Raw genomic sequence first — 144,179 nt, 5'->3', positions numbered from 1 at the left:
ATTGGATGGAAGAACATATTATGACATCTACGACACGAACACCTAATGTCAACTCCTCCGGGTGCATGTTCCCGAGCCATAGTCATGAAATGGTTAACCCCCGATGCATATTCGTTAGACACAAATCTATCTTCAATATCCATCCACGTCTTGTCCATCTAGATATGATGCCACAAATGGAAGTGTGAAATGTATACGGCTATTGATGAATATACAAAGTTCCAAACAAATAGAAAAATAACGAAAGGCATAGTTATAGAAAACATACTGCATGCAAATTTTGGATTTTTGCAGTGATAGTGCTAGTTAGAAAGAAATCCTTATAGATTCAAATTATGTACATTATGATTGGGTATCACTAAGAGTATTTAGTGTTGCCTTGATGACAAATAGTTCATACCAAAATCTTGGAAATGCACAAGCTTATAGTCCTAATGATAAACTGAAGTAAATAATAATGGTGATATTACCCTTTGCTTTTATAAATAGGGGTTCAAATAAGTGTTATTTCTGTTTGCTTAAGCCTATAATAATAATGCAAAAAGTGTAATCCATCTAGCTAAGTATATATAACTAGGGTTATGGTGTGTGTATTCCCCAACTCTATAAGCTATTGTATGAGGTATAGTTGATATAAAAAATAATTATATATGTATATTTTCTTAACAGAAAGCTGATTTCATGTTAGGTGTAATAAATATAAATTATGAAAAATACCATTACACTAGGCCGTGGTGATCACATTGAGAAAGCCACATTGAAAAACAGTATGCTAGTTTTGATTTTACCTTAAGTGTGCATGATCTTCATATACACGACCTTAACTTCTCATTAGCATGCGGACTTGCCAGATACCATTACATTAAATGCTCATTTTTTATATATGTACACAAACACACACACAGAGAGAGATAGAAAATCTGGTAGCTCAGCAATTATGCACATTAACTGAAAAAAGTATAAACTGGGCATAAAATGCTTTTAATACAGTTACCTACTCCAATGGTGTTATATATCTACCTACTACCACAATTCAGTTAATGCTAACCTTGAACTTTGTTATTCTTTATCACACCAACAATTATAGAAGAGATCAAAACCACTGATCTCAGTACAAGTGCCAAAGAACATAGCTTGAAGACAATAAGAGAAAGAAAAGACTATAAGTAGAGATAGTGCATTTCTGGCATGACTGTTTTGGATAGAAACTACTTGATATTTTTCCTTATCAGTATTTAAACACACAAATTAATAATTTGTGAATTTGTGGAAGGAAGCATAAAATAGAATTTTCTAGATTGTTGTGCATATCCTGTGTTCCCTAGTCATTTAGAATACAATAATGGCAATTCGATATGCTATGACTATATACATATGTAATGCATAAGTTAATGTTTGTAAAGGGGTGAAAGAAGTCTAGGTACTTCTCATAGGAGTGTTGAATATGTTAGTGTATGCCTATTCAAATGAAGTACATAGTGAACCTGTGTTGCACTAAAAATAGAATGATCAATATGAGTCCGCATTGATTATCCAATAAAGATCTGACCGATGCAAAATTGAGATGTGAAATGTAAAAATAGAAAATTATATATATATAAAAAAAAAACCGACAGATTAACTTGATTATGCAAAATGTGGGTAATGCAAAATGTGGTTAATGCATGTACTTATGTAGTGATTATCCATAAGTGCCAGCAGATTGAGTAAACTATGTATATCAAAACCTAATTGTTAGTGCTATTTCCCACCCGGGTAAGGCTCCGATAACTAGTTCTTACTCCTAGGATGCAGGTAGTAAGTTAAAAGTAGATCTACTTTTAACTAAATGCAGGTTGTCGAGGAAACCAGAAATGAAAGTTTTGATTGAACTAAACTGTATAATCGAACAAAACAAAACAGGGTTGCATCATAAACTCCACATCTAAAAACTAAAATACCATAGGATTCTCCAACCCAACTATATCATTGTATAAAGGTCAGAAAAACTAAAAGATGGGAGGTTACACAATCCCTGTGATTTTGTTGTATCTATTGACAACACAATCTGAATTTGTTTCTCTGTTCTGCCTTGGGAGCAATGTGTAAATAACAAATGACGTCAGTGAAAGATACACTAAATTTAATAGGGATTTATTCCAACTTCAACACCTAGACCATTACATTATATGATGTCTAAAGAGAAACAATATTCCCAGTACCTTTTAAAAAATAGTTCTTCATGTAAAAACTAAACCCCCACAGAGTTCACTCTAAACCAATACAGACAGAAAATCTAAAAAGTTCTTTGTTCCTCTCACTTGGTATTTCCTCCCCAACAAATGTCCATGACATGCAGTTAATAGACTTAACAAATAGAGGAGGATAATGGTTCTTTTATTTGAAATAAGCACATTCAAATGACGTTGAGACTCAACCATGTGTAGCAACTAAATTTCAGTTAACCAAAATCAAAAGCAAAACATTTTATAATCGTACATCATTAAACTAACAGATTGCATTAACTATCTACTAAGGACCTAAAGATCATAAAAATCAAAATTTAAGCATAAATGATTGGACTGACCTTGCTGGATTCGCCCCAGATTTCTACGGTATTGGGTTTAAATTTAATCGATATCAAGCACAAATTAGTGCTAAGGATCGCAACTCACAAGCTCGTCATGTTGTAATTCGTCGTCCACAATTGATTCTCGTGGATTAGGATGGGCAGCTATGTGGAAATCGCCGTCAATTTCGCTCAAGTTTGGGATGGATTTCAGCGCAGATGGTGATTGAGAATGGGTGAGACGGTTTTATCGGTGTAGGTTTTTGACCAAAAGGAAATATAGAGAATCGTGGTGACTGTTGCGAGAAGGTGGTGGTCAACAGAGGCGGTCAACTGGTTAGGGTATGGGTTTTCTAGAATCTCGCAGGAAGAGATCTTTCATGGGAAGGAAAAAGAGGTAGAGGGAGAGGAAAAAGAAAAGGAAATATGTGAGATGATTTACAATATAAGGTTTATTGCAGCGACAATAGCCGCCCCAATAAACCTGGTGACATCTTATTTTTTTGCGTCTAACCATTATCGCCGCAATAGACTAAAATGCGCCGTAATATATTATTTATGAGAAATTCTATTTGCAGTCTTCAAGTGGAGACTGCATGTGCAAACACATTATAAAATAGGAGAAAACATAATTTTAGGAGGGATAATTAGCATGAGCTTGCATTGCAGTCCCCAAATGGGGACTGTACCTAGCATTGCTCATTATTTATGTCCATGGCCACATACATTTTCGGCGGAGAAAGATTATTTTTCTGGGGAAATGCTGAGATGTCGGAAGTTTAGTGTCTCAACAGCAAAAACTGCCTTTTTGCCGCCAGATTTTTGTTGCCGGAAATAAATTTGGCCACAAAAGCCACTTTTTGTTGTAGTATACTCAGTTAAGTTTAAATCCCGTCCATCATTCCCGCATGAAGCACATTGCAATAGACTTACATTTTGTCCGGGATTACGTTGCAAAGGGGCTGCTGCATGTCAGTCACGTATCCTCACATGATCAGCTTACTGACTTGATGACCAAAGCTCATCCTCGTTCTCGCTTTGGTTTCTTGCGATCCAAGATCGGCATCACCGACGGCGAGTCGATCTTGCGGGGGCGTGTAAAAGAGATCCCACCAATCAAGCCAACATCGTAGCTGACAAGAGCGTATTGCGATCTGCATGATTCCAGCGCAGGAGCGTATCATGATCGGCATGATTTCATGATCAGCACCTTCACGTCCGCGCCTCCAGCTTGCTGACTTGCTCTGTTTTTTCCTGTTTTCAGTTCTTTCCTTGTAAATTACTTTCCTTGTTTATAAGTCAATACATGTATATATATGTAAAGCACTACAGACAGAATTCTTGAAGAGATTTGAATAAAAACGTAATTAACATTAAGTGTTGCTTTTCTTATACAAATTAGGGAATCAGTACTACTTAGTCCAGGAAAGATGTGGTGCCATTTTCTTTCGTACCCGTACGTTCTATTTCTCTACAAGACAGAATAAATATATCTCATGAATGAATTCCGATCGAGGAATATCATGGCATAATATATACTTGATCAGGTTTTCCATGAGTTTTGAACCAATTTATTCTTATTTTGCAAATGCCATTGAACAATATGGTGCGTTCGTTATAAGAATCAAGCTATATCATGTCTCAAGTCCATATATCTCGAAGAACAAGTGCCTGTCGGCCTTCGATCGGTCCCTCTTAATTGACTGCCCGTTCATAAACATATAATCATATTCCTATGCTGATCACCTAATTGTATAAATTCAATGATAAAGAAATATCAATATTGTATAAGCAAAACCAAGACTCTCAGTCTCTAAATTCACAACGATCATATATCCTTGTGCTTTAGTGTGTGTGTGTGTGTATATATATATATATATATATATTTATTGAAGAGTATGTTCTACAAGATAAGGATCTAAATGCGTATATTTAACATTTAATATGGTCAATGGTCATAAGTTAGATAAAAATTACATAATTAACTTTTTGGATGGAAAATAAGTAGAGAAAAAACTAAAAGGACCAAAAACATTAATATGATCAGTAATAATTGAAAACAACATGTTCTTGTTATTTCATTATATATAAATTAAGCTAACTCATACAAGCAGATTGTGATTTCACGTCTATATGTGACATGATCTTATTCATAATCCATATCATGTAATATAAAAACACACCATTATTTTATCAAAATCCAAAACAATAAAAAAGAGAAAAAAAAACCCTGCCCTCCAGGCCATCCTGAAAAGGATCTAGGATCAGTACTTATTAATGTCGATGCTCTTGCTTCTAATTCAGAAAAGTACTCTCATCGTGCATATGTGTATGTATATATATATATATATGTATGTATACATACATACATACATATATATATATATACACGCTGTCTCAATAGGACTTTCGCTTGCCTTTCTTGAGGGATTTACAAGGAAGGAATGCCTGGGGAAGAACCTTCTTCGTTATTGTCTTTCGTAGGTAGTGCAAAGTACTTCTAGTGACCGAAGCGTACAAGGGAAACTGAAAAATCCCAAAAAGGCAAGCTGGAAGGAGTGCAACAGCGTAAGTCACAGTCAGAGTCCAAGATCTCTTCTGATCAAAACGAAGTATGAGCAGAAGACTCGCAGAGAAGGAAATCATGGACAGTATCATGGAGACGAAGAGACAAATGAAGCCGATCAACAGCTTCCGGGGGATATTATAGTGGAAATATTCTTGTTCAAGCGGAGATGAAGTGATCGTGAGGAACATGACGACGGAGGTTAAGGAGCTCACAAGGGCGAAAATATCCGTGATGGTGAAGACCATATAGATGGGAGAGTGAAGGGATCTTGGGACGCCGGATACGTCGGTACCTCCTGGAACGGAGTAGGCAGCTGCGAAAACAAGACCGGCGACGAGGATGGCGACGGTAGAGCTCGATCCAGTGGTATCCTTCAGCCACTTTTTTGCTTCCATGAGAAGCGGATCGTGTTTCTGTCTGAAGAGCTCGCTTGCAGTCCGACCATGATTGTCGCGGTGCAAGGTATAATGGGGTGGCATAATCTTTTGCACACGCTGCTTATAAGAGAGTCCATTTCAGATATATAAATATATATAATATTAAATGACTAAAACTCATACAAACACTACTAAAATTATTAAAAGATCAAAATTAAAACTGCTTTATATCGTCTCAATCACAAACTTTATGATTTAGATCTCCTAGCTAGGACTACCGTCAGAGAGACATGAAATACGTGTAATAGGTTTCACACTCTTTCGGATAATATTAAATATTTAATAAATATTATCTGACCTACTTTAATTATTTGTATCTCTCACTGTTTGTTTTTGCGGGTAAGATAAATTGAGATAAAAATTAAAATTTAAAAAAAATATTATTGTTAAAATATATTTTTTTAATATTATTTTTATTTTAAGATTTAAAAAAATTGAATTATTTATTTTATTTTATGTAAAAATTTAATGATCAGATAAGATGCGATAAGATAAGATGAAAAATTTTGTGAAAATTATCGAGTCAAGTATTCGGACAAAAAGTCTAAGAAATATATATAAAACCATTTGATCAGATAAAAATTAAGGTAAGGAGCTAAATTAATATTAATTACCTCCGACCATCTCAACTCTTCACTGAAATCGAATGCAGGGCCACCAACAGTTTTGTTTCCTCCACGTCTGTTTTTAATGTCGGCGACCTGATGCAATATGGTGTAGCCTCGCACATTGATCCTCGAGACCAACCTACATCTCAGAATTAGTTTCTTCTTCTTTAGATACTTAAAGACTTCTAATTGACGGTGGCTAATAGCCACGTGCAATATGTTTTCCTCATCCTTACTCAAGTGGTCAATTGCCTGAGGATGCTGTTGTAGTATCTCGCGCACTATTTCAACTATTCCTTCAGTGGCTGCAATCAGCAATGGGGTGTAAGGTTCCTGTTCTGATCCAGATCCTGATGATTTACCTTCTCCAACAGTAGCTGTAGTACTAGTACTGCTGGTGCTTGATTTTCCTCCTTCAACATCATCCAAACTGCCCACACTCCCCAAGGAAAGCGTCTTGTCTTCTACTGTAAAACTCTTTTCCCACGTAGTATCCATTTGCACCAGCAATTTTGTGAGTCTTAGAGCTGATTTGTTTGTTCTTCTCCTCTTCCAGACTTTCTCGATGGATGGCCATTCTAATATTTATGTAACATGCATATATAAATATCAAAATAAATATAAATATCTTAAATATCTTATTTTGAACAAGATTTTTTGTTGCAACTGAGTAATTGTCATCACAAATCATTACCAAAGAGTACACAAATGATTTCCGGGGACAGATTAATACACAAAAGAAAATGAGTCGCACCTTTGGCTGCAGTTCTCCACATAGCATTGTATATTCTTGAAATTGCTGCAATTTTGTGGAAATTTGACGCGCGGTTAGAGACATGTTTCTAATATTAGGGTAAATAGTCAAACAATTTAAAACTAGACCCTAGAGAAGGGCAGCCCAGTTTGACTAGCTAGCTAGCTAGGTATTCTATCTGCATGGAACCGACTAACAATATTTATGCATTCCGCCCAAAACATCTATGTAAAAATTTATGAACCGGGACACTAAGAAAAGAGATATGTGTACCGTGCTAGCTAATTAGTACCTATACCTTCATTGGCTTACGTAAATTACCTGATGGATGTGTTTTTGGTATGCGAGGCCGGCTTTTGCTGCTTAGCTCGCTCTCCAAATCTCTTACACCGGCTTCATCTTTATCATCCTCATCCTCGTCGTCACGATCATATAGATGGTAAGGAAGACCTTTTTAATTAATCATTCACAATAGAGTTTAAGTTAATTACGTACGTAATTATGTCCTTTTCGATGTCTAATGCATCATAAGAATATTATATGCTTTTAGATCAAAGTACATATTATAATATGGAGCCACATACAGATATAATGCCGTTGTGAAACAGTGAAAGCAAGTAACATATAATGCCTGATGGAGTCGTAGAGACGTACAATGATAGAGGAGAGTCTTGATGATGTTGTGCTCGTGGGAGGAACTCTTGAAAGCAGATGGCATTTTCGCTAGTACGTGAAGACAAGTCATGCCAGAGTCTGTCTTTCTTTTTCCAAGTTCTTTGTCCTTTTCTAGCAACCAAATAGCGGTGTCTGCATGTATTGAAATATATAGATCGTTATATATATATATATATATATATATATATATATACATACATACATACATATATATAGATCACCATTATCTGCATGCATGCTATTTAAGTCGAATAATAGTTTTTATTAGTGAAGAAAATAAACTCGAACATTTATGTTAGTTGTGAGATCTTAAAAGTACAACGCATTAATTTGGAAGAAACAACTAGAATGCATCTTGCTGCAAGCTCTAATCATCTACATGACACCATTATATTTATAATGTTGGTTTACGTGCGTGCGTGCGTGCATGCGAGAGAGAGAGTACCGAAGTGTTGGGCAAGGACAGCGATATGAAGAATGGAGACGCTGTCATTCCTTTGGAAGTGATCCTTTATATTCCCAACTCTTTTAGCCAAAAACTTGAGCATTTTGTCCTTTCCAAGGGCAGCAGACCTATACAGAGGGGTTTCACCAAGTTGGTTCCGATCCTCCAGTAGCTCTTTCAGGGTGACCTGATTAATGTTTCCACTGGCTGTACTTTCTAGATCACCAGCCATTTGGAGTTTACTAATCAAGAGCTCTGCTGCTTCAATGTTGTCCGTGGAGGCTACCTCGTGAAGGGTACTGTTACCGTGACAGTTCTTAGACAAGAACACTTCCGACAGCCTGGAGTTAGGTACAAGACCAAGGAAACACCGAAGCAGTTCTGTTCTTTCACTATATGCCGCAATATGAAATGCAGTGTCCTGCTCGATTGTCAGATGTTTAAAGATTAGTTGGGGATTTTTCTCGTAAAATTTCTTCATGGCATCCCAGTCTTCTTCCAGCAAGGCCCGGTAAGGCTTCTTCACCTCCGAAAAGACACTCCTTTCATTATCTTTCTCTACCTCTGTCTCAATCTGCAAATCTCTCCCCATCGTCAGGATCTCTCTCTCTCTCTCTCTCAAAGTTCTGTGGAAATGGTTGAGCTAGTCTCGCACTGGCATTATCATGCATACATGCGTTTTATATAGACGACGTCTATCTGCAAAGAGAGTTGGATCCGGAATTGGTATCTACTTTGCGTAACTAATTATCAATGACAGCCAGTACGACAGTATAAAATAAAGGTCACGTGGTCTTTAAATAGGGTAAAAAGCAAGGTTGACACCTTTATTCGATCTAGGATATTAATTTTGCTTAATCGATGAACAAACGTCAGCATATAATCATCAAATAAAAGAAGACTGATCAACTTTATTCTCTGCCGTATGGCCGAGATTGAAATTTTAAGTTCTGTTTGGATATGAATTGAAGTGATTTCATTTTATTTTATTTTATTTTATTTTATCTTATTATTATAATTTTTTAAAATTTTTATATAAAATATAATAAATAATTAATTTTTTTAAATCTTAAAATAATAATAATATTAAAAATTAATATTTTAATAATATTTTATTTAACTTTCATAAAAAATTATTTCATTTCATCTCATTTCACTATTAAAATAGGACCTTGTTAAATACAAGTTAAATGGATACTTAGATTTTTATGCTTTTATAAAGAATTTTTCTACTCACAACACTACACCACACAAGTGATGATGACGTGAGCTTTTAATTTTGCTAGGATATTAATTTTGCTTAATCGATGACCAAAGGTCAGCTGCGTCAGCATATAATCCTAAAATAAAAGAAAGACTCAACATTATTCTCTTCCGTACGGTAAAAGCCAAGATTGAAACCTTTATATTCTAGGAATTTTGGAGAGGAAGGTTGTTCTGAATCTTTTTTAGCCCCTTTTTTTTTTTTTTTTCCCGCGTGAAACACATGCATGATGTTAGCAAATAAAGGTAATTTGGGTTAAATGCAAATTAAATGGGTACTTGATTTTTACGCTTCTACAAAGAGTTCTTATATTCAGCAGCTCTACATTACACATCTGGTGATGTGGGCTTTTCTCTCCCTTTCTATCTGTCTGATTCTCGCTTATGACTAGTATAGACATTAGCAAATTTTTATACTTTGTTCTTCTATTGCGTAAAATGTGAATAAGAAGTCTGAAATAGTTTGGATATAATTATATGATATCTACCTGCTTAATACTCTATTATGATAAATATAATATTGCATATGAAAATCTTAAGGCAAAAGATTCTGTTCTACTTTGGTTACGGGCTCTACCAAGGGTTATAATTGTGGCCTCTAATGTCTGACCATGCCATGGGTGTAAAGTTGTGGCATGTGATTTTTTTGTGCAATTACTTTGGTGACTTAGTGATTTATGTTCTGCTTGACTATCCACAGAATGCACAATCCTACCATTAGGGTAAACATGACTTATGTTCTGTTTCTGATGTCGTTTCAGTATCCTTGTACCTAAGGACTTCTGTATATATCTATATTATCATTGAAATAAAATGCTTTTGGAATTATAACTGCTATTTTTTATAACCGTCTGTTTCTGCATCTTGTAACTGACTCATGTTTACACACTAATATAAGATCGATGTTTATTGAGTTGTCGATGAGTCACCCCATTATCTCTAATATTTTTTAGATGACTTTGAGGTGCCAGATTCAGTAATAATAACGAAATAACGAAATTATCTAAAATGGAAGATTCAATAATAAGCAGCTTGATTTACGGAGTTCAGGAGGATTTGATCTAGGATATTAATTTTGCTTGATCGATGAACAAACGTCAGCATATAATCATAAAATAAAAGAAGACTGATAAACTTTATTCTCTTTCGTATGCCCAAGATTTAAATTTTAGATCCCGTTTGGTTGATTATTTTATCTATTCATTGTTATAATTTTTTTAAATTTTTATATAAAATATAATAAATAATTTAATTTTTTCAAATCTTAAAATAATAATAATATTAAAAATTAATATTCTAATAATATTTTATTCAACTTTTAACTTTTATCTAAAACTATTTCATTTTATCCCACTATCAAAACAAGGCTTTGTTAAATGCAAATTAAATGGGTACTTGAATTTTTACGCTTCTATAAAGAGTTTTTTTCCTCAACAGCCTTGTACCACACATATGATGATGACGTGAGCTTTTAATTTTGCTAGGATATTAATTTTGCTTCATCGATGAACAAAGGTCAGCTTATAATCATAAAATAAAAGAAGACTCAACTTTATTCTCTTCCGTATGGTAAAAGCCAAGGTTGAAACCTTTATTCTAGGAATTTTGGAGAGGAAGATTGTTCTGAGTCTTTTATAGCCTTTTTTTTTTCCTTGTGAAATGTAACGTTTCGTCTCTGAGAAACCAGAAAGTTAACTCACATCAACTAAAAATTATTTTCTATTCACATAGTATATACTCTAATTTTTCTTTATCACACAAAATATTCATTAATTCACATTAAATACTCCAGTATAATTATTCTAAGACAATACAAAGTCTTAATATAAATATCAACCTCTCAACAAATTACATTATCATGACACAACAACCTTACTGAATAAAAATCCTCAATACTCATATAAACCTTCTATGCTTAAACCATCATTCTTAACTCCTCTTACCCATTCTCCATATTCTTGATCCTCAATTGGAATATTCAAATCATCTGAAAAATATTGTGGAAATAAGGGGTGAGTTATCAACAACTCAGTAAGTAGAGAACATATACTAGTATGTAAACATGAGCCTTTTCAGAAAGTTCAATATGCAGAAACAAAACATTTTATTTTTATATGCAGATCTCAGAAACGTGTTATCAGAAAAGCAGAGCGACTTTTCAAACTTTTCATATTCTAAAAATGCTTTGGCATAACATAACTGAACATCTTAATCTTATCATATCATATCGTATTGTATCATGTCATATCATATTGTATCATATCATATCATATACCATGTTTAACCCCCGTGGTAGGGTTGTGCTATTCCCGGTGGCCAAACCAAGCAGTATCATGTTGTGAAACTTCCGTTTTTTCAATCTCGGAACCCCGAGTGTGCACACAGGAAAGAACACATAAAAAACCACTTTGTTTCCAAAGTGGGTGCACTCATATCATGTTGGTACCAACCATATCACGTGAACCAATATCATCATATCATAACTATATTCAGAATCAAAATCAAAATAGATAAGTATGCCAAAGGTTTTCATATTCATATCATATCAAACCACGTGCTGAACACATTCATATCATTTTTATATAATCAATAACAGATCCAAAATATCTCATATCACATGTATAAAAATCTCAATTTTCATATTCGCTCTTTTGCACATTTCAAAAATATGTCAAATATTGCTCATGTCTACAATTTTCATATCAAAAACATTTCTTTAATCTTTCATACATATTTTATGAGTGAATGCAGAACATATACTGAGGTTGTTTTTCATATTTTCTTTTTAAAACAAATGCACATTTTTACAAACCAACCTTAATTCATTTTTTTATGCAAATCTAGCATAGGAATCCCGCTTACCAGGGTCTCTTAGCTTATTCAGAAATTCTCCACAATAATACTGAACAATTGTCAATCGTCACCTATAAAAAATTTATATAACTTAAATAAATTTCGAGTGAACAGATAAATCTCATATTACACCTTAAGTACCTATTTTAATTCTTAAGAAAAAACTTAAAATTCTCTTAACTCTAAATATCATCCCATCCTAAATTCACCAATATCCACCATAACCAACGTCAAATTCCAAAACACTAATATTTAAACCCGAAACAGTCAACAAATCCCAGCATAAACAGTCGAAAAAGTAGATGGTGGAGCTTCACCAGTGGTAGATTGGAGCTGGGGATGGGTGGTTTAGGTTGCTGGGAGGTCGAAAGTGATCTGGTGAAAAGATGGTGACTGGTGGTGGTGCGACAGCGGCGCAGGAACACAAAAAAGGTCGTGGCATAGAGTGGCACGTGGGGACAAACGTCGGCAAGAGGGGAGATGAAATTGGAGTGGGGTGGTCACCGGCCGGAAGGGGAATAGAAGGAGAGGGGCGGTGACGACAATGGGTGGCGCACGGCGGAACTGAGGGAGGAAGAAGAAAACGCACGGGGAGAGGGATAGAGGGGCTCATGCGAGAGGGAGGAAGGAAGAAAAAGAATAAAAAGAGGAAAGAGAAAAAGAAAAGAGGAAAAAGAAAAATGGAGGGAAAGAAATGAGGTCCAATTCTCACAACTTGGGTCACAAAATAATCTAATGAAAATTATTTCAAAACAATAAATTTAAATAAAATAATTTAAACACAAAGACTAAGTAAAATAAAATAATTAAATCCAACAACACAATAATTTTAAAACCCACAAACAACTAATTTAAATTAAAGAACAATTTAAATGCAAAACAATATTTAATATTATGAAAGCACACCAAAATAGATTTTACAAGTTAAAAATCATGAAATAAACCAACGAGAAACCCAATAAATTTTAAAATAAAAGAACCAATATTTAAATTAATTAAAAAAATCCCTCAGTTAAAATACACTAAAATACTGAGTATCACATGAAACACATCATGCATGATATTAGCAAATAAAGGTAATTTGGCTTAAATGCATATTAAATGAGTACTTCGATTTTTATGTTTTTAAAAAGAGTTTTTCTACTCAGCAGCCTTACACCACACATCTGGTGATGTGGGCTTTTCTCTCCCTTTCTATCCGTCTGATTCTTGCTCATGACTAGTATAAACATTAGCAAATTTTTATACTTTGTTCTTCTATTGCATAAAATGTGAGTAGGAAGTCTGAAATAGTTTGGATCTAATTATATGATATCTACCTGCTTAATACTCTGTTATGATAAATATGATATTGCATATAAAAATCTTAAGGCATAAGATTCTGTTCTACTTTGGTTACGGGCTTTACCAAGGGTTATAATTGTGGCCTATAATGTCTGACCTTGCCATGGGGGTGTAAAATTGTGGCATGTGATTTTTTAGTGCAATCACTTTGGTGACTTAGGAATTTATGTTCTACTTGACTACCCACAGAATGCACAACCCTATCATTGGGGTAAACATCACCTCTGTTCTATTTCTGATGTTGTTTCAATATGTTTGTACCTAAGGTCTTTTGTATTTATCTATATCATCATTGAAATAAATGCTTTTGGAATTATAACTGTTATTTTTTATAACCGTCTATTTCTACATCTTGTACCTGACTCATGTTTACACATTGGTATAAGATCGATGCTCATTGAGTTGTTGATGAGTCACCCCATTATTTCTAATATTATTCAGATGACTTTGAGGTGTCAGGTTCAATAATAATAACTGAATTATCTAAAATGGAAGATTCAATAATAAGCGGCTTGATTTATGGAGTTCGGGAGGATTTGGTGGTCAGCAGATTGATTGCAGAACTCGGAAGGGTCCCATCGGATAGATGTCGTGTGAGCTGAATATAACATGTCTCCTCACCAACCGAGAGGAAAGGCTCCCGACCGGGATGATGGAACCCTCTCGCCAACCCACTAAGTGGTAAAGCTGCTTGCCTTTTCTAGTTGTTGCCCACGATGTCGTTTAGATTGATTGCTTAAGTTGATCGTTTAGACTGGTCGCCCAATCTAGTCACCTGGAGCCTTGTGCCAAATCTTTTCACCCAGAAGGTAAAATATCTCGATTAGCCTAACTCTTGTTGCCAATTCTATTTGAGCCTTCTGGTCGTGACTTCTGGTTGCGAGTTTCCTCGCCTAAATCTCCTTGGCTCTCTTCAAATCTCGCTGTCTCTCATCGGTTTGGCTCTATAGTTTCTTCTTTTGTACCAAATGCTCTCATTTTACACTAAATCTTCTCATTCCTTCAAATCCAAGAAAATAAAGAAAAATATATAGAAATCAAATAAAATCAATAGAATCAAAGGAAAACTGACATTGTTCATAAATAAAATAATGATAAAAATTATATAAAAATTACACTTATTAGTGCAATACCAACATATAGAACTTGGCAATACAATATGCCCATAACATATGGTACCATCTTTATATCATTAACATAGGTCGTTACGTATCTTATCATTCATAGTTCATCATAATTATACTTGTATACTTGTCATATCATAGATTTTAAGTGAAATCGCATATTTCACAAAATATCGTGATCGATACATGTTTCTTCAAATAAAATCACGACTTTAATGCATAACATGACTTTTCACAAAATATTTAAATGCATAACCTCACTCATCACATAAAATCATGGCTTTTCACAAAATATTTTAATGCATAACATAACTCTCACATAAAATTATGATTTTTCATAAATATTTTGATGCATAATTTTTCACGTAAAATCATGAATTTTCATAATTTTATCATGACTTGGGTACATAAAAAATGGTTTCCAATGGAGGGTGTACATGCAAATATTTTTATAAATGATATGTTGTTTACCGTACATTCGTGTAAGGGTACGATCATGCTACTTACGTCGTAGTGGTACTCCAATATTTTTAGGGCACGTCTTATCTTCTATAAAATACACGTAACTTATGTAAATTTCTAGTTTACCACGTACTTTGTAATTAAAACCCAAAATAATAAAATAACCTATATTTCCTAAAAATAATAAAATCCTTGAAACCCTAAAATCTCTTCACTCTCCAAATACCCTGATTTTCACAAATTTCTCCAATAATCATGCGATTAAACCTTATAAATATTTTTATAGCTAAACTTCTATTTTCTCTATTTTATTTAAATCATATGGTTAATACCAACTGGGCATGGGTATTATTTGAAATTTGGTAGTCTAATGAGGGAACAAAGAGAGCGTAAGTTACAACACTGACATGAGGGAAAAATAGTGTGCAAAGAGAGAGAGCTAAGTTGGTGGTTGATAGAGTTACATGAAGTAAAAGGGGAGAGAGAGAGAGAGAGAGAGGCTTACATCGGGCGATGGAGGATGAATTGTAACTGAAGGTGGGAGCATGATGGTGGTTCACGTGTAGCAGCATGGGTCTTCAAGGTGGATGCTGCAACGTGCTACAGTTGTTGGAGGTGGTCGTGTGGAGGAGTTGTTGCAAGGAGTGTGTCGTGGCTCTCGGTTTGGCCTACCATGGAGGTGCTTTGTTTTTGTTGATTGAAACATGGGCTTAACCGAGTGATGTTGATGCATTGTTGGACGTGGGGGGCAACCCATGCGGTGGTCGTTGGCATTGAGAGAAATTGGTCGAGGTGCTTGTCGGGCAATGCATAAGAAGAAGGTGGTGGCTCAACGTGGTGTTGTGGCTAAGGGAGGAGACATGGAGGAGCATGAAGAGGCTATTTTCCCATGGCTATTCGTGACTACTGCAGCTGGAGGAGAGAGTTTTAACGTGAAGGCTGAGCAGTGGTGCATTGGTCGTGCATGGAGGCTGTTTGCCGTGAGAAGGGACTGAGCTATGGTGTTGCGGCTTACATGATGCTTGTTGGTGGTTACGGTTTATGCCATGGCCCGTGGAAGAAGGAAAATCAAGGTGGAGGAGGGACTCACAGGCAACGTGAGAAAGTGAGGTGTGGCTAGGGCTACATGGGTATATAATATATATATATATATATATATATAGAAGGAAATCACGTTTAAAAATTCTAATCCGAAGGGCTCTAGAGTTGTAATCCCTATTGAACTCTATTGAAAAGTGAATCCTAGTGGAAGGTGGAGATGTGCATGCCTTAGAATTACAATATAGTCTAGGGCCTAACGAAATGGCTCCATTTTAGATTGTAATTGTTCACTGAACTTTAACTTAATTATGGAGCCCAATGAAAATTTATAATCTATCGAAATAAACTTTAGGCATATCATAAGCCCAATTAAAGTTCCTAGAGAACAACATAATTTTAATAACTTGTGGGCTTATCGAATATGACTTATTAACTATAATTTAGGCCCAATAAAAATTATCAATATTCCAACTTTAAAATTATTGAGCCATATCGTTATAGAGAGATATATAATATAACGATTACTTCAATTGAATATGTACATTATATTTAATTTCTTTTCCAAATAAAATTAAATAAATCAATTTAATCATTCTTGGTCATAAACCCATCCCCCTCAAAATTGGAGATTAAGGTCTATTCGTTTGAATGTTAAAAATATTTTAGAATATATGTGAATAGTAATAAAATAATAATTAATAATTTTTGAATAATAGTAAAATAATTTGAGAATATCTAATAATAATTATATTTCCAAAGAACCCTAATTCTCTTTTTCTTCCCAACGCTGACAACTTGATGTAGATCAACTTGTAAATGCTTTACTTCTCCTTATTTTATTCTTTAAGGATATTTTTAATCAGCGGACATCAAAATATATATAAATGGACCCATCATTGGTTTTATAGTACTATTTAATACGGGGGTATTTTGGGGGTTAAATACAATTAACTTTTACTCTAATTAGATGTTTTACAATTTACAATCCAAGTTACTAAAAACGATATATCATTATACATCCTTAAACTATTTAGAATGGACAAATAACAACATTTCGTTATGAATAATAATAATAATATGCCACAATCACTACAAGAAATAAGGCTTTTTGCGGCAATTTTTACACTGTCGCAATCTTTTTACATAAAATTTTGGAATTGGTCTGTTGCAATGATTTTTTTCACTTTTTTTACAATAATATTTGCTGCAAATATTAAATTGGTCTTTTGCAGCGATGCTTCATTTTTTGCAACGAAAAAAATTTGCTGGTATATTAAAAACATTGTTGCTACAGTTCATTATCGCTGCAATTCTGATTGCGGACTTTTGCAATTATTTTTTAACTGGGAAAATCGCTGAAAAATTTATTTCTAGCGATTTTTTAATCATTGCAAAAACAAAATAACGAAAGTAATACTTATTCTCGATGATTTAAATTTTGCCGGTGTCACTAAAACACGAGTTTGGAAAACACAGAGGGATAAATTACTTGTTACATTTTGCAGCGATGTAGATTAGCTATTGTGGCATTTTTTTCCGCCGCAACAAACAATTTTTAGTGTAGAGAAAATTATTTTCCATCGAATGCAAAAAGCGCCACAATAGATAATTATTATGGCAACTTAAAGTATTATTAGCGGCAATGTCAACTCGCCGCAAAAAGCTAATTAAATTAAAACCCCGCTCCTTTTCCTTTTCATTTCCCTCCATCCAGTTTCCCCTCATCTCCCCCCTCTCTCTCCAATCCCTCCGACGCAAACAACCCACGCCGTCACGCACAACCAGTCGCCAACATTCCCACCACGCCACCTCACATCGAAGGCCACCCGTTTCTTCTCCCCCAGCCCTTACCAGATCTCTTACGTTCCCGAATCTAGAGTCACCCCTCTCTCTCTTTCTCTCTCTCTCTCAAATTTCTCTATATCGCTGCCGCTAGGGGCACCATTTGCCACCACCCACACGTCGAGGCCATCGCCAGTTCTCCGCCGGAGCCCCCTTCTCCGCCACGGCTATCCCAGTTCTCAGTTAGAGGCCCTCCCTCTCTCCCTTGCTCTGTTCGCAGCCCACGGCCACCAGGTCTCGCCAGCGCCACCGTGCTCCTCCTGAGCCACCACTCCACGCCAAGCAACCACCATGACCACCTTTGATATTGCCTTATGTTTTCACATTTATGGATTCTTTTCATTCCTGTTATATTTGCTTGATTTATTGTTTTAGTTCCGTTCGGAGATTGGGTTTTGTGTTTACATGTGTGATCGCTAGTTTGTTTATGGATTTTTTTATATCTGTGTTTATATTTGAAACATTTGAGATTCTTTCCCCCTGAATGAGAACTTAAAACCATCAATATGTGATTTACAGATACTTTCTACATATCATACCGGTCAAAATTGTCAAGGTGAGTCTTTTAATGTTTCAAATGTGGGAGTAGATTATGTCAAGGTATAATGGTGATTGACCTTGAATGGTCTTTAGGCATATAGCAATGCATACATGTACATATACATATACATAGGGGTGTAACCGGTCCGGTCCGGTTTTGGACAAAATCTAAGACCGAACAGGTATGTACCGGTTTTGTATTTTTCAAAACCGATTACGCACCGGTTACTCTCCTAAACCGGTACTTCCAGTTTTATCGGTTTCCGGTCTGGTCCGATCCGGTTTTCCAGTTTTTTTAAAATGTAAATTTCACAGTTTGTCATTAAAAATTTATTTATATAAAAAAAAACTTATTTAAAAAAATCTATTTTATACTTTTATTAAAAAAAATATGTTTTAAGTTTTACTAAAAAAATCTGCTTTACTAAAAACAACTTCAATAAAAAAAAATCTGTTTTACTATAAAAAATCTGTTTTACTACAAAAAAATCTGATTAATTAAAATCTGTTTGAGTAAAAACTGTTTTCCAAAAAACTGCTATACTAAAAAACTGGAAAAAAAACTGGTAAAACAAAAAACTGCTTTATAAAATTATAAATAAAACTACTACAAAAACTGGAAAAAAAATCTGCAATAAACTGCCTTATCTACAATAAGTCCTTGCATGTTAAAGGAAATAACTTAGTACTTGCACATATTTTTTAGAGCAGTCACAAGAAATTCAAGAATGGACATTAACAAGCCTATGAGCCTATGGAATAAAATAAGTCCAAAAGTCTAAATTAGAAGTCCAAAAGTCTAACAAATTACAAGTCCAAAAGTCTAAATTACAAGTCCAAATACTTAAAAGTCTGAATTACAAGTCTGAAAATCCAACAAATTACAAGTCTAAATTACAATAACTTAGAACATCCAACAAAAAACTTCAATAGTTATGCATCAAGCCACCAACTCCAATAGCCCCTTCAACAATCCTTGCAATTGTATGAAAATAAATCAAGCAATTAGTTCTAATAAAAAGTTAGTAATTATATTAAATAAAAAAAATTAAGAAAATATGTTATATAATTTGACCTACCTTAAATTTAATTATCTCCAGCCAAAGAAGTAGGTCTTGAAGAACTCCCTAGGTCATCCATGAGCTCTACACAAAAGGGAAAAAAAATAAGCATAATAATTAAAACAAATTACTAATATGATTTACATTTTAAATATACTTAAAGAAAAGGTGAATGATGCTACATACCTGTATCAATTTTCTCAAACTCCTCAACATCATCTATTAAAGTACGAATGTTAATCGGGGCAGAAGAATGCAGCCAATTTTGTGTACAAATAAGAGCTTTTACCATAAGTGGAGATAGGCTACTGCGGAAAGGATTAAGTACTTGACCTGCTGTGCTAAAAGCTGACTCAGAGGCCACTGTATATATCGGAACTGCAAGAACATCCCACACAACTCTTGAAAGCACGCGATATCTAATGGAGTTGACCTTCCACCAAGTCAACAAGTCAAATTTCACATCATCTTCTTCACATTTTTCAAATAAATATCTCTCCAATTCAAATTTAGTCGCCAAACAGTTATCCAACTCCAAATGCTTCTTAATTTGTGCATGGATTAATAATCTGAAATTACCTTGACCTACCCCAGCAGTTGAACTTGTACTACTAGCCCCTCTCTCACTTGATTGGCTTGTAGTTTGATCTTGTACCCCAACATTACTTTCATCATTTTCACAATAACTATCATATAAACGAGTCAAGGCATCTTGAACCCGATCCACCAACATAAGAACTTTTGAACTATTATCCTCATATATTCCTTCAAAAATATATGTTAGACCACGCATTTTATACCGAGGATCAAAAACCAACTCAACATATAACAAAATATTCATTTTTTCAATATTTTTCCAATACTTCTCACATTTAGATTTCATACTAAATTCCATTATCCTCAAATTATGAGGCTCTTCCACACACTCCAAATTAATTGCAGCTTGAATTGTTGCTAGCTCAAATAAAAAACTATTGCAAGTGACATAATTGGTCCCCGAGAAACGCAAGGTTGCATCATAAAAAAGTTTCAAAAATTTTACAAACAACCTACTCTTATCTCAATCATTCATGGTTGGAGGCCCTAACTTGGATGCCCCTCCTTTACCCAACTCACTAACACCATCATCATTATCACTATCATCCTCCCCAACACTCTTAATATATCCCAAATCTTCATCCTCTAGCTGTTGGAACGCTTTTTGAAACTTTTCAGCCCTATCCAACATCATATAAGTGGAGTTCCAACGGGTTGCTACATCTAAGCATACACCACTTTTACAAGTAATGTTTTCACTGTCACAACATTACTTAAATGTATTCCACCTTTGTAAAGATGATTTTACATACTTCACAGCTCCTCTAATTCTTGCAATTGATTGATCATATTCTTTCAACCCATCCCGAACAATCAAGTTCAAGTTATGAGCATAACATTTCATATGCAAGAACTCATGTTCCAAAATAGTATCCCTTCTATTTCTTGTCTTTCTTTTGAGATACGAAACTATCTCATTATTTGAACTTGCATTATCAAGTGTAATTGTAAATATTTTGGGCCTTCCCCATTCTAGCAAACACATTTCAATTTGTTTACATAGTGTCTCACCCTTATGGTTTTCAACCTTGCAAAAATTGATAATGTTTTTGTGCATGTTCCAATCTTCATCAATAAAATGTGCAGTGAGACACATGTAGTTAAACTTTTGCACGAATGTCCATGTATCCGTGGTTAGACAAATGCGCTGGCCCTTAAGAGCACTTTTCAGATTGTCTTTCTCTCTCAAATAAAGTTTATAAATATCTTTTACAACCGTTACACGTGATGAAATCGCATTCCATCTAGGTTGCAAAACAAGCATGGAGTTCTTAAATCTCTCCCCTTCCACATGTTTAAAAGGAAGCTCATCAACAACCAACATTTCTGCTAAAGCTTCTTTACATGCCTCAACACTAAGGCTACGCTTGGGTAGTGAAAATACCTGAGAAGTGTTGAGAATGTTTGTGAATAGTTATGAGTAGAGATTGTAGTGAGTTTGTGGGTCCCATTGAGAGTATTTTGAGTAGTTTCGATGTGTGAAGTATGTTGAGTTGTTGACTTTTGGATAGTTAGTTGAAAAATGTGTGGGTCCCATAAATATTATAGTGATTTTATTTTTAGTAATAAATATTATAGTGATTTTATTATAGTGATTTTTTAATATTAATAAATATTGTAGTGATTTTATTTTATTTTTATATATAATAATGATAAATATTATAATGACTTTATTTTTAATTTATATATAATAGGGATAAATATTATTATGATCTTATTTATATATATATAATAGTGATAAATATTATAGTAATGTTATTTTTTATTTATATATTATAATGATTTTATTTTTTATTGATATATTATAGTGATAAATATTATAGTGATTTTATTTTTTATTTATATTTAATAATGATAAATATTATAGTGGTTTTATTTTTTATTTATATATAATAGTGATAAATATTATTGATTTTTATTTTTATTTATATATAATAGTTATAAATATTATAGTGATTTTTTGAAAGACTTTGATACGAAGATGGTTCATTGCATTTGGCATGTACAGTATTTTCAATAGTACGAGAATACTTGGAAAGTGTTGAGATATGTTGGCTACCCAAATGTAGCCTAAAAGAAATAGGTACAAGCCCCCCACTGCTTGATCCAGACTGGAAACCCAATATAGATTGGTTTCTATCTACTTTCTTAAGTGGAGACTTCTTACATGTTTTTTCCAAGTGCCCCAACATTGATTTTGTGCCATTTATATTAGGATCACAAGTATAAGTCATTCCACAAAGGTTACATGAAGCCTTAGGTTTCAACTTATCCTTAGTACAAATCTTTGTAAAGTAATCCCAAACTATTGATCTTTTCCTACCAATAGATGGCTTACTTATATTGGATTTGAGAGAAAGCGGATCATTAGTCGCCATTGATTCCACAGTCCTTTGACTTCTTTCCATTGTAGGTTGAATATTGTCGTGTGTTTCCGTTTCATTTGAAGGTTCCATATGTGATTCTGTAGTAATAAAAATAAACATTAATTGTTGATCATATTTAGAAAAGCTTACTCGCAATGAATGATTGTAAAATCTGAAAAATCCCATGGTTCCTTAGGTTTCTATACATGTTAACCATCCACTGATCTAGGCCATTCATTTTATTTGGGTAAGTTACCTGGTGTTAACATTAAATACCACACATACATGGACTGCCTTTTACCGATCAACCTAATTAAGGTTTGAGTAGAATGGTTCATTTCATTACAGGAGAATGGACATTAGACCAATTCAACGACAAAGCCTAGGCCACAACCAACAACAACCCAATCGGTAATAACAAACTATCAAACACTAATAAATTTCAGATTAAAAAAAAACCCTAATATCACAAAATCCAATCAACTCAATCGGCAATCAAGATTCACAAACATCCCAAAATCACAAAACCTAATCACAAAAACCCTAATATCACAAAATCCAATCACAAAAATCATAGTAGGCTTCTGCTAGTATGTAATTTAAAAAAAAAAACTTACCTCGGGCTGGGGGCAGATAGGCAGAGAGACTGAGACGGGCTGAGAGCGTTGAGAGAAGAGAGATTGAGAGCGACGAGAGAGTTGAGAGACGAGAGAGTGAGAGTCGGGAGAGTTGAGTGTGAGAGACGAGAGAGTGAGAGACGGAGAGAGAGAGCTGCGACTGCGAAAGAGTGAGCCACCGTGCGAGAGGCGAGAGCAGAGTGAGTGAGAACTCAGAACTTTGTGAGACGGAGAGAGCTTGCTGCGAGGGGCGAGAGCAGAGTGAGTGAGAAGTGAGAGACGAAGAGTCGAAGACGCTGCGCCTCTGACTACTGAGTGTTGAGTTCGCGAAGAGATGAGTTCCAACTTTAGGGTTTTCACTTTTCACTTTTCAAATAGATTAAAATGGCACCGTTTGGCCTTTGCCCTTTACTATTTAATTAAAATTTAATTCTTTGAATCTTTTCAATGTGTTTTTTTTTAAAAGATAATTAAAATTTTTATATATTTGTAATACATTTAATATACTATAGTCAAATATTTTATATAATAGACTATATAATATATATATTTGTAATACATTTAATATACCATAGTCTAATAGTATTAATCATAGCCTACTAGTATAGTTATATATTAGTATTATATTAGTTATGGTGATTTAGTAGAACTATATTAGTATAACTATAACTATAGTCTATATTAAACTATTAATATTAGTTAAATAGTTATAGACTTATATATTAGTATAGCTATATAATATATTAGACTATATAATAATATTAATGTTAGCATATTAGAATAGTTATATATTAGTACTAGTTATAGTGATTTAGTATAACTATATTAGTATAACTATAACTATAGTCTATATTAAATTATTAATATTAGTTAAATAGTTATAGACTTATATATTAGTATAGCTATATAATATATTAGACTATATAATAATATTAATATTAGCATATTAGTATAGTTATATATTAGTACTAGTTATAGTGATTTAGTATAACAATATTAGTATAACTATAACTATAGTCTATATTAAACTATTAATATTAGTTAAATAGTTATAGACTTATATATTAGTATAGCTATATAATATATTAGATTATATAATAATATTAATATTAGCATATTAGTAAAGTTATATATTAGTACTAATTATAGTGATTTAGTATAACTATATTATATAGTATAACTATAACTATAGTCTATAGTCTATATTAAACTATTAGTATTAGACTATTAGTTAAATAGTTATAGACTTATATATTAGTATAGCTTATTAGTTATATAATATATTAGACTATATAATAGTATTGATATTAGCCTATTAGTATAGTTATATATTAGTATTACTTATAAACTTTTAGTAAAAAAATTTATTATTAATTATAAGTGTAAGTATAATCTATAGTTTATATTAGACTATTAGTATTAGTTAAATAGTTAAATAGTCTATAACTATTAGTTATAGACTTATATATTAATATAGCTAAATAATATATTAGATTATATAATAATATTAATATTAGACTATTTGTATAGTTATAAGTTATATATTAGTATTAGTTATAAACTTTTAGAAAAAAATTGTAGTATTAATTACAAGTATAACTATAGTCATTAGTCTATATTAGACTATTAGTATTAGTTATAAACTTTTAGTAAAAAATTGTAGTATTAATTACAAGTATAACTATAGTCATTAGTCTATATTAGACTATTAGTATTAGTTATAAACTTTTAGTGATTTAGTATTAACATTTTATATAATAATTTAGAAATTATAATAAGAAATTATTTCATATATGATATTATTTCATATATATAATTATATATAAAAATTTCACATAAAAATTTATAATTATATATAATATATAAAACTTATATATATTAATTATTAATATATATATATAATATTTTGTATGAAACTTATATATACAATAATATAAATATTATTTTTTTATATATATTTTTAATTAACCGGTCCGGCCTGGTCCAGTCCGGGCCGAAAATTCCTAAAACCGGAATCGGCCAGTTTCTACATTAGAATAACCGGTCCTGTCCGGTCCAGACCGGTTTTCCGGATTGAAATTACACCCCTACATATACATATGGCCTTATAAATAAAAGTCTCTTGCCAAATGAAAATATGTTAAGTTACTCAAGCAGCAGGTTTTGCGGCCAAGTTGGAATAACATACTTTGTAGCAAGTTTCAAATCTGGAGTCATTTAATCTTTTGTTGGGAGAAAATTAGCGTGCTTTCACCTTTTGTTGATGCATCCTGGATCACCACCACCCTCTGAGCTTCCATGGAAATGATTTAATCTTTTTTTTAACACTCACTACTCAAGGAAAAAGATATTGGCAGTGATACTCTTGTGAAGGGTAAGGATTACAGTCTTTTGTTTCTAATGTGGATGGTATGGCTAGCATATTGGGATGCTAGCCATACCCTCTTTGCTCATGAATTTTTATGTCTGGGTTTCTGATGTCTGGCTGCAAAATTACAGATGGGAGTGGCACCATGCTGGTATATATGATTTTCTTAGCTTTTTTAGCAAGTATATCTTATATATATTCTAATATCTATTAGTACCATATAAAACATAGTGGGATAAGAAACATTGACGCAATTGCCTAGATTAAACAATTTTCGAGAAAAGGGAAGCTTGTTTTCAAAAAAAAAAAACATTACGTTGGAGTTTATTTTTATCCCCTGAAAGCATAAGTGTATAATTTTCACATATGGATCAGTTATTTTGATGTCTCTATATTTCATATATGATTGTTTTCACTTTTATAAAAAATATTGTTCTTTTTAGGGATTTACCTTTCTCTTGCTGGAGATGGAAAAAACTTTTCTTTATGAATCTATACATGTATTTGAAACCTTTTATATCTGGTCAGTCTCTCACATTGAGCCAACTTGCTTTGTGGTATACCCATGTTATATATGTTCCTTTTATTTGTTTATGTACTAGGTGACTAGTGGTGGGATGAATACTGAGTGGGGATTGCTCATGTCTAGTATTTCAGAAGACAATGGTGAAGAGACACCATTGCAGGTCTGTTATCTTTCTTGAAACTCATATTTGCACATTATGTTTACTTTTAAATCATTTGTTTTAGGTACGCCTAAATGGGGTTGCAACTCTCATTGGTATAGTTGGACTTTCAGTAGCTGTCTCTGTCTTGGTTGTTCTTTTGGTCAGGTAAATTAGACTTGGGACTGCTCTCTCTCTATCTCTCTCTCTCTCTGATAGTGAATTATTGTGGATGACCTCATAAACCAGCATACAAGGTAATGGTCATCACTCATACGTTTCTCTTTTGCTGTTTCCATTGCTTGTACTACGCATGACACATTGATATATATATATATATATATATATATATATATATATATATATACGGCTAGCTAGTATCTTCAGTTGGTGAACATCGAGGATTTTAGCATTTTAGTGGCAAGCAATCAAATATGGAAAAGAAGCTGGCCGCAGCTCCTATATTGTCATGGAATCTATATTAGTGGCAACCCCCACCACACTAAACAATCAAAGGTGGGAAAAAAGATATGAAGCTAATACTCGTATAAAAAGTGTACGATTATTTGGTTTCAACTTTTTGAGTTTAGAAAATACGTACGAGTGGTAATTAGTGTCATTTCCAACATTCCTAATAAACTTAAACAGATTTTAATGTTTCTAATAATTTATAGCTTTGACGAGTAATTCATCTCTCATCATTGCAATTATGTGAGTTGCGAGTCTTCTCTATGCATTGTATATAAATAGATAAATGATGAAAAGTTGAGTTTGCTTGATTAAATTAACTACGTACGTACACACCGTTCAATGCAAGTGGCCGATAGCTTTATCTTTAATAGAGCCTTCATAGATTGTTTTATATTGGCCTGGTTAGAGGTGCATGGCTACAAGATGAAGTACTTATAACCCAAAATGATCTCTCAGATTATATATGCATGCAATTGGTACTTAACACATGACATGACTAGCTAGTAGTCTGAGAGAAATGTCAAACCAAGATCAATAGTTTATTTTATCATGTTTTGGAACGTGCGGCAATATATAGGGTACTTTGTTCTTATTTTCTATGTACCCTTTGTGTTATTAAGTAAAGGGAATCAAATCCTAGCTGATCTACTAACTTTGCTTCAAATTACAATATAAATTTGATTTTAGGTCATGCTTCCATAAAGAGACTCAGGATATTATCATAAGGCTTGCCATGGGTGTGGTTGTGCAAATCCTCTGTGGCTATGTGGCCATGAGAAAATGTGTGTTGATCACACTATACTTTTGCTTCTTTAAAATATTATCACATCCGTTTTCATCATTAATGCGAGATATGTTTTTCAATGTACGTTTAAGGCTCATATCATTCATCGAATCTTATCCGGATATTGAAGGGAATGCACATAATGGTCCAGTTGTGAGGTTACCATTTGCTTCTCTGTTTGATACTCTTGGCATGTGAGTATGTTTTCTTCCTTCTGTATCAGTATTTTAAGTTCAGACTTGTTATTTGAGTTATATCATGTGATGGTGCAATGATATATTGTGCGCACCTACCAATTGTTTTACAGCTTGCCAATGCACTTATGGTATGTCACATACTGTTTCCATGTGTATTTCTTAGGGGTGGATAACAGCAATTGAATATGTATATGTTTATATGTTGTTTGTTATGATAAAAGATTAGCTATTATGATAATTAGATCGCAGAGAGGGAGAGAGAGAGAGTGCTATTATTATTTTTTTAATTTTATGAAACACCTTTTCCGGCGAGTAAAATTCGTCAGAAATTTTTTTGGCCAACAAAACATATTTGCAGCGATATTTAATCGTCACAAATAATATTTTGCGGCGACACATACCTGCTGGAAAAATACAATGTCGACAATAATTTAAAATGTTGGGAAAAGTAATGAGTTATTTGCGGCGATTTATTAACCTTTTTTGACGATAAATATCACCGGAAATAGTTTTTCTCAGCGAGTTTAAAGGTATTTATAAGAACAGTCAAATGATGTGCATGAATGAAGAATACGATTGATTAGTAATGTTAAATTAATACGGTTTTAAGGTATCTAAGTTTTTAAATTTGAGAAATAGTGATATTCACTGTTAAAAAAAAAAAGTGCGATTTTTACTTATTAAATCGATCTCTAATTAATCCATTATTTTTCATAATACTTGGGATTTGAATATCCTAAAAATACACAACTCATTTCCGGGTACGGATCAATACACACAAGAAAATGAGTCGCACCTTTGGCTTCATTATATAAATTCTCCACATTGCATTGTATATTCTTGAAATTCCTGCAATTTTGTGGAAATTAAACGGTTAGAGACATGCTTCAAATTTATTTATTGATACACCAAACATGACAATGTTCAAAAATTCTACTCATCATCTTCATATCACACGCCACATATAATTTTTTAATTTTTAATTTTTCTTTTACCGAATATCTGGTATATGAATGATGAGTAAAAAAACTCAATTAGTAAAAAAAGTATAATACATAGAGATGATGAGTAGTAAAGCTCATTATTGATATCACGTAAAAACGGCCTGCAACATCATTAATGAGTATAAAAGTTATTTTTGTTTTTTTATTAAATATAGTCATACAGTTTTTATATATATAATCACTTTATGACTAGAGTATTTCCCATAAATAATATACCCATACACCGAGAAGTAGTATAGCTTTCGCATCATTGAGAGAGAGCCATTCCAATTTTGATATTCAACCCTTCACAGGCCGACATCTTTTGCCGGCAAAGTTGCCTGTGAACAAAATTATTATCTTCCTTTAATTCTGATGATTTTCTGTTTCATTCTCCATTTACAGCTATATATACCAAGAAAAGAGATATGTAGATGCTCAGGAAGGCTGGGCCTTAATTAATCATTCACAACGAGTTTAATTAAGTTCATTACGTAATTATATATGTCCTTTTCGATGTCTATTAATGCATCATAAGAATGCATGCTTTGATCAGGTCAAAGTCCGTACATATATACATATTATAACATGGAGCCACATACAGATATATACAAGTCACCCTTATCATGCATGCTATTTAAGTCGAAAAATAGTTGTTATTAGTGAAGGAAATAAACTCAAACGTGAGATCTTAAAAGTGCAAGATTAATTTGGAAGAAACAAGAAGGCATTTTTTTGCAAGCTCTAAGCATCTAATGGTCTTCGGGTGCCTTGTTTTGTATCAACACTCTCACATGGTAGAAAGAAATTTGATCCAAGGGGCAAGAAGTGTGCTTAATTTCCTGGGTTACCCCTTTGGGGTAAAGGGTTATAAGTTGTTGGATCTTGACACTCACTCTACTTTCATTTCTAGAGATGTCATCTTCCCCTATTGAATCTGCTAAACACACTCAGCATGACTATGTTTTCATCTCACCAGAACCAATGACCTATCCATCCCCATCTTCAAAATCTACTCATGATAGTTTACCATCATCTTCTTAATCTGTGCATATCGATCCTCTTCCTACCACTCTTGAGCCTGAAATTACCCCATCTCTTACTCCTAACTCACCTAATGATAATAGCCCATCATCACCTTCATCTCAACCACCTCTCCGTAGGTCATTTAGGACTAGAACAGCCCCTAGTTACCTTCAAGATTTCCACTATCAACAGGCTACCATCACTTCAGATTCTCAAGATTTGGTTCAAGCATCTCCCTCTCACACTAATTGTTCTTTTCCTTTGCAGAATTATCTTTCTTATCATTTATTCTCGCCCACTTTACAAGCCTTTTCCACTAGCCTTTCCACTGATTTTGAACCAACCTCATATTCTCAAGCTACTAAAATTTCTGGTTGATGCAAGGCCATGGATGCTGAATTATCAACCGTGGAGGAAAATGAGACTTTGATTCTTACTGACTTACCCCTGAGAATGAAGCCATAGGTCATAAGTATGTTTACAAAGTTAAGAGAAACTTAGATGGGAGTATAGAAAGGTTGAAAGCCAGACTAGTTGCAAAAGGGTATACCCAACAGGAGGGAGTTGATTCTCATGAGACATTCTCACTAGTAGCCAAGATGGTTATTGTGAGATGTCTCATTTCCATTGTTGTTGTCCGAGGTTTGCATTTACATCAATTTGATATAAATAATGTCTTCCTCCAAGGTGACTTAGAAGAGGATATACAAATGCACAAGCCACCAGGCTACACAAGGAGGGCCTCAATAGGTTTGCAAACTTCTCAAGAGCTTATATGGTTTGAAACAAGCTTCATGGCAGTGGTATGCCAAACTTACTTCATGCCTTTTAGATTTTGGTTTCACTCAATCAAAAGCTAATTACAGTCTTTTTACCATGACTAGTGGCACTTGTTTCACAGCTTTACTTGTTTATGTTGATGACATTTTAGTTGCTAGTGACTCAATGGATTCTATAACTACCATCAAAGATTGTTTGCATGACAAATTTAAAATCAAAGATCTCAAGACTTTGAGATACTTTCTTGGGATTGAAGTGGCTCCATCACCAAAAGTAATTCATATCTACCAACGCAAATATGCACTAGATATTGTTGTCGATTCTGGTGTTTTAGTGTCAAAACCTGCCAAGATTCCCATGGAACAAAATTTAAAGTTTAGAAAGGATGATGGTATGCCTCTCACTGATCCCTCTGTGTATCGAAGACTCATTGGCATGTTATTATACTTGACCATCACTCCCCCAGACATTAGCTATCCAATTCAAACTCTTAGTCAGTTTATGGATAAGCCTACCACAGTTCATTTAGCTGCTGCTCATAAATTCTTACAATACATCAATGTTGCACCTGGTTAAGGCCTATTGTTATATGCTTCCTCTGAATTACAACTGATTGTATATTGTGATTATAATTGGGCATCCTGCCCTGACACCCGCAATTCAGTTACTGGATATTGTGTGTTTTTAGGTCACTCTTTAATTTCTTGGAAGTCCAAAAAGTAAATTGTTGTGTCTCGTTCCTTAGCTGAAGCTGAATATATAACAATGGCTGCCACATCTTTTGAACTCACTTGGATTCGATTCATTCTTGCTGATCTGCATGTGTCACTAGGGGTGTAAATTTAAACCGGAAAACCGGACCGGACCGGACCGGTTTTACCGGTTTTGAACCAGTCCGGTCCGGTCCGGAACCGGTTTTTAAAACTTAAAAACCGGCCGGTTCCGTCCGGTTCCGGTTCCGGGATTTTTTGGACCGGACCGAACCGGACCGGACCGGTTGATTAAAAAAAATAAAAAATAATATTTTTATATATAAGTTTTATACAAAATATTTTATATATATTAAATATTAATATATATATATAAGTTTTATATATAATGTATAATTATAAATTTTTATGTGAAATTTTATATATAACATATATATATTCATATATGAAATAATTTCTTATTATAATTTATAAATTATTACATAAAATGTTAATACTAAATCACTAAAAGTTTATAACTAATACTAATATATAACTTATAACTATACCAATAGTCTAATATTAATACTATTATATAATCTAATATATTAATAAAAGTATAAAACAGTTTTTTTTTAAATCAATTTTTTTTTATAAACAAATTTTTAATGACAAATTGTGAAATTTACATTTTAAAAAAATTGAAAAACCGGACCGAACCGGACCGGAAACCAGTAAAACCGGAAGTACCAGTTTAGGAGGGTAACCGGTGCGTAATCAGTTTTGAAAAATACAAAACCGGTACATACCGGTTCGGTCCTAAATTTTATCCAAAACCGGACCGGACCGGACCGGACCGGACCGATTACACCCCTATGTGTCACATCCTCAAGTAGCCACACTCTATTGTGATAACCAAGCTACTCTCCATATTGTAGCAAATCATGTCTTCCACGAGCACACCAAATACATTGAATTGGACTATCATGTCATTAAGGAGAAAATTCTTGAAGGCTCCATTTCCACAGCTCATATTCCTACCCACCTCCAACGAGCTGATCTGCTTACTAAAGCTCTGCCATCATCACTTCTTCAGTCTCATTTGCTCAATATAGAAATTGTCAATCTCCATTCTCCATCTTGTTGGGGGGGTATTACAACCTGAAGCACAAGCTACAAGTCGTACACTCATTGCAACATACACACAAGAAAAGGGCTAAATACCAGAAGATTCTGTAACATTCTTTTTCCTTTCTTTCTATTTTGCTTTTTTTTCTTTATCAATGAGTTGAATAGTTAGTTATTTATGTTTTTACAGTTAGAGTAGAGGTAGCAGGCTATATTTAATTTTCCTCAAAATGTACAGATTCATTGATTCAATTCAATACACGGAGAACAAAAGTTTCTTCCCATTTCCTTCATGGCTTGAATCCCATTATCTCCACTTTCTTTTCTTTTTTGTGTTAGGCTGTACTTTCTTCAGCCATTTGGAGTATACTAATCAAGAGCTCTGCTACTTCAACATTATTCGTGGAAGCTACCTCGTGAAGCGTAGTGTTACCGTGATGGTTCTTAGACAAGGCCACTTTTGACTGCCTAGACTTAGGTACAAGACCAAGGAAACATCGAAGTAGTTCTAGTAACGGAGGTGGAGGTAAATTATCTCAGCCATCGAATTGTACAATCTTATGTTGGCCATGACTCTTGGTAAGATCAGTGTCAGAAATCGTGTTTACTTGCAACAACATGGAGAGTAGAAGCCACTGTACATAACCCTAGTGATGGGCATAGTTCAAGACTGTTGGGGACCTTTGGGTTGTTTCACATTTCTCTTTATGTAGTAACTTAGTTTCATTGAAGTTGCTGTGAAAAAATGCAACTTGCAGGAAACTGATATTATATAAAAGCAAGATGGCGGCAAGTGGAAGAGGAAGAGGGCGAGGACGCGGTGGAGCCACTACACGAGCTGGGCCTGCATCAATTAGACAACCACAAATAGGTCTAGAACTTGATTCATGGACTCTTAGAGATGAGCATGAATGTAGCTCTAATGACTCAACTTAGCCACCAAACATAGTGCTTGAGACAGAGTTTCTTAATCTAATGGTTGATGCACATACAAACTAAGATTAGAATGGTAACTTATATATGTCGTTTTTTGAATGTTAATTCATGTTTTAATTCTAGAAGGGTGAATAAAGGTATAACAGCGTACAAAGCGTTTACACTAATAAGATTACCATGTCTTGTATAGTAGTAGATCAAGTCTTGGTGCAAATACCCTCTCCTTTGGTCTAGCCTATGAATAAACGTGGTCGTAGGCTCGCAAAGTGCACTGAGTTTGATAAACTTCAAAAGCACGGTTAAATTCCATTGAAAATCAATGATGGCAAAACAACGCCATGTTGTGAGAATACAAACATGTTTACCACAAGGGTGACGTGGATCTTGAAGCATCATGCCAATATGAGTTATGATCAATAGACTAATGTATTGATGGCTGAGAAAGATGAGTTGATTGACCGTGTCCGGTTAAGACTCAGAAATTTCCATCTTGTTTAAAGAAATTGAACAAAAGTTTATGACATTCTACCACATGCATGTTTAGGCTAATTTCAACTTCGATTGGGAAAAGAAGAATCATCAAAAAATAGTATAGAAACAGCTTCGTAAGCATTTCAATGCTTTCCACCATCAATTGCACGAGAAGTATTTGGAGTATGCATGTCATGAAGAAGCATTGGCTAGTGGATCTACCTTATTCGAACCACTAGTCTGGGTTAAGTAAGGTATTCAAGGTATTGGATGTCCAATCTCAATAATTTTAATTTCCATTTTTTTTACCATTTGGTCGAAAAAAGTCTTATGAAAATTGATGAGAAGATACTTACACATCATTATGGAATGCAAAAATTGTCAAAGCAAAATCAAGAGAACAGGAAAATGCTAAAAACAAATAGCATGGCCGAAAGAAAGTCATTTGTGAGGATACTAGAGGAGAAGGTTCTTGCTATTGAAGTTTTTTACTATACTGAAGTTGTTGTCAAAACAAAATAAACATCAATTTCTTTTAATAATGGCTATCTAATTCTAATGAAAGTGATATGTATTAAGTGCACAATTTATGGTGCAATATGGATTAACAATTTTGCTTGACATGCAGCGTTCCACCATACCCAACTTGATCGAGGTCTACAAGGAAGTTTGCTGGTCTAACAAGAAGGGAAAGTCTGATGTCAACAATTAACATATTGGGTATTGAAGTTACATTATTAATGTTTGTGTAGAAATCCATGGTTGGTAACTTGTCTAATATAGAACCCGAGCAACGTACCACAAATGTAGTAACTTCTGTGTTTAGGGCGGTATTAGGTTCACGACCATGGTATGCTAGAGGATTAGGAGAGATGGTGATACCAGAGTCTACTCAGGTAACTGAGCATGAACATGATAGGAAATATGCTGAAGCAATGCGAATACATCAAAATGAGGCTGAGCATTACAAGATTGAGTTTGAGGAATTAAGTGGACATGTGAGGGTACTTTTGGAGAGACAAGTCAAGTTTGACAAGTTTACAAACATCTATATGTCCGAGAGACAGTCCTAAGGAGAGTCTCTTAGAGAGACTCAGGGAGCTGCTTGGGAACATACTTGAGAAGCAACTTTTTTGTCATTTTGCCTTTTGAGATGAATATGCTGGCAACTGAGGTCTGGAAAATTAATGCATTTTGTTAGTGGCAATGGGTCTTCACATGCAGTGTAGTAAATATTTTCAATGCAGCTGGTTTTTGTGGTGTTCTTTGGGAATTTTGGCTCGTGAAGGAAATCATACAGATGCTAAGCTGGTTGGGGGGGACTCTTAGAGTGGATGGATAGGTAATGAATTGAAGTCACAATGCTTTTCATATTGACAAAGTTAAAATCCGTTACCATAGAATTTGATTGTGTTGAATCATTTTATTTGTTCTTTCCACATAATATATATAGACAGGAAGGGGTAGGTTCTTATTAAAAACATGGTCAGCCCTAGTGTATTTAGAGGTAAGTAGGCTACACCATTTTAAAGAGTTACACAATTTGTATGATAATCAATACTTATTGGCCGTGGAGAAGAACATAGCAGATTCTCTTCTGTCAATGCTGGTGGCATAGAAAAATATTTCATATGAATAATTTTCAACATTGATATTAGGCACTAGTTTCTTTCAAATTATGATCCCAACCTAGTTAGCTGTAGTGTAGAGATGTTGTAGGTAAGGAAAACATGTTAACCCAAATAGTCATGTTGCTATATGATAGCAAATAGAAAAGTCATGATTGTGGTGGTATAAGGTTTATATGTATGAGAAATTTTTTTATTTTAGTTACATGCTGTATATGGGAGATGATATCTATGATAGGTACTCATAGTTAAGGTAATAATGGAATCTTTATAGTAAAAAAAAAAAAAAAAAAGACTATGTGTGTAGTAAGGGATTGGTATATACACTATGTATATGCGCATCTGCATGGAGTTTGCAGGTTGGTAATTTTGATGTTAAGCAATAGATTTGGTAGTTATTGGATGATGGCATACTGATGCTACATACACTCACTAGCAAGAGACTGATGTTTCAAGTGGATCGATGAATGGAGTGATTGTGAAGTTTCTGGGCATGTGGGCCTGCTGTTAGAGAACCAAGATTTGCATGTGCCAGATCCTCTTACCACAAGCACACCAAAAGAGTTTAGTGATTAGAAGGAAAGTTCCCTCTGAACAACTGATATGCGAAGGATGACAGACTTGCCAGATTCATATGGATGTTGCCCATATATGTGATCATGTTCTAACTGTTAGCTAAGAAGGTAAGTGGGAAGTAATATAGTGGGAAGTATAATTTGCCAGATTCAATAGGGAGTATTACATACAATATCAGGTTTAATTGTTGAACAACTGGGTTAATGCCTTGAATATATCGTATATGTTACACTATTTGAACACTCCACCACAGTTTAACAATGAGTGGATAGTATAATTCCCCAAATATATTAGTGTTTTTGTCTACAATTTTTCCATCTACATATATGCTGGAACAACATTATTACACTTCCTGAGCTGAGTATGGATAGTGTCTCATTGTAACTCCATGTACATCTTCATAACCCATATTCATTTTGTGAAGTTTCTAGGAACGTAATATCCATATTCAACACAGGAATAAACTCCATTTGGTCATAACTTTTGGCAATTTAGGTTGAATCGAAAATTATGGCGTCTGATTGTATGGATAAAAATTGGAATAATATGGAAAAGGATCGAGATTAATTAGCTATATATTATTGACATTTCCATCGCATTTATGCTATATAGAAAGACACCAAAACTAATATTGTGCGATTCAACCATTATTTTCATCACATTCAAATTGTATTTATACCCATATGGTATCTCCATTGCCGGTGATCTTGACCCATCGATGAGATAATTTAATTGCTGTGATTTAATAATTCGTTGCCAATACCATTCACAACAAATGAGTAATTATCATTTGCAACAATTATACATCGCACCAATTGCATTCCCATACCAGCGATTTTTACCAAAAGATGAAAACATTTTTGCACCGATTTTAAGAGATCATCCTTGAGAACATTTTGGACAGATTAAAGTCCATTTGCGACGTTGAGGAATCACCCCAACATAATAGAATTGCGGCGCGTTTGCTGATCGTAGGGAAAAAGGTTTAAAAATTTTTGGCAATTAAAATTTTAATTACAGTGTTTGATTAACGAAGGAAAAAAATTTTCCCAACCATATGCATCTGAATCAGGTTGGGCTAATTATGATGAAAAATTAGACTTTTGCAACAGTACTTGGAACGCTGCAAATATATATTTATATCTACGATTAATAGTAATCACTGGAAAAAGTTTTTATGTCGCTTCTTTGGAAACCAACCCGCATCGATATAAAATCATTCGGATTAGGTTATTAGCAGAGATTATGGCTACTTTTTCCAACGAATTAAGGTGCCAAAAAAAATCTGTTTTCTTGTAGTGTATGTTCTTTCACTATATGCTGCAATATGAAATGCAGTGTCCCCTCCCCGATTGTTAGAGGTTTAAAGATCAATTGGAGATTTTTCTTATAGAATTTCCTCATGGCATCCCAGTCTTCGTCCAGGAAGGCTAGTTAAGCTGGCTTCTTCAGCTTCGAATAGACACTCCTTTCATTATCTTTTTCTACCTCTATCTCAATCTGCAAATCTCTCCCCTTCATCACTTTTCTCTCTCTCTCTCCCTCTTTCAAAGTTCTTTGGAAATGGTTGAGCTAGCTAGTCTCTCACTGGCATTATCATGCATGCATGCGTTATATAGATGTCTATCTACAAAGAGAGTTGGAATTAATGGGATCTATTTTGCTTAACTAATTATCAATGACAGCCACGACAAACATATAAAATAATGATCATGTGGTCTTTAAGTAGGGTTAAATTAAGCAAGGTTGACATGCACCTTTATTCTAGGATATTAATTTAATTTGATTAATCAATGATGAAATGTCGGCATTTAATCATAAAATAAAAGAAAGTCTGAACTTTGTTCTCTTCTGTCTAGGAGTTTTGGGGAGCTGGAAGGTTGCTCTTAATCTTATTTTTGAGCCTCATTTTCGTATTTATGTAGCATAGCATTATGTCATCAAATGATGTTATCAAATTGAGGTCACAGGTTTAAATTTTTGCAATATTCATAAACGATAATTCTCCCATCACTAATTTTCTTAACGAGAGATTGATAGAGTATATAATTGCGAGTTCTTCTAGTCTTGATATCAACATTGTTAAAGTTTTACCTATGGTTTAGATTCGTAAAAAAATGAAAATCTAAGGCCTCGTTCGGATGTTGAGATGAGATGAGAAATTTGCCAAGAGATCAGATACTTTAGTCATAAATGGATTACACAAAAGTAATCTCATAAACTAACGTGCCTTCATGTGGCTCATCAAGGTTAGTTTTATTGTAAAATAGATCTAACGAATTACATGAAATCACATGAGTTTATGGGATTACTTTTGTATAATCTCTTTGTGACTATAGTAATCTTCATTTGTCAATAATAGTGAAATTGTTTAAATTAAGATATTTTATGAAATTTTGAAAAATGAAATATTGTTAGAATATAATTTTTTAATATAATTTTTGTTTTGGAATTTGAAAGAATTGAATTATTTTTTGTTTTGTTTGGAAGCCTGGGAAAGTACTTGTAATGATTAAGTGAAAATGTTAAAAATTTTAAATTGAAAGTTTATGGGATTACTTTTGTATAATCTCTTTGTGACTATAGTAATCTTCATTTGTCAATAATAGTGAAATTGTTTAAATTAAGATATTTTATGAAATTTTGAAAAATGAAATATTGTTAGAATATAATTTTTTAATATAATTTTTGTTTTGGAATTTGAAAGAATTGAATTATTTTTTGTTTTGTTTGGAAGTCTGGGAAAGTACTTGTAATGATTAAGTGAAAATGTTAAAAATTTAAAATTGAAAAGTACTATTTGTATTTGTGGTATTTAAAAATTGAGATGATCAGATGAAATGAGATGAGATCATCTTACAACCCAAACAGGACGAAGTTTGACTTTGTATTTAGCTGTAAATGTTAATCCCAATCAGCTTCTCTCTCAAACGAATGCAAGCAAATAGTAGTCATGTGCCCCGTGACTCACACAAGACGATTTGGTTAATTATGTTAAGTAATTTACAAGTTTGATTGGTCGATCATTCTTTAATTGATATTCATGGAGTATATGATCAGGAAATGATAATGATATACTTTCTAGGCCGGTTCAACTGGGCCAGATTTTTTTTCGGCTCGGTACCCGGATATATTCGGGCCAGGTACCGGATTTAAAACCTGGAACTCAGATTTCAAACTCGGTACCCGGGTGTTTTTTTTTTTAAACCCAGTGTAAAACCCATACCCAAACCCTAGTCCCATTCCCGTCTCCCCCCTCCCTCTCTCTTGCATCCGTCTCCCATCCCCTCTCTCTCTCAGGCGAAACCCTAGCTGCTATCGTGTGTCATTCTTCACTCCCCACTAGTGACCTCTCTCACACATGCAAAACCCTAGCCGCTGCCGTCTCTCTTTCGTTCTCCACTCCCCACTAGTGACCATGGGTCCACGATGACACGATCTGTCTCGCCGCCGGCCTTTTAGCAAATATTTTCCCGAATTGTCTCCTAGATGCATTTTCTAAGACCCTCTTGGGTAAATGTTCGCATTAATATTTGATTTTGAATACGTTATTTTTTCTATTTCCAGATTTGCAAGAGGGTCCCAAACCAATGGATGCTGGTGGCTATTGGGGAGATCTAACAATTGTTGGGTGCTTTGTCTGGGTTTGCTGCATCGTCTTCATCCTCGTGCCATCGACTTCATCCTTGGGTATGTTTTCTTCTCTCTTTGTTGATTTTGGGTTTGTTTTTATGAGAATATTTGAATGTTTGAGGAGTATTTTTATGGGTTAGATCTGTTTAGTTGAACAAAGGAAAAATAAATAAACATTTTTCTACGCACTTGAAGATTGGAATTGTTGCCATGTACATAAAAGGAAAAATAGATAACAAATCTGTTTAGATCTGTTCAGTTACAAAATGCTAGAGTTGTGGGTATCGAATCCAATAAGTTTTAAGGCCATTGAGAGGTGGGTTGGTTTCAGAAATATGTTGAATATGTTTCAGAAGTATGGCTTTTGTCCAATGTAAAACATATATAGTTTTGAATAAAGATGACCATTGGATATGGTTGTTTGAAAATTTCTAAACTTGTATGTTTTTCAATGGGCTTCATAAGGTCTAACATGAGAATTCAAGATAATGGTAAACCTCCAAAATAGAGATATAAAAAATTTCTATTCAAAGTGGCTCTCATGACAACTTACTTTATTATGTAATGATCGAACCTGATCTATTATGGTGGATCTAAACTCTGTTTTAGGTTCTTGTTTATTAATTTTGCTAAGAGAAGTGGCCAAAGTTGCACCTTTATGCTTGTAATTCAATGGAACTGAGTACTGATCAAGTCTGGATCTCCTACCACCTCATGTGCTTCCCCTCAACTTTGATTATCTACATATTTCTTTGACTTTTGGTTTTAACATATAAAGTTTATTAACAAATTTCTTAAGCATGGAGTAATATATATATATATATATATATATGTATGTGTGTGTGTGTGTGTGTGTGTGTGTGTGTGTGTGTGTGTTTTAAAAGTCATAGTGGTAGCACAACAAGAAATAAATATATTTGTAGCCACATTTTCAGATTTGTCATTTTCATTCTATTTTGTGAGATTCTGGATCACATGATGAATATGACTTGGATTGATCTTTTCACTGATTTGATAAATTAGGTAATGCCTAGATTTTACCATTAGCTCTTCAGTTAAGTTTTGTTGCTTTCAATAAAGAAATTTACAATGATTTCTCATAATTAAGCTTTCATTTTAAGGGTATGATGTCATTAACACGCAGCTTTTATCTTTGTATAAAAGCATCGAGCAAAGCTAATTTTGTTCTCATCTTAATCTTTAATGTAGTAAGTGGAATTTGTCTTAATCCTTGTTTACTTATAAAAAATATATATAGATATATATAATCCTTGTTCAAAACTTTTTGTTTTTTGCAAGATCTCTTTCAATCCAATTACTTGAAGTTTGCTATTTGGTGTGGAGATTAAATCATTGATAGACATGCTACTGATTTTTTGATTCATATATTGTAATTTTGTATTTTGTAATGTAACGTATAAATAATGAATAATGTAATATGTAGTGGATTGCATTGTGATGAATGCATCGATGAATTTATGCATTTAGTATTTAGAACACAAATATTATTTGAAAATTTTTAAATAAATAAAGGCTTTTGCATTTAAAAAAAAAAAAAAAACGGGTATAACCCGGAACCCGGATTTCCGGGTTTCAAAAATTCGGATTCACCTGGGTTTCGGCCCAGGTCTAACCCGAATCAACCCGGTCCGGGTTCCGGCCCAGGTATACCCGAGTTCCTGGGTCGGAACCCAGATGAACAGTCTCAACAATTACAACTCTTTTATAACTATTTTACTGCTCACTTCAAATCAATTAATGAAATTATGCCACTTTATTAAAAAATATTTTTAATTTTACATAGAAACCATGCATATGTTTGCCTGGAAAAGAAATATATATATATATTATATGGCTTTCCGAAATCCCTACCAAACTGAAAAGTCATTACAAGAAAAATGACATTTTTTAGTGCCCAATTTCGTCGTAAAAAGTACCTAAAATCGCCGCATTTGATTTTTTCCGTCGTTATTTAAGTTGCTGCATGTTGGTTGGCATTGTTTGTTAACTTCTGTGATAAAGCAACGAAACTTTAAAATTATCGCAACAAGTTCTTATTTTCGGCATTTTTTCCCCCGCAATTATCCAACATTTTGCCGTAAATAGACATTCCATATTCCTTAAACTATCGTTGGGAAAACTTTATTGCAACACCTAATTGTCGTTGCAAATGAGCCCGAAATCGCTGCAAATGTTCAAAACCTTTTGCATCGGTGACCTCTAATTGTCACAATTGTACCTTTTTGGGGACGTTCATTAATTGTCGTAAAAGTTACCAATTCCACCGCAATAATATAAGTCAAACAATTTATAACAGCGTCACAAAAAACTTCCAATCCAAAGTAAGATCTTATTGCGGCCGCATTTAATTGCCGTAATAAATGCAATTTGAAGGAAATATCGTCCACCGCAAAAAGGGTTGTAGTTTTTTTGCGTCCACCTAGACTCACTGCAAATAACAATTCAGCCAGCACAAAATACTCATTTCCAATGATTTTGAAAATCGCCGCAAATATCCTTTTGGCAATCTTTTATTTAGTGATCGTAATAGTAGTCGTTTTCTTGGTTACATAAACATTCAACCAACCATCAATGTTTTCCAGTGGCCATCTAATACATGGCCATTTCAAGCCAGTCATTAACAATTTCTTCAAAACACTGTCCTTTTGATACATTTTTCATGTTGAATTTCCTGTAACATAATACTAATTTAGTTAAAAGAAATTCAGCAATTGATATACAAGCAGGACTTGAACAGTAGTGATCACAACTCCCAATGCACATACAAACTACTGATCCAATCCATTATGGATATTGGTTTACAAACTGGAAACATAACAGACAAATAAGAAATAGTTGATGATCTACTTTGATGAACATGTAGGATCCCCATCAACAAATCTATGGGGCAACTGAGACAGCAAATTTAATAAAGGAACTTAGATTCATCCACGTGTGGGATTCACACTAATGTAGTCATACTATAGCAAAGATAGTCTTCTTTTCGCATCATGGCCTAACATCTTTCTCCACTCCTCATTCACTCAAATAACTGCTCCTCTATTTAAGTAGATAGATGCTACGTAGCTATAATGATATGCTTTTTGGCAGGGGTGGATGGAATATCGTCAACATCATTGCAACCATGTTCTTATACAAGTGGGATATTTAAGACCCAATTGGCATGCAAACATCAATCTAGTAGTTATAGATAAAATGCATCAGTATACAACAAGAAGTTATAGATAAAATACATTTGAACAATGAACTTTCATAACCTTGGTAACAAAACTTATTATCCTTAATGGTTTTTGTGTAAACTTTTTGTCCATATATAGCCAGATGACTTTATGCATTGAATAACATCAACTAATACCGAATCAGATGCAACCATGTAGTCTGAAAGTTATGCAAACTGAAAACATGAAATAACAATTAATAAATGTGGTGGCCTGCGGGAAAACAATAGATCACCAAGCAAAATAGATGCAAATTTCAGAATATATAGCTTCCAATGAATGATGCAAATTATTTAGTAATTACACCAAACTTGATGGGAATAGAAAATCCTAGCTTCCATACGAAACACATAGTCCAGAAAAGTAGTACTAGTACTCCACTTTGGCTAGTTTGGATAATGGAGTATTTTCCACTACTATTTATTATTTTAATATTAATTTTTACCTACTTTTTATTACTATTCAATATTCTATTATTAATTTTTCATTACTTTTTCACTATTATTCATAAAATATCTGAGACCACATCACTACCCAAATGCAATTTAATTGAATATTAGCATTGGAAGGCAACCCATTGTGAAATAAGTCCACATAAAAATTGATAATTTGGTAGGGAAAAACATGATGCACAACCTGGTATACTGCAAAATTGGCTCCATATTATTGGGGTTGAGCCGAATGAAAAAGATACAAACACACTCTAATTAAAATAAAATAAAATAAAAACTCTTGAACAAATTAATTAATTTGGCACTGTCTCAGACTAGTGTTCTTATGACACTCAAGCTCACACAGCGCATGACTTATAACCTTTCTATAATTTGTTCAGGATGCAGGTTGCAAGAACTTTCTAGAGAGAGGGAGTAAGTGTTGCCAACTTTAATTTAGATGGGGAAGAAAAGCTCAAATGGAAAACAGAAGATAAGCACAAAGCACGATCAGTTTATGCATAATACAACCAAATCTACTTTTAGGGTACAGATAGCGGTAATATTCTCAGGAAAAGGCAAAGTGATTCGTCGAAGAATTCTTATTTGGGAATTCAGAATGCTCGATCCAACACCAAAATAATATAAGGTTTAAATCCATTCAAGCTGGTAGTATACATCCTCAAATTCAGAACAAACAATTATACATTATACGTCTGATCAATGGCCATTAAATCAAACGGAAATATGCGAGGTCTGCGGTGCATCCAATGAATAAAAATCTTCCCTCTCCAACATGTGCTTATTGGGATTGGTGTTCTGAAGTCGAAGGCGATTGGAGGCATGATTAGAAACTTGGTTTTCACGATGGCTGATCAACAAATTGGAGCACTTAGACATGAGGGCTCGAAACTGATTACTGAAAGGAATTGCCTGCATTATTTTCTTGAACAAGTACTTGTAAGTTCTTGACAGAGAGAGATAAAGGGGGAGATATGATAATGCAAAGATGGCGACTGGAAGGAAAGAAAGGGAATATAGCAAAACTTTTTGCCATCTTTCGTTGCTACGTATCATGAGGATGATTGTTGCTGCAAATGCTATCATCATCATCGACACGGAGAGAAACAGAAATGTAAACCCTACCATCAGCTTGTTTGGGAGAGACTGCCTGAAGTCGTCCAAACGAAATGGCGCCGTGAGGATCGAAAGAAATATAACCACGGACGTCAAAGCACATGCAAGGGAGAGTACATCTGTTGCGGTGAAAACCACAAAGAAAGGTTGATAGAGGAGCACTGGAAAACCAGTACTCTGATTTGGACCCCCCGGAATTGTGTAGGCTGCAGCAAACGCTACTGTTGCAATGAGAACTGCCACAATTGAGCACCCTTCTGATGTGTGCTTTAGCCATTCTCTGGCCGAGTCTCGGAGATCTTTGTTGGCACTAGCAAATAAGCCTTCAGCCGTCTCATTCATATTGTTTCGATGATCAATGAAATGGGCTTTTGTGACTAGTTTAACTCGCTGCAATGAAAAAGAAAAACATTAAAACCACATTGATAACATGCCAAAAAAGCACTTACCGCATTCGTAAAGCTGTAGACCATGCATGAAAACGTGTAGGTATATACCTCAAACCAGATCAACTCCTCCTGCAATTCAAGTGCCGGGCCTCGCAACTTTTCAGGTACATAATCCGCTCTTTTTTTACCAACCATGTGTAGAATGGAATTCTCCTTGTTGTCAAGTCTTCGAACCAGCCACCTCATGGGGACTTCCATTTCCAACACAAGCTTGAAAATCTCCAACTGGCGGTACTTGATAGCAACGTGCAATATAGTCCGCCCGAGCTTGTCGATGTGCTCAACTGCCTGAGGGTATGTTTTAAGTATTTCTCTCACTATCTCTACGCAGCCTGACTTAGTTGCTATAAACAATGGTGTAATTCCTCCCTCTTTCTCTTGTTGTACAGAATTACAGTACTCTTGAACCAGCCGTTCTCCTCCTCCCATCTCTGAATATTGAAAATACTCTTCTGGTATAGATTTAGAAGAGAGCAACCCTCCCAGTCCCTGATCACTTCCCTTGTCACGAGATGAAACATCAGACTGAGTACTACTAGATTTTTTATACAGTGTTGGCTTATTCACATCAGTTACAGAACTAGTAGACACCCATGAGGTATCTTGTTTAACTAAGATTCTGGCAAGCTCCAACGCGGAATGCTCGTCTCCTTCCTCTACAACTTTATCGCGTCTGGCCCCCCAACTGCAGTGCATCTTGACTGTTGAATACTAAAGGTCAGCGGTTATTGTATACATGCATTTTTACATGTCTCGAGCTCTTCTAATATTTTAATCTTGTGAATATATATACATCGCAACGCCACTGATTTACAGTTATACGACCCACTACTTTCACAAAAATCCATTAAATCTCGTCTCAATATTTCTCACCTTTTTCTCCACGTCTCAACATCCAGACCTCCTAATTTGAAGAAGTTTTCTGAAATATACGTCCTTTGAGCAGTATTTATTTCGACAAGGCAATCATTAATTTATAGCACGTCATACTTTCAGATTACTAGTCCTAAATTAATTAGGTCTAAACTGACATTTATAATAACCATTATTCTAATGTAAAACATTCATATTCGACTTCAATTAGTAAAATGAGTAATGATATTAGATTTTAAATTTAGTGTAGTTCATTTGAAAAATGTAGGTCCCAACATGAAAAAAATTATGAAAAACCGATTTTTCAAAATGGAATGCCAGTCTACAACTTATTTAAAGATTTGTAGGAGACTTGACTTTCTCCTAACACGCACCATCGCAAAAAAGAGGGACATCTTATTCGCTATGAACATGAGTCATAACATGATAAAGAAATTAAATGTATCTCCTTTAAAATCAACAAATTAACAATTGCATCTTACTTTCTTTGTATAACTAAGGGAGTTTTAATTAGATGAGTAACCAGCAAGCTAGGATCTCGATCATATATATATGAAAAATTCTATTTGAAGGCTTACTTTACACAACACCATCCACGTAATTTTAAAATTATCTTACAAATCAAATTATACCATGTCGATGATGTGTAATATAAATACCTTCAAATAGCACTACTATATTTATATATACATATATACGTATATAAGTAATTATCATTAGTATAAGCCACAAATAAACGAGTCTTGCACAGTCTTTGTATAAAAAAGTAGACCCCTCCATGAAAGTGTAAAAAACATCTATTATTTTCTATTATTTTATTGTGGGACACATACACTATTTTACAATGCACTTGCACGGAGTTTATCTATTTGGTGCTTGTAGTACCTAACATTAGTAAGAAATGTTTTAGACATAAAAGGAATTTTATAAAAATAAATTCACAAATTACTGATATATTTCTATGATATTGTAAAGTTATTTTTATTGAAAATAAATTTGAAATATCACATAAAAATATATCAATTTTAATATTGAAATCTCTTAGAAGTAATAATGAAATTGTCAATTTGTAGAGACGTACCGAATTTGGAAAATCTATGCAGGAATCCCCGTCTACGCACAGTCTCAAAAGCTGAAGGGTTGCATGAGAGGTGCTGAAGAGCTGTCATCCCAGCTTCGTCTTTTTCTTTAATTAAATGTTTGAATTCTCTAGCTATTTGCAGAGCCAAATCTGTTTACGCATTTTACGTATGAAAAGCAATGGTGCGCTCACACAAACATAAAGCCACACGAACAAAGAAAAAGAATTCATAGATACAAATAGTAGGTACTCGCATGGAGACTCACCAAAGTGCTGAGAAAGGATGGCGGTGTGAAGAATAGTGGTCATGTCTTTCCTCTTAGTAAAAATCTCTTCCTCTTCATTAGTTTCTGAGATCTTACGTGCGAGAAAGTTGAAACACTCAGTCTTTCCGTAGCGGGCTGCCCTAAAGAGTGCAGTTTCTCCGAGGTCGTTCTTCATTTTTAACAAATCCGGTGCTTTCTCCAACATCATCATGGCGACCTGTGCTTTGTCGAGAGTAGCAGCCTCGTGGAGGATGGTGTTTCCGGAATTGTTTTGTCTAGTCATTTTCTCCAGATCATCTTGATCTGGACGCAAGGCCTGGAGAAGGTCAAGAGCCAAGCATTCTTGTTTCGAGTAAGTAGCCTTGTGGAGCACTGTGTCTTTGTGAATGGTCAGTATGTGCATTGCGCGGTCTGGAAGAGTTTCACACAGTCGCTTCACCTCCTTCCCGTCGTCGTTCAACAGAGCTTTGTACAGCTCTGCATTTAACTCCTGATCTGTAGCGGCAACCTGCTTCTGATCTGCATCGTAATCCATCGATCGGTTGATCAATCGTGTGAGAGAGAGTAGAAGATCAGAGATGTAGATGCAGATCAGAACGAGAGAGATATATAGGATACTTTATATTTGGCTGGCCGGGAATTATTTACTCATCTTTTGGGTAGGAAAAAAACAAAACACAAAAGACTAATTAAAGAGATCACTAATATACGCAATTAATGGACCCAAAATAATTGAGATTCTTCGATAGTGATCTGATTAGAAAAAGCAATAGATAGTATTCGATCGCCACTTCCTAAAGGGGCCTCAAACGTATCGGAGATATGTGAAACATGCCATGCAATTAACTCTTTTTCTTTCATCTTTTGATCAAGTCGTCATGTCAATGTTGTATACTTTTCATGATGCATGCATCAATCAATAACGACATATGATCACGAGTTAGCTATCTTTGATTGTTGATCATTTAACTAATAAAAAGAACAAAATAATCATAAACTAATATGCATACACACATGAATTAGTACGGCTTGATTATATTATATGTATTCATAATACTAATTTCTCTTGACCAGCGCTGTAAATTAAAGGTCTCTTTTTTTAGCTTTTATTATTATTATTAATAATAGGTGGCTATCGCAATATCTACATGATCAAGCTCAATCTTTACAGCTCGTAAAGAGAAATTATTAAAGTACATTGTCGCGGCCACAGTTTGTCATGATGTATGATCAAGACGTCCATATTGTTTTGGTTGATCTGATAATTACAAGTGATCAGTGAATTTATATAATATCATCAAATAAATAACTGTATATTAATATTCACTAAATTCCAACGTTAATTTATAAGACATGATAATCAGACAAGTTACATAAAAGTAATGAAGATTGTCCTGCACAAACACACACACATATGTTATAGTACTTCGATATTCCTGATCCAATTGAAAATTAGTTAGATCCCATTGCTCATTAATATTGCCCATATCCTATTGCTCGCATTATTGCCCTCCCTCGATGTGGGAGACACTTTTCTTTTTGAAGTAGGATTGCTAGATTTCTTTTTTAATAGTTTGATCGAATTGGTAAGGATCAAATTTTGAATAGAGATAGATAGATAAATCATGCATGCATGCATGCAGGCTTTAAAATATTTAATCTTGCCCGTGTATAATATATTAAATCAATGGACCCCTAGCTAGCTCATTAATACTAATTAGTTTTACTACACTCGATTAATTGTACGTGAAGACTTCAATATTGAATATTAATATTGGATTCGTACATGATATATATATATATATATATATATACACACACACTAAAGAACTACTCCGGATGCGTTAGTCTTGAGGTATACTTGATATAATAATTTAAATAAAAAAATAAAATGAAAAAATCAGTAATTTATTTATCTAAAAAATATAAAAGATTAAAAAAAGATAAAAGCTAGGAACTTTAAAAATACAGCAGTGCTACAAGGATGCCCCTGTAGTGCACGAATTGCTGACGTGGATATCATGCATGTTGAAGAAAAAAATAAAACAAAACAAAAAAAGAATCAAACAGAAGCTTCTTCTCCTTTGTATGACTTCGATCAGCATTTCTTATCATGAATTCATGAACCCTACTCCCGCACATGAGCTTCACCAAAAAAAAATCACAGAGCCCCAAAATTAGTTATCAAAATCTGAAGACCACGTATACCACCTATACCTCCATTCACGCCAAAAGTTCATTTCTCTGTTGCTTTAGTCCTTTCTTTTTCCTTACCGACCGAACCATATATACACGTCAAATTGAAGGTTCAAGGAGCATCTCTCTCTCTCTCTCTCTCTCTCTCTCTCTCTCTCTCTCTCTCTCTCTCTCTCTCTCTCTCTTTCTCTCTTTCTCCATTTGTTTTTTGGAGCATCCATATTGGGATCAATTGATCAAATGCCCCTTTGATTTCCCAAATCATGATTAATGAGGCAGTATGTTTTCTATGTTGTTTTTTGTCATACAAAACCCTCTCAAACCCATTAATTGGTAGAAGAAAGGCACGTTTCTAATTCGTTTTTTATTGTTTTTTTTTTTATATATATAACTTGTTTTGAGATCGTTTAATGGTTGTGTTTAATTATGGGTTTCGTGATTATTTGATTCTTATGTGGGTTGATGACAAAGTTCATTATTGTGTTCGTCATGGATGACTGGGTTTCGTTCTGTAATAATGAGCCTCGTACGTTGGACGGTTTCGCTTGAGAGAAGAAGCATTGCTTCTAAAGATTTCTCTCCCGTGGGTGATACTCATGGGTAGGGGTGTCAATATTTGACACGATCCATTAATCCAACACGAACACGACACGATAAAAGGGGGTTAGAGTTTACCCTTAACGGGTTCGGATCAAAACAGGTTGACCCGTTAAGACACGATAGTTTAACGGGTTGATAACGGACGTTATCAACCCGTTATAATCCGTTATGACTCGTTAAGAAAGTTAAAATTACAATTATATCCTTATACTTAAAAAATAAAATTGTTGGGATTTTAATTTTGATATTTTTATTGTTTAGATTGTAATTTTGGACTTGTAGTTAGTTTTATATTTTTTTATAGATATTATGATTTTAATTTTTATATAAAATTATGCTAAACTTATAACTAGATTAAAGAGGTTAATTTTGAGTTTGTTTCAATCCATTTATATAAATAGATCAAAACGGGTTGACACGACATGACCCGTTATGTTATTGGGTCGTATTAGGGTTTGAGATTTTGACACGATAAACTTAACGGGTCGGGTTAGAATTGACCTATATAGTATAATATACATATCTTGATACGATACGAATACGATCCGTTAACAAGATTTGACGTCCCTACTCATAAGGTGAAAAGCTCTGAAAACATATGAGAAAGTGTTTTAAATGAAGGTAAATTTAACATTTTTAATTATATGCTAATCATGTGGAGGGAGGGCGTGGTTTCTAGAATTTTTGTTTAAAATATATCACAAGGACGTACCAACGTGAAACATGCCAATTAAAGAACAATCGACTTCACAATTCTTTAATTTAATTGGTTCTCCCCTTGGAAGACAGCTTGTTATCGTACACGCACTATGCACATACCAATCAAGGATCTGGCTTTATGATCGGGAAAAGAAGAACACAATCATAACAAAGCGGCATCCATGATAATTTCGTTTTAACCTTATGTATGAGTTGTAAAGGTCAAGGCTATCGCTGATGTAGGTCCTACGTACAAATGGGTAGATTGTTGCTTTAGTCACAAATGACAAACAGTACTACATACCAATAAATAATTAAACAATGGTGCGGGTAATATTTTTCTATAAAAAAAACGATAAACTTATTATATATATAAAATAATATTATTTTAACTTTTATTTTTTATTTGATGTGTTTAAATATAATAAAAAATATTATTATATTTGAAATTATTTATAAGTTATTAATTAGTTATTAGCTTATCATTATAAAATATATATATATATCCTATTCATCATTTTGTCATCAGTCATTTTCTTGTCTTATATATGACATCAAATGATTAATTTTTTTTTTTTAATTTGAAAAGAGGTGTTTTTTTTATATATAAAGAAACATCTGAATATAAATAATTTGAATAAATATAGATAGAAGTCATTATTAAGAGTATCTATTTTATACACATGATGTGGTATCATCTAGACCACACATCTCTCTAAGTAAGTGTTGGGAACAATCAATTAGAAGTAGCCACGCAGTGAATATAAAGTGTGCACTGCTATATTAGCTTCTCACTAGCATTACTCAAAGAACTTTTCTTGAACTATTTTCATCTTTCAATTTGATCTACACAATTTTTTTACAATAAGTACCATTAATTGACCTCTTTAGCATAATACCTTTAAGAAATATTACAAGAAAATCTTACATCACACACATCCACCTAATTAATATATAATTTGTTATTTTTATTATTTTATTTAAACACGCGCATATTTAAATATTAAGATATATATAGAATGATAAAAATGATAAATTGTATATTAATTAAGCGAAAATGTGTGATGTATGTAAAACTTCCTTGTAAATTTTCTTCTTAGAGATTTTATTGTTATTATTATTATTATTAACGGAAGGGGCTTTAATGATACTATTACAATTTGGTGGACGTCTTATATTATTAGATCCTGTAATAAATGGTGTGTATAATTAATGCATGGCAATCATGTAAACTAATCTATTGGGCTTCCAAAGATAAAATATTGGTTATAGGCTTTTCCATAACAACAACTTGGGCCGCACACCAACTGCGCCCAGACCGATCTCTCTCTCTCTCTCTGTCTCTCTCTCTCTCAAACTGATCTCTCTCCCGCTAACTTCAGAAGCCAATTTGATTGATTCAATCGATTCTCGATGCCAAAATTGTTGTTCTTTCTCAACTCCTGCGCGTTCAAAGTGACCAATTCTTGTATATGCTACAGCTTTTGTGTAGCATATACAAGGTATTTTATAAGGTATTTTATAAAAATACTCCTCATTTTAAAACATTATTGCATAAAGTGTTGTATAAAGTGTTACGTATTTATATTTTTCTTTGTTTCATATCAGTTCTTCGATCCATTCTCAATCGCCCATTCGGGAAAAAATAAAATAAAATGATAGTTAAGTTTTCTGTGACGCCCCGACTCCCTCGTACGGCAACATAGAGATAGTGACGTTGGGATGATGACAACACGGTCACGCATCCCAACGATAGTGTCAAGTGTGTGTACATGTAACAATGTACAGTAAAAACGCAACGGATAATTTAAATACGTCGACTAAGTACTAGAATTGTTTAATACAAATATTCAAAATAAATTGTCTTTAAAAATTTATACAGTTATCAATAAAATAAAGTAGAAGGCGGAATACATAGACAAAAAAGGAAACAAATCCCATAATCCAAAAGTAACCACATGTCATTCCCTTCACGGAGCCAATCCCTCAGGCTCTTTGTCCTCATCTGCATCAAAATCTGCGATACCAGGTAAGTAATAATCAAAACAACCCACGAGATAAAAATATATTAATGCAACCAACAATTATGCATGCATATGATGAAATATGCATTAGATCCAAAACATCATTTTTCTTGAAAATGATTATTTTCCAACACATGCCAAAATCTCATTTTAGCCAAAAATATAATCTTTCATTTTCCCAGAAAATGATTCACACAAAATCCAACTATTTATCTGACACTGTAGGCGAGAATTGCAAGCGGGACTATACCACCATCCCTACCGCTTGCATTGTAGGCGGGACTCTACCACCATCCCTATCGCCTGCACCATAGGCGGGAATCACAGGCGGGACTCTACTACCCATCCCCACTTACCACCATCCCTACAGTTCATTTCCACACAATGAGTACATATCAGAGCACTGTAGGCGGGAATAACATGCGGGACTATACCACCATCCCTACCGCATGCACCATAGGCCGGAATCACAGGCGGGACTCTACCAACATCCCTACTGCGTGCACCGTAGGCGAGAATCACAGGCAGGACTCTATCACCATCCCTGCTTACCACCATCCCTACAGTCTCTTTCCTTTCACATGAAAATCTAATTTTAAAATATACACATGAACATGAATGCAATTACACGAAAATCCAGTTTTCATTTACAAACAGGAACATGCGTGCAAACATGCAATGTACAAGACATGACATTAATATCCAACAACCAAAAAATCTCAATATAAACCAATCACACAAACAACTTCATCCTCCAATCCAACCGACCCCCTTACTCCTAGGACTCAGTTCGGCACAACCAACCAATCACAGTAAATAAATGAGTTAGCGCAAAAATACATTTAAATTTCAAAAGTTATTTGGAAAAATACTTACAGTGCTATAATATAGTTTTTAAATGATCACGAAGGTGTAAGAGGTGGCGGCATAGCAACATAACAGTGCAAAATGCATTATGGCCGCGGGTCTCAAAATGCAAGATTTTGAACGGGAATAAATAAAGACTTGAGATTACAAAGGAATGGCTTAGGGATGTCGGTGAAATTAATGGTGGTAGTAGTTGGCCGTGGGTGGCGGCGTGGGAGGTGTTTGGAGGCCAAAATGCTCAAAACGGAAATGTGGATAATGGAGCTTCACTGATGGCGGATTGGAGCTGAGGATGGGTGGGTTATGTTGTTGGGAGGTCAATGATGATGTGGTGAAGAGATAGTGGCCGGAGGTGGATCGACGGCTACGCTGGAACAAATGGTGGCTACGGCATGATGTTGTGCGTGGAGGCCCACGGCGACAAGAGAGTAGCTGGAAATTGGGAGGTGAGGTCGCCGGCCGGTGGGGAGAAGAATGAGAGGGGCGGTGACGAAGATGGGCGGCGCACAGCTGCCCTAGGTGGATGGCGCACGGATGGGAGAAATAGAGGCCTCGCGCACGGGAGAGGAGAGAGAGAGGAGAAAAGAAAATGAGGAGAAAAAGAAAAGAAAACAAATAGAGGAAAATAAAAATATAGGGAAAGAAATTAGGTCAAATCCTCACAACTTAGGTCACAAAATGATCAAACGAAAATTATTTCAAAACAATAAATTTAAATAAAATAATTTAAACACAAAGACTAAGTAAAATAAAATAATTAAATCCAACAACACAATAATTTTAAAATCCACAAACAACTAATTTAGATTAAAGAACAATTTAAATAAATGCAAAACAATTTTTAATATTAAGAAAACACACCAAAATAGATTTCACAACTTAAAAATCATGAAATAAATCAACGAGAAATCCAATAAATTTTATAACAAGAAAACCAATATTTAAATTAATTAAAATAATCATTTAGTTAAAATACATTAAAATATGAAGTATCACATTTTCTAATTCAACAATAAAGGGAATTTAATTATAACAAGATAAATATTTTAGTTATAAAGTGATATATTACACAAAAATAAAATTTTATAAATTGATTTAATTTTATAAATTATTAAATTATTTTTATTATAAAATAAATTCGACATATCATGAAAATCACGTTAGTTTGAAAAATTATTTTGTATTTTTTTGTAGCTAGTACTCTCTAATTAGAAACCTGCAAAAGATCATGCAATTCAAAGTCACAATATGCACGCGGTACGTATGCCATCATGAGTACTAGAAGATCAAGGACATGATACAGTATACTTTTATGAAAATCAAAGCTAGCTGGCAATTTCCCCGTTGACGACCTTAAACCTTTTCTCTTTTTCAACTTCCCAGATCCAATGCAAATCATGTTATACATGTATGTACGTAGCATGAAGATGAAATTGTAACAGTGTGCTTAAGAAAATGGTTACCCATAAGAGTACTTTCCAATGAAATAAATCGATATGGCTTAATGTATTAAGGGTAGGTTTAGTAAATGAGATAAAACATAATATTTTAAACTTTTATCTAAAATAAAAAACTCACATCTCACTATCTAAATATATACTAAGAGAGCGTCTGATCTAGGCCAGTTGAATATTTTTCCATATTTTATATTCGTAAATCACAAGCTGTCACACAGGAGTACTTGCAGTAAAATAGAGTTTACACTAACACACATGTGGACATTTTTTTTCAACAGCTCTTCCCCCCACTCTCTCCCTCCCTCACCCCACCCCGTCATCTGCTCTCCCCCCCACCCCCCATCGCTCTCTTTCTCTCCCTCTGGAATAAGATATGTGGCCACCAAGCTGCTCGACTCTCTCCTCCGATTGTTGCCCCCCTCAAGGATCGAGAGATCTGTGGCCATCGACAAGAGATGGAAATCCTATGCAGTCCCAGCCCAACAAAAACAAATCAAATCCAATCATTCACGGGTGTGATTCTATTTATTTGGATTCTGTGAAGCTAGAAAAAGAAGACCCCCAGAATGTGCTGTTACATTTGAAGTACCAAATAACACCAGAAATTCTTGTAAGCCAACAAATCAAACCAAGACCACAACCCGCTTTATCCGGTCAAGTCTTTCTAGGGTGAAAAGGCTAGTGAAGTGGGCATTTGAAAATGAAGTTAAAACCACGATGCTCTGTTTGGCTCATAAGAAAATGAAGTTAAATTTGAAAATATATTCGAATCATTTGGGGCCCAAGAAAAGAAAAGCCTCCACCTATCACTCACTCTGTGTCTATCGAAATAGCCAAAATGCCAAAATACATTTGTATAGGAGAAAAAAAGGTGTTCTTTTAACTTTTCCTTACTATCATGTTGGGACCCAACCGAAAAGGGAGTGGGAAAAAGCAGATTAGATTATAGTACGTTCTCCAGAATCCATTTCCGTCAGTTTCCTCACGTTTCTCAACTACCAAGCAAAGCTTTCATATATATAATTACATGATTACTATCACGGGTAGGAGAGTCCTTTGTGGCCGATGTATACGAAAGAAGTGTGAGAGGGGAAAAATACGAAAGCACTGTGCGTTGGGGGAGAGTGCTTTGTGCATCGGGGAAAGGAGAAGGGAGAGTGCAGTGTGTGCATGGGGGAGAGGGGAGATAAATGAGAGGGTTGATTCTATGCATTAGGACACACAATAAATCACATAAGTCTTCTACTTGTTGAAATGTTATTGGCTGGTGTAAATGTCAGGTTTTTCACCCTACCAGTTATGAGCTTTTTCCAGGTACTAATTAAAGATATTAAGATATATGTGACAACTCTAAAAACCGAAGAGACCTAATTAACGACGAAAATTATCAAATGGACAAAAGCATGAATTTGTGTCTCACCGAAGCCTCGGCACATACAGTCCTAATTTTGAGACCATGTTCTTTCTTTCCCTAACCACAATTATTTTCTATTAAGATGATTTTTGGAAGAAAGTTATTTTTTGAGCTTTGATATGTAGAGTAAATTAGTGAAAACAAACCCATATTATATTGGATTCCATGTTCATATAGATGAAATATATGGTAATGGAATCCCATATATAAACATGGGAGGATGAGATGTTTATCACCTATACGCACCAGAGGTTCTTTTCAAATTCAGAATGTCAAAACAAGCACGGGACATTAACAAAGATTAAAGGAAATTGTTACATTATAACAAATAAACTAGAGAAATCAGTAGTGGGAGAGACCTTAAACCTCAGGAATCAAAGGGGTTGAGATACAAGAGAATGAGAGAAAATGCTACCTCTGCATCACCAAATAGGGTCTGTGCTACCTCTAAAAGAGATGGGGAGAATGGGAGCTTGGGTTTCCATGGGAGGGAGGGGCTCTATCGCTAGGGTTTCACGGGAGGTAGGGTCTGTGAACGGTGCTAGTTTCAACAAGAGGGATCGGAAGGGTTGCGGATGGCGCTACGATTTTCGTAGGAGGGAGGGGACGCAGCACTAGGGTTTCGCAGGAGGGAGATGCTGCGTCGCTAGGGTTTCAAGGAGGGAAGGGCTTCGGCACTAGGGTTTCACTAGGGGTGGGCAGCGGGGCCCCGCCCAGCTTCCGCTCCACCCCCGCATGGCGGGGCGAGCAACCCCGCCCCGCCCCCGTCCCCATTTATATATATGTATATATTATATACATATATATAAACATAAATATTTATTTATATTTTACAAATTATATATATATAAATATATATTATAATTTGCTAGACTTGTTCACAAAATACGCATTGACAAATTCAAAAACTACATAATTTAAAAATTAATACACTATAATTTACATAAAATATGCACTAACAAATTTAAAAATTATATAGTTTTTAAATTATAGTCATATTTACAAAATTTAAATTTATAATTTGGATCTAAAAATGTATTTTTAATTATTTTTGCACTTATAAATAATTTTTACATAAAATAAATTTATGTTTTTTTTTTAAGTGAAAAGAGGCGGGAGTCCACCCCGCACCCCTCCCCCGCCCCCGCATCCCGGGGGCAGGGGACGGGGGTGAAAACCAATGTTTTGAGTACCGTACCGGACGTTATACCGGTCAAGGCACTGTAATGAAATATTTCGATACCGATACCGTTTCGGGATAGCATTTCGGGATAACATTTCGGAATAGTCGATATATAAATAAATTATATTTCAAAATTATATTTCAAAATAATAATCTATATATAAATAAATTATATATAAATACATATATATATATAAATTATAAATAGTCTAGTCTGAATTGAGGGTTAAAAAATAAACTTATAGTTTGAAAAAATGAAAAAAAAAAAAAAAAAAAACACAGGCTGAAATATCAGCCAGTACCGGCCGAAATTGAGGCCGGTACGTCTGGTACCGGTCGGTATTTTAACCGATACGAAATGTATATAGTCTCTGTACCGGCCAGACGGCCGGTACGAAAAATTTCAACCGTACTGGCCGGTACGAAACGAAATTCAAAACCTTGGTGAAAACCCCATCCCCCGCCCCATGAGGGGCGAGTAGAGGAAGAGGTGTCCCCGTCCCGTAGGGGGCGAGTAGCACCCCTAGGTTTCACTGGAGGGAGGGATTGCAGCGCTAGGGATCTAGGGTTTCACAAGAGGGAGAGACTGCGTCGCTAGAGTTTCACAAGAGGGAGGGGCTGCAGTGCTACAATTTCAAGGGAGGGAGTGCTGCAGCGCTACGGTTTCACAATAGGGAGGGGCTGCAGCGCTACAGTTTCAAGGGGCGAGGGCTACGGCGCTATGGTTTAACGAGAGGGTGGTTGCGGCATTGGGAGGGAGAGGGGCTGTAGGCCTACAACTTTTGGGTTTTCACTGGAATATTAGGTTTGGTCAATCAAGAGAATATGAGGTTTACTTTATATGGACTTTCCATCGTTTGGTTTATTTATTTATTTATTTATTTATTTATTTTTGTTTTTTTTAATAATAAAAGAATTACATGGCAACGACAAGTGTCACCACCATGCCAACACGTAACGGGGTGTATATTTATTACGTGTAAGATTAGCATTTTCCATATTTTTATCTTTAAAATTTTAGATAAGCAACTTCATCTTTAAACCTCGTAAACTTTGCTTGAGCATATTCTATTATGTTATTTACATAATGTATCAAAGTAAAAGGGATATATATATAGGCCGAGAAAATAAAATAGCACGTGTTAGAAAAACTAAAAGAGACTCCTAATTTTAAATGAATTTTTATTTAAAGATTTACTTTTAAATAAAACCTGAAATTTAGTTGCATATATTATCTATTTGTTCTATAAACTCAACATAATACATTATAATGGGATAATTGGTTACATGAATAAAACTTCCGATTTAAAGATTGTATAGTCATATATTTTATAACTTATAAAGTTAGTGACTTAATTGGATATATTATTATTTTTTTTTTTTTTTTTGTAATTTTAATTTAATGATAAATTAAGTAATAATAAAATAAAAAGAAAAACACTTTATGCAGACATAGGACATGCAAGTGATATCATGTTGTCCCTTTAAAAAAAGTGGATTTCACCATGAAAAAATTTACTTTTTCATAACTTTTTACAATAGGATTCATTAATTTTAAAGAGATTGAACTAGATTTACACGCCTTAAATAATCGTATATAGTAAAGTCTATAACATTAATTAATGATATGCGCGGGAATTTGGGTGAGCGAGGAAATACTTATATAATTTATATTGAAGTAAGATAAACCGGCTATGCATTTTTTGTTTTTAATTTGATTTCTTCTTGATCCAATGATTTCATGATCTCTATTGTTGTCCCAAACAATATTATATAAAGTTTGTTTGAATCACTTTCTATATATTGTAGTGTGGATATCAAACCTAATCATGAGTTTAGGTTTGAATTGTGAGAATCCAACTATAAACCATATTCCACCTAACACGAAGCACGATCATCCAAATTTGTTGTTGGTCAACTTAAAACTCTCCATTATTGGTTCCAACCAAACCCAATTATTGAAAACCCAAAACGTATTGGCAACCGTATAGTATATAACTAATTGAATCACATAATTACTATCATGTCGCTTCAGTTATATCGCTCATTTTGCCCATTTAACGTGGCAACATTGCGTAAAAATATTTTTTCCTACAGTAAACCAATGAGCGATATAATTGAAACGACACAATAACATTTCTCATTGAATCAAGATCTACATGAAAAGATGACCTTCAATTACGGTAGGATTAGTATGATGATAACAAAAATTGCCTACTTTATTTAGATTTTAATCAATCTAGAATATTATTTAAGAGGGTCCAGTTGTGCTATATGCTACCTAGTGATGATCATGAAATTGAAGGGAAAGTTTTTTAATAATCACTAAATGACAGTTTGATCATCATCATGATTTCCAATTCCCTTTCGGACAAAAGGCCCTGATTGGGGCGGTTCAAACAATATTATTAGGTCATGCATGCAATAATGCTGAAATGCGAAATTTCCCACATTTTTTCCTCAATCAGTGCACTAAGTTTCGCCTCAAGATGGACGACAATAACAAGATAAAATCCACATGTTAGGTGGCATTAACTTGGATTAACATTTTGGGTAATTTTCTAAGCACACATGATCATGTGAATCTCATTATAATTAATCTTATGTCTAACTCTCGGAAAATTAGAAACTAGCGCATTACATGATCATAGGTAACATTTTTAATTGTCGCAACGCGCGTATGTTTTACTTAATATATGTCACATCAATTTACGGTGAACTTAATCAAGTATGTACATGATTTTGTGTCGGTCAAGTATCTACGAGAGTATCAAACTAATTTCACACGAAAATATACATTTTACCACATCAATCCAACTATTAGAGAAAGTGATATTACAAAATCTCTAAAACTACAACCACTAGTTGACTTTGAAGAATTCATGTATAAAAATAGGAATAAGCAAAAGCCAGGTAATTAAATATGCTTTTTGTAAAATTAGCTTGTCTAAACAAATGAAAATAGATAGATTTAATTATTTATGTTAATGCAGAATATGTTTTGTTTGGATGTTAAGTTGAGTTGTGATGAATTAAATTTTTTATGAATAGTAGTGGATTGAGATGGTGAAGTAAGTTTTGTGAGACTTACCTAAAATAAGTTTAGATGTGTTTGAATGTTAAGATGAGTTTAGATGTATTTATGAGAAGTTAAAAAAATTATAAATCCTACGTGTAAAAATGTGTTAAATTAAAAAATATTGTAAGTTTCACACATAAAATAATTTTAAATTAAGATGAATTTACTGATTTAAAAATTATGTATTTGAATATTCAAATTCTAAACAGAATCTTAATTAATTCATGAATTAAAGTATAAAGTCAGAATCAAACTCAAAATTAAATATTATTTAAAAATTGAAATTATCATTTATCTTAAAATTTAAATGAATAAAAAGAAACTAATTATTTAATTATTACAGTAAAATGATATGTCAAATCAATATTAAACTATGTCCAGATCAAGCCCATGACCGTAAAATACCGAGCGACAATAAAAGAAGATAAAGAAAGGAAAAACAGAAGATCGCCAGTCAATGCAGTATTTTGATCCGGGCAGGGATAGGCTTACAATTTATTTACTGTCTATTTATTATTTATAGTGTTTTTATTTTTTTATTATTTTATTTTAAACATTTTTTTAACATCTTTAATTATTAAGAAAAAATTAAAAAAATATATAAATTTACTAATTATCACTTCCTTAACTATTAAGTAAAATAAAAAATTATAAAAAAAATTAAATATAAAAAGAATAGTAAATAAATAGTAAGAGAGTTGTAATCCCATATTTTTTTTTTGATTTCCCCACTTGAACTGATCACAAGTGCCACGTGGCAATATCTTGGGGCTTGCGCCGGCTTCAATGGCTTTTTAGTTCGTTTTCGTTTGGGTGCCGGCATTGGCAAACACCATGTCCAAGGAACAATTAAAAACTCGAAGTTGCTGATAATACTTGATTAATATTAAAAGCATCAAATTCTGCCACAAACAAAAGAAAGTAAACAAAAAATTAAGGAAAAAAAATCCTTCCATTACTCTGTAAAGTACCCCATAATTCATCTCCTTTTTGTTCTCTTCTTCTCCTTCTGCTCTGTCCTCCTCGCTTTCTCGTAACTTTCAAATTCCTATCCTTTTCAAAGACGGAGCTGGCTATGACCTACAGTCCATACCCTGTATTTATTAACCTCTCTACTTTTCGAATTCTCCTATTTGGTTTCGTTACTTTCGCTTATCTTTTTTAAATAGAGAGGTGGAGGTTTGCCGGTTCTTGAAGAAACTCACGGGATTTCCATGGATAAGCCCACCTTCTCTCACTCTGATCCAATCCCGTAGGTCTTTTTAACCATTCTAACAAACCTTTCGCTCCACTCTGTGTGTGTGTGTGTTTGCATTTTTTTCCCTTCTGGGTTTGCGTGAAAATGAGTCAACTCGGTGTGATGTTGCAGGAATCGCTGCTGAGAGAGAGAGAAACGAGGACAATTCTGTGTTTCCTAAGGGAGCAAATGGACGGTGTGGATGGAGCGAGGAGGCGGAGGAGTCTGAAGGAACGGCTGGGATTGAGGGGGATAGGTTGCTGTGGATCCACCTGGGGTTTCGGGGCAACGACGATGACAGACGACGAGGATGAAGAAGGTCAACGAGAAGAGGAGGAGGATGTAGTCTATGTGGTCCGGGATCCGCCGGAGAATAATTCGGATCCGGGTTGCGTGGCCCCGATTATTTCTGGTTCGGGTATGAACTTAGCGGCAGCGTTGGCGGCAGAGCGACACTTCCGGGCGTCGCACGAACCGGAGGGAGGGACTGCGACAGTAGCGGGACCCACCGTTAATAACGTCATAAGTGCCGAAACTGTAGTTCCCGCACCGGCGACACCGTCGAGGGTGTCGTTGATGAGACTGCTCGAGGAAACAACGGACGGTGGAGATGGGGAGGCGGGGGAGAAAGAGAGAGAGAAAGGAGGAGGGGCGGTGGGGAGTGATTCAGTGTGCTGCGTGTGCATGGTGAGGAAGAAAGGCGCAGCGTTCATCCCATGTGGGCACACTTTTTGCAGGGTGTGTACGAGGGAGTTGTGGTTGAACCGAGGATCTTGTCCGCTCTGCAACCGTTCGATCCTCGAGATCCTCGACATATTCTAACATCATCGGCTGTGATACCTCGTAATTTACGAGAGGTTTTATTTTCCCAAAGGAATTCAAATATAATTACGTGTTATATGAATCTCAATGAATTTATTGTTACTTTACTACTCTATTTCTTTAATTTTCTCGTTGTGTACAATATTATGGGGAAAAAAACATCTCATTGTTGTGGTCAGGAATCATTATCATCCTATGAAATTATTATATATAAAAAATAGTACTTAGAGTATATCTATACAAAAATTATATTATCAAGTCGATGTGTAATGTGCATATAGTAAAATACTTATGAAAAATACTCTGGCTATTATGAGATTATCTAAAAGTAATTCTACAAACTAACGTAATTTTATGTGATTCATTAAATTATAAAGTTATTTTTATTATAAAGTAGATCTAATGTATTAGATAAAATCATGTTAGTTTGTAAAATTATTTTTGTATAATTTATTTTTTAATATAGTTGTACTCTAATTTTATTTGAAAAATAAATTTAAAAATTTAAATCTTACAAATTAAATCTAACAATTAAGTGATGTAAATAATATGATCTAGAACCGATTTGAGAATATAATAACTCTAAAATAATCATAGAAAACAAACTAAAGTCTATTGAATAATATCTTAATGCACCGCTTTGAGCAATAATTATTTGCCCTATTATACATTAAAATTTAAAAGAAAAAAAAATTATCAAGACAATATATAGAAGATACAATCCACATATAAACAGGTATTTTCCTAAAATTTGTTTATCGGTAGATTTTGAAAGCTAATAGGATAAATGACTCCCAAGTCAGTGGGGATTGACTATTGAGGCTTTCAAGCATAGAGATCTCTTGAAATTCATTGCTCGAATTGTAGAAAACTGGGATAGGGATTTGTGAGAGAGGGCCTGGTGCCACTTGCTTGGGTATGCGTCCGAGATCACTTGTCCCTCTCATACCTAAATTTTCTACATTTTGGGTAGAGGATTTCAGGATCACGACCACACATAGACTGAGTGCCTCTGATAGATGCCTAAGAGCATTGATATTAGATTGCGTTTAAATGTTAAATTGAGTTGACTTGAGATGATAAAATATTGTTAGAATATTATTTTTTAATATTATTATTATTTTGAGATTTGAAAAAGTTGAATTGTTTATTATATTTTATGTTGAAATTTGAAAAAATTGTAATAATGAATTGAGAGAGATTTAATAACCAAACGAAGCTAAGACTCATCAAATGAGTCCAATCTTTAAATTTTAATGAATTTGACTTTAAAGTTACTGCATTGGATTCACCATATATACAAATCTTAAACTTTGAGTTACAAGACATTTATCTTCATCTTTAAATTTAAAGATCTACTGTTTATAGCTATCCGGATTATTTTATACTTATTTGAATGACGTTGGCGGCTGGACCACGTTAAATAAATGTATTGAGACTGGCCAAACATTGTCGTTTTCATACATGAAGCTAAAAACAAAATTAAATAGAAAATTGTGCATTATACTGTAGCTCAAATCACATGAATTCTAATAAAAAAAAAATCACATGAATTCGTAGTTTTTTATACAATTCTCTTTATAAACTTAATATTTTTCTACGTCTCAAATAAATATATTAAGTCTAAACATGAATAAAAATTACAAAACTATATAAAAATTGTGCATTATAATTTGTATATATGATTATTAGGTAAAAGAAGAGTTACCAAAATGTGTTTGTTGGATAATTAGGTTAAGGAAAAAAATTAATTGGGAAATAATAATTTAAGTATCAAATTAAATTATTAATTAACATATAGTTAGTATAATTGTAAAATATAAAAGAAAAAATTAAAAATATTATTATTAAAAAATAATATTATATTATTATTTTAATGAATCTAAAAATTTATTAAAAATATGTACTTGTTATTAAATGTTAAAAATAAATTTAATAAAATCAATACCAATGCTCTAACGGACAATGGGTTTCCAACTTTTGATACAATTAGTCTAGAGGGTACTTTTTTGGGGCTTAACGTATCCGCTACTCTTTTGCCCTTATACGAATTAATTGGGTCGTTACTAAGAGGACTGGGCCGATATTTGAGCCAGAAGTGAGTCTAACCCATGATGAAGTTCAGCCTGGATTTATCTGGGATTTCCTAGTTTGTGATTAATATGTTGCTAATGTCTCAATGTATAAATTTCGTGTATTTCCTTTTAACAAAATAGAGTTCACAATTAAAAAAATGAGCTTTTCCTTTGAATCATAGATTTATTCACTTTTTTTAAGAAAATTCCACGAGACTTCCTATCTTAATATATATCTTCAGCCTAGGAGACCTTGATCATTATTGCATCTCTACAATTTCATTGGGCTTCTTAAGATTTCGTTTGGAGCCTTTTTTATGGGCTACGATCGAAAAAGTGTCCCTACTGATACTTAAGCTGGTTTGACTATTCAAATCATTTCATTTCATATTATATAATTATTATAATTTTTTAAAATTTTTATATAAAATATAATAAATAATTTAATTTTTTTAAATTTTAAATTAAAAATAATATTATAATAATATTTTATTTAATTTTTAACTTTTATTTCATATGGGAAGTAAAACAGAAGAGATAATAGTTTTCCTCACACAAGAATTTGGGGGGCATATGATTGAGAGTGAGTTTGAAATGGATGTTTTATCGCTACGTGGAAGGTGTCAGCAATGGTAGCGGAGGTGAAGCTACTTTAGGGAAAGCTTCTTTTGCTACTCCTTAATTCAAATCTGACTTCTCAGCAATTTGATCAATAAAAGAAAAGCACACGTCTTCCAATTTCTCTCATTTTGGTCTGATCGATGCTGATGATGCGATAGGGACACTGCATGAAGTTTTGCATTTGTTTTATAGGTTCAGTGTTATGGAAGTTCTGCTAATTAATTGCTATTTATGGAATAAAAGGGTGAGGAATTGCTTATGTATAGGAACAACTCAATATTTATTATTCGAACGAGTACTTCTCGTTAATTAATTCATGACGTACGAGCTGCTTCATTTATATAAAATAAGTTATTTATACTGAAAATTATACAAATCTTGACAAACAAGCTGCATTGACCTATGTATACGTATAGTACGTATTAGGAATATGATTTTATATATACATATTTTAATAATTTGATTCATAATGATTCAAGTAATATGTATAGTATTAGGAATATATACACACACTTCAGCTTCATATTGATCAGTCTCCCATAACGCACATGCACATGCATGAATTGGGTGCATGGACCCCCCACATTATATGATCCATGCCAATCTCAATCTGGCTCGTACTTTCACGTTCAATCATCTTTGACCTGTTCTTTATCTATATATATATATATATATATAATCTTTCTGAGCTACTTAAGCTAGCGTTCGTTTAATGCTAGCTAGCTATACTTTCTTATAAATTGGTGCTAAATTATAATAGAATATTATTAACGTTATACTTCATACTCTATACTATTTTAATCATTCTATTATATAAGATCATGTATCATATTTATTATTGTTGGATAAAAAAGAATTATTAAATAAAATATCATCATTTAATAATGATAAATATATCACATCTTATATAATAAGATAAGAATAAAATGATAATATTATAGTATATAGAATTTTCTATTCTAATAATAATACACGCTTTTTCTCCCTCTCGAAAGGAGCTATCCTTCTAATCAATTAGATCATCGTGAAACATTCTCGATTAACTCAATCCAGTCAAAAGGAAAATCTAAGGGTTGGTGCCAAAAATCACATCGCATGTTTTAAGTAACATTGGCATTTTCTGCAGTACGTACTTAAAAGACTCCATGCATGACTGATGAGCACCTCGCCTTTTGGTTTAATCAAGCAGCTTGAACTATCTTTCTATTCCATGTTTTTTTTTTTTATCTAGTTTCTGTTATTAATTTTAAAGAAATACTTTACTTACAAATAGAATATTATATAAAAGTAAAAACACTAACTAATATAATTTGATATGGTACGTCAGATTATAAAATTATTTTTATTATAAAATATATATTTTAAATCATATAAAATCATATTAGTTTGTGAATTTATTTTTATATAATCTATTTACATTTGTAACACTCTCTTAATCTTATGATTTTGTAGTACGTAACTAGCTATTTACGGTTCTTTGCTGCATCTATGAAACAATTCATCATACATGCATGAATTTCTATATATAACATAATAATGGTCCAAATAATGGATGTTGGTCTTTCGTAGAGTTTGATTTTGTTAGTAAGTGACCCGGTGATGACCCGACTGCCCGAAAAGAATTTATTGGGGATCGACGAAGCCCCGGGAAAACTTTTTGAACCGTTTTTTACTCAAGGTCCGACCTGCTGTGTGGACATAAATATATATATATATATATATATATATATACACATATTATATACTCTTTTTCTGGATTAGGGTTTATTGGTCTTTTGTTTTTTTCCTGTTGTAAAGCCGTCTCTGTATCTCATTAGAAATAGTAAAATCTTTGCAGCATTGCGGATATAAGCATGCATACTGCTGTGATTGTGATTTCTGATTCCATTTTCATCTTTCTCTTATAGTTCACAACAATGGACATATAGAAATAGAGCCGAAAGAGAAGACCGAAGTGGGATCCATATATTAATGGACCACTTGTGATACACGAAACATTGCATGTGAAGTATGAATCAAATTAACAGGAAAGTCTCTTTCCTGGTAATCAAACACCAGTTCAGCAGGACTTCTCCATATATATATATATATACATATATATATATATATATATAATAATGGAATGTCCTACATCCTAGCTAGTGCATGCAACTGTGCTAGTGCTGCATCTTTGTGTAATTGCTACGTGAAAGAAATATAAAGTTTTCAACGTTGAACGATTTATATAAAGACCGCACCACTAAAAAATATGAAAGCTGCCTTAATTGCATGCATGCATGAGTTGAGAAGCATCAGAAACCTTGCATTATTAGGAGATTGGCGAAAATGAAAGAGCTAGTGATGATCAACACCCACAAAAGGCAACAAAAGATAAATTCTTAGAACCTGGAACTTGATCCAAAACCAACATATATATATATATATCTCGACACGACGTTGTGTCCCTATTCCACATGCTAGCATTGTGTTAATTGCGTGCGCAAAAAAAAAGGCACTCGATCGAGGCTCGAGCTGTAAAACAAGCTTGGGGGATCGAAAGACTTGCAGTACTACTGCAAATGTCAGATGAAGGTAATTAATTTGGGTTAAATTCCCAAGCTAAAGCGAGCCATATATTACAGCTAGCACCAAGATCCCACAATTTCATGATCAGCAATCCCACCAAATCAGTCATTTGACAGTTACATAATTTTTGTACGTACAGCTAAATTATCTTTCTTCCATGTATAAAACATCTACTCATGTATATATGTGTATGAGATCATCAATGAAAAATATACAAAAATTATTCTTCAATTTATTTCTTAACACCATTCATGAGCAAGCTAGCTACCTGATGAAATTAACATTAATTAATATCTCGTCACGACGTCTGCTAGAATTAATAGTAATCAAACGAATTGATTGATCAATAAAATTTTGTTGATGGATCCTAGCTAGCTAGTTAGTTAGTTTAGTACTTATCATCTATTATTGATTTAGAAATTATATATATAAATATATATATATATATATATATATCCCTAGTACCGCTGAATTTAAAACAATATAGATTATTCTAGAAAATCATGTAGAGAATAATCTTCTTTATCTAAAGAAATATTTATTATATGATCTAGCTAGAAGTAGTTTTAAGAAATGTTATTTTTTATTACAGATTTTATCATCTTCATGAGTCATACAATTTGATACGTCGTCGTTCTTTTATATATATATATATATATATATATATATAAATATATATATTTCATCATTTTAATTTGTTGACTTATAAAACTACTTAAAATGCACAATAACAACTATTGTAATGGGAGAGAACAAAAATAGGATCATGGAGATCACAACATTGCTCATCGGCCTTTTCTAGTAAGTTTTGAGGGTATAATTAATTGTTTTAAATTCTAGGGAATTAATCAAAGCGAGCAGCAGTATAAGTACTTATCAAATAGCACTAGCATGCATTAAAGACTACACAATTGCATGCATGCGACTGAAGATTTCTCTTAATTTTTATTTTGAATTATACGACGGAATATATAGCATGCAGCTCAAATTCCCGTCGACTCAAAACCCTATTAAAGCTTTCTCTCACTTTTTTTTTTTTTTTTCTTTCGATCAATCTCTCAATTGAAACTTAATGCCCATTGTTAAGAGTAAAAAGCAAAAGCAAATTAAGCACAAAACCAGTCAGGGATTATCAAAATTAATTGAGCCCCCAATTTATATGCAGCCTGGCCTAGTTCATGTGCAAATGGCAGTCATTTCAGCATTATTCCATGCATGGAATCCACCCTAGTTGGGTGCTACGAAATGAAACAAAACTGGTCCATGACTTTAATCTTCATCTTTAATTTTTAAGCAATATCTTGAACTTACGACGGCAGGGAGAAGAGAATACCTCACAACAGTTTTTTTGTTCTTTTTTCTCATGATCAGTTTCATGATATCTATCTAAAATATTATATAACTTATGTTGGAAGGAATAACGACAGATCGACACGAGGATATATAGATCCAGAGACAGTTTGGAGGCAGTTGCACACAACGAAATATATTCTTATTGTATATATTCCTTCTTTTTTCATTTCAACCGATCATCGACGACATATATAGATATCATGCATCTTAGTTGAGCAAACTCCAAACAAGTGAAAAAGAAAAATGGCTGGTTCACTGGAAAAGGTAGCAGCCAACTGTGGGGTCAGTCAAGACTCAAGAAAGGAAGGAGTTGAAGAACCACCCAAGTGGGGTCCCACCCTCCACCAAACGCCACAAACAAAGATCATGACCACAAACCCTGATCAATGTACAAAAAAGGGTGGGGGTCCAACAGGACAGTGCTCACATACATGCTCCACGAGTCCTGTTTCATCATCTTTGACCTAAATTTCGATTCAAAACATTTTTTATATATAGATATATGGGCTTCTGAGGGAGCCCTAAAGGGTGCTTCTCTCTTTCTTTATTCTTTCCTTTTTCCCACTCTGCTTTTTGTTCAAACCACAACTGCTTGAACAAACCCAAGTGTTTGATTGGGAAAAAAAAAAGGACCAATTATTGCAGCTTGCCTCGTCTTGTCAAGTCGATCTCAAAACGTAGTTAAATTCTGCAAGCAAAGGAGGCTTTCCCAGCCCCAAGAGTTAAACTCAAAGATACCAATAATTTATTGCATGCAGATTTATGCATTCAAAGTCTCAAAGTTATATATGCTTATTTCAGAGTTGAAGTACATGTTTTTGGGGTGTTTTTTTTTTTTTTTTTCTTTCTTTCAATTATTTGAGCACTGTTTGATTAAAAATGTCATATAATTAAAGAAACAATTAAATGTGCTTTGCCATGTGCTCAGCCTCTGTTTCTGATTTTTTTTTTTTTTTAACTTTTTTTGTTCAATCTAATAAGAATCATATATTTCTTGTCATTGGTTCGAAAACAAATAATAAAAAAAAAAAAAAATCATATAACAACGATTCTCAATATAAAACTCATGATGAAGACTCTATAGATGTGAAAGAAAATTCTTTAGAATTCGTTTTTAGGGTGAGTTTGGATCCCAAACTCATCTGAACTCATTATTACAATTTTTTCAAATCCCACCACAAAATATAATAAACAATTCAACTTTTTCAAATCTTAAAATAATAATAATATTAAAAAATAATATTCTAACAATATTTTATTATCTCAACTCAACTCACTTCAACATCCAAACACACCCGTCATATAATTAAATTATCGGTTTTTTTTAAAAAAAAAAAAGGTTCAGAATAACTTTTATTAATTTATTTTCATACTCTTTCATCTTTTTTAGTGGGTTTGGTTCTATCCTTTTTAAAAAATAATATATAAAATTCCCATCTCGTTGATGTTTTTTAAAAAGTTATAAAATTATTATTTACACTTAAATTTAAGACAAGTAAGATAACCTCCCAAATTACCCAGGAAAGCTATCCGAATTATGTTTAGAAATAGTTAAAATATATAGTTATCAAAACAGTAATTTTAGGACTGTTCATCCGGATTGGATTTTTTTTTGTCCCGATTCGGAATTCGAGCAACTGGATTCGAGTTTTGGATTCCGGCCTAGAACAAATCTAAGCCAAAAGCTGGGTTGCAAGATCTAGATACACTTGGTCTGGGTATCAGGTTATAAATCCGAAACCCTTTATTTTTTTTTTTAGTTGAAATTTTTTGATGTTTCTTTGAAGTCTATTAATAATGCAGAATCCTTGTAATTGGGCATAAAATTAAAAAAGCAAAGAAAATAGGGTCTCTAAAATTCAATAGCTTATTGAGACGTGTCCCTTTTACAAGATCTGCTTGCAATTTAGGGGTGCTACCCGCATGGTGCGGGGCGGGGGCACCCCCTCCCCGCCCCCCGCCCCGCACCATGCGGGTGATGGGGTCATCCCGCTTCGTCCCACATTGCTTAAAGATGACTATTGTATTGCCTTGGGGGCGGGGCGGAAGCCGGGCGGGGCAGCGGGGGCGGGGCCCCGCTGCCCACCCCTACCCGCCCCCGCTGCCCACCCCTAGCTTGCATTAATGTCTTCTACTTCCTCTAGAATCCTACAAGATTTTCCACATTCTGTAATTAATTAACGTCCAAATCTGCATTATTAATACATATTTTAAAAAAACATCAAAACCTTCAAACTGAAAAAAAAAAATCAAGAATCGGGTTGTACAATCCGGATTCATTTGGGTTTCGGCTCAGGTCTAATCCAGACTAATCCAGTCCGGCTTTACCCGGGTTAATCCCGAGTCGGAATCCGAATGAACAATCTTAAATAATTCGGCCATTAAAGATGAATTTCTTGATCCGGTTTGTCGTAAGGTAATTTTTCCGCATCCACATATCATATGAAGGTGGTAAGAAAAAAAAAATGAAAAATACTATTTATACTTATAATTTTACATACATAATCATACATGCTGAAGTGACAATTATTGAAATGATGAAAAGTTTGAAACTCAAATTAAAAAAAAAAAAAAAATTGATTAAATGTTATGGATATCCAATATATATAGTATTGTGTATAAGTTGGAATTCAAGTCGAGAACGTCGTTTTTTTCTTCTTTTTATACGATTTTTAGTCTTCAAAGCTTTATAGTTTAATGCCAAAAAATTAAAACTTTAGTTTTCTTCTACGTGGGAGGTTTTTGAAGAGGGAGTACTAATTGTAGGTCCCCACCACTTACATCTATTTTTACTTCTTTGCCACACCTCCAGCGCCTATAAATTGCCAACCTCACCACCCTACTTCAATACAAAACCAAAAGGGTGCGAAGATAAGATCAGGAAGAAGAAAAGAGAGAATGGAGACTTTCCCAGTTATTGACATGGAGAGGCTTAATGGTGGAGAGAGAGGAGAGACCATGGATTTGATAAAAGATGCCTGTGAGAATTGGGGCTTCTTTGAGGTACAAGAAATGTTGAAATAATGAAAAACTACAATTTGCAAGTGTTGTTTTGAAGTTTGTTTGAAGCAATTATATGCACAATCTTTGCTAACTTCTGTGTTTGTTTTTTCCTTAAAGTTGGTGAATCATGGGATTTCCCATGATTTGATGGACACTGTGGAGAAGCTGACAAAAAATCATTACAGAAAGTGTATGGAGAAAAGGTTCAAGGAAATGGTGGAAAGTCGGGGTCTGGACGCTGCTCAGTCCGAAATCAATGATATGGACTGGGAAAGCACCTTCTTCTTGCGCCACCTTCCTGTCTCGAACATATCAGAAATCCCAGATCTTGATGAAGATTACAGGTTAAAACCACAGCTTATTTTTTCTCAAAGTAGCTACCACTTTTGTGCTACTTGGTAATAATTTCAACTGCTTTTTCTGTGACCAAGTTCAGGAAGGCAATGAAGGAATTTGTAGTGGATTTAGAGAAATTAGCCGAGCAACTCTTGGACTTGCTGTGTGAGAATCTTGGCCTGGAGAAAGGATACCTGAAGAATGCCTTCTATGGATCAAAAGGCCCAACTTTTGGCACAAAGGTCAGCAATTACCCTCCTTGTCCCAAACCAGAGCTAATCAAGGGCCTCCGGGCGCACACAGATGCCGGTGGCATCATCCTTCTCTTCCAAGATGACAAGGTCAGTGGGCTGCAGCTTCTCAAGGATGGCAAATGGGTGGATGTGCCCCCAATGCGCCACTCCATTGTGATCAACATTGGCGACCAGCTTGAGGTACATATACAACGATATATACATACTAACTTTCAAGTTTCAAGGACCATTTTTATCTTCATCTACAATAGCCTGCGTGTTCTGTTCCCTTTTAATAACTCCAAGTGATGTTGGAATCTAACAAAGACAATTCAGTTGCCATATTAATAATTCCCTTTGTGCAGGTTATTACCAATGGCAAATATAAGAGTGTATTGCACCGTGTGATTGCTCAACCGGATGGTAACAGAATGTCCATAGCATCATTCTACAACCCGGGCAGCAATGCTGTTATCTATCCAGCACCGACAATGGTGGAGAAAGAAGCAGAGAAAAGCCAAGTGTATCCAAAGTATGTGTTCGAAGACTACATGAAACTGTACGCAGGAGTGAAGTTCCTGGCCAAGGAACCAAGGTTCGAAGCCATGAAGGCAGTGGAATCCACTGTTAATTTGGCTTCTATTGCCACTGTCTGAGCTCTCTCATGACAGAAAGCAAATGGTTATATGTTGTTTCTCAGTTTCTGTGGATAAGCATAGTCTTAGCAATGGGTCTTGTCGTTTCTTTGTTGAGTGAGTCCTCGTGATTATGTTTTTAGGTGTGCTCTGTCTGGCTCATAGTCAAGCTTTATGGTTCTCCCGATAGTTCCTGTCGTGTGATGTATGTATGTTTGTATGTCCTGTTGCTGTCGAAGCTGTACTGTTTAGAAAGTGAAAAAAACTTATCCATTTAGATAAGGAACTCTCAAAATTCAGAACATATTTTTGAAATCCAAATCAGACTCAAATCTGTTTCAAAAGAAACGTGTAAATTAAATATTACAGACCATAAGTTACTAGTGAGACCATCTATAAAAGGGTAAAACTGCTGCCAAGCTTAAAGCTGTGCCTGGATGGCATAAGATGCAATTACGTTAACTGATTCTATTTTTCTTGCATGAAGATGGAAATATTGAGTTCAAAGAATCTCAGCTCTAGAAAAACAGATGAAAAAGTTGAGACATTTTTTAAACCTCTTTTTATCTTTGATATACCCTTAAATGTGTTTTTCTTGTTAAGATCTTGGAGGAATGTTGTTTTCTATCTTAAATTTTATCATTCTAATTGCTTTGACTGATGTGTCACGTTTTAAGTAGCTTTTCGTTCAAATATAACATATAAAACCACTAAAAATGTATTACGTCAGCTAGTTTGACTAAAGATGAAAAAACTAGTCTGAAGAATAATTTGACTAAAGCAATGTTACTGCATCATTGGAGGCACAAAAAATGGTTACAATTTTGAGCTCAGCTCTCAAGCCAGCTTTATTACTTTGCCGAGCTGAGGGCCCCTCAGCTCGAATACAGCTCTAAATTTACAGTCCTTTCCCAGTATTGGATTAGTTGGGAATACAACATGCACGAGCAGGAAAAAAAAAATTGAAGTTAGGAATTGGAAAGTAAGACTTGTTGAACAGAGGAAAACCAGAGACTCCAAAACACTGTGCCAGAACCATATGATTGGAAAATACTTGAAACTAGTGAGCACTAGATACAGCTTTTTAAAGTATGCTACTTCTTTCTTCCATCTCAAACAATTCGGAGACGGACGACTGAGGTAGGGAAACAAACTCCTAGAGCAAAGTGGAATCATGTTATTGAGGCTCTATCTATTCTATTTCCAAAATAAAAATAATCATCTGTGTCTTTCTTACAGTGTCTTTCTTAGGCAATCAACTACGACGCAGTAGCTCAACTAGTTTAAAGTCTAAAAGGAGGGTATTGTGAAGACTCAAGGAGTTGGGGTTGGGTGTTCAGGAAGAGTTTTAGTTCTAGGGGAAACAAGGGGTTGGGGTCGGATCTAGTGTATTTTGAATTATTTTTTCATAGACTTTTTGGGTCATTAGGGACTTTTTCGATCATTTTGGATAAGGTGTTTTCTTGTATACATTTAATCAAAAAATATATATATAATTCCTCATCAAAAATATAATTCCTTCGATCATTAGTGTACTTGATTTCTCCTTTTTATATATATAATTTTTACTTATCAAAAAAAAAAAAATAATCATCTCAACCAACTAAAACATGGCATGCTGAACATGAATTCCTCATCATGTTTCAAAGAACTGGCCCCAAGCCATAACTGGTGGGCAGAAAAAAGTATTCCAAATGAATATGACATGACTGATCAAATAGGTGTAGATAACTGTAAAAAGGAATACATGCAGATTGACAAGTTGCGTTTACACCGTCTCCAGAATTACTCACCATAAAAAAAAAGGAATACACGTAGATCGCAAGGTAATAGTGAAAATATCATTAACATTGGCAATTTTAAGAACAAGGATCATTCCCAATCACACGTAATAATGTATCATACTTCAAATGGCTTATTATATCTACTTAATGACATTCTCTTGAAATGTGCTACATTACCAACTGCTACTGGGGATGTCAATGATTAGGATAAAAATGAGCATTAAGTTCAATCAGTTATGCCGGTATATTTTCCAGAATTCCACCATTTTTATGAGAAAAAACATTTCCTTTCTCCAGTTCATGCTCATGATTGAATTGAGAAAATTAGAAGGTAGGCTCTGATGCAGATTGATAACATCACTCCACAATGATCAAAAAACAAAAACCACTCCATATCACTTGGTCGATACTTCATCGGCTACATCATTCTTACCTTCACCAGCCACATCAGTATCTGACTTTGGAACCCCTTTAACATCTCCTTCCACTGCATCTCCATTAGAGCAGTGGTTCTTCAGAACCATCGAAATGTCAGTCTCAGACGCTCCAGCAAGCTTAAAGCGCTCAACAGCAGCATCCAGGTTTTTCTCCCAACCAACCAGTCCCAATTTGCATTCAACTTGGGATCGCTCAAAAAGCATGTTACCCCAGAAGAGATGTATCTGTGATCTCATCACAGCTGCTTGTTCTGCTGCTTCATCTGCTGATATTTCGCTCTGACTGCCAAGGCTCGAGGGCTCACCTTCATTATTACCAGTTTGTTTCTTTCTTCTTTTCAACAACTCTTCCTTCTTAATCGCACTTGGATCTTTTAACTCATTTGCCCTCTGCTCCTCCAGCTTCTCCCACATCTCAGTCGCAGCCTTCATCTTTTCCTCCGCGCTCTCATAAAGTTTTAGAGTTTCAGTAGAGTCCCAGCTTGAGAGATCTATCTTCTTAGCAAGTGCAAATGACCAATGAAGTTTGGCCATTTCAAATTGCTGCTGCCCCAGAGCAAGCAAACCCTCATAAAAGTCTGGTTTGATCACGAGTGCCTCCTCATACTTCTCTCTGGCCAGAGAATATCTTTCCCTAACCCAGTCATAAGCGGCTTGAAGCTGTGCAGCCACCACCTCCTTTCCAGAAGATTCATCCAAGGGAATGCGTTTCCTTGCTGCACACATATGAACATTTCCCCAGTTGAAGAATGCCAAAGCAGCCACCTCTTGAAACTTAGCAGCAGCCTTGTCAAAGAGACCTTGGGCTTCTTCACCTGTCACTGTCTCCTCAAGTGCCTCGGAACAAAGCTCCATCCCAAGCTCATGTAAGTCTATATGAGCATCTGGGTCAATACCAACATGAGTGCGAAAAAGCTGAGCAAATTCAAACAGCCAATCATCCATCTCCACTTCCTTGCATGCAGGATCTTCTGCTCCCGGTTTCTCCTTCTGAGATTCTTTCTCTGTCTTATCAATTCCCATATCAGCTGGTTCCAAAACAGATTCACCAAGTGACGAATTGGAGCCAATTTCATCTCCCTTGTTTCCCTCACTCTCCATATCCTTCTCCTCTTCTTCCAATATAGGAGGCTCTTGCTCAGGGCTCACCTCCACAATATGCAGTCTCAGTATCCCAATTGTGTCTGTCTTATCTGTTTCCAGATCCTTTAGTATGAGGCTATCCACATAAGACTCCGCCAATCTGAGTTCCCCTGAACAGGTTATGGTCACCAAATCACCATCATTGTCCTTGTATTTGATCAAAACTGACTTTGATGAGGAAAACCTTTTGCTCACGATGTCTCGTAACACTTTGAAACTGCATTTTATTGGCATCTGGGCAAGCCTTATGTCATGATCATAAACAAGCTTCAATGGCCTCCATTGGATTGCAGCCTCTGGAGCCTGCCCATGCAATGAGACTAATGCGGTAGATGGCTGTTCCTTCTGATTATTCTTGCTTGGATTAGCAGGTTTTGAAGTACCACTCGAAGGCTTCAAAACAAGTTTTGGCAATTGTCCTTTAGACCCAGGACCGTTTTCAGAGGGTAGAACCGCTTGGGGCTTCTCTGGTTTATTATTAGGCGATAATACTAATCCCCCTGCTGCAGTATTTGCCTTCTTTGGTACTGGGGGGGCAGGTAAACAAGGTCCTAATCCAGCAATTGGTGCACCACGAACTGCAGAAGCACCAAGGGCAGCAGGGGATGGGCGGCTCTGGAGGTCCTGCTGGGCCTCCGGGCGAGGACCCAATGCCGTCCTCAACCGCCGGGAAATTTCCAATGCGTCCCCATGATTGGGGTCAGCCCCCAACAACACCTGAACATCCTGCATCGCCATTTCATACTTCCCTATTGCCTCGAAAGCCCGAGCCCTCCGAAGGAGAGCCCGGAAAAACCGGGGCTGGACCTGAAGAGCCATATTACACTCAGCAATCACAGTTTCATAGTCTATGGGCTTCATTTGCATCAAACAAGCCGCTCTATTGCTATGAAACACAGCTCGGTCAGGGTGGGTTTTTGGAGTAACTCTGAGAGCATTATCATACTGCTCAAGAGCGCCAGCATAGTCCTTATTTTGAAACCTCTTGTTCCCTTCTTCTTTGAGCTCTTGGGCTCTTGTTAAAAATACCGAAGAGTCCAAATCAACACCACCATTAGCTTTTGGAGTAGAATTATCACCTGTTACTTGGTTTGCACCACCCTTCTTCTTCCTACCCCCTGACTTGCCCATATAAAATTATAAATCTCTCTCTCTCTCTCTCTCTCTCTCTCTCTCGTAAGTATTGCTATCAACGAGATATAAAGCAGCAAGCTTGCAGTAGTTGCAAAAAGAATTTATGTTAATGAATAAAGGGAGAGAAAGGGCACTTACAAATACAAAGGTGAAGCACAAAATTTGAAGCTTTCTGTGAAGATTTTATTAGTGCGTGGAGTCCCAAAAGAGCCCCAGAAGATGGGTTGGGAGAAGATGGACTCACCGGGTATTTGAAGAAATGTTTAGGAGCTCAATGTGCGAGACAAAGATGGGAATGGAAGACGGAGGTTTTGAAAAGTAACTCGGGATGAAACCCTAGATGGTAGGATCAGAATCTTATTGGATTTTGACGGTCGGTGGAGCTGGAGAGTGGAGCCTACATCTTGATAGTCATCCTCAACCGTCAGATTTGCAGAGCACATGGTCTCCTCATAGTCATCCTTATATTCGAGTTTTTCCCCTTCTGCAGGGGCACTGGATCATCCAAGCGAATCACTGCGCTTATAAATTGACGCGTGGCAGTAAAGGGCATTATAGTATTTTGGGTACATGGTGGCTAGGGTTTCGAATTGAGGAAAGGGTCGGCCTCTCCATATATATAAGGCCTCATTAGCAAAAAGTTATGCGCTTCCGTTCTTCTCTGCAGCCGATTGAAGTGTAGGGGGGTTTAGGTATATCTTAACCTTGTCTGATAATCGCTCATATTTGGGATATTCCTTTGTTTTTCTTTTCAAATCAAAGCCTCCGTTCGGTTCAACAGAAAAGGGGAGACATCTCGGTGTCTCCTGCGTTCAGAAGAACATTGAGGTATAGCAAAAAATCAATGGCCGAGATATCGTTTCGGTCGTCATCTTTTTTTATTGGCGATTCGATTGTTGCTCGTCCACATTTGTTACTTTCATTGTTTCGTTTTATCTTTATCTTTTAAAGAAATCAGAATCTGAAAGCTTTTAAGAATGACTGAAAGAGAGTTCAAATGTTCAGAAGAAAACAATATTTTCTCTTCACTCTGCGCCATCGGAGAGCATATATCGTGGCGGATGTATGCATTTCAGATGCGGTCGTTTTTCTTTCTGTTCTAATCTTTCTTTCTGTTTTCTATCTCTGAGTAGTTCTGCGTTAATATGTTGGTAGATTATACATTCTCCAATGAGTGTTTTCAACAAAAATAAGATTTTCTTTGCTTCTGATATTTTGGTGCAAGTTCAAAGTCACGATCGTTTGGTTTGAGCTGAGCTGCGCGTCTGATATTTGCGCTTGAAAACATAGAAAGAAAAAAAGGGAGATACTTTTTTCAACTTGGCTGGGGTCATGGTAATTAGTTAGTGGAGACCCATATCATGTTCATTTCATCCAAAAGTGTTCATACAGAGAAAAATGGATATGATTTTCCTTGAAATAAGAGGATTGACTTGATCAAAACATCTTCATGATTTGTTGAAAAGTACAAATTTTACATAATTACAAAACTTCTCTATCTATAACTCAGTTGGATTAGCAACTAAATTTATCAAAATAATAATATAATATATTTTTTTAATAATATTATTTTTTCATATTTTACATTTGCACTATTCAAAGAAAATCTAACGATTAATGATCAGAAATTAAATGAAAAGCATGGATTGGAGCATTGAAGTTTTTAACTAATAATATTATATTATATCATTATAACAAATAGAACTTAATAGCTATAACTCTATAGCATTAATCCTATACAAATTTAATTAGATTATTATTTAAAGAACAAACTATTATTGGAAAGAAACTGGTTTTAGTTTTTATAATAAAATATTAGTTTTGATGATGAATAGTACATTGAAAATGTATTTAAAATTACTGTAGCTTAAAGTTTAAAGCTTTGTATTTTGATGAAAGTAATGTGGATGATTTTATCTATATTTTTAAAAATTTTGAAAATACATTTGACTTTTGATGGAGCCAGCCACTTCCAGCTAAGTTAAAGTTGGAAAGGATTAAGATAAAAACAACAAAATGAAATTGATTATTTCATGTGATCCACTGCTTCAAGTTTGTATCAGCACAATCAGTGGGCACTCTTCAAGCCTATGGTATTAGCAACATAGCCTATGGGATACTGCTGTTGACCTCAAAATCTTCAACTGAACAAAGTCCTCAAATTCCCTTCCTTGCTGAACACTCCCCCCCTGCCCCAACAACGATCATCGTGTTCAGCCATGAGTGGACACTTCACTCCACTTTAGACCTCGTGCATCTCTCCTGTACAACACAAGGGAAAATACTGGAGGAAAATGATTATGCCATCGTCAAAGTGTCAACTACCACTACGATTATCGCTACCCATTACGAAGTGATCAACCCAAGTGGCCATAGCTCCACTGCTACACAACTCTATATTCCTACTTGTCAGATTAAATCAAGTAAGATCAGATCATGCATGAGCATCTATTCTTGCTTTACAAAATGAAAAGCAGAACTCAAGCACAGCATCGTAATGAAACCAACAATAGCCCACAGCTTAAACACTATGGATAAATTTACACCATGGTTCTAGTTTAGCTGCAATAATCATCTTCAATTTAGTATGGCCCCATATCAAGCATTCTTTTAAATGGCCTGGAAGACCAAAGGGAATGCTTGTGAAATTTTCTCAAACTCTTTCATTAATGGTTTGAGAACTACTCTCGAATTTTATGAAGGCCAAGCTCCTCATGGGTGTAAAACTGATTGGGTGATGCATAAGTACAGGATATTGCAGAGAGAACAATGTGTCCACATATGCATCTTATGAACCTAAAATATTAATGTTGAACCATGTAAATCCCAGTAAACAGATCATAGGATCTTATTATCTATTTGCACAAACTTATATATTTTTTAACATATGCTAAGGAGCTATTTTATTGGTTTTATCGTTTCCTGATTGGGTATTTTATCAGTTTGATTCTGGTTTCTAGGCTCTAAGATTGGGTATTTTATCAGTTTGATTCTGGTTTCTGGTTTCTAGGATATTGGAAACCCCATCATTTTGCTAATGCCAACCCCAAAAAAATGGATATGAAGAGACATACCAGAAAATGAATCCAGTGAAATAAAATGAAGAACTGTTGAAGAGGAAATTAAAAACTGTGATACTGCTAACAGACAAAGTGTAAGGTTTACACGACAAAAATCCCTAACAAATACCGTATAGAATAATACTACCAGCCATGCCCACCAGCAATGCTCTCACAACGGATAAAAGAAATAAATTTCCCATAATAATAGAGAACAAATTGTTCTGAAAAGAAATAGACTAAGGCTATGTTTGGGTACTAAACATTCCTCAATACTTTTCAAGTATTTTCGTCCTTTCGAAAATACTTCACATGCCAAACAACTTAAAATACTCTCAATGGGACTCACAAACCCACTTCAATCTCTACTCATAACTATTCACAAACATTCTATAATACTTATCACTATTATATATAAATAAAAAATAAAATCACTATAATATTTATCACTATTAAATATAAATAAAATAAAATCACTATAATATATAAATAAAAAATAAAATCACTATAATATATGAATAAAAAATAAAATCACTATAATATATAAATAAAAAATAAAATCACCATAATATTTATCACTATAATATATAAATAAAAAATAAAATCACTATTATATATAAATAAAAAATAAAATCACTATAATATATAAATAAAAAATAAAATCACTAAAATATACAAATAAAAAATAAAATCGCTATAATATATAAATAAAAAATAAAATCACTATAATATATAAATAAAAAATAAAATAACTATAATATATAAATAAAAAATAAAATCACTATAATATATAAATAAAAAATGTTTATCACTATTATATATAAATAAAAAATAAAATCGCTATAATATATAAATAAAAAATAAAATCACTATAATATATAAATAAAAAATAAAATCACTATAATATATAATAAATAAAAAATAAAATTACTATAATATATAAATAAAAAATAAAAACACTAAAGTATATAAATATAAATAAAATCTCTATTATATATAAATAAAAAATAAAATACTATAATATTTATCACTATTATATATAAATTAAAAATAAAATCACTATAATATATAAATAAAAAATAACATTACTATAATATTTATCACTATTATATATATAAATTAAATCATTATAATATTTATCACTATTATATATAAATTAAAAATAAAATCATTATAATATTTATCATTATTATATATAAATTAAAAATAAAATCATTATAATATTTATCATTATTATATATAAAAGTAAAATAAAATCACTACAATATTTATTAATATTAAAAAATCACTATAATAAAATAATTATAATATTTATTATTAAAAATCAAATCACTATAATATTTATGGGACCCACACATTTTTCAACTACCTACTCAAAATTCAACAACTCAACATACTTCACACATCTAAACAACTCAAAATACTCTCAATGGGACCCACAAACTCACTCCAATCTCTACTCATAACTATTCACAAACATTCTCAACACTTCTCAACACTTTTCAACACCCAAACGTACCCTAAAATTAGACTTCAAAAAAAAGGCTTTCGTTAAGATTTGGGACTTACTCGAGGTGGGTGAGCTTGGAGACGCTCGAGGCTTGATACAAAGAAAAAGAAAACGAAATGTGAGGGAACGAAACGCAGAGAGAATGAAAGACAGAGAGAGATGATGGTAAACTGCGGGCGTTCCGTAGCTTGAAGTTCTAGTCGTTCGTGATCTGCAAAAGCCCCAAATGAGCTTGAAGTTACATTTATTAATTTAGGGTTGCAGAAGAAAAGAAAGGAGACGAACCTACGGAGAAGAAGGTCGCGCGACCCAAGCCAGAGCACCATTCGTGAAGCCCGATTCTGCAATGCGAAAACGAGAGGAAGAGAGAAAGGGAAGAGAAAAACACACGGGGAGGAAATTCATCCGCTCAAAGCTTTCAATTTATCCCTTTACTAATCTAATGCAGCTGGGTTTCAATAAAATTCATCAAATTTTATATTTGATTAAGTTTTGATAAGTCAATACCAATACTCGGAATGCCATATCCGTTGCTATGCTATATTTCTTATCTTTTCGAGCATGAAAATGATATGGGCATGTGCTTCTAGCTGGAAATATCAAACAATTCTATAAACCTCTGGTCGGACACTGTTGCCTTGGAGGCAGCAAACCTCCGGTACTCGTCGAAGACAGAAGAAAGTTACCACCTTTAACTCTAATTCATCTGTAACCTTTTGGATATTCCAACAACCTTTGCAATCTCCTTAAGCATTCAACCAGACAACCCGTGCGGTGCTGCACAGATTGTTTGTCAGATTTCTGAACTTCCCCGTAGAAAATAGAGAAAACAGAGGAAAATAAAAAACAATACTGCTACAGGTACCCGCGGAGGGAACCTTTTGCGGAATCGGCTTGTGAGCCAACATTATTTAAAAAAAAAAAAAAAGTAAAAGAAAAAGAAAAAGAAAAAGAAAAGAACTCTATTTCAGAGCAGCGCCAAAATCATATCAAATATGAAGGGAGAACTCGATTTCAGAAAAACGAACGAAGGTCGAACTTGCCGTCGTCCGGTCGAACCCACCCCTATGGTGGCGTCGAATCCATCCCGAAACTGCTTCGCTGTGCCGTCGAACCCCCATCGTGCTATCGAACCCTCATCTACGCCAGTGGTCAATTTCTGTGTTAGAGAGAGTGCCGTCGTGGGTAGACCAAGGTTTGATTCTTATGCAGTTTTTCCTTCTATTTTTCTATATCTTTGATTCTTTGAACAAATGGTAGACCAAGGTTTGATTGGATTTTCCCATTCTTCACCAAGATTTCTCAACCTAGATTACTGTTTATAGAAACAAGATGGATGGGTTTTGTTCCCACTGCAGTTCTTTTTCCCACTGAAATTGCAATTCTTTTTCCCACTGAAATTGCAAGCAAAAATCCGAAAGTTCACATTAAAGTGAGAGGGGACAAATAATTTTTTTTTTTTTTTTTTTATGGACTGTAAAGTAAAAGGAAGAGCTTGTTTTTATTTTGTTTTATTTGTGATGTTTTGCACGTACATAAAGTGCTTTTGCGATAAGTAAAAGGATGCATATAAATATTTTATATTGATTTGAAGAGGAAGAAAGCATACGCAGCAGGTAAGTTTGTTAATAGACCTTGAATCAATAATGAACGAAACTGATGTGCACAGATGAAAAATCTCATTAAATTACATTTTGGTCTAGGTTTCGAAATTGGGGGGGAAAAAATGGAACCACGAGCTCATGATTCACCACCACATCAACCTATCTGAAAGATCTATAAACAATTGATCGAAAAAGAATTATATTTGGTCATCAAGCCCTACACTGCCTGTGAATTATCTTCAACAACCCTGTTAGCTTGAAAGGTGCTGATAACATTTGCAATATTAGCTTGGACATCAAAAGGAGATACATGTTAATCCATAGCAGTTATGACGTAGGGGGTCAGCGGCCAGATGCTAGCAGATATTCAAGTCTATTAGCAGATATTAGCAACATTCAAGTGCTAATGCAACAGCTGTTGTAATGGACATGGCCAATGCCTCTTTAATGAGATTTGTAAATGTAGAAATTATTTACTTTCATTTTTCTTTTCATTTTTTCTATGTAGTTCTTGCAGTTGTAATGGACATGACCAATGCCTCTCTAATGGGATTTGTCAATGGAGAAATTATTTACTTTCATTTTTCTTTGCATTTTTTCTATGTAGTTCTTGCAGTTGTAATGGACATGACCAATGCCTTCTAATGAGATTTGTAAATGGAGAAATAATTTACTTTCACTTTTCTTTTCATTTTTTCTATGTTTTAGTTGGCAGGTTTGTTGTTGAATTCTGGGCAGGTTTTAGTTGGCAGGTTTTTCTATGTTTTCGTTGGCAAGTTTAGTCATTTTGGGAGGAAACTGTCATATTACCTATTATTAGATTTCATGCAGGGCAATATTTTGATTTCATTACTAGATTTCCATTTACATGCCTGTTTCAGAAGAAGCCAACAACTGATACAAATTGAAAAAAAAAACTGATAAAAAATGTTCCATTTACATTAAGTGGGGATAACTCAAATTGTTCCATTTACATTAAAACTGTTCCATTTACATCAAATTGTTCCAACAATTGATACAAACTGTTCCATTTACATGTCTGTGGACACTGATAAAAACTAAAAAGCTGGGCGCTAGAGCAAAAGTCCCAACTAACATAACATAAATTCTGAGCAACTTAAACTACATGTTCAGACTAAGTTGTAACATCACCAACATATAAACAACTTAGATACACATAGCTCCAACATCTTATTTCAGCTTCACGTACAACAGCACCAACTCCTTATTCAAAGACTCCTCATTTCTATTGGATAGCACCAACTCGATCTCAGCCGCTCTCTTACGGAGATCAATCTCCCTCTTTTCGATATCGTTGAGTATCCCTGGGATTTTATACATATTTTAGGAAAATGTTAGATGCACATAACTCAAGATAATTGCAAATAATCCGATATTGAGCATAAGCATGTGATATCATCATCTTTCTCAAATCATACTAACTATATATAAAATAAGAAAAAAAATCATGATGATTATAAATGTAAATCTACGGAATGCTTAAGAGAAGTTGAATATAAATGTTAATTTAATAACCTGAATCCATAGTTTATGTGCACATTCTTGGAGTATGAACATGGAGAGGAGCCATGATAATAAAAAACCTTAATTTCAATTGGTCAAGTTTGATGCTCTTTACTTTCTTTTATTTTTATTTACAATAAGGGAATTGTATAGCAACTTACCACTCCACACTTGATGATAAATGAAAATGCAAATTGACCCATCCATTTTGTGGCTTTATTTTTAAAGAACCAGGGGCCCTATGTGTACAACCAAAAACTGAGGACAAGTAATGTCATACCCCATTAGCCAAAATATATTCCAAGAAAACATGATTAGCATTTTCAGCAAAGTTATCAGGACTACAATCAAACTAACTGGTGATACCTGAAAACTGAAAAATCTGAAAACTTTTTACTTACTAACGAAAACTTGGGGATCAATTTTACAACAACTTAAGCCTTTTTTTTTTTTTTTTTTTGCAGCACATTTTACTCCATTACTCAAATCTTGCAAGCTTGATGACAGCAGAAAATGGGAGGTCTGATTATCCATGATTGTATAGTGTAAAAAAATCAACCCTCAGCAGATTCCCATTTGAAAGCCATGGGCCCAAAAAAGGGAAGGTAGTAGAGCATACAATTTTTGCATCTTTCTAGTTTTTTCTGATCTGCAGCAAAACAGGATATTCAATGTTTTCAATTTTTCCCAAATAGTTGGTGGGCAAATTTCATTATGAATAACAAACAGGGTAGTGACCATGATCATGAATCCCTCGCCTCACTCTGTCCCCATAAAACAGACCAATAATCAAACATTCCCCATCTCCTTCTCATCTTGTTCTACATATGTTAATCAGAACATAAAATGGGAGATTTCTTCTTCGGATTAGGGCATGCGAAGAAATGGGGCACGAAGAAGATTTCAGAAGATTAGAAGAAGGTGCAAACCAGTAGATGAGAAGAACTTGTCTTCGCGTTTCGTCTTCGTGGTCATCTGTGGGGAAGCTTTCTCCAGAAAGCCGAATCTATTCCATGGGTTTCAGATGAGAAGAAGATGCAAAAAAATCAAAAAATGAAGATTTGAAGAAGAAGATGAGAGGTACCTGATCTTCGTGGTTCTCTCATTCTCTGTGGGTTACAAGAAGAAGATGAGATCAATCTCCGTGGGTTTCCGAAGCTTGTTGCGTTTCAACCTAGCTGAATTCAACGAAACAACACGTTTTCTTTTTACACATGGATAGACGTGTACGCCGGGTTCCCCAACCCCGGGTGCGAGTAGAATTTTTGAATAAAAAAATATATTATAGGGAATAGTCACTGTACCTTTCCTCGTTGGCAATGAATTAGAAGTGGGTGGTTGCTCATATCTGGCAAAAAACAAATCAAAATCAGTGGGAGATCGCAAAAAGAGCAAGTTATTCCAGAATATGGGTAAAGCATTTAGTTGTTTGTGATACCGAGGACTACTTTCAGTAGGGAAAGCTTCTTTTGCTAATCCTTAATTCAAATTTGACTTCGCAGCAATTTGATCAATAAAAGAAAAGCACACGTCTTCCAATTTCTTTCTCATTTTGGTCTGATCGATGCTGATGATGCGATAGGGACACTGCATGAAGTTTTGCATTTGTTTTTTAGGTTCAGTGTTTTGGAAGTTCTGCTAATTAATTGCTATTTATGGAATAAAGGGTAAGGAATTGCTATCTAGATTCTGACATTTATCCCCACTTTCGATCTGTGTACTTCATTCGGGGGAAAAAGTTGTGGTTCAATTCACCGTTCATGAGTAACTAACTGCAATTAAATTGCTCCTTAGAAACATCTCAAAATTAGTTGTAATTCTTGTGCCTTTGAGACTTGGAATATTAGAGCTTTCGTAGACTCGTAATATCTTGATTTTCAAAGTTCTTATATATGTATGAAACTGCTTAAAGCATATACTATTCCGGCCTGCACTGAAATTAAATACCGATCGTTTAAGACTGATCAAAGCAAGATATATGTATGAATGGGTACTGTAAAACTGATATAAACAACTTTAAAAGTTGCCATCATCGGTGTAAACAAGCCAAATTCAAGTTTCAAGGACCATTTTCAATTTCATCTACAATAGCCTACGTGTGTAAACTTAAAGACAATTCTATAATGCAGAATAACACTTTAGAAATAAGAATCGACAAGTTTTAATGCCAAAAACAATACCTCCAGCCATTGATGCACCTCATTGGTTTGCTGCAGTTTCTCACTGGTATTTGGCACTTCCAAACTCTACTCCACTCTATTTAGATGGTGTAGGACTGAAGGGAATTGAGTGAGTGAGTCTAGGGACCAAACACAGTATTTATAGCCGAAGACTGCATCAAGCTTCATTGTTACGTGTCTCACGTGCTCAGTTTATCATGGATCAATTTCTACGTGATGAATAAGTCAGAGTGGACCACTTCAAGGCTCCTTAACTTAAGGAAGTTAGAGACTCGTTCTCACGAACGGCCTCCATGAGAAACGGTTAACATTCTCCCACTTGATCCACACTTCTAATCTAATATTTCATCTTAAACTCATCGATAATCTGCATTTAAGTAATAAATACATGAATCATGGTGATATGTCCTCTAATGACGAGTATTACCTTCCATGTATTACCATGTATTTATTTCTTAAACATTATAATTTATGTGGCAACAATTTCTTAATGAATAAATCCTATATTTATTCTTGGTCCAACACAAATGAATTTTCTTAAAATTAAATTAAGGTGCACATCAATATGAGAAAAACATCAAAATATTTAAGAATTTCATTAAAATAACATTGTTCATTCAATGAAAAATTATATAATGGAACCAAGTCTCATGTTCACTATATGATCCTTGAATTTCAACGATGGCATGCCCTTAGTCAAAGGATCAGCGATCATTAGTTCAGTGCTAACGTACTCAATGACCACTTTCTTTTCTTTAACACGTTCCCTTATGGCTAAATATTAAAGGTCGATGTGTTTACTTCGACTCCCACTTTTGTTGTTCTTAGCCATAAAAATAGCAGCTGAATTGTCGCAATACATTCTCAATGGCCTAGAGATAGAATCCATATTCTAAGTCTAGAAATGAAACTCTTAAGCCATACACCATGTGAAGTAGTCTCAAAACAAGAGACGAACTCGGTTTCCATAGTAGAAGTGGCAGTCAAAGTCTGCTTGTCATTCCTCCATGATACAGCTCCACCGACCATAAAAAATATGTATTCTGATGTTGATTTGCGTGAATCAATACAGGCAACAAAGTCAGAATATTAGTAGTCAATTACTTTCAGATTGTCTGTCCGTCTATACATAAGCATGTATTCTTTGGTTCTTTGAAGGTACCTCATTACTTTTTTTGCAGCTCTTCAGTGGTCTAAACCTGGATCACTCTGATATCGTCCCAACATTCCCACAGCAAATGCAATGTCAAGTCTTGTACAGACCTGAACATACATTAGGCTTTCGACAGTATAAGCATATGAAATGTTCTTCATTTGTTCCCTTTCAATGTTGTTCTTTGGGCATTGGTTCAAATTGAACCTATCACCCTTCACAATGGGAGCTACACTTGGTGAACAATTCTTCATCCGGAATCTCTCTAAAACTTTATTAATGTAGGTTTCCTGTGACAAACCCAAGATACCTCGAAATCTATCTCTATGAATCTTAATGCCAATGACATAAGATGCCTCATCCATATCCTTTATATCAAAATTTTTAGAGATGAATTGTTTCACCTCATGCAGCAAATATTTATCGTTGGTTGCTAGCAAAATGTCATCCACGTATAAAACAAGAAAACAGATTTTACTCTCACTGACATTCTGGTATATATATTGATCCATAACATTTTCTACAAAACCGACTGAAGAAATTACATTATGAAATTTCAAATACCATTGGCGAGATGATTGTTTTAAACCGTATATGGATTTCTTAAGCTTGCAAACCAATTGCTCACCATCACTAGAAGGGAATCCTTCAGGTTGTTTCATGTAAACTTCATCCTCTAGATCTCCATTGAGAAATTCTGTTTTCACATCCATTTATTGCAACTCAAAGTCAAAATGGGCTACTAATACCAAAATAACACGCAATGAATCTTTCTTAGATACAAGAGAGAAAGTTTCTGTGTAATTGATTCATTCTTTCTGAGTGAATCTCTTAGCAACCGAGTCTTGCCTTATATCTCTCAATGTTGCCCAATGAGTCTTTCTTAGTTTTAAAGACACATTTAAATCCAATAGCTTTTACACCATTAGGCAACTCAACAAGATCCTAGACTTCGTTACTCTTCATAGAATTCATCTCTTCCTTTATGGTATTGTACAATAATTCTGATTCTTTGCAACTCATGGCTTGTGAAAAGAACTCGGGATCATTTTCGGTTCCAATATTATAATCAGATTATTGCATATACACAACATAATCATTAAGAATTGCTAATCTCCTTGCTCTAATAGATCTTCTTAATGTTGTACCATCATCTTCCTGAGAAGTATGTGGTTCAATTTGTTGTTCAAAAGTTGTTGGCAACTCTTGAACTACCTGATCTATTGGAATGTCGTTAGCAGCTTGTGGAACTTCAATAATTAGTCGTTCAACACCAGTTTGTACTTGAGGGGTGATGTAAACAATAACCAATCTATCACTTGAGGTGGAATGTTGAGATTTTGAATGATCATTCTAAGAAACTATGTTCTTGGTTTGAGCGCTCCCACTGATCAAGTCATTTTCAAGAAACTTTGCATTTCTTGATTCCACAATCATTGTATTGTGACATGGACAATAAAATCTGTAATCCTTAGACCTTTCAGCATATCCAATGAAATACCCACTAATGGTCCTTGGGTCTAGTTTCTTCTTTTGTGGATTATAAATTATCATCTCAGACGGGTATCCCCAAACGCCATATGTCGCAAACTCGGTTTCCAACCTTCCATAATTCAAATGGCATTCTAGGAACAGTCTTGATTGAAATTCGGTTTAATATATACACTGTCGTCTTAAGTGTTTCAGCTCACAAGGATTTAGGAAGATTAGAGCTGCTAAGCATACTCCGCACCATGTCTAACAATGTTCGGTTTCTTCTTTCTGCTACACCATTCTGATCCGGTAAACCAAGCATGGTGTATTGGGCAACAATCACATGCTCTTAAAGAAACTTTGCAAATGGTCCAGGTGCTTTCTGATCTCATGATCTTAATTTGCTTACTGCATTGTTTTTCTACTTCAGTCTTAAAGATTTTAAAGGCATCTAATGCTTCGTTATTGTTATGAAATATGTAGAGATACATATCGTGAATAATCATCTATAAAAGAGATGAAGTATTTCTGACCATGTGAGTCCATGTCTGGACTACATATATCAGTATGTATGATTTCTAATATGTCTGAACTCCTATTGGCACCTTTCTTTGACTTGTTGGTCTGCTTTCCTTTAATGCAATCCACACAAGTTTCAAAATTAGTAAAATCCAGGGTATTAAGTACTCATTCATTTACTAATCTTTTAATTCTATCTATGGATATATGACCTAATCTCCGGAACTATAATTTAGAGGAATCATCATTAATAACATATCTTTTAGTGCCAGTGTGAACATGCATTGAATCATAAATGTCATTATTTTGTAAATTAATCTAGTAAAGATCAGCAGATAAAGTATCATTCCCAATATAATTAGATTTATAAAATAAACTGAATGATGAATTTGAAAAATTAAAGGAATATTCAAAATCTACTAGTCTTGAAACTGAAATCAAGTTTCTAAAGAAACTTGGAACATAAAAGGTATTTTCCAACGTTAAAACAAAACCATTAGATAGAATTAAATAACAAGTTTCTACAGCTTCCACATGCAAGCCCATCTTGTTTCATGATAAAATGTTTCGCTCACTTCTTACTGACTTCCTTAGGTTTTGCAAACCCTACAAGGAATTTGAAATGTGGATTGTTGATCCAGAATCAATCCACCATGTGTTAATATTGACATTAACCATATTAGATTCATAACAAACAAGTGAGGTATGATTACCTTTGTCTGTAAGTCATTTCTGAAATTTGGTGCATTCCTTCTTCATATATCCTTTCTTTTTACAAAAGAAACACTGAAATCTTTCTTAATATCACATTGGGGAGGTATTTTGCCTTTTCCTTTTTGATTGGCTTGAGATTTGCCATTTTCACATGTTGCCAGCATTGCACTTTCACCCTGTTCCATCATCAGTCTTCATTCTTCTTGAACACACATGATCATAAGTTTATTAATTAACCATTTATCTTTATGTGTATTGTATGAGATTTTGAAGGGTTCATATTGATGTTGGAGGGTGTTCATGATGTAGTGCACCAGGAATGATTTCGACATTTCAACTTTGAGTTTCTTCAATTGAGCCACATTGTCCCTCATTTGCATGAACGCACACCTCTCACTTTGGTGAGCCTTAGAGATGAGAACTTCATGATTAGGGTGCTTGCTAGTGCCTTATCTGAAGTGACAAATTGTTCATCAATGGTCTTTAGCAAATCTCAGACATTTTCATACTGATTGACAGAACCACAAATACCAACAAAAATTATAGTCTTAATGAACATCACGCTGAGGCGATTAGATCGCTCCCATTGCTCATAAAGCGCGATGTCTGCTGCAGTGCTGGTATCAGTGAGTGTTGGCGGTTCGTCTTTCCTAATAGTATAGTCTATGTCCATCTACCCTAAATGAAAAAGAACTGTCTCCTTCCAGACATTATAGTTATCTCCCTGATATCATGACGAATATCAGATAAATTTGCAGGTTGTGCAACTGCATAAAGTTATAGATTACATGCTTATGTTAAAATTGAGGTCTAAATAAATATTCATGTTTTACCAATGTAAATCATACTTTAAAAATTGAATCTAATGACATAAAATTGCCTGTGGGCTAAATTTTTAATTCAAGTAGATTCAATTAATCTTTATAATAGAATTTTATCAAATTATTTACTTAATTCATAATTCTAAAGGGTATATATTATGATTTGATGTATATTCTATCTTAAATTAAACTTTTATGATAAAACTATCAAATTATTTACTAAATTCATAATTCCTGTGAGTAATTATGAATAACTTGATATTTTATCCTAATTAATAATATAAATATAATAAAAATTACTGTGAGATAAAATTTATTATATTGAGTATACTTAATTACAATTAATGTCTAATATTCTTTATGTGATCCTAATCAATCATAATAATTTTACTTAATTAAAGATGATGTGGCTATTCTCTAATTAATTAAAATTATATGGATCACTAGATATTAAATTGCATAAGGCTAGCTTAATGTTACATAATTTTAACTAATACTAACATGTTATAATTATGCACAAAATATTCATAATATAAACATAAATATTGCACAATCAAAACTATAATATTATGCATAACATTTAATTACATGCCTTTAACTATATATTCATCCAAAAATTGCATGTATCAATATAGAGCAAATTTAATCAATTCATGCAAAAATACGAGCATAATAAATAAATTTTCACAACAATTATCCAAATTGCATCAAATAAAAATTATAAGCATAAAAGGTATGGACCCAAAAACCCAATTTCCAAACCATTTATAAAAGTGGAAAAAATTATTATTATTATTATTTTTGGAAAAACTAACCAATTAAAACGACATGTCGTTTTTCCAAAACATAAAAACGACGTGTCGTTTTCCTCATTGTATAAAGGAAAACAGGCCACATAAACGACATGTCGTTTTTATTAAACAGAAAAATGACGTGTAATTTTTTTCTCTCTTCGGAATGATTGAGACTTAACTAAATGACATGTCGTTTTATCAAAAGTGAAAACGACGTGTCATTTTTCTTGCTATACTGAATGAATGCTGGCCAACTAAACGACATGTCGTTTTTAACAAAATTGAAAACTACATGTCATTTATCTCTATACTTAATAAATAGTTGCGAACTAAACAACATGTCGTTTTCACCAAATTGAAAACGACGTGTCATTTGGCAACACTGAATGAAAGATTTCCCCACTTAAACGACAAGTCATTTTCAATAGGGCTGAAAACTACATGTCGTTTTGGTCGTCTTCAACCTCCAGACAGTTTCACAGACCACGATTTTGGGACCATTTTCACATCAAAAAACATGTTTTTAATCACAAAAAGTTTAGAAAAACTATTTCTAAATGATTTCTGAACTTCTTTTAAATAAAAAACATCCAAAAATCAAAACTTAAAAACTTTTTCAAACTCTCGGCCAAAAACAGAGATGAACAGAGCAATTATTTTAAACACCAAGGCAGAGATTAAACATGACTCTGATACCAAATGTAAACTTAAAGACGATTCTATAATACGAAATAACATTTTAGAAACAAGAATTGACAGATTTTAATGTCAAAAACAGTACCTCCAGACATTGATGCTCCTGAATGGTTTGCTGTGGTTTCTCACTAGTGTTTGGCACTTCCAAATTCTACTCCACTCTATTTAGATGGTGTAAGACTGAATATAATTGAGTGACTGAGTTTGGGGACCAAACACAGTATTTATAGCCGAAGCTTCCATCAAGTTTCGGTGCTACGTGTCCCACGTGCTCAGTTTATCATGGGATCAGTTTCTACATGATGAATAAGTCAGAGTAGACCACTTCAAGGCTTCTTAACTTAAGGAAGCTAGAGACTCGGTCTCACGAACGGCCTCCGTGAGAAACAGTCAACAGCATGTTCTGTTCCCTTTTAATAACTCCAAGTGATGTTGAAATCTAACAAAGACAATTCAGTTGCCATATTTAATAATTCCCTTTGTGCAGGTTATTACCAATGGCAAATATAAGAGAGTATTGCACCGTGTGATTGCTCAACCGGATGGTAACAGAATGTCCATAGCATCATTCTACAACCCGGGCAGTAATGCTGTTATCTATCCAGCACCGACATTGGTGGAGAAAGAAGCAGAGAAAAGCCAAGTGTATCCAAAGTTTGTGTTCGAAGACTACATGAAACTGTATGCAGGAGTGAAGTTCCTAGCCAAGGAACCAAGGTTCAAAGCCATGAAGGCAGTGGAATCCACTGTTAATTTGGCTTCTATTGCCACTGTCTGAGCTCTCTCATGACAGAAAGCAAAAATGGTTATATGTTGTTTCTCAGTTTCTGTGGATAAGCATAGTCTTAGCAATGGACCTTGTCGTTTCTTTGTTGAGTGAGTCCTCATGATTATGTTTTTAGGTGTGCTCTGTCTGGCTCATAGTCAAGCTTTATGGTTCTCCCGATAGTTCCTGTCGTGTGATGTATGTATGTTTGTATGTCTTGTTGCTGTCGAAGCTGTACTGTTTAGAAAGTGAAAAAAACTTATCCATTTAGATAAGGAACTCTCAAAATTCAGAACATATTTTTGGAATCCAAATCAGACTCAAATCTATTTCAAAAGAAACGTGTAAATTAAATATTACAGACCATAAGTTACTAGTGAGACCATCTATAAAAGGGTAAAACTACTGCCAAGCTTAAAGCTGTGCCTGGATGGCATAAGATGCAATTACGTTAACTGATTCTATTTTTCTTGCATGAAGATGGAAATATTGAGTTCAAATAATCTCTGCTCTAGAAAAACAGACGAAAAAGTTGAGACATTTTTTAAACCTCTTTTTATCTTTGATATCCACTTAAATGTGTTTTTCTTGTTAAGATCTTGGAGGAATGCTGTTTTTATCTTAAATTTTATCATTCTAATTGCTTTGATTGATGTGTCACGTTTTAAGTAGCTTTCATTCAAATATAACATATAAAACCACTAAAAATGTATTACGTCAGCTAGTTTGACTAAAGATGATAAAACCAGGATGAAGAATAATTTGACTAAAACACATGCAAGGCCAAACTCCGGAAAGATGCAGCATCTAAAGCAGTGTTACTGCATCATTGGAGGCACAAAAATTGATTACAATTTTGAGCTCAGCTCTCAAGCCCAGCTTTATTGCTTTGCCGAGCTGAGCCCTCAGCTCGAATACAGCTCTAAATTTACAGTCCTTTCCAAGTATTGGATTAGTTGGGAATACAACATGCACTATCCCATTCTTAATTAATGTGTTGCAAATAAGCATCCTAAGTATCGGAGAGGGCGGTAATAAAAAAACTAAAAACAAAATAAAACAAAATTGAGCGGTGCTACACTGCCACTGAGTAGCACCGTTCATTTTGACCGCTAGTTCAAAATTTCGCCTATGCTTTGATAAAAAGGTACCTGGAAACCACCGTTCATTTTGAAGTTGGGAATTGGAAAGTAAGACATGTTGAACAAAGGAAAACCAGAGACTCCAACACCGTGCCAGAACCATATGATTGGAAAATACTTGAAACTAGTGAGAACTAAAAAAAGCTTTAAAGTATGCTACTTCTTTCTTCCATCTCAAACAATTCGGAGGCAGGGAAACAAATTCCTAGAGCAAAGTAGAATCATGTTATTGAGGCTCTATCTATTCTATTTCCTAAAAAGAAATAATCATCTTAACCAACTAAAAGATGGCATGCTGAACATGAATTCCTCATCATGTTTCAAAGAACAGGCCCCAAGCCATTAACTGGTGGGCAGAAAAAAGTATTCCAAATGAATATGACAAGACTGATCAAATAGGTGTAGATAACTGTAAAAAGGAATACAAGCAATTGACAAGTTGCGTTTACACCGTCTCCAGAATTACTCACCATAAAAAAAAAAAAAAACCAAGGCTAGCCTATATCTTATCATTACCAACTGCTACTGGGGATGTCAATGATTAGGATGAAAATGAGCATTAAGTTCAATCAGTTATGCCTGCATATTTTAGACATTTCGACCAGAACAACATCACACTTTAATACGCACCAAAATTTATGTAACCAATAAAAAACCATCATTCAATCACAGGAATAATAAGAAATCACTTTCATAGATTATGTCCTATCAAAATATTGTATTCCATGCCATCATCAATAAGTGCGACGCAGCATAAGATCATGGATCAACGCCCTTGGTGAAATTAAAAATTTATAAACTAATATGCAAATATGACCAATGAAACCGCACCAATACTCATCCTGAGTGCTATAGCCTAAAACTCACCAATGAAACAAGTTGATGAAAACAAGTTACGAACGAGCAATGCAGCTAATTATACAAGCCTAAACGATTAACTAATTTATTATTGGAACACTTCAGTATTCAAACAATGTTAAGAAAATTGCACCTTGAAATTTACAATGGAGAACTCAAGACACAAATCCTTTGAAAACCGCCACCAATTAAATTAGCCGATGAAAACAAGTTTGAATGTGCAACGCAACTTATTATACAAGCCTGAACAATAAACTAGTTGCTTATTGGAACTCTCGGTACCCAAACAATGCTAAGAAAATTGCAACTTGGAAATTACATTGAAGAACTCAAGACACAAATCTTTTGAATAAATATTATCTGTTGGCACCGCATTTTTCATCAATAAAAGAAAATTTTCCAGAATTCCACCATTTTGATGAGAAAAAACATTTCCTTTCTCCAGTTCATGCTCATGATTGAACGAGAAAATTAGAAGGTAGGCTCTGATGCAGATAGATAACATCACTCCACAATTATCAAAAAACAAAAACCACTCCATATCACTTGATCGATACTTCATCAGCTACATCATTCTTAGCTTCACCAGCCACATCAGTATCCGACTTTGGAACCCTTTTAACATCTCCTTCCACTGCATCTCCATTAGAGCAGTGGTTCTTCAGAACCATCGAAATGTCAGTCTCAGACGCTCCAGCAAGCTTAAAGCGCTCAACAGCAGCATCCAGGTTTTTCTCCCAACCAACCAGTCCCAATTTGCATTCAACTTGGGATCGCTCAAAAAGCATGTTACCCCAGAAGAGATGTATCTGTGATCTCATCACAGCTGCTTGTTCAGCTGCTTCATCTGCTGATATTTCGCTCTGACTGCCAAGGCTCGAGGGCTCACCTTCATTATTACCAGTTTGTTTCTTTCTTCTTTTCAATAACTCTTCCTTCTTAATCGCACTTGGATCTTTTAACTCATTTGCCCTCTGCTCCTCCAGCTTCTCCCACATCTCAGTCGCAGCCTTCATCTTTTCCTCCGCGCTCTCATAAAGTTTTAGAGTTTCAGTAGAGTCCCAGCTTGAGAGATCTATCTTCTTAGCAAGTGCAAATGACCAATGAAGTTTGGCCATTTCAAATTGCTGCTGCCCCAGAGCAAGCAAACCCTCATAAAAGTCTGGTTTGATCACGAGTGCCTCCTCATACTTCTCTCTGGCCAGAGAATATCTTTCCCTAACCCAGTCATAAGAGGCTTGAAGCTGTGCAGCCACAACCTCCTTTCCAGCAGATTCATCCAAGGGAATGCGTTTCCTTGCTGCACACATATGAACATTTCCCCAGTTGAAGAATGCCAAAGCAGCCACCTCTTGAAACTTAGCAGCAGCCTTGTCAAAGAGACCTCTGGCTTCTTCACTTGTCACTGTCTCCTCAAGTGCCTCGGAGCAAAGCTCCATCCCAAGCTCATGTAAGTCTATATGAGCATCTGGGTCAATACCAACATGAGTGCGAAAAAGCTGAGCAAATTCAAACAGCCAATCATCCATCTCCACTTCCTTGCATGCAGGATCTTCTGCTCCCGGTTTCTCCTTCTGAGATTCTTTCTCTGTCTTATCAATTCCCACATCAGCAGGTTCCAAAACAGATTCACCAAGTGACGAATTGGAGCCAATTTCATCTCCCTTGTTTCCCTCACTCTCCATATCCTTCTCCTCTTCTTCCAATATAGGAGGCTCTTGCTCAGGGCTCACCTCCACAATATGCAGTCTTAGTACCCCAATTGTGTCTGTCTTATCTGTTTCCAGATCCTTTAGTATGAGGCTATCCACATAAGACTCCGCCAATCTGAGTTCCCCTGAACAGGTTATGGTCACCAAATCACCATCATTGTCCTTGTATTTGATTAAAACTGACTTTGATGATGAAAACCTTTTGCTCACGATTTCTCTTAACACTTTGAAACTGCATTTTATTGGCATCTGGGCAAGCCTTATGTCATGATCATAAACAAGCTTCAATGGCCTCCATTGGATTGCAGCCTCTGGAGCCTGCCCATGCAATGAGACTAATGCGGTAGATGGCTGTTCCTTCTGATTATCCTTCCTTGGATTACCAGGTTTTGAATTACCACTCGAAAGCTTCAAAACAACTTTTGGTAATTGTGCTTTAGACTCGGGACCGTTTTCAGAGGGTAGAACCGCTTGGGGCTTCTCTGGCTTATTATTTGGTGATAATACTAATCCCCCTGCTGCAGTATTTGCCTTCTTTGGTACCGGGCGGGCAGGTAAACAAGGTCCTAATCCAGCAATTGGTGCACCACGAACTGCAGAAGCACCAAGGGCAGCAGGGGATGGGCGGCTCTGGAGGTCCTGCTGGGCCTCCGGGCGAGGACCCAATGCCGTCTTCAACCGCCGGGAAATTTCCAACGCATCCCCATGATTGGGTTCAGCCCCCAACAACACCTGAACATCTTGCATCGCCATTTCATACTTCCCTATTGCCTCAAACGCCCGAGCCCTCCGAAGGAGAGCCCGGAAAAACCGGGGCTGGACCTGAAGAGCCATATTACACTCAGCAATCACAGTTTCATAGTCTATGGGCTTCATTTGCATCAAACAAGCCGCTCTATTGCTATGAAACACAGCTCGGTCTGGGTGGGTTTTTGGAGTAACTCTGAGAGCATTATCATACTGCTCAAGAGCGCCAGCATAGTCCTTATTTTGAAACCTCTTGTTCCCTTCTTCTTTGAGCTCTTGGGCTCTTGTTAAAAATACCGAAGAGTCCAAATCAACACCACCATTAGCTTTTGGAGTAGAATTATCACCTGTTACTTGGTTTGCACCACCCTTCTTCTTCCTACCCCCTGACTTACCCATATAAAATTATAAATCTCTCTCTCTCTCTCTCTCTCTCTCTCGTAAGTATTGCTATCAAAGAGATATAAAGCAGCAAGCTTGCAGTAGTTGCAAAAAGAATTTATGTTAATGAATAAAGAGAGAGAAAGGGCACTTACAAATACAAAGGTGAAGCACAAAATTTGAAGCTTTCTGTGAAGATTTTATTAGTGCGTGGAGTCCCAAAAGAGCCCCAGAAGATGGGTTGGGAGAAGATGGACTCACCGGGTATTTGAAGAAATGTTTAGGAGCTCAATGTGCGAGACAAAGATGGGAATGGAAGACGGAGGTTTTCAAATTTCAAAAGAAAAGTCACTCGGGATGAAACCCTAGATGGTAGGATCAAAATCTTATTGGATTTTGATCGTCGGAGACTCGGAGCTGGAGAGTGGAGCCTACATCTTGATAGTCATCCTCAACCGCTAGATTTGCAGAGCATGGTCTCCTCATAGTCATCCTTGTATTCGATTTTTTCCCATTCTGCAGGGGCACTGGATCATCCAAGGGAATCACGGCACTTATAAATTGACGCGTGGCAGTAAAGGGCATAATAGTATTTTGGATATTGAATGGATGGTGGCTAGGGTTTCGAATTGAGATATGGAAGCCGAGGAAAGGGTCGGCCTCTCCATATATATATGGCCTCATTATCATAAAGTTTTGAGCTTCCGTTCTTCTCTACAGTCGATTGAAATGTAAGTGGTTTAGGGATCTCTTAACCTTGTCTGATAATAGCTCGTATTTGCGATTTTCCTTTGTTTTTCTTTTCAAATCAAAGCCTCTGTTCGGTTCAACAGGAAAGGGGAGACAGCTCTGTGTCTCCTGCGTTCAGAAGAACATTGAGGTATAGCAAAAAATCAATGGCCGAGATATCGTTTCGGTTGTCATCTTTTTTTATTGGCGATTCGATTGTTGCTCGTCCACATTTGTTACTTTCATTGTTTTGTTTTATCCTTATCTTTTAAAGAAATCAGAATCTGAAAGCTTTTAAGAATGACTGAAAGAGAGTTCAAATGTTCAGAAGAAAACAATCTTTTATCTTCACTCTACGCCATCGGAGAGCATATATCGTGGCGGATGTATGCATTTCAGATGCAGTCTTTTTTATATTCTGTTGGTAGATTATACATTCTTCAATGAGTGTTTTCAACAAAAACAAGATTTTCTTTGCTTCTGATATTTTGGTGCAATTTCAACTTCACGATCGTATGGTTTGAGCCGAGCCGAGCGTCTGATATTTGGGCTTGAAAACAATGGAAAGAAAAAAAAAAAGGAGATACTTTTTTCAACTTGGCTGGGGTCATGGAAATTAGTTAGAGGTGACCCATATCATGTTCATTTCATCCAAAAGTGATCATACAGAGAAAAATGAATATGATTTTGCATGAAATAAAGAAATTAATAAGAGCATTGACTTCTCAAAGTGATCTTTAAAATTTGATGTATTATTAAAATTTGATGAAAAGAATATAGTTTTCATAATTTCAAAACATGTCTATCCATAACTTCAAGTTAAATTAAGAGTCACTTACCCTGCCTCTTAGAACTGCCTCTTCAATTTCCGACATTACTTTTTGTATTTTTATTTTATATTTTGTAATTTTTTAATATATTTAAATATTTTTAAAAAATAAAAAAATATATATCAATTCATATATATTTTTTTATATTTTTATAAGTGAAAAAATATATTTAACTTCTTTAATCATTAAGTGAAAAAATATTAAAAAAAAAAAAAATTCCTGAGCGATCAAGTAGAATGAACAAACTAACTTTTTCCTTAAATTAATAGATTCATTAAAATAATAATATAATATTATTTTTTAATAATAATATTTTCATTTTTTATTTTCATATTTTACAATTACGCAATCAAAGTCTAACGATTAATAATTAAAGATTTGACAAAAAGTAGTATCGGCATCTGATTTGCGGATGTTTTAGCTAATAATATTATAGTAATTATTATAACAAATAAAAATTACTATAGCTATAACTCTATACTAATTTAATTGGATTATTATTTAAAGAACAAACTATTATATTATTGTATAATGTAGCTACAACTTTTGATGAAGATGTATTTAAAATCATTGTAGCTCAAAGTTCAAACCTTTGCATTTTAATGAAGTCAATGTAAATGATTTTATCTATATTTTTTCAAATTTTCAAGATGCATTAACTTTTAATGAAGTCAATGCAAATGCTCCAACTAAGTTACCCATAAGCCTCACATCCTGCACACCCACTTAAAAATATATCATTTTATCTTTTTATTTTATTTTATTTACAAACATGTTTAGAATCATTTTCATTATGTGGATAAAAAAGTAAAATAACATATTTTAAAATGAGTGTGCAGAGTGTTAGACTTATGTTTAGAATTTTTCAAGTTATAGACTTATAGTTGGAAAGGATTAAGATAAAAACAACAAAATGAAATTGATTATTTTATGTGATCCACTACTTCAACTTTGCATTGTGCTATCTCAATCAGTGGGCACTCTTCAAGCTTACTTCTTTTGTGGGTAAGGAATATGCCATATCCGTTGCTATGCTATATTTCTTATCTTTTCGAGCATGAAAATGATATGGGCATGTGCTTCTAGCTTGAAATATCAAACAATTCTATAAACCTCTGGTCGGACACTCTTGCCTTGGCGGCAGCAAACCTCTGGTACTCGTCGAACACAGAAGAAAGGCACCATCTTTGCAATCTCCTTAAGCATCCAACCAGACAACCCGTGCGGTGCTGCACAGATTGTTTGTCAGATTTCTGAACTTCCCCATAGAAAACAGAGGAAAATAAAAACAAAAATATATAGGGAATGGTCACTGTACCTTTCCTCGTTTGCAATGAATTAGAAGTGGGTGGTTCCTCGTATCTGGCAAAAAACAAATCAAAATCAGTAGGAGATCGCGAAAAGAGCAAGTTGTTTGCATGTATTACCAAGGACTACTTTCAGTGCTCCGCGAACTGTTTCCTCAGGAATGTTTACAAAAGGTTCCTGCCCACAAGATAATCAAAATCCCACAGAGTTTTCACTGCGACTGACCATTTTGTCAACAAAAAGGAATCAAATATCATTAAGAACCTCTAAGGTGTAAGAACACATCCAAAGAAAATTTGCACGAGTATATGGTCACTACTATAAACACCATGGTTGCAGTGAGATGATCCATATTGATAACAAAATTATAGAACAAATAATCGATATTTGGTTTGTCAATAAAAGTCAAATATTGTTTTGATTATACAGTCTCTTTTTAAAAACTTCAATCATGAGATCCTATTCGAGAAACAAACAAATCAAATCAATTTGAAAGAATGAATCTGTTCAACTTCTTACGGACTCAACAAACAGAGCGAAGAGTCAAAGACGACTCCTATAGTTAATCAAACAGAATCATATCCAAAACCCAACCTTACAGCTATCGATCCCGAACTGAAAAAGCTTAATCCCATTAGCCTTCAAAAACTCATTGTTCGCCTCCGGATAAGTTTCCGGGCATAAACATCTGCCACAAACAATGAAATCACCACAGCTCTCTTAAATTCGAATTAAATCTTAATGTCTCGCATTAGCAACCAAAATAAAGACCCGGAAAAAATGTTGTTGTAGAAGAATTATAAACTCACATGATGGAACGGAGCCCAAGGGATTTCAAGAAGCCGGAGTTAGCGGAATCTGGGAAACCAGACCTGAATACGCCATTATCAACCATCGCGAAGTTCAGGGGCGGAACCAGCAACTCATCCGCTTCCCTTTCGGAGTTATATCTGGTGCCCGAAGCCGTCGAAACTGGAAAATAGTTCCCAACAGTCGGAGACGGCGGGGCTTCGGTCACGGCACACATATCTCCCCCGCAGTTCTCAACCATGGATTTCGCGCCAAAATTTTGAAAAGGAAAGAGAAATAAAAGAAGAAAAGGGGAACGGAATCCACAGGAATCGGAGGAGTTTCAAAGATAAAGAGACATGAGAATCAAAAAGCTTTTGGATCTGGCAGTGGAAAGAGGGAAGACAAAGTAATTAAAAAGGATGTTAATATTTATCCTTGTATTTTTCTTTGCTTCTGTTTTTCTTTTTTAATTTTTAAGAAGCTTTGCTTTTGCACGATGGGTATGCGGTCGTGGAGTGCTGAGGACGCAGGGGAAGTCACGCACGTATCTTCCCCAGCTCAGCCTTTCCCCCCATACTCTCGAATGTGTGGCCAATAAGATCTCAAAGACAAAAATAAAGAATTATTTTAAATGAGATGAAATGATTTAAAAATATTTCTCAATCTAAATATTTATATGATTATATTTAGATAGTGAATTGATTTTAGATATTTAATAAAATAAATAATAATAATAAAATAATAAATAATAATAGAGTGTAGAAATACTCCATTATCTAAATTAGTCATAAGTCATTGTTTGGATTGGGAGACTCTATTTATTTTATTTAATTATTTTAATTATTTTATATTTTTATATAAATATAATAAATAATTTAATTTTATAAAATTTTAAAATAAAATTAATATTAAAAATAATATTTTATACTATCTAAATTAAAGAAACAAAAAGCACACACATTTATGGCTACGAAAGCATGCTATGTTTACGTCACCGTCCTATTTGTTGGCTCTGAGAAGGATGTTAAGGAACTGACTGTGGCCTGCAAAAACCGGTGGCTACTAGGGATTGGGTTGGGTTGGCTTGAGACTGAGAGAGTCATCTTATGTCTTCTAGTTCTCTTGCCTGTCTAAAAATGTGTACTTTGGTTCAGATCCAAAATTGTATGAAAGTTCTGCACACAATTCATGATTAGTACAGGGCATTGATTTTGGCTGTAGTTTTTTTCTCTCTTCAAACTGATGATCAATGATCCAAAGGCTCAGATTGTTTATGCTCAAGTATATTTCGATCTTTAGGTATGAGTGCTAGCTGTTGGGGAATCAGATATATGATTGAAGAAGGGTATGGAGATATCTGAACTAAAGCCTCCCATAAATTGAATTTCCAATATTTTTGAAGCATATCAAGGGGGTTTGATAAATTATTGACAGTACTACTGTCTATTATTCTTCATAAGCATGCCCATAGCATTACCATTATTCTTCAAGCGAAAAAGAACATGAGATCCTTTCATTCATGTAGTTTCTTCTCACATGCATACATATATATCATTCTTCCTAGTTGATCTCCCGGCCCCATGTTCATTCTTGCACTCCATCACTGAATTCTGCATATAATCACAGAAGGAAAACGCATTAGCATAGAGAGAATTCAACAAATCATGATCTAGTGGCGCTTTACGTTCTCCACACGGTTGTAAAGAAATGAGATCATCGTACTCTGTTTATATAGAAGTTCTAGGATATGGCTTTGCGTGCATGTATGGAAGGAAAGGAATTAATACCGAAAGACGGCTTATCTTATGAATAATTTGTAGTGGTCAATTAGAAACATTGTAATCATGCTTTTGGGGACAGATTGATGGTGAGAGAGAGAGAGAGAGAGATTACTTGCTGCAATTCACATTGGCGTCATTAATGGGCAGGGTAACATGTATATTGCAGAACTGGGGAAGCTCTTTAACCCTCTCAGGCAAAGCACCAATCTGTGATGCAGCATTTTGAAAACATTGACAGAGGTCTCTACGAGTTGTGGTGGTGTTTGCCTGTTCGAACACATGTTGAACACCCATGCAGCAAACAACGTTTGGTGCCGACGAGCCAAAACCCACCAAAAATGGTGTGCAGGGAATCAATGATCTCAAGGCCTCAGTGCATGAGATTTCGGCATCTGAAAGGCTTGCACCCAATGCCATAATCACCATCCCAAAAGCGAATACAGACCAACCCATCCTTTTCTTCTCCATTGATCTCTTTTCGACTTCGGACTTCTTGCACAGCTCAGACTAGTGTACTTCCTGCTATATTTATAGGGTTGAGCCATGAATAAATGCCCTTGTGCCCATCATTAAAGTCTAGAGCTTAAGACACTTCTTCTCATAAAGAATGAATTAATTGCTCCCTTCATCTTCTAAGATCATTTTTATTGGATTAGTTAAAAGTTAAATCTAATGAAAATTTAGCTATTAAGTGAATAAATTACTCACATTGAATTAGCTATATTCCAAATATTTAGAATATAGCTACAGTAATATCCAAACTAATTTCTAAATTTGAAACACACTATTCATTCATCAAATCCTTTTTATATTATTTCTTTCTCTCTCCTTTTAATATTAATTATTTCTCTCTCCATTTTAAATGACAATTGAAAAAATATAATTAGAATACAATTACAAATTAATATATAATATTACAAATAGTAAAATATGATAAAATAAAATAAATTCATAATTAAAAAAATTAAAAAATTTTCAAAATTATTAATTACTCATTACTATATAATGAATAAATAGATAATTCAATTTGGAGATTTGATGTGAATAGTCAAAATTAAATTCATCTTATATTATTTTATTGTCATATAATGAAAAAATGACTATTTCAATGTGGAGATTTATATAAATGGAATAGCTAAAAGTTAAATTCATCTTATATTCATAAAAAATATACTTTAATTTAACTATTCCAATGAGAGTATTCTAAGGTCAACATCATCAAAGCAGCAGGCGCTTACCATTTCCAAGAGATCAAAACTTAACAATGTCTTAATACTGCTTTAATTGTAAAGTAAGGATTTATTATTATGGGATCATGACGTGTGGGGCGTTGAGTACTTCAACTTCATTTAAACTATCTTATCTTCATTTAAAGTAAAAAAAGCAGAACAATGCAGAAATACGTATGGAAAGTAGATACATGATTTGGTGCAGATATATATAGGGACTGATATGGCGAAAAGTAGACACGCTCGTAAGAGATTTGAAACTAGATCAATTCCTTTTGACACATCTTCGTGATTGACGCACACATAATAATTAATTACAACCAAATAAGCAGATCATCACCTGCCAACAACGGCTGCAGGGCAGCAAGTTAGCACAACCATTGTGCATGCCTTCAGGCCATGTACGTTATGGCATACGAGGGAGGGGCAAACCAAAAATCACCATCTCCAAGAGGCAATACAGAAATACCCATCATTTGCTTCTCCCTTTTTTTTTTCTTTTATGAACTATGCATTTTTCCCCTTTGGCTAGAGGAATGAACTTGCTTTAGAGTGTACAAACAGCCGCTAATATTTAAAGGGGTGCCAGGAATTAATGCCCTTATGGCAACCATTGAGACGAATTAAAACACTTCCTATTTAGAAGCCAGAAAAATAAGGCTTAGTTGTTGCCTTCCTATTTAATTATGAAACCGTCGGTATTATTCAATTTCAACATGAACTTGAACATTAATGGCATGTTCAAGCTTTTGCTTTAAAACTAATTAAGTTCTTTAAAACATCAAGTAAAATCTGTTCTGTCTTCAATGCCGCATTAATTAATTATATATGTTTTTTGGATTTGTGTGTATCTCAGGGTCCTGTCATGTGTAGGATAGAAATTTATTGGAGATTCTGATTATCTCCAACTGTTTATCGTAGAGACCTAATTAACCTCTACTGAATAAAAATTAAATAATAAAGCAAATAAAAAAATTATACTTTACCTCCCAATACGTATCTATGCTTCTTTTTGACAGGTTAAGATCTCGTTTATTTTGATAAATATTTTTATTTTATCTTTATAAAAATTGATCTTCGTAGTGAATATCATCAAATTTGAATCTATCCCGGAGATGAGTGGAAGATGGCTTTCAAAACAAAAGATGGCTTATTTGAGTGGTTGGTTATGCCTTTCGGACTAACCAACGCGCCAAGCACATTTATGCGTGTCATGATGCAAGCACTCAAACCTTTCTTAGGCAAATTCGTAATTGTCTATTTCGATGACATTTTGATTTTTAGCCATTGTTTGCAGGATCATTTAGACTATGTGCAGCAAGTTCTGGAAACACTAAAAAGAGAACAACTCTTTGTAAACCGTGGCAAGTGTTCTTTTATGAAGAAGCGGGTGAATTTCTTGGGGTTTATTATTTCAGACCAAGGGGTAGAAGCTGATCCTGCCAAGATTCAAGCAATTAAAAGTTGGCATGCTCCTCGTAATTTTTTTGAAGTGCGCAGCTTTCATGGGCTGGCAACATTCTATCAACGTTTTATACGGAACTTCAGCACCATCATGGCCCCCATCACCGAGTGTTTGAAATCAAAAAAATTTTTGTGGACTACTTCTACCAATAACGCCTTCAATGAGATCAAAACGAAAATGGGAGAAACTCCTGTTCCGAAGCTCCCAGATTTTTCCAAAATATTTGAAGTTGCATGTGACGCATCGCATGTAGGTGTGGGAGGAGTACTCAGCCAAGAAGGACATCCTATCGCCTTCTATAGTGAGAAACTCAATGAGGCATGTCGGCGTTATTCGGCGTATGATATGGAATTTTATGCTTTGATTCAAACTCTCAAACATTGGCGTCCTTATTTGATTCATAAAGAATTCGTTCTCTATATGGATCACGATTTGTTAAAACACTTAAATGCTCAAAGTAAGTTGAATACACGGCATGCTCGGTGGATGGATTTTCTACAACAATTTGACTTCGTTATCAAGCATAAGTCTGGAACTGAAAATAAAGTAGCCGATGCCTTAAGCAGGCAACCCCATTTGCTGGTGATATCGTCGGTTAACACCTTAGAATTCGACAGTCTGAAGCAGCACTATTCTACAAATGCAGACTTTGGCGTTATTTGGCACCAGCTCACGGAAAACGCGAAGGCAACTAATAATGAATTCTCAGTCAAAGATGGCTTTCTGTTACACGGCAATCGACTATGTATTCCGTGCGGTTCTTTCAGAGAATTTGTTATTTCAAAACTTCATGGAGGGGGCTTAGCAGGGCATTTCGATGTTGATAAAACATTTGCCATGGTCTATGACAAGTTCTTTTGGCCTCGACTACGTCGCGACATGCATAAGGTTATGGCTTGTTGTCGGGTTTGTCAAATAAACAAAGGGACCAAGCAGCAAGCAGGTCTCTATACCTCCCTTCCCATTCCAGATAGGCTTTGGCAGCACCTTAGTATGGATTTTGTGCTTAGATTACCCAAGACACTACGGCAGCATGATTCCATAATGGTGGTGGTGGATCGCTTTTCAAATATGGCTCATTTCATTTCTTGTTACAAGACTTACGATGCGTCCAAAACAACGACACTATTTTTCCAAGAAGTAGTTCGGCTGCATGGTGTTCCAGCTACCATAGTTTCTGATCGGGATGTTAAGTTCATGCGTTATTTTTGGAAGACTTTGTGGGCAAAAATGGGGACAAAACTACTATTTTCCAGTGCATTACATTCTCAAACCGACGGCCAAATTGAAGTGACCAACCGGAGTTTGGGAAATTTATTAAGGTGTTGAGTAGCAGATCATGCAGCGAGCTGGGACTTCGTGTTACCGCAAGCTGAGTTTGCTTTCAATAACTCTGTTAATCGCTCTATTGGTTGCACACCATTTGCAGTGGTATATGGTTTTCGCCCCAGCACTCCACTAGACCTCCACTCTCTAACTTTGTCTTCTAGACCCAGTGAAGCAGCGTTGGATTTCTCTAGTTACATGAAGGATATCCATGACGAAGTCAAGCGGCGTCTAACTCTCAGCACAGAAGCATATTCTACCTCTGCAAATACCAGGCAGAAGGACAGACAATTTCAGGTTGGTGACATGGTTCTTATATGATTAAAGCCTGAACGTTTTCCTCCTGGGAGTTTCAACAAGCTACATGCTCGTCGGGCAGGACCATTTAAGGTGATTAAAAAGTTGGGTCCTAACGCCTACGTCTTTGAATTACTTGCTGACTACGGGATCAATCATGTTTTCAACATTGAAGATCTCACTCAATTTCATGATTCAGAGGAACCAGTGCCAGCAGCCTCGAATCTATTTAACCAACAAGATGTAGTTATTCGTGTTCCAGAGCATATAGCCCCAAGAGATGAAATTGCGTCGATACTCAATCACCAATTTGTTACTACGCGGCGCGAAGGTTATTACAAGTTTTTAGTACAATGGAAAAATCGTCCCCAGTCTGATTCCGTTTGGCTACAAGCTTCGGAACTTAATCGACTTCACCCAGATTTATTTGCTGCCAATGTTCTTCAAAACTTGCCGGAGTCAAGTTCTTCTGAGTGGCCAACAATTGATGCAAATAGAGAGCATGGCTCCTAGGCGGAAACTACTCCTTAAATCGTGGGAGATGAGGACGTATTCAGTTGCTAGAATCTTTATCTATTCTTATCTTTTTACTTCAAACTTTTGTTGCTAAGTTGATTAATTCTTTCTTAATTTATTCCCGTAAGACTCGTTGCTATATTGGCAATCCCTTCCTAGTTTATTTCCTGATTTATAGCACATGTAATCCTTTAAATATGAGAACTTAGAAAAGAAAGGCAATTACCGAATTTTCTTAGATAATTTTGAATTTGAGAATGAAGAGATTTCATTAACAAATAGACTCTGTTTGTATTTTTTTTTCTTTTTGGACGTCAACGTGAGGTTGGCTCTTAAGGTTTGCACCAAGTCTCTTTTTAGTTTCAACCAGTTTTGGTGTAATGCCACAACCAATCAATCCACTCGTGCATCGACTCAAGCCACTTGTTGAATCAACTCAAACCATTTTCTATTGGTTATGGGCTCGTACCTATAGTTCATTAATGTCTATTTCCTTTTTGTTTTACCCACTCTCCCTCCAAGCAATGCAATTTTGTAATGGGGTTTTTTGTATAGTCACCTCACCCCTTCCTCTTGTATCTCTATTTTAATTTAATGCATCTTTAATTAAAAATATAAAAATAAAAATAAAAAAGTTTCCATGAACTCCAAGATAATTAAATAACCCTTTCACTCTAGAATACTTATAGTAGCCCATAGTTCTTTGTCCAAAATCTGAAAGAGCAATATTTTGTATAAGTCCCAAATATACAAGTGTCGTACAGACTCTATAAAAAAATAGTGGAAGTTACCGTGGAAAAGTCGAAAAAGATCAATTTTTTCTTGCGTGTGGGATTTACTTTTTCTATAATGGACATAATGGATTTGTGCGAGACTTGCATACCTAAAGGTTGTATGTAAGATTCGTTTAGAAAATATATCTGCTTAAGTATTTGCAAAGACTGATAAACTTTCGACCTTAAATTACTTTTTTTTTATTTGAAAAATAAAGATTTTTTTTAAAAAAATTATCCAAATTTATTTTTAAAGCAATAAAATAAATTTTCCTGAAATTCATGATGATTTTCTCAATCCTTCAATCTAACTTTTTTTTCTCTTCTTTTTTGAAAAAACTACTACATTTATTTTATTTAAAAATTATTTATAAGTGCAAAAGTAATTAAAAATACATTTTTAGATCCAAATTATAAATTTAAATTTTGTAAATATGACTATAATTTAAAATTTATGTAATTTTTAAATTTGCTAGTGTATATTTTGTGTAAATTGTAGTGTATAAGTTTTTAAACTATATAATTTTTAAATTTGTCAATGCATATTTTGTAAACAAGTCTAACAAATTTTAATATATATTTATATATACACAATTTGTAAAATATAAATATATATTTATGTTTATATATATATGTATATAATATATATAAATGGCGGCGGGGGCGGTGCGGGGCCCAGCTGCCCACCCGTAGATCTAGATGAAAAAATTAATTTTTTAATAGTAGAACTCATACTTTTTCAAAATGGCTGCATAGTACTTGTATATTCTACGACTATATATAACATTATTTTTTTTTATTTAATATATATAGTTATATTTGTTGCATTTTGAAAAGTTTCCAACTTTCATTAATGGTTGTGACGTCCTTTACGCGACTTCTGTGGTCTCAATTTTGGGAGTTTAATATATATAGGGTTAATCCTCTACCCCACCCCACCCTTATGTGCAACTTAACCCAAAAATGATGCGATTGTTAATCGAGTCGATTTGATCAGTTTGTGGGAAATTGATCGAAATTCGTTTTAAGCTCCCCGGCCAACCTAATTTTGGCTCGTCTTCGTATATTAATAAAATTTGTCAGCCCTACATTTTTCTTTCTTAACAAAAGTAGAACAAGTGACAGATCAGTACTCAATAAGTTTTTCTTTTTCTTTTCAGTTTTCACCAGTAGTACTTCTTTCTATCGGGAATAAGAGCTTTTACGCAGTTTACGGTAAAATCATACTGGATATGATATCTACTAGCAACATCAGACGGCGACAGTAGTACTACATGATCAAGGAGGACAACTAATTAATTAATTATAAGGTTAATGATCATGGATCGAACAGAATTAGGTTAAACGTCCGTGCATTATTTGGCCTGAGAGATTGCATAACCATCATCAATTAGTAATTGGTTTCAAATTTTAATGGTGTTGATCAGCTGATCTGTGCACTCCAGTACTCTATATAAATATATATATATATATATATATATATATCAAACCAAACAAAACCCATACAACATCAGACGAAACAAATGGGTTTGAAATTGAATATTGCAACCCTACTGGTACTTTTTGTTTTCATAGTAACATCTGCTGCCAATGCCAAACCGACTGTCTTTAACGTTGTGAAAAAGTACGGAGGAAAGGTTAATGAAGATATGATGACCTTGGCATGCGGTCATCATGGCCGAAATAGTGCAAAGGACATGAGGTAATTATATATATAATACAAATTACTAGACGTTTCAATTTATTATCTTCGTGTTTAAATTAGTTGAAGAAATATTACTGATCATATTGTAAATATTTTTATTGTGTTTGATCGATCTTGCTTCTAGATTCCCTCGAATTGATTAAGATGATCAGCGATCGAGCTGGTTATAAGCTAGCTTCAAGAACATATATATATATACGAGGCACCTCTCAAACTAAGGAGGCTGTCAAGCTAATTCTTTGTAGCAAGGCAGTACCATGTGAGATTAATGTGGAGATTAGTGACATAGACCTCGCATACCAGGGAAGCGATGGCCCTACGACATCTCAATCTACTAAATGTTAATCCCACCATCAGAATATTCCTCCTGCAGCTTCTACTTTAAAATAAACTTGCTAGCTAATTAAAAGTTATATATATAAATATATATATATATATATTTCTATTGTAAGTAAAGTGATTGTGTCTGTATGGATATTGTATTTACTTTTATATACACTACAAGGAGATTCACTTTTCCCTGTGATCACTTTCGCCGGAAAAAGGGCATGAAATCGCCGTGATTCACCTTTCCCAACAATATCAACTTTGCCGGACGTTCGCCGGTATTAAACCTCCCCTTCTGAGCTACCCTAATAGAAGCCAAAAATTGCCGCTAAAAATTATTCTTTACCAGCGATATTTTTCGTCGCAAATAGTATCAAATATCGCCGCAAATGTCATATATGATTCAGTTCTAATCATTGGAAAGATTAATTCTAGCGTTTGCGTATCGTCGCTAAAAATTTCAAAATCGCCGCAAATACCTCCTTCCAGCGTTTTCAAAATAACGTCACAACTAACTAAACAGTTGCGAAAACCTTATTGCGGCGATTATAAATCGCCAGTACTTATATTATATTTATATATATATAAATACAAATTTGGTGATAATGCTTATATATGTGGAGGCAGCTAGTTGTTCGTTGAGCTCTCCATTTTGTTTCTTTTTACTTATTTTTGCTGCTTTGATCATGTCAACATAAATCCACCATCTATTTCCTCTAATTTTAAGACCCATACTTAAATCCACTTTCTATAGATGACACAACTAGTTTTTAGACCCATACTTAAGAAGAATTAGGCATATATATAGCACGAGGCACGTGCCTTGCACATGCAGGCTTTGCTAGTATTTTATAATAGTGTTGAAAAAATACTGTGGTTTTCAAAAAGGATACTTCTATTATGCCGCCCAGCTCTTAGTGTCTTACTGTTGGGCGTACCCGCTAATGCAATATCACTTTTCTCAAATATTTTTTAAACATTTTTTTTTAAAATATACAAATTCACTAGTTATAACTTTTTTAAACGTTTAGAAAAATGAATAAAAATTAAAATGCACTAGCAGTTAAACTTAGGAGCAAATTCAGGGAGCAAACTAACATTTTCCCTTATGAGAAAATGTTAATTAAACAGTACCTCTGCCGAAAAGATTGCCACTCGACAAACATGCATGGCAACCTTTCATAATTGCTTTTGATCACATTCCACTATCCGTAAGATTTTTTATTTGGGTGGTGATTTTGTCTCCATCTATATCACTAATTGTTTTTAATTTGACTGTCTTGAAAAAAAAATAAAGAAGAAAAAAAGAAAATATTAATGTTCCTCGTGATAAATACATGAATTACATGCAAATTTGATGCAATAGACAGCAACGACGCAAATCTTTGGTAACATCTCATTAATCCAAATTCTATCATCTTTATTGAAGTTCTATAGTGAAAAAGATCCACCTTATAATTTTGTATAATACTTAATATTCTGGACTGATAAACTCTGTAGCTACTGTCTTTTCTCCAATATATAACAATATTTGCCTAAAAAAAAAAATTATGGTTAAACAAAAAGCTAAATGAAGTAAGTCCAAATTTGCCAAGTACTGACTCATAACCGCGTCGAGGTGTCAGCTGTAAGATAATCACCTGAACAAATTTATAATGTTAAAACTGCGCGCCTACGTTAATAATGCATTAATTTCGGTCTAGACATATATTAATATGAGAAATTCTATTTATCATCATTTTTTTAATTATCATCTCAACATCTATTAATGTAATATTAAATGATCTCTCATAGTTAAATGTCACATCATCATTAAATAACGGGGATATAATATAATAGTTCAAGGGGTGGTGGGTACGTAACATTACTCTTATAATAGATAGTCTCGATCGGCAATTAAATGGAGAGAAAGTCATGGCTCGATCCACTTATTTCCTTTGTTAGAATGTTTAGGTTTTTAATGTATCTCCTACATTTTTCACACAGTACTACTGCATGCATGAAAGAACCAGAGTGAATCAAGCCAAATATCTCAGGTGCAATGCAAAGGATTTGGAAACAAATAATTATAGGTAGTTTAATTAATTATATAAAACAAACAATATAGGAATTGGAAACTTTCTTTTTTTTTTCTTCGGCCAATTAAGAGGGGAAATTCAGAAGTACCTACAAGAAAAATAAATATTTATGATGAATTATTTACGACGAAAATAAATTCATTTTAATCAAAAATAGTGATTTTTATAAAAAATAATTGGTCACAAATAAATAATTTTTTTTTATATAGTATATAGTATGCATCTCCGGATATCAACTGTCAAGTGAGGGACGTACGGCCACTAGGCGAGGATAGGTGCCGTTGAATTTGTTTGATCCTTGCACTCTTCTTGCCGTCCAAGAGTTCACGCGTCTTCTTCCTTTTAGAAGAAATATTTTAGTCGGGGGATACTGACAAGAAATAGAACCATGTAATTACTGAGAGACGACAAAACGACAAAATGCCTTGTTCATGATGATCCATCATGGGACGTCGATTTTAAAACACAAAAACAAAGTTTAGTACTGGGTCTGAGATAGCTTTTCAATTTATATTTGGTTTTGGAAACATTGTAGTCATCGATCGTCTATTAATTCTTGTACCAAAAGAAGCCTGGTCTTATGTGATATCCATCGGTCAACACAACTTTTAAACGTACGGTCCCCAAAGAGAGCCGTAGTAGTATCCCTTTTCTTAATGTTCGTCAAGGATTCTTGCCCCAAAACTCAGAAACTTCGAAGATCAACTCCCCTGATCAATGGCCGTGAGTGCTCGCGCGATCTTCTTTGTATCAGTGTTGCATGTTGTTATGCATGTTCTCCTTCTTATCATTTACATGAAATTTTGTTGCAGATTTTCGGTTCAAGTAATGATCTTCTAGTTGGAATATTTCCTTCTGTTATGTTTTCATTCATGTGATGTACAACTAAATTATCTTGTTAAGAAACATCATTAAAAAGAATTAAAACAGCTTGCATGTCTGCAGCAGCACTCACACGTACCGGAGTTTGGCAACTGGGAAAATGACAATATCCCTTACACCGCCTACTTCGAGAATGCAAGAAAAGAGAAAGGTGGGGTGATGATAAACCCAAATGATCCGGAGGAGAATCCTGAGGCATTCATGTACATGGGAAGAGGGGCCTTGGAAATGACTGCTCATGATCATTACCGTGCAGTCCAGGCTCCTAATCATCTCCATGTCGACTCCAGCACCAAGTCAGTTTCTCCGGAGGAAAAACAACACATTGATAAGGGGCATACAAGCCATCGTTCTCATCATAGGAACCCTTCTGATTTACAGAAAAATGGGAACCCTAGGATCATCGAATTTGAATCTGGCAGCAGCTATAGATCAAGCAAATCTGATTATTCACTCATGCAGCAGCCTAGTCACCGACGGAAGAGGTCTGACAACAAGAAGACTCCGGCAGCTGATGGGGTTGATAGCTTCTCCTCGACTGTCGCCGGTCATGGCAGGCAGAGAGTCGGAAGTTATTCCTCTGTTGAAATTGTAAATGATGTGCAGGTAACTATACATTTACAACTCTTTTATAAATCTAAATTATTTAGATTATTATACAAACATAAAATCTAGCTATTTCGTGTATATATCTCTCCTGTTATAATCTTAATTGGTTATACAATGATTGATTTTGTAAATTCTATGGGGGTGAATAGCATCGAAGAGGTGCATCATCGATACCCAAGTTTGGGGCTTGGAATGAAGCAGACCCTAAATCAGGAGAAGGATTCACTGTCATATTCAACAGATTAAAAGAGAAAAAACAGACCGAAATCTCACATTTCCCAGTTGTACAACAACAACAACCGAGTTATCATTCAAATACTGAAAGACACGAGCGATCTTCCCCTAGATCAAAGGTATAAATTGCCGGAGAAGTTTTGTACTTAATTTCATGCAAATCTCATCATTCAAGGAATTTTGATGCTTTTGTAGAATCTTGCTGCCATTAACTGTTTTCTTGACAATGAATATATATAGAGCATAATTATATATGCAGTTGATATGTATAGTTTCGTATTCTTATAAATTTCTGAGACTAATTTGCAGATTTTTCTTCATTACTGATCATCATCACAATCTGCAGATATGTTGCTGTCTGTTTTCAAGTGGAAGCGAGTGAATTACTACATGGCTTTGCTTCTGCGCTATTCACCTGCTTCTCTAACAAGTGAACAGGGACTCATGTTCGTTGGTGGCGGTGCTGCCATGTTTCTCAGCGTATTGACCGAGCTGGATTATACCCTTAAAAACTAGTTAATCTAGTACAACTTGTGTGTTTTCCTTTTCTTGTTACTTCCTCTGAATGTTAAACAACCTTGGGCAATTAATTATATATTCTAAGATGCAGAATCTTTGTTCTTTTGTGATTTGGGTTGCTTTGTCGAATGTATTCCTTTAAAAAAAAAAAAAAAACAAAGGTATGGAAACTCAATTCCCGACTCCCCGAACATCTTGGAGTCTAATGATATGAAAAATGATAAATACACAGCACATTACATAATTATATTTTAAAATGAAGGGTAGTTTAGTAAAATACTTTATAAAAATACCATTACTTTAAAACATGTGTTATGAAATATGTTATGAAATGTGTTGTGTGGGTATCCTTGCTCGATATGATATATATTGCACCAACTATAATGTATTTGTTTGTACAATAATATCAAGCTGGCAGCAAAACCATTCTAACAACAACAAAAAACCATAAAAGCTAGGGCTCAAGATTCAGATCATCATAATTGCTATTTATTTGTTTTTCTAATAGAGTTAGGCCCGGTTTGGATATAAAAATCCTCCAATTTATCTCATCTAATTATTATAATTTTTTAAAATTTCTACACAAAATATAATAAACAATTCAACTTTCTCAAAATAATAATAATATTAAAAAATAATATTATAATAATATTTATTTAACTTTCAACTTTCATTTTAATTTATCTCAATCCACTATCTAAACCTACTAATATTATCGAACAGAATCGCTTCTGGCAGGTGTCTCCTATAAGGAGGGTTTATTGGATACCAATGAGAGCTTGCCACGTAAGGGTTCCTCAATAGTCACAATACAGACACATAGCATGGGATTAGAAATCTCCCTTCCCAGTTTCCCCTCCCGCTCGACGAAACTCTCTCTCTCTCTCTCTCTCTCTCTCTCTCTCTCTCTCTCTCTCTCTCTCTCTCTCTCTCTCTCTCTCTCTCTCTCTGAGGTTCAATAAGATTATTTTGTCAATTAAGACAAGCATAATTAGTTGGAAGCATTCTACAAACCTGAAGTGTTCTCTATGTTAGTTCTTCCATTACTTTGCTCCACTCCAGTGGCAAGTGATGTGCTTGAATTGACTATTCGTTCATTAGAGTTATATTTCTTGTTGACTCTAGATTGTTCATCAGCCATAGATGCATTGATCTGTACTTTACCGTTTGGAGGGTTGCAGACAGTATCACTCTTACATACAATATGTGCAGCATCGAGAGGACTTTTTTATTTAACTCCATTATCCTCAACTATTGCCCAAGCCCTGCAAGAACTTGCTTGTTCTGGTGAAATACTTTCATCACCATTTCTGGAAGGATTGGAATGTAAAGGATTCATGGCAGTGACACTGCCACCACCAGCAATGAGATCAGTTTCCCCAACAGTTGCAGCACTGCTATTGACAGCATGGCTCTTTGCCTTAACAACATCTTGGGTATCCTCTACACCCTGAGATCGAGAAGGAACACCAAGCATGGGTTCCAGAAATGTTGTCCAAATCTTCATAACTTTATCCAACTGTTCGGTTGTACAAACTTCTCCACAGGAATATTTAATTAGCTGATAGAGATCTTCATGGATGTCTGGACTAGGGTACTCAAATTCCAAATTTGGAATGATTGGTCGTCTATTTCCAGCAATAGCAAGTAGCACATCATCTTTCTTGCGCTTTTTCTCACTAATTTCTTTGATCTTTGCCAATAAGGCTGTAAAAAATGTATGACAAGTGAACTATGAAAACTAAACATATATTGTATCGAGAGACAGAGAGAGAAATTTCGGATCGAGACAGAGAGTGAGAGAGCAGAGATGGGGGTAAGGAATTCGATCCCCTGTATGCGTAGCTCCTCAATTTCCTTCATGTGCCCCTTACGTGGCAAGCTCTCATTGGTCTCCTTGATGTATAGAAAATCAAGGAATGAAGGAATTTATAATATGATAATTTCTTTGAGTAGTAGTAAAATAATTTATAAATAATAATAAATAATAATGAGATAGTTGAAAATATCTTGAGATAATGATATCCTAACATTTTCTTTACTAATGTTTTACCATCCATGTTTTTTTTTTCTTTTAGCTATTTGAATCTAAATTAAAAATCTTAGAATATGACATTCTTACATAATTTAGAAGAAAATAAATTCAATCAACTAATATAATTATATAATTTAATTAAAAATAAATATAATTCTATAAAAATTGACTCAAAGAGGAAAAGAATGTCAATTCTTATAAAATTAAATTTGTTTTTAATTAAATATATGATTACGTTAGTTGATTTAACTTATTTTCTTTTAGATTACGTAAGATGGTCATGTTCTGAGATTTTTAATCTAGATTCAAATAGTTATTAGAAAAAAAATAGTTAGATAATAAAACAGTAATAAAAAAAAAAGTATAAGAGTATCATTGTCCAAATAACCATACACATCAATCGGATTAGGCTCTCATGACTACAAGTGTAAAAAAATATCGATAAACTGGTAAACCAGACTGGACTGAACGGGTTTAGTTCGGTACCAAGTTTGGTTCAATTCGATTCTAATTTTTCTTTTTATAAAACCGGATCGGACCGAACCGGACCGATTTATATATATTATAGTTTTTTATATTGTATATAATTTTTATATATAATAAATAATTATATATAAAATAGTTTTGTATTATATGATAAATTACTAATTAATATAATATTAAATTTTAAAATCTTATATCACTATAATTTATTGTATTAATAGTTATATTAATACTATATCACTATATATTATAATATATCATTATAGTCTACAATACAATTATAATATACTATAATATATTATCACTATAGTATTATATATTATAATATTATATTATATATATTATATAATATATAATATAGTGTATTAAAACCAAAAAATCAGATCGAAACCAGTAAAACCAAAAGTACCAGTTTAAGGGGGTAACCGGTGCGGAATCGATTTTTGAAAATGTAAAACTGGTGCATACCAGTTCGATCTCAAATTTTGTTCAAAATCGGACCGGTTACACCCCTACTCATGACCATACCGATAGCCTTAAAAAGGACTCCTATGTGTCTACACCAAAGTTTTAAATTTCATACCGTACTAGCCGATATGACCAAAATATATCATTTCTGTGGTGTAACCAGTACAGAGAATGATATAGTTTTGTACCGATCAGAATTTCGATCGTTTTGGCATTTATTTTTTTATTTTTTTTGTTTTCATTTCTTCAAATTACAAACTCATTTTTTGACTCTCAATTTAAACTAAACTATTTATAATATATATATATTTATATATAAATTATTTTAAAACAATATTTGAAACGATATCGATATTAAAATATTTCGTTTCAATGTTTAGACCGGTATTCCAAATATTAGTCTACATATATATTTGAATTGAATGTACTAGCAGATAGCCAAGCGTTTATTGCTAGGTGTACTACTAGTTGAACTTTGGTATATTTTTATTAATTTTTTTCCTGTATATTTTTAGCAATCTCAATTATTAAGGTAAAATTAAAAATATATATAATTTTATTAATAATTATTTTCTTAATTATTAAGTAAAAAAATAAAAAATAAAAAATAAAATAAAATAAAATACTCGATCGATAATTTAAGAGTTTTGCTATCTAGAATAATCTACTTAAATTGACTGCTTGTTATTATTATGTTTTTTTCTTTTTACTGTTTTTTAATATATTTAAATATTCAAAAAAATAAAAAAATACTACAATATATTTAAAATTACTTTTTAAAAAAAAAAGTTTTGGTAAGCAGTCAAATTCAGCAGTAGAATTGGAAGGTAAAATAGTTTTTTCCGTAATTTAAAGGGTAGCATTTTCTTATTTGAATTCTCCCCGAGGGCCGAAAGCCAAAAAGCTGTTTCGGAAAGAAACCAGAACCTGTTTTCTCTCTCTCCTCCCTCCCTCTCGAGCTGCGGGGCAAGTGTTATTGCTTTGCTTGGTTCTCGAAAATGGAGATAGGATCGGTTCCCTTCGGTTCTTGCTCCAAAGAGCACCAGAAGATCTACCAGGACTGGTTCAACTTTGCTGATTCAGGTTACCCTCCTTCTCGCTCATTCTTTATCTTTATCCTCATCCATTGAATTTGCTGCTATTCTTTTCCTTTAGATGGAGATGGTCGTATTACTGGAAGTGAAGCCACTAAGTTGTTCGCCATGTCGACGCTATCTCGACCGGAACTCAAGCAGGTTTCCAATTTTTCTTTTGTTTTTTCTCTCTCATCTCCTTTCATGCACTTTTTCTATATCCAGGTTTGTGCATTTAATTTGATTCATGTTTCAGGTATTTTTTACAGTGTAGAAGGTTGGATTAACTGTTACCATTTGTGTATTCAAAATTTTAGTGCAATTAATGAGTGACGGATTTATCCGGACACTCTTCGTGGTGGAGTTTAGATTCTGTACTCTGTGATTCAGTTGATCGAGTATTGTATGTTCTATTATAAAATGTTTCCTCGTTGATTTTTTGTCTCTTTTGTTTCCTTTTTATTTCACGTATAAATGTTTTTTCAAGGATTTTCGTGAATCTATTTCAATTAAAAAGACTTCTTAGGACGGAGAATGGCTCTTTCTTGATGGCTAGATCGATATTCCTATTTATTGTTAAGGGTTTTTTCCTGAGTCCTCTTTGTTTTAATTGATAAGAATTTTATTTGGCTTGTGTGTTTTTTTTTTTAATTTTTTTAATTTGTTTAATAAGAAATTTATTTATTTATTTTAATTTTTTACATCTGTTCTGTTACTCCCCCGACTGATTTATGGAATTTGCATGGAATATTCTCAAGAGTTCAAAACTCACATTTTTTTATTCTTTGTTTACAAAGATTTGGGCGCTTGCAGATTCAAAACGACAGGGATTTTTAGCTTTTACTGAGTTCATCACTGCAATGCAGGTTGTATATTGTACATTTTCTTTGTCTTTCATAATAAGCCTTTACTTATATCTAATTGGCATAATGTACAGCTGGTTTCCTTAGCACAAGCGGGATATGAATTGACCCCAGATATCATAAAAAAAAGCAGGCAAGTAGAATAATATGTTTTGTTCTAGCTTTACTCTTTCTCATACGTTTGGCAGTGAGCAAAATGCTTAAGAGCAAATGGACAAGGCTTTTCCCCTATTACTCTAACAAATCCGTTATCATCTCTTATTTAAATTGGGTTTATTCCTGGCGTGTTAGTTGATGAAGAATTCGTGCATTTGGACCTGATGAACTATGTAGCATAAACTCACATTATAATTTATCTTAGGGAACATTATACTCTACCCCCTTAACTACTACTTTTGCAACCACCAAACTGCTAAAGTTGTTATTTTACCTCCAAAGTACCACTTCTTTTACAATTTGTCCACTCCTTTAGGATCTAAGTGTAAAGTCCTGTTATGTCATCTATTTATTTTTTGTCTATTTCACTCCCTTCATAATTGGTCAAAGTTAACTTAGATATGAAAAGATGAGGTGAAGTTTAGATTGCTCATGCATATAGATTTCAAGATGACAACATTTTAAACCCTCCTTTTAACATGGGATGGGGGAAATGGCTGTCATTAAAAGTTTGAAGAAATTGATCTTATACATCACAGCCAGACATAGATGGCAAGTTTAGATGAGCTAAAAGAAAACTGTGAGGCATTTGGAATACATCCCTGTCCCAGCATTTTTTAATTATAGCTTTAAGAATTTACATGTCATGTGTCAGTAACGTGTTGATGCGAAAGCATCAAGGACTTAAGTCTCTAAGCTTGGTCCTAGGGTTGTTCCTTATGTGCCCTGCTTGCATTCTATGCTTCAAATGCTATATAAACATAGTTTTATCTTGTATTCTAGTTGTTCAAATTAAGTTGATGCATTTCCTTCCGATTATTTCAGCTGACATTGAGAACATTAAACCTCCATTGATGGAAGGTTTGGATGGTTTAGTAGCTGTAAGTAGTCTTCCTTTTCTTCATTCGAACTTCATAGATGAAACTATGAATTCCATTAATTCTTTTCCTTGTTTCTCTATTGTCAGAAGACCAAGGCTTTGATGATAAATGGCCACCCAGTCAAAAATGGTCTGTAGCTCTCCTAATCTCTCACTGTTATGAGTGATTAGTATAAATGGTCTTCTATTATGGTAGTTTACCGTGTTATGTAGGAAGTGTTCAGCCTCAACTTCCACCATCAACTCAATGGTTTGGTTCAAAACCAGCAAAGATAGTACGATCTGCCTTCCATCTGCCATCAATAGTTCTCTCAATCTTGATTGACATATTCATGCTTTTTTGGTGAATCTTTTATTTATGTGTCAGAAACCAGATTCTGGGTACATTTTTTATGTATTCTGGACATTACGGGTTCAATCCCCAATTAAAGTTGTCAAGCTCAATTTCTCAATTGATGACTTTTTTATCGAATTGGTTTACCTTTATTGGTGTTCTCCCTCTGAAGACTCTGTCTCTCTGTCTCTCTCTCTCCAGCGTCAATTAAGTATCTGAAAGCGATTAGAGATTAAAGTCGCCATCCTCCATTGCTCCGGCTTCAAAACCGTATACTTCATGAAAGCCGCCTACTTATTCTGTTTAACACCCTGGAACCTTTGAGCGGCATGGCCAAACATCATCCTAGAAGCGAATCCACTTACCATTACCCAACCAAAGTCTAGCCCAAGTTCTGCCTGAAAGTCTCTCTGTACCAAATAATACCTTTCTAGATGCAGAATATTTTAGATGGGTCAATCTATTTTTGCCAGTGGAGATGTACTTAGCAGCCAAATATGAGCACCATGGCTTTTTCTTTTCCTTTGGAAATCTCCATAGCCACTTCATAAGAAGGGCTGGCTTCGAACACGCATGAGCAACTAATTTTTCTGGTAAAAAGTCTGGGACTTCTACTTTAACGATGGATACAAGATTTGTTTACTATGAGTTTGATTAATGGAGTGCATTTACATTCCCCTGTTGTGTATGACTGCCTTTTTTGATAATGTGTGCTCAAGTCAAGTATGAAATTAGTGATAGACTTGCAATGTACACAGACTGGGTCTGAACAGAATGTGATCAAACATATTCTAGAGGCACCCCTCATACTTTACCATCTAGTATTGATGAGGACGGTTGTTTTCTGGTGCAAACATCAGTATGTAATACTTTATCCTTCAAGTATTGACGAGTTTATTACTTAATGGATGCTACTTCATTGTTGTTGCCTTTAGGCTGATTAATTTGTAGGAATATGAATGATCCATACTTCTGATGATTGAGTTTCTTTTATTCCTAATATTTTCAGATTCTCTCAAAACATTAGGTTTTCTTTTATGTTGAACTTTTTTTCTGTCTGGCAATATATTATTGGTCGATACAAGGTATACTTTTTTTTAAGGCTATATGTCTTCCTTTTCATTTGTTTCCTGATGTGTTCCCTTCCTCATCCTCTCTTGCTCAGCTTCCTCCCAATGCAGTTACATCAATTATTGATGGCCTGAAGAGGTTGTACATTGACAAGCTACAGCCATTGGAAGTTACATATCGTTTTAAAGATTTTGGATTTCCCTTGATGGTGAGTAGACTCAAAAGCTTTTTTTTTTTTTTTTCATTTATTCGACAATAAATCTTATGAAAATTTATTAAACGATAGATATTTATATATGATTGGTTCAGTATCTTTATCTTTTAATATACAGGTTGTGGTTTGGGAATTGGAGAGATTATGCTCTTCCTAGCTTATTGTTTACACTAGGTTTGAAAGCTAACTTTGAGAATTGATTTTTCGTTTGTAATTTTGCAGACTACCAGTGATTTTGATGCCAAACCCATGGTCATGCTTTTGGGTCAGTATTCAACAGGAAAGACAACATTTATAAAACATTTGCTTAGATGCAACTACCCAGGTTTGTTCATTTATCGCTTTTTGTCGCTTCTAATCTAATAATATTATTGGATCAAATTAACAACTGCCCTTGATTTATTCCACTCTTCTCTTTTAACAGGAGGTCACATTGGACCAGAGCCTACAACCGACAGATTTGTTGTTGCTATGGTATAATAAATCATTCATATTTCCATGCCATTTATGAAGACTCGTTAAGTTTAATGGGCTATAGCATGCTTGAAAGTGCTTTGTTCATGATTGGAACTGCCAGTGTAGTTTTCATCAAAGTTTGTGTTTGTTGTTTTCTATAGTTGTTAACATGTATATTCTGGATGTTAGTTCAATCACTTCTCATTTCAGCAATATCTTAAGCTGTTTGAGATTTTCAAATTCCAAGTCATGGTGGACAAGGAGTATATCCTTCTCCCTCCCTCTCTCTCTCTCTCTCTCTCTCTCTCTCTCATTTCATTGAGACACTAAATGCAGATCTGATGAGTTGTATGCTCTCGTGTTTCCAGACATTTGTTTCTTGCATATGTTGGAATTATGATTTTTCCATCCACATTTTCTAAGGAGATTGTGTGTAATAAATGGCTTTAGCCTTGGGTCTAGATTTTAAAAGTGGTCGGGAGCTTTTTTGCAAATATGCACTTTAAAAGTTATAAAAGCTTTTACACAAGTAGATTGTGGGGATATGGTATGGAGTCTTACACCACAAGTTATGCATTATTGGAAATTATAATCATCGTTTCATATTTATTTCTATGATGGAAGTTTAGCTTTATGTGTCACTTGATGTTAGTAGCAAATATTTCATTGTGTTCTTGAACTCAGTCAGACCTGATGAGAGGAGTATTCCTGGGAACACCATAGCCGTTCATGCAGAGATGCCATTTAGTGGGTTGACGACTTTTGGTGGAGCAGTCTTATCAAAATTTGAGTGTTCTCAAATGCCTCATCCTGTAAGAATTAACACCTACAAAAAGCTTATAACGTGGTCTTTACATAACTGTTAGCTAACTAATGTATTTAAATATCATTGTCAAGATTATTATTATCACTTGAACGAGCTAATCTTTCTCCCTTGTGCTTGTAGCTGTTAGATCAAATTACATTTGTGGACACTCCTGGGGTTCTATCTGGAGAAAAGCAACGAACACAGGAGTTATGGTTTCACTGGTGTAATATCATGGGTTGCAGCAAAATGTGATCTCATTCTACTTCTGTTTGATCCCCATAAACTTGATATAAGTGATGAATTCAAGCGTGTCATTTCATCTCTACTTGGTCATGATGACAAATACGTGTTGTTCTAAATAAAGCAGACCAAGTTGATACGCAACAAGTGAGTTTTCTAGCTAGCCTTTTAATTTTATCATTTCTCTGTACATACCTTTATTTTTTAGTTGGCATCATTTCAAAAATATATTCTGACCTGCGTCTATTTTGATGTCATATTATTTAGCTGATGAGAGTTTATGGAGCCTTGATGTGGTCACTTGGGAAAGTTCTGAATACTCCAGAGGTTGTGCGTGTTTATATTGGGTAGGTTATTCCTCTCTGAGTAATGCTAGAGATAAGCCACTATACCAGTGCACACTTTGCACTCACTGCATGGCTGCTTCTAGTTGATTGTTCCCAACACTCACTTGGAAAGATGTGTGGTCTAGATGATGCCACATCATGTGTGTAAAATGAATGCTCCCAATAGTGACTTCTATCTATATTTATTCTTCCTCTTTTCTTGATAATTTCATTGGGAGTATCATTTTTTTTCAAACAGAGACCTGTCTTATTTTTTTAAGGGTGGTATATTTTCTTTTGGCATACCCATGCAACTTAATAATTCCATGTGCTTGAAAAACAGTCTAAATATTTGTATCTTGTTGACCCTATCAATTTTTTAGGCATGATGTAACTGGCCAGTGGATTTATTTTGTTCATTTGTTTGGTGATTGTTGGAACGATTGCTTTCATGGTCAAGCACCTATATACAAGAATTTGCATAAAGAAATGCAGAAATTTTGTATCCATGGTTTGGATGAACTTGTTTGACTAAATCTGAATTCAAGTTTTTATAGTGTAAAATATAAGATAGTAAATAGTAATTGATGAGAAGAATTTTTCTTCAATAAAATGTGAAATGAAAAAAAAAATGGAAGAATGCGACACACGAGTTTCATATTAAGATATAAAACATATTATTTTTTCACAAATGTATACTTAGATTACGATTTTTAATAATTTTCTCATCCTAAATACTTTTTACAATTCAAAAAATATAATCATAATATATAAATCTCATTATAAATAATATTGAAGTTTACCTGAACAACATTTAATACCAAAACATTCGTTTACTACATTATATTTTCAAATTATTAGAAAAAAAAATTTATATAAAAAATTATACAATATATTATTATCCTTTTGGATAATTTTTTATTATTATATTTTAAATTGACTAGAGTTATGCAAGATTTGAAGTTAATAAAAAAAAATTAATATTATTTTAAAAAGGAGACTTTAAGGTTTTGTTTGGTTGATCAACTCATCTTAATTTATCATTATAATTTTTTTAAATTCTAATACAAAATATATTAAACAATTTAATTTTTTTAAATCTTAAAATAATAATAATATTAAAAAATAATATTTTATTATTTTAACTCAACTCACTTTAATATCCAAACACAACCTAATACAATGAGACTATAATATATTAATCAGTTATAAAATTAGATTGTCTTAGGAATATTTTTTTTTTTTATAAGATTCGAAAATACAAGGTACACCAGCCCAATCGTTTTGGGTCCCACTAGAATAGGCAATCCCGAGGCAAGCTTAGCATAAAGATCAGACTGCACGAAAACTCGGACCGACTGCCTTTTGCCTTCGCCACGAGTCAGCTCTGAACTTAAAAGGCTGGCTTCGACTGGGTCTCAGACTCAGATTTCCACCAAGTAGCTGGATCAAATGGACAAGACGCTGAAGATTGCCAAGAGATTTGACGGAAAGGTTGCGATCGTCACGGCTTCTACACAGGGCATTGGCTTTGGCATAGCCGAGCGGCTCGGCTTGGAAGGTGCCTCCGTCATCGTTTCTTCTCGCAAACAGGTTCGTGGGTCCGTCGATTTCGAGTTTTTGGTTTCGTATTTTGGGATTTACACACTTTATTTCATCTGGGATCTCTCAATTCCAGCCAAGTTTGGGATTCTTTTTCTACTACATGCCACCCTTATGTTTTTTTCCAATTTCCTAAATTTTTAGCTTTTCGGGATCGTGTGCGAGTGTTTCCGATCGTAGCTAAGGCTCGTGTCGTTCTAATATGTATTTATTTCGTTGAACTTGTGAAATTTTTACAGAAAAACGTAGATGAAGCGGTTGAAAAACTTAAAGCTCAAGGAATCGATGCGTTTGGTGTCGTTTGTCACGTGTCAAATGCACAACAAAGGAAGAACCTCATAGACAAGACTGTTCAGGTGAGATATGTAGTTTGAATGTTGATTTTTGTACAAATAACCTGGAACAGGAAATATATCTAGGAGCTTTAGAAGGTGTTTAGATTTAATTTTTGTTTTCTAAGCAAGTGTTAGTTTAGATTTGGTAGAGAAAGGAAGGAGAAAACGTAAATTGATATTTTGCATATGGTTCCTGCTTTGAAGGCCAGACAGCTTCAACAGTTGGACTTGGTCAATTTTCTCAGTCCCTTTTGTTTCTCGATTGATAAGTGATGTAGTCACTATTTCTTACTTAAACGTAGTGATTTATTATAACCGATTTGTGAAAGCTTTAATCTAATTTCTCACTGGAGAGGATAATTGCTTTTTCAAGTTAAAGGCTCTTCCCATAATGATGATGGCAATGAGCCTTACCTTGACATACATCTTTAATTGTAGTCTGTCCCTTTTTATTCAGTCTGTATGATTTTTATGTGTCTACTTAATCTTTGGATGGCATCGATTCAAGTTTATGTATGAACATCTGTCTTTACTCGTGCAGAAATATGGAAAAATAGATGTTGTCGTATCCAATGCTGCTGCTAATCCATCTGTTGATACCATTTTGCAAACTCAAGAATCCGTCCTGGACAAGCTATGGGATATAAATGTCAAATCCTCCATACTTGTTTTAAAGGTAGTTTCTTCTAGGGAAGGTTTTTCATTTTAAGAAAAACGAATGGCAGAATTAATGCTATTGTGGGGCAATGAAGGTACATCTATAATGGATTGTGATATGCTTACCATCACGATATCTTCCTATTATTTGTTCTTATGGATACTCTGTCGGTGGCTCGATCGCCTTTCGAACCTTTTTCATGGACTGTTATCACACTTGGTGGGTCTGGGGTCTTCATTTGCTGACAAATTTGTAAGGTTTTGAAACTCACTTCATTAATCTTACAGGATGCAGCTCCTCACATGCAGAAGGGTTCTTCAGTGGTTATTATTTCTTCCATTACCGCCTTCCAACCACCTGCTTCCATGGCTATGTATGGGGTTACTAAAACAGCACTTCTTGGGCTTACCAAGGTCTGACTTTAGTTCTCGTATCCATGTTTTGTACTAGTTTTTTATTGAAGAACTTCACAAATCATGAATATCTTCTTATTCTTTTTTATCTTCATTTAGGCGCTTGCGGCTGAGATGGCACCAGATACTCGTGTAAATTGTATTGCTCCTGGTTTTGTACCAACCTACTTTGCCGCATCCCTTTTGGAAAATGAAGTTGTAAGAGTATATCCATTCTTGTTGCATGTCTGCACCTTGCCCACCTCAAAAGATCTTGAGCATTGACTCTTTTAATAAATTTTGGGTTTAATATATTGCAGAGGAAGGAGATCGAGGCAAAGACTCTACTTAACAGGCTTGGTACCACTCAAGACATGGCTGCTGCTGCTGCCTTTTTGTTGTCTGATGATGCTGCTTATATAACAGGAGAAACTCTGGTGGTCGGGGGAGGGATGCCCTCAAGACTGTAGTTCCCTTTATATCTCTCTATCATCTTCTACCAACCTCATAATAACCCATTGGTTTAATTACTTGTTTAGTCGTTTTCAATGGGATAATTAGAAGGCAAGAACCTTTAATTCTCGGGTTATATATATCTTCCTATTACTTAAAAGCGTGTATAAGATGAACAGTAGTGAATAGTGCCGTCCAAAACCAAAACCACGGCAAAATCACATAACGCGAATCGCATCCTCTTAAAAATATACCGAAGTAAATTGAAATAAAACCGCAAATCGCATCCTCGAAGCAAAACCACAGATGCAAAATCGAAGTAAAATCACAACAAAATCATCACAAAAATACACGATAAAAGCACAAAATCATCATAAAATCTTCACCAAACAGTAATAACACGGTAAAATCTTCAGCAAATCGCATCTCGTCCCTCTTGGCATCCTTGAAGCAAATCCACAGATGCAAAATCACAGCAAAATCATCACAAAAATACACGGTAAAACCACAAAATCATCATAAAATCTTCACAAAAATACCGCAAATTAACAAAATCACCACAAAATCACAAAAAAAAATACCATAAAATAAAAAAAATCACCACAAACTACGGTGGAGGTGGCCGAAGGGGAAGTGGGCGTTCGTGAGGGAAGGTGAGCATCCATGGTGGCTCAGCTGGGCGTGAGGACGGCTACGAGAGATGGTCGGTGGCGAAAGGAGGTCCCGGTGGTGGTGCGGTGGCCAGAGGAGGTGGATCTCCGCCGTGGGTGTGGAGAACCCGTGCAAGAGAGAGGTAGATTTCGTGGGAGCAAACCGCACAGAGATGGAGGCCGAGCTCGCTGGAGGGGGATGGCCGGTGGGAGAGGAGGCTACCGTGGAGGTGGTGGCGCCGGAGGATGGCGTACGGCGGCGCAGCAACATCAAACCCATTCGGGACTGCGCACAACCGAGAGAGAGGAAGAGAGAGCGTGAGAGAGGGAGATCGGTGTGGGGGGACTCGCCGGAGTGAGGTGGTGCCGGTGGAAGAGGCGGTGAGGCTCACCGACGCACGGCGGCGTCGGGCTGGGCAGAGGAAGATTCGGCTGGGAGTCACGCGTACGGGGCGAGAGAGAGAGGGGGGGGGGAAAGTGAGGAAAGCGTGAAAAGAAATTAAAACGTATTAATGGCCGGAGTATTTCGTCCACAAAAAAAAAAATATAGTGTGAAAATGATGAAGAAAACTGCTATATATATATACACAAAAATAAATCTAAAAATGGATGTGCATGGTTTTATTGGATCTGTTATATTTACTTTATAATAAAAGTAATTTTACAATCTAGCCTACCTAATTAAATCATATCAACTTGTGAGTTTACTTTTATCTAATTTATTTGTGTCTAATTAATTAAGTATTTCCCTATTATATTATATGCAAAAGTTACTTTTTAACCTATATACAGCGACACATTAATAACCATTAAAATCCTAACTATTGTTTTGGAATTTTCAAAATGATTTAACAATAAAAGATTAAAATACTGATTTATATATAAATAAATATTAATTTAATTAAAAATATTGAAATAAATTAAATAAATGATAAAATTTTATTAAATATTTTTAAAAAATTAATCTCAATCCTTCATTTTAAATTCTTAGATTTGATCTAATAATAGAAATTTAAACATTAATTTAAATATTGATTTAAACTAATATAAAAAAATTATTAAAATATAAATATTCTACCATAAACTTAAAATTAACTTTAATTTATAAAATATTAATTTTTTATTATTAAGTAAAAGATAAAGTTTTACTGAATATTTTTAAGATAATAATATTATATCATACACTTAAAATCAACTTTAATTTATAAAATATTATTTTATCATCATTAAATAAATGATGAAGTTTTACTGAATATTTTTAATAGAAAAAAACTATCTAATTAATTTAAATTTTGAATATAATTTAAATTCTATAATAAATAATAAATATGAATAAATAATAATTTTAATTATTTTAATATTAAAAATTATTATTTATTTATTTTTTCAATTAAGCGGACATGGCAAACGTGCTTTGCACGTTAGTCACCGCTAGTATATATATATATATATATATATATATATCATATTGTAAGCTATCTATTCATCTCTGCTTATTTTCCCTACTTCTTAAGAGCAAAGATCCTTTAGTGATCACTCTACCCATTCCCATAAACTTTGTAATCTTTGTTAAAGTTTATGAATATGTTTATATTATCTGTTTCATTATTTTGCATTGCATCCATGCATATGGTCGGTTCAACCGCCTGGCTTTAATAGTGCATATTTATCTGCTTTGCTTTATTCTACTATCTTCCATATTCCCCTTCCTTCTCTTCTTCTTCAGTCCCCTTCTCTCCATTTCCGCTGTTTATGGTATCAGAGCCATTCTGGTATCTAATTGTTGCATATTATTCTTCTTTTTTCTATCTTGATTTGATCATCTTCTACCGGGTGCGCGAGTTTCTGCACTAGGTGGTTCGGTATTGAGTGCGTGAAGCTGAGGGGACCCTTGTAAGACCCGTCAAGCCGGGGTAGGCGTTAGGGCATGTTGGGTTGAAGTAGCCAAGACACTAGGTAAAGTTCGCAGCCTCTTTGAGATGCAACCTTCCCTGTAGATTAGGATCAAAACCTGCTAGGATGAGGAGGAGTAATTCCTCAATTAGTTCCAGGACGACTTTGCCTCCTGACATTGTTAATGAAGAGGATCGCTCTTATGAAGAAGAGCTATCTCCTGATCTAGGATCATGGAAGATCCCAGATATTAAACCATCTTCTATTTACAAAACCACTTGGTTAAAAAATACTTTTTTAAATACTTTGAATGTTCGAACAGTCGAACAAACCTACAGTATATCGAAATCCCAAGAAAAATGTTTTCTTCTTAGTGATAAGGAGATTAAAAGTTTTATAAAAGAGGGATTTAAATATATTCATATAGGTTCTGTGCAAATTGCTGCTAAACCTTTAACAAGGTTAGGCATCAATGCTTCTGTTCTTTTCTGTTTAAGAGATGGCAGATTCCTCGGGTTTGAGGATAGCATTCTCGGAATGGTCCAATCTTCTCTTTCTGAAGGACCAGTCCATTTTGATTGTTTTCCAAATATTACATTAGCTTTGACTGATGAACATATTTTGAAGTGTTTGATTTTAAACATTTTAACTTCTGGATATCATATGATTGAAGGAAGTAAACCTCTTGCTCTAATTTTCAGGGTTTATTATCGTCTTTTAAAAACGAATTTAGACCCCAAAGCCATTATAAAACCATCTGGAAAGCATACTCTCCTGATCCAGAGTAGTTCTTCAGATGTGGATATTAAGGTTCCTAAAAGGATTTATTGGGATGAGATTTCTCTTCCTAATGAATGGACTTTAGAATCTGAAATGCCCCTACCACCAAAGAATATTGTTCCGGATGCTGGTGTTGACATCATCCAACAATATCTCAACGGAGATGTTAAAATTTCTTTTGATAAATCTGAAACCTCCAGTAGTAGAAGAAGAAATTCTTTTACTGGTTCCAGATCTAGTTTTGTTGGTCCTGTTCAGAACAATCCAAGAAAGGAGATTAATTTCCATCAATTTCTTGAAGATTCTGTAAGAACAGCCCAACCTGTGATTAAACCTGTTTTAAAAATGAAAGGAGTTTCCACCTCCTCTCAAGTTACTTCTGCTTTTTATTCAGCAAAAGGAGAAACTGGTTCCTCACAGAATCAGGATATAAATGATGAAGCTGACAAAGAAGACACGTCTTCTATGTCGCCAACGGCTTCAGATATGCAAGCCCCTGTTGCACCTGTTTTTCCCGTTCATCACAGTTTAAATGTTTTGAACAAATCTTTTGAAATTGATTTCCCTGCTTTATTAAAAGATTTCGCTTCTTCTGAAAACAAACAAAGGCGAAAAGCCTATGTTGCAAAATTTTCAGATTTAGAAAAACAACGTGTCAAACGCAAATGGAAAGAAGAAATGAATAGGCTTCAACAGCATATTTCTCTTCTAGATTTTGCAGAAAATACTTATGTTTCAAAAAACACGTTGAATGTTGTTAAAAATGAATTTGTCAAAGAAGAAGGCAGGACTGTGATTCAATCCAGTCACCCTCCTTTAGAGACTGTTGTTATCCCTTTTAAAGGTTCCGAAGTAATTGCTTCCCCTTTCAAACTATCTGATACTATTGTTTCAAAGGATCCGGAAAAGGACAAGATTCTTAAAGAAACAAAAAAGATTATTTCTCAAAATAATTTCGCGAATCTTGCTCTTCGAACGATCGGAGAACAATTGGATCGGATTGAGGAAAAGGTGGAGAAACCTGTTTTTACCTCTCCTCCTATTTTTAGAAATGATCATCCTTCAGTCTTCCCTAAAGAACAGCCAAAGAAAAGGATTGAAAAACCTTTGATCAGTCTTCCTGAAGAAAGGCCCAAAATTGATTTTAAAAATACACAGGCCATAAATCTGGAGAAAATTGATCAATTGTTAGCTGATCTAAAGAAAGAACGACCCTCTACCAGTACTCTTAACAGTAATGGTAATGAATTAGTTCTTGAAGAAACTTCAGAAGAATCTTCTAACGAAGAACCCTCTGAAGATAAGGATATTGATCTTATTGAAAAGAATTTTCAAAACCTGGAAATTGCCAGATTCACTTCAAAAGGACCCAAACCAATGAGTCTGACGAAGAATTGGTATTCCAGACCTACACCTCCTGATTTACAGTTTGAAGAAAAAGTTTTTCAAAACCAATCTTCTTACTCTGCTGACAAAGTTTACGAATGGAATATTGATGGATTCTCTGAACAAGAAATCATTAATACCATGAGTAAAATGTCAATGGTTGCTAATGCTTATATCAACAATAACATTAGACAACCAGATATTGTTATTATTTTAACTCAAGGTTTTACCGGAGTTTTAAGAAACTGGTGGGACAAGTATCTAACCAGTGATGCTAGGGAATCTATCCAACATGCAGTAAAATGCAATAAGGACGGACTACCTATTTTTGATGAAGCTATTGGGGCTGCACACCCTGATAGTATCAACACCTTGATTTTTACTATTTTAAAGCATTTTATTGGAACACCATCTAATATAACCAGTCGTGTGAGCGACCAGTTGAATAATCTCCGATGTCGTCAGATGTCAGATTATAGATGGTATCAAGATGTCTTTATTTCTCGAGTAATGCTTCGTGACGACAGTCAAAAGCCTTACTGGAAGGAGAAATTTATTGATGGATTACCCCGACTATTTGCTTACAAAGTCAAGGAAGAACTTACTGGTGCTGACGGATTACTTAACTACGAAGAATACACCTATGGTGATATCTTCAGTGTTGTTAAGAAGCTTGGCATTAGTATGTGTCATGATCAAAAAATGCTTCAAGAACAGATGAGAAATAGTAAGAAGGCCAAATACGAAATGGGCACTTTTTGTGAACAATTCGGCCTTCCCAGTATTGCTCCATCTAGAAGAAAACATAAAATTGCTAAACCTCATGGTGGTTTCAGGAGAAAACCCCGTGATGAATTTTATAAGAAAACCTATAAAAAACCTACTTCTAAATATTTTCCAAAGAAAAGGAATTTCAAAGATTCCAAAAATATTTCTGGAGAATGTTTTAAATGTGGCAAGAAAAGACACTTTGCTGATAAATGTCCTGAGAAGGCCAAAGCTTTTAAAAAGAAGCTTAACCAGTTGGATATTAATCCCAATGATAGAGAAGAACTGTTTCGACTCCTAGAAACAGATTCGTCTTCATCATCGGAGATTCTTGAGTACAGCTCTAGTGATTCAGAATATCACTCTGAAGCTACAGCTCCTGATCCTTCTGATTTAAAGCTAGGTTGCAATTGCAATTCTACTCATTGTAAACCCCCTGACAAGACAATCAATGTCTTGACTAAGGAGGAAGAAGAACAGAATCTCTTGCTAGCCTTGATTTCCCAAATCAATGACCCTGAGCTTAAAGAAGAGTACCTTCTAAAGCTAAAGAAGTCTATGCTCCGCAAGGAACCTAAACCCCTTAACCAAAGGGTTAATTTTCAAGAAACCTTGGAAAGATTTTCAAAGAAAAAATCCAAGAGTATTTCTGTTTCTGATTTACAATTTGAAATAAATTCTGTCAAAAAAGAAATCGGAGATCTCAAACTTGAAATAAACAACCTCAAGTCTGAGAACGAAGTTTTAAGACAAGAATTTTTATTAATCAAGATTGACAAACAACTTGATCATGATGTCCCTTCTGATAATGAGCAATCTGAGGCTGGTTCCAGTCAACAGGGTTCCCCTGCCGATAACCAGATTTGTTTAATTCGTCATACTATTCCTCCTAAATGGTTTTCACGAGTTAATATTATTGTTGCTCATGATTTTCAATTCTCTGTTATTGCTATGATTGATTCCGGATCAGACTTGAATTGCATTCAAGAAGGACTCATTCCTAGCAAATATTTTGAAAAATCCACTGAAAGATTATTCTCGGCAAATGGCTCAAAGATGACCATTAATTATGAGCTCAATAATGCTCATGTTTGCCAGGATAATATTTGTTTTCGAATTCCCTCCGTTTTAGTCAAAAACATGTCTGACAAAGTAATTTTGGGAATCCCTTTTATCTCTTCTTTATATCCTTTCATGACTGAGAAAGACGGTATCACTACCGACCCTTTTGGTCAGAAAGTCAAATTTCACTTTGCTTCCCGTTTTGAAATTGATTCGGATAAGAGCAAGAAATCTTTGTTTTTAGCAAAACAAAAACATTTGAATTTCCTCCAACAGGAAATCAGATACAAAAAGATTTCTGAACAATTATCCAATTCTATTTTGATTTCAAAAATTGATGATTTTAACAAACGTTTGGTTTCAGATGTTTGTTCTGATTTACCTAATGCTTTTTGGTATAGGAAGAAACACATAGTTTCTCTCCCGTACATTAAAGGGTTTAATGAGGCCAATATTCCGACGAAAGCTAATTCTATTCAGATGAATAGCAAGACTCTGGAATATTGTCACAAGGAGATAAATGATCTTCGTAATAAAGGTATTATCAGGAATAGCAAGTCCCCTTGGTCTTGTCCTGCTTTTTATGTCCAGAAAAATGCTGAACTAGAACGTGGTACCCCCCGTCTAGTTATTAACTACAAACCCCTGAACAAAGTCTTAGAGTGGATTAGGCATCCTATTCCCAACAAACAAGACTTAATTCATAGGTTGAGTGATGCTGTAGTCTTCTCCAAATTTGACCTAAAGTCCGGTTTTTGGCAAATCCAAATAGCCGAGTCAGACAGGTATAAGACTGCTTTTGTTACCCCTTTTGGTCATTTCGAGTGGAACGTTATGCCTTTTGGGCTTAAAAACGCTCCTTCCGAATTCCAAAATATTATGAACGATATCTTCAATTCGTTCTCTGCTTTCACTATTGTCTACATTGACGATGTTCTTGTTTTTTCCAAATCTATTGATGAACATTGGAAACACTTGCAAACGTTTCTTGACATCATTAGATTCAATGGTCTTGTTGTCTCGGCAACAAAATTTAAATTATTTCAAACCAAGATTAGATTCCTTGGTTATGACATCTCTGAAGGCAAAATCAGGCCTATCCAAAGAGCTATCGAATTTGCTGACAAATTCCCTGATGTCATTCTTGATAAAAATCAATTGCAGAGATTCTTAGGATCTCTCAATTATGTTGCTGATTTCTACAAGGATATGAGGAAACAATGTCGTCCTTTGTTCAAACGACTCCTTTCCAATCCTCCTCCTTGGACAGAAATTCATACTAATTTGGTAAGGAAAATTAAGGCACATGTCAAAACTATTCCGTGCCTTGGTATCCCTACCTCTGATTCCTTCAAAATTGTGCAAACTGATGCCTCAGACATTGGTTATGGTGGCATTCTGAAACAATGTGTTTCACCGGGTTCATCTGAACAAATTGTTCGCTTCCATTCTGGAACCTGGAATCCTGCACAAGAAAATTATAGTACTATTAAAAAAGAAATTTTGGCTATAGTACTATGTATTTCCAAATTTCAATCTGACCTTTTAAATCAAAAGTTTTTGGTCAGAATTGATTGCATGTCTGCAAAATCTGTTTTAGAAAAAGATGTTAAAAACATTGCATCAAAACATATTTTTGCACGATGGCAAGGAATTTTAAGTGTTTTTGATTTTGATATTGAATATATCAAAGGCACACAAAATTTTATCCCTGACTTTCTCACCCGTGAATTTTTGCAAAAACCTCACCATGGCCAGCAAAAAGAAACCCCGAGAGAGAGAGAAAAAGGTGAGCCCACCACCACCAATGCCCAGTATAAACCTCATCAAGAATGAGGCTGGATCTGCTTCCACCAGTGCTGCTTCCACAGCACTTGATATTGCCAATAGGTTTCAACCACTTGGCAAACCAATTCAACCACAGACCTTCTCGTCTGCGGTAATTACTTCTTTTGACCCATATGCGAAAGCAATTGAGTCAAAACCCATTCCTATTACTCCTCAATTTTTCCTCCCAAAAGGAAAAGCTGAGTTCTTGAAAAAGAATTTTGTTTCTTATCTGTTTCATATCGAGCCCAACAGCACGATATTTACAGATCCCTTCAAAATTTCTTCTTCATATTTTCCTCCTCTTTTTCACTGGATCCCTGAAGATTTCTCAAAAAATCTCCAGTTTTATTCCAGTATTTTAATTCAAACAAATTCGTTGGTTATCAAACCCATTACTGACAAGTTTGATCCCAACAAATTGATTTACCACAGTGCCTATATTCACAAAGTCATCACTCAGGCAGAATGGGGATCTTCCCCATATTCTACCAAAAAACTTGACTTGATAGACACTGCTTTCTCTTATTTTGACTACATTGATGCTTGGAAGCGCTTCATGTTCTTCCAAACTCCTGCTATGGACCATTCTTGGTTCTTATGTTTTGATAAGAAATTCAAAGGACATCTCCCACTTTGGTTCATTCAATGGTGGAACCAATATGGTTACGCTCCTGAAATACTTCCTGATGAGCTCCTCAAAGCTTATCAACAATTTTCAAAAGTCGCTGGTCCAACTTTGGATCAGCACTCCAGGAAATTTCACCATACTTTACTGTTTTGTAAAAGATACCACTTCCCGTGGATACTTAAATGGAACTACGAAAGAAATGGTGATATTATGACACGAGTTTATTTCACAAAATGGTGGGATAAATTCGCGCATGTTCAAAAAATTGTCGATTTCCTGATCAGAGATTTTCCCCAGTCTGCTCCAAATTTGCAGAATATTACGGAATTTCCACAGATCATGACTGCTCCATCCAAAGGACCTGAATATCCACTTTTACTTCAGGCCCCTACTCCTCCACCCAAATCAGAGGGGGGGAAGGATAAGGACAAGGACAGTTCCTCCAGCAAATCCTCCAAGTCCAAGAAGAAAACAGATTCACTCTTCGACAGATTTAATAAAAATGATTTAATCAATATTTTAAAAGAAGAATTATCAAAGTCTCAAAGTAAATCTGAAAATGATTCGGACACAGCATCAGAGGCTTCATACAGCAACTTCTTCGGTAATTCCGGATTTGCCGGGATAGACACAGATGAAGAATAATTGCTACCTACTTTCGGCAGAAGGTACCACTTCTGTCAACTACTTGAGTACAAAGAGGACCAAATCCACCAGTCCCCTTTAAACTTTGTCGTTTTGTGCCTAAAGCAGCTCCAGCCGCCAGACACAATGATGACACCCGTGGTTAAACAGTGATAACACTGTTCACTCACGGATTTACTTTCTGCTTTTACTTTCCCGTGCTTCAACAGTAAATGACAGCTGTGAGTCACGGATCCCATGTAAATAGGAACTCCTTCATCTATAAAAGGAGAACCTTGTTTCATTTTTAGGAGGAGACAATTTAGCGAAAATCATATTGTAAGTTATCTATTCATCTCTGCTTATTTTCCCTACTTCTTAAGAGCAAAGATCCTTTAGAGATCACTCTACCCATTCCCATAAACTTTGTAATCTTTGTTAAAGTTTATGAATATGTTTATATTATCTGTTTCATTATTTTGCATTGCATCCATGCATATGGTCGGTTCAACCGCCTGGCTTTAATAGTGCATATTTATCTGCTTTGCTTTATTCTACTATCTTCCATATTCCCCTTCCTTCTCTTCTTCTTCAGTCCCCTTCTCTCCATTTCCGCTGATATATATATATATATGTGTTGTGTTTTTCCTATCTGTAAGTGTCTGATTCATGCGCTGTAGATTAGGGCTGTACAAAAAACTGAAAAACCGACCTAGACCGACTCAGACCGGCCGCCGGAGCTCGGAACCGGACGAAACCGGCAGGGAACCGGTCGGCGTGCGGCATAAAAGAGAGAAAACCGATATCGGCCGGTTCGGCTTCGGTTCGAACCAAATTAAAACCGCTGAACCGGCCGACTAAATAAACTATTTCCTTTTATATATATTTTAAACTTAAAACGACGCCGTTCTACTTAAGTTTAAGTGGAACGGCGTCGTTTTAAGCCTTAGTTGTGTTTTAAACATAAGTAGAACGACGCCGTTTGGTATTAAACCAAACGGCGTCGTTTAATTTATAACGATTTAAAAAAAAATTAAGTAGAACGACGCCGTTTCGTTTAAACCAAACGGCGTCGTTTCAAAATAGCTTCATCTTCTTCCTCGCGTTCTTACCAGTTACCAGCTCTCATCCTCTCTCTCTCTCTCTCTCCTCTGCAACAATCTCTCTCTCTACTCTCTCAGAGGAAGCTCGGTCCGGGAACCGACCGTGAACCGATAGAGAAAGGAAGCAACGGTTTCGGCCGGTGTTTCTCCTCCTCGTCGATCGGTTTCGGCCGGTGTTTCTCCCTGCAAATTATCTGTCGGTCGGCGTCGGTTTTGCCCAAGAACCGAACCGAAGGGGTCGGTTTTCACCCCTACTGTAGATTGAAAACATGCACATTCGTGTAAAATGGGCAAATCGGAGAAAGGAATACAAGTTAATTAAGAGACAAATGAATTAGAATGAAGAGCCTTACTGTACATATACTGAAACAAACTTTAAAATCAGATACTGAAACATACATACTGGTAATTTTAATTTCCGTGGCAGAATTGGGTGCAGCTAGCAATCATTTAAACCCACTCATGATGATGACTCAAGGCAACTCAACGACTTATGCACACAACAAAATTAGCGAAAATCAAATGTGCAGCAGCTTCCTCACAATACATCTTCCAGCTTTTTCCCCATTATCTCCGTGGCATCCTTGCGGGATCTAAATTCCAACTTCCAACTTGAGCTTTTTCCTCTGCATCTTCGATGGCAACTTCCTTACACTTCATTTGAACAGGAAAGAATAGAATGATCAGGCGTTGTTGTGGCACGCTTCAATCAGTTCTGCCCTTCCAATATTTTACTTTTTAACATTATCAAAACATAAAAGAAATCCAAGGTTTTTACACGGGAACCACGTCAGCATTTTGATTGTCGTCGCACGTCAAAATCAGTCCTTCAACATAGGTTGGAAGGAGGCAACGGATCCACTGACAGCCTGTTGAGACAGGCTCTGTGGGTGGAACAATCATAAGCACATTTTCATGGCGTCGGACAACCCCCACCACACTCACAGTGCTCCCTTCTTTTATATACCTAAAATACAGCAAACATCCACTATGAAGCATTCAATTATGATATATACATACATATATATATATTAAAAAACCTGCAAATATGGCATGAGAATGATAATTATGGCATTAATAATTGATTCAAAATGGAAAAATTAGAGGCATACCCTTCTTTGAGGCGCATTATACGATCATCCGTAGAGAGGCTGCGGTCGGCTAGCCATTGTAAAAAGCTTGGAGATTTGTCTCTGTTTTCCTTTGTTACATCGACTACAGTTGCTGGTTTGACAAATGGAGTAACCTTAGCCCCATAACCTGCTTTAACTAGTGCTCTTAACCCAGATTGGAAGTCTGATATGTAAAAATCAGCAACATATTTCTGTTCATCAAATGTAAACTAAATAATCAGTTACCAACTTCAATCTACAGACCACTAGATCAATAGAAGTGATTCACGAAACTTCACCTCTGAATGTCTAGATCCCCATGAAAAACAACGATGTTTAGGGTTTGCAGATTTTCCACCCCATCCTTTATACTCGTACAATTCTGTAGAAACATATACACACCTTGATACCCTCTGGTATGATGACTCCAAAGGAATACTGCCGCAGGTTACAACCTACATGAAGAGATAAAATACAATAAACTCATGAACGTTATCAATCAGGATTTGCCAATTGCGGTGATCCTCCACATTAAAAGCCAAGAGGTTTCCCCTGCATATGCATTAGAAAAAAGAAAAAAAAAAATGCATAGTCCCTATAGAGAACCAGAGTTTACAAGGAATCTCGATGTTCAACGTTGTCTTCTTCTTCTACCCAACAAAATTAAAAACATTGCATTAGCTAGTCAACGTTAAGAACTAAAGTCCCCCCATCTTCAAATGAACATGATTTCACTGGTATAGATCACATTGAAAGGCCCCATCTTGTAATTACTCAAAGCTGGGTGCCTTTTAAGAAATCATCAAAGTCTAGTTGCCTTTCTAGGCATGCAAGTAGTTTACAATTACATGCACTGGAGCAGTAATATATTAGGGTCGAATGAAAGGTTATCATCCCATTACCAAATCCGGGTTTAAGGTCACCTTTAGAATTCTATTTCCTTTAACCCCAAAAGAAGCAAAATATGGTCCCTTATAAATTCTAACATGCAGATGCAACCCGGAAATTATCCTTTGACAGCTTTGCTCGGTGAACTCTATCGGTCTCAAGGACCCGAAACCTTCAATGAGGTTCTAGCTGGTGAAACAATTTCGCACCATGCAAGTGCGAGTAAATTCTTTTTTATTTTTTATTTTATGTCGGTGAACCTCTCCAAGGCAGGGGGGTCTTTCGGACCCATCCCTGCAAAGTAAACCCCGGTCCCATGCGCCGCACTCTCGGAAGTTTCCTACACGGAACTAAGATGCGAGAAAATCATTCAAATAAAAAAAAAAAATACTCGGTTACACCCTCATTCACCTTTCTAATAAACATTAATATTATTATTCATGTACATGACGAATCCAAGAAAAAAAAATACTTCAATAAATATTAAAATGATGATTGATACCACACTCGTATCCATTTATGGAGTTTTTGAAAGTTTTTATAATAATTTCCATCATTACTTGCTTTACCATACAAACAAAACGATAAACTTTCAAAGGCTAATCTTCGTTTTCATTGACAAAAACTATCACTTTAATAACACGAATACCTACTATTATAGATTCCCGTCCCATTCAAATCCATTAATAAATAACTTATAGTAGGTATTCGTGTTATTTAAAATAAGATACGATTATATGGTAAGTTATAAGGAAAGGGAAAGGTAAGAGCCAGAGGTATAGTGAGGAAATTACCCCGGTAACCTTGACGTACTGTCCATGAACAGCACCTCGGAGCTCAGCGTCAGGGTACCTCCTCACAAACCCGAGCAACCCTCTCTCCCTCCAAGTAAGGTTCCAAGTGACTACCATGACCACCGCAGGCAGCACCACGCCACCTACTGCCACCAGCACCACCGCCTTCTTCACCGCCGCCATCAAAAACCCCCCCACCAGCAACCCCATCGCCACCACTACCACCACCACCCACACAGCCGCCTTAGGAACCGCTATAGACCCCGCTCCACTTAACTTCTCTGCCGACAAGCTCGTCACTGCTGGACCGTACACCGCCTTCCCGGCAGACTCCAAGTGAGTCGAAGAACCCCTACCCGTGGAGGCGGACCCTATGGGACCCGAGGTGATGAGCCCAGTGGGCTGGAGCGGCATCGGGCCAGAGGATTTCTTCGGGATCGCGCCGGAGTTGGAGCCGGATCGGACCGATCCGCTGTTGTGTTGGGAGGAGGAGGAGGAGAGACGGGATACTTTGGGGGGAGGTGGGGGGGCATTGGATGTAGGATCGAGGACATGGATGTCAAACATTTTGCCGAGCTCACCGGACTTCTTAACGTCGCCGCCGGTATAAGGAATGGCGCGCGAAGCGATTGTGGGCTGGCGCTCCTTGACCTGCTCCGGCCGCCCCGAGACGTAGAGCCCATTGCTGAGCTGGTGCGACGTTATTCGACCACTCATTTCTCTGCACTCAGTTGCTGCGAAGTGTGTTGTGTGTTGTGAGTGTACGAGGTGAATGGAAGTGACGGTGGGAAGTGGGGGAAGTTAAGGGAGTGTACAATAGAATTGCTGAAAATTGTCCTTTATTTTCTTATAATGACGCATGTATCCCACATCAGTGGATCGAGTTCTTTATTTATTTACATCTCTG

The 144,179-nt window shown here is 34.8% G+C and overlaps 11 protein-coding genes, 1 long non-coding RNA gene, 2 other non-coding genes and 1 pseudogene across 14 annotated transcripts; 8 read left to right on the top strand and 7 right to left on the bottom strand.

The window, feature by feature from the left end:
• Positions 1-4,678: 4,678 nt before the first annotated feature.
• On the bottom strand, positions 4,679-8,665 carry LOC108996481. Its single transcript, XM_035689678.1, has 6 exons — positions 8,037-8,665; positions 7,571-7,723; positions 7,238-7,366; positions 6,917-6,961; positions 6,169-6,740; positions 4,679-5,611 (listed from the first exon to the last, which is right to left on the bottom strand). Exons 1-6 carry the CDS (start codon positions 8,626-8,628, stop codon positions 4,946-4,948), a joined length of 2,157 nt encoding a protein of 718 aa, XP_035545571.1. The 5' UTR covers positions 8,629-8,665; the 3' UTR covers positions 4,679-4,945.
• Positions 8,666-43,647: 34,982 nt separating this feature from the next.
• LOC108996474 lies at positions 43,648-47,636 on the bottom strand. The gene is made up of 4 exons (XM_018972408.2): positions 46,958-47,636; positions 46,692-46,841; positions 44,786-45,438; positions 43,648-44,678 (listed from the first exon to the last, which is right to left on the bottom strand). Exons 1-4 carry the CDS (start codon positions 47,490-47,492, stop codon positions 43,887-43,889), a joined length of 2,130 nt encoding a protein of 709 aa, XP_018827953.1. The 5' UTR covers positions 47,493-47,636; the 3' UTR covers positions 43,648-43,886.
• Positions 47,637-61,321: 13,685 nt separating this feature from the next.
• Positions 61,322-62,645, top strand: LOC108996470. The gene is made up of 2 exons (XM_018972394.2): positions 61,322-61,728; positions 61,846-62,645. Exon 2 carries the CDS (start codon positions 61,903-61,905, stop codon positions 62,533-62,535), a length of 633 nt encoding a protein of 210 aa, XP_018827939.1. The 5' UTR covers positions 61,322-61,728; positions 61,846-61,902; the 3' UTR covers positions 62,536-62,645.
• A 9,343-nt stretch (positions 62,646-71,988) lies between these two features.
• LOC108996458 (1-aminocyclopropane-1-carboxylate oxidase-like) lies at positions 71,989-73,660 on the top strand. Its single transcript, XM_018972374.2, has 4 exons — positions 71,989-72,152; positions 72,270-72,496; positions 72,589-72,922; positions 73,087-73,660. The coding sequence occupies exons 1-4, from the start codon at positions 72,048-72,050 to the stop codon at positions 73,375-73,377; spliced, it is 957 nt and encodes a 318-aa protein (XP_018827919.1). The 5' UTR covers positions 71,989-72,047; the 3' UTR covers positions 73,378-73,660.
• Positions 73,661-75,177: 1,517 nt separating this feature from the next.
• Positions 75,178-99,837, bottom strand: LOC108996449 (protein CLMP1-like). Its single transcript, XM_018972351.2, has 2 exons — positions 99,540-99,837; positions 75,178-77,875 (listed from the first exon to the last, which is right to left on the bottom strand). Exon 2 carries the CDS (start codon positions 77,849-77,851, stop codon positions 75,536-75,538), a length of 2,316 nt encoding a protein of 771 aa, XP_018827896.1. The 5' UTR covers positions 77,852-77,875; positions 99,540-99,837; the 3' UTR covers positions 75,178-75,535.
• LOC118348293 lies at positions 77,856-100,540 on the top strand. The gene is made up of 2 exons (XR_004801375.1): positions 77,856-78,162; positions 99,833-100,540. It is a non-coding gene; the product is annotated as an uncharacterized LOC118348293 (long non-coding RNA).
• Positions 78,631-78,764, top strand: LOC118348386. Its single transcript, XR_004801476.1, has one exon. It is a non-coding gene; the product is annotated as a small nucleolar RNA snoR111 (small nucleolar RNA).
• On the bottom strand, positions 96,947-99,546 carry LOC108996435 (protein CLMP1-like). The gene has a single exon (XM_018972333.2). The coding sequence runs from the start codon at positions 99,523-99,525 to the stop codon at positions 97,210-97,212; it is 2,316 nt and encodes a 771-aa protein (XP_018827878.1). The 5' UTR covers positions 99,526-99,546; the 3' UTR covers positions 96,947-97,209.
• On the top strand, positions 100,336-100,469 carry LOC118348385. The gene has a single exon (XR_004801475.1). It is a non-coding gene; the product is annotated as a small nucleolar RNA snoR111 (small nucleolar RNA).
• A 1,420-nt stretch (positions 100,541-101,960) lies between the features above and the next one.
• LOC108996427 (probable tyrosine-protein phosphatase DSP4) lies at positions 101,961-103,656 on the bottom strand. The gene is made up of 5 exons (XM_018972326.2): positions 103,184-103,656; positions 102,969-103,062; positions 102,494-102,551; positions 102,385-102,428; positions 101,961-102,295 (listed from the first exon to the last, which is right to left on the bottom strand). Exons 1-5 carry the CDS (start codon positions 103,423-103,425, stop codon positions 102,149-102,151), a joined length of 585 nt encoding a protein of 194 aa, XP_018827871.1. The 5' UTR covers positions 103,426-103,656; the 3' UTR covers positions 101,961-102,148.
• Positions 103,657-104,524: 868 nt separating this feature from the next.
• LOC108996231 (non-specific lipid-transfer protein A-like) lies at positions 104,525-105,462 on the bottom strand. Its single transcript, XM_018972006.2, has 2 exons — positions 105,060-105,462; positions 104,525-104,776 (listed from the first exon to the last, which is right to left on the bottom strand). The coding sequence occupies exons 1-2, from the start codon at positions 105,413-105,415 to the stop codon at positions 104,767-104,769; spliced, it is 366 nt and encodes a 121-aa protein (XP_018827551.1). The 5' UTR covers positions 105,416-105,462; the 3' UTR covers positions 104,525-104,766.
• A 6,614-nt stretch (positions 105,463-112,076) lies between these two features.
• LOC108982956 (RPM1-interacting protein 4-like) lies at positions 112,077-116,941 on the top strand. The gene is made up of 5 exons (XM_035689267.1): positions 112,077-112,255; positions 115,476-115,488; positions 115,609-116,151; positions 116,304-116,507; positions 116,735-116,941. The coding sequence occupies exons 1-5, from the start codon at positions 112,077-112,079 to the stop codon at positions 116,768-116,770; spliced, it is 975 nt and encodes a 324-aa protein (XP_035545160.1). The 3' UTR covers positions 116,771-116,941.
• Positions 116,942-120,788: 3,847 nt separating this feature from the next.
• Positions 120,789-126,443, top strand: LOC108996419 (annotated as a pseudogene).
• Positions 126,444-127,638: 1,195 nt separating this feature from the next.
• LOC108996410 (tropinone reductase-like 3) lies at positions 127,639-129,914 on the top strand. Its single transcript, XM_018972303.2, has 6 exons — positions 127,639-127,907; positions 128,156-128,272; positions 128,793-128,927; positions 129,197-129,322; positions 129,422-129,520; positions 129,622-129,914. The coding sequence occupies exons 1-6, from the start codon at positions 127,767-127,769 to the stop codon at positions 129,769-129,771; spliced, it is 768 nt and encodes a 255-aa protein (XP_018827848.1). The 5' UTR covers positions 127,639-127,766; the 3' UTR covers positions 129,772-129,914.
• A 10,901-nt stretch (positions 129,915-140,815) lies between these two features.
• On the bottom strand, positions 140,816-144,081 carry LOC108996403 (uncharacterized membrane protein At1g16860-like). The gene is made up of 4 exons (XM_018972292.2): positions 143,273-144,081; positions 141,890-142,045; positions 141,591-141,802; positions 140,816-141,445 (listed from the first exon to the last, which is right to left on the bottom strand). Exons 1-4 carry the CDS (start codon positions 143,987-143,989, stop codon positions 141,253-141,255), a joined length of 1,278 nt encoding a protein of 425 aa, XP_018827837.1. The 5' UTR covers positions 143,990-144,081; the 3' UTR covers positions 140,816-141,252.
• Between the last annotated feature and the right edge of the window lie 98 nt (positions 144,082-144,179).

The sequence above is a fragment of the Juglans regia genome, chromosome 4, assembly GCF_001411555.2.
Source record: "Juglans regia cultivar Chandler chromosome 4, Walnut 2.0, whole genome shotgun sequence".
In the NCBI taxonomy this organism is placed as follows: domain Eukaryota; kingdom Viridiplantae; phylum Streptophyta; class Magnoliopsida; order Fagales; family Juglandaceae; genus Juglans; species Juglans regia.
The sequence above is the reverse complement of the archived record's forward strand: the minus strand, read 5'-3'. Positions and strand labels throughout refer to the sequence as shown.

What these genes read in the sequence shown, in the direction of transcription:
- LOC108982956 (XM_035689267.1), top strand. Translation starts at nt 112,077, where the DNA reads ATGGGTTTGAAATTGAATATTGCAACCCTACTGGTACTTTTTGTTTTC. An exon ending in AAATTGTAAATGATGTGCAG is followed by an intron (nt 116,152 to 116,303) that starts GTAACTATACAT and finishes GGGGGTGAATAG; the next exon opens with CATCGAAGAGGTGCATCATC. An exon ending in GATCTTCCCCTAGATCAAAG is followed by an intron (nt 116,508 to 116,734) that starts GTATAAATTGCC and finishes CACAATCTGCAG; the next exon opens with ATATGTTGCTGTCTGTTTTC.
- LOC108996435 (XM_018972333.2), bottom strand. Translation starts at nt 99,525, where the DNA reads ATGGGTAAGTCAGGGGGTAGGAAGAAGAAGGGTGGTGCAAACCAAGTA.
- LOC108996403 (XM_018972292.2), bottom strand. Translation starts at nt 143,989, where the DNA reads ATGAGTGGTCGAATAACGTCGCACCAGCTCAGCAATGGGCTCTACGTC. An exon ending in AGTACGTCAAGGTTACCGGG is followed by an intron (nt 142,046 to 143,272) that starts GTAATTTCCTCA and finishes CTCTTCATGTAG; the next exon opens with GTTGTAACCTGCGGCAGTAT. An exon ending in GGGGATCTAGACATTCAGAG is followed by an intron (nt 141,803 to 141,889) that starts GTGAAGTTTCGT and finishes TTTGATGAACAG; the next exon opens with AAATATGTTGCTGATTTTTA.
- LOC108996481 (XM_035689678.1), bottom strand. Translation starts at nt 8,628, where the DNA reads ATGGGGAGAGATTTGCAGATTGAGACAGAGGTAGAGAAAGATAATGAA. An exon ending in ACCAAAAACACATCCATCAG is followed by an intron (nt 6,962 to 7,237) that starts GTAATTTACGTA and finishes ACAAAATTGCAG; the next exon opens with CAATTTCAAGAATATACAAT. An exon ending in AAGAGTTGAGATGGTCGGAG is followed by an intron (nt 5,612 to 6,168) that starts GTAATTAATATT and finishes TCTTATAAGCAG; the next exon opens with CGTGTGCAAAAGATTATGCC.
- LOC108996470 (XM_018972394.2), top strand. Translation starts at nt 61,903, where the DNA reads ATGGACGGTGTGGATGGAGCGAGGAGGCGGAGGAGTCTGAAGGAACGG.
- LOC108996458 (XM_018972374.2), top strand. Translation starts at nt 72,048, where the DNA reads ATGGAGACTTTCCCAGTTATTGACATGGAGAGGCTTAATGGTGGAGAG. An exon ending in AGAATTGGGGCTTCTTTGAG is followed by an intron (nt 72,153 to 72,269) that starts GTACAAGAAATG and finishes TTTTCCTTAAAG; the next exon opens with TTGGTGAATCATGGGATTTC. An exon ending in GATCTTGATGAAGATTACAG is followed by an intron (nt 72,497 to 72,588) that starts GTTAAAACCACA and finishes GACCAAGTTCAG; the next exon opens with GAAGGCAATGAAGGAATTTG.
- LOC108996449 (XM_018972351.2), bottom strand. Translation starts at nt 77,851, where the DNA reads ATGGGCAAGTCAGGGGGTAGGAAGAAGAAGGGTGGTGCAAACCAAGTA.
- LOC108996410 (XM_018972303.2), top strand. Translation starts at nt 127,767, where the DNA reads ATGGACAAGACGCTGAAGATTGCCAAGAGATTTGACGGAAAGGTTGCG. An exon ending in TCATAGACAAGACTGTTCAG is followed by an intron (nt 128,273 to 128,792) that starts GTGAGATATGTA and finishes TTACTCGTGCAG; the next exon opens with AAATATGGAAAAATAGATGT. An exon ending in CACTTCTTGGGCTTACCAAG is followed by an intron (nt 129,323 to 129,421) that starts GTCTGACTTTAG and finishes ATCTTCATTTAG; the next exon opens with GCGCTTGCGGCTGAGATGGC.
- LOC108996474 (XM_018972408.2), bottom strand. Translation starts at nt 47,492, where the DNA reads ATGGATTACGATGCAGATCAGAAGCAGGTTGCCGCTACAGATCAGGAG. An exon ending in CATCCTTTCTCAGCACTTTG is followed by an intron (nt 46,842 to 46,957) that starts GTGAGTCTCCAT and finishes ATGCGTAAACAG; the next exon opens with ATTTGGCTCTGCAAATAGCT. An exon ending in AGGAGTTGATCTGGTTTGAG is followed by an intron (nt 44,679 to 44,785) that starts GTATATACCTAC and finishes TTTTCATTGCAG; the next exon opens with CGAGTTAAACTAGTCACAAA.
- LOC108996231 (XM_018972006.2), bottom strand. Translation starts at nt 105,415, where the DNA reads ATGGAGAAGAAAAGGATGGGTTGGTCTGTATTCGCTTTTGGGATGGTG.
- LOC108996427 (XM_018972326.2), bottom strand. Translation starts at nt 103,425, where the DNA reads ATGGTTGAGAACTGCGGGGGAGATATGTGTGCCGTGACCGAAGCCCCG. An exon ending in TCGGGATCGATAGCTGTAAG is followed by an intron (nt 102,552 to 102,968) that starts GTTGGGTTTTGG and finishes TCTTGTGGGCAG; the next exon opens with GAACCTTTTGTAAACATTCC. An exon ending in AGCACTGAAAGTAGTCCTTG is followed by an intron (nt 102,429 to 102,493) that starts GTAATACATGCA and finishes GTTTTTTGCCAG; the next exon opens with ATACGAGGAACCACCCACTT.